Genomic DNA, 121,811 nt, shown 5'->3' with positions numbered 1-121,811 from the left:
GTGCTCAGCATCAGAGTACTAAAGGTATGGATTTGGTGCTCATTCTCATCTAAGAACAGCTCTGTTGGACCGGACCAAAGTCATCTAGTCTGCATTCTGTTCTTACAATTGCTAAGTAGATGATCATGAGGGCAGTAGCTTTCTTCTACTAGTTCTTCTGGTATTCAGAGGCACATTTGCATCATAGATTTCTGAGGATTATATAAATTAAGGTTCATATTATGTGTGACACAGCCCGATTTCAAAGCGTCCTTCTTTGATTTATTCCACAGAAGCAGCAAACAGGAGCAAGAGAAATGGCTTTAGGAGACACATTCCCATCCTCCTGGATTGGCAGGGCTGCCACCTGGTATTAGAGGTCCTCAGACATTTTGGCACACCACCCCAATTGTAGTTTGTTAAGGGTGCTTATATACATACTGTTGAGGCTCATCACGTGCCCCCAACCCAGATGCTGATCCTCACTCCTCCCTTCTTCCTGATGCTGATCTTCACTTGGGAAATATGGAAATGAGGGAAATGTAGATCAGCATCAGAAATGGGAGGAAGACATACAACGATATCAGACAACAAAAGGAAAGACCCCAGGGTATACAGCAAATGATGGATTTGTTAAATGTTTATTTTCTTGTATTAAAAAAATTAAATATATGTGTAGAGAGACAAATATTTTATTGTCTAACACAATCAGCTAACACAGAATAAGTTCCTGCTTAATGTAATGTAAATAGTTGCAATGTAAACTTACATAGTGTCTTAACAGCAGTGTAAATTCCGGAGCCAGGTGCCAAGATTAAGTTCCAGTTAGATTGATAGTCCAAGATGAGTTCCTATGTCAATCCATCCTCTTCTGAGTAAATTAAATATATTTCTTTTACTGTGTGTGTCCTGCAGCAAAGCTGCATTATACTGAATCAGACCATTTGGTCCATCTAAATCAGTATTGTTTATTCCGGGGATGGGTAACCTCTGGCCCATGCACCAAATTTGGCCTAGCAGGAGTCCCAGTTTGGCCCATGAGTCCATTTCTCACAAACCATGCCCACCTGCCCCACACTTGCTGACATATGGGTTGTCGGGTGTGTGGCCTGTACTGGCCTGGCTACAAAGCAACAATCTGGCCCAACTACACTCTAGTGGGTTTCCATCCTCCATGGGTGGGCGCTGGTGGGCTTACCCAGCAGCAGTGATAAGAAGAAGAAGAAGAAGAAGAAGAAGAAGAAGAAGAAGAAGAAGAAGAAGAAGAGTAGTTTGGATTTGATATCCCACTTTATCACTACCCGAAGGAGTCTCAAAGTGGCTAACATTCTCCTTTCCCTTCCTCCCCCACAACAAACACTCTGTGAGGTGAGTGAGGCTGAGAGACTTCAGAGAAGTGTGACTGGCCCAAAGTCACCCAGCAGCTGCATGTGGAGGAATGGAGACATGAACCCAGTTCACCAGATTACGAGACTACCACTCTTAACCACTACACTTCACTGGACCATTAATCTTGATAAAGGTCATTAATCAGGATAGTCAAGGTTGTTTCACTTCCAAACCAGACCGGAGTGGTTCCAGACTATCTGCTTCCTCCAAGACCTTGCACCTGGATAGCCAGCATCCTCTCAATCACTTTGCCAAGGAAGGGAATATAAGAGACAGGATGTTAGTTTGCTAAATCTCTGGATTCGGGGGGAAAGGGCTTTATAAGAGGAGCCATGTCTCCTCTTTCAAGGCAATGGTCATGACCTTCTCCTTTAATAAAGCACTGACCACTCTCTGGACCCATCCTGTCAATCCTTTCCCACAATATTTTACCAGCCATGACAGAAAGCGATTAAGAGGGCCTGTGGATGGCCTGGCCACTACAAGTGTCCATTCTTGGGATGCAGCAATTTAAACCATACCCTCCAAGTGTCCTAGAAAAATGGGGACACCCCACTTTTTATTACAAGAGGATGGTGATCATTTTGGGTGCTGTGACCTCGTGTAATTTAATAGCTCAAGTCTCTCCCCCCCAAAAATGCAGGGTTTTTTGGAGCTGCAATCTTGCATGGCACACCCAAACACACGCTTTTGGGCACCGTGCCCCAAAAAAGGGGGGTCTGTGGCACAAAATTGCGGCAACCAAAATGTTTGTTGAGCTCTCACAATAAAAAACAGGAAGGTGGCATCCCAGATTCTGGCTTCAAAGTGTTGGAGGGTATCCTGAAACTGATGCCAAGGTGTAATTCAATATTGCTTCAGGAAGCTCCACCCAGCCTGATTCAACTGTGGCATCAAAATCAGCATTGATCTGAGCGATTTCCTCCTCCAAATGATTTGCAGATGTTTTGCAACTAGCTACAGAGTGGTCCTTTGTTAATAATGGAATATTGGCCTAGACCAGCCAGTTTAACACTCTGAACTGCTCAGTTACAATTGCAAACATCTCTGCCTACTGGCCATGCTGGTTAGGAACAATGGGACAGTATCAGAGAAGCTCAGATGCTGACAGGAGGAGAAGAAGCAGGCACAGGGAGATGACATTTAACAGCAGAAAGCAGAGAGGACGGGGAGAGCAGCTGTAATCTGAGCTCTGACCAAAGGGACAGACAGATGTGTTAGAACTACGATAGTGGGCAAGACATGGGAATGCAGGAAATACGCTCTGCCAAATCTCGTAGGATTTCAAAAGTGGCAGAGACGTGCAAAAGATACCGGAAGAGAAGGTGGGGGCTTCCATGCTGGGGAAGGAGCTCAGTCCGGACAATTCCATCTTCTGGGGAGGATGGATGAGTAGAGGAGCTCCATCTTAGTTTTTTGTTTTAGCAATAAATCTGAAATAATTAACAGCCAGAGTTGTCTTGCGTTTGTGGGAGAGACCAAGCCGTAACAATGTTGTCAGGTAGTCTGTGGCCTCAGGATAAAATTTTGGGGACGGCAGGCAGGGACTGGTAGAGTGAGGTGGGGTCAGTGATGATATGGCTGGTGAGTAAAATGAGACATGAAAGTAATATAAAGAAATGGGAAGGCCAAACAAAATAACTAAGGAAGACAATAGGTAGGAAAAAAAGTATAAAAGATAATTTAACAATGTGAACGGCACAACACACACATCCCAATTCTTTTTTATTAAAAAATAACAGTAACAATAACAAAAAAGAACATCCCAGAACATTTTAGCTATCAAAAGATACCAAGAATGTGTGGTCCTTTCAAGTTGAGTGGAGCAATCAGTCTTTAGAGGAGGAGAAAGACTGCAGGAAGGTGTGAATACTGGGGGAAGTGTAAGGTGAGTACTTTGTTTTTCTGAGAACAATGACAACGCAAGACTCTGGGCACAGAGAAATACCACCTATGAAGTTGGCAGCCAAGAATGAATGATTAACATTAGTCGAACTTAATTTGCACTTTCAATCACTTTCAATGGGACGAATAAAGGACAAGGTCCATTGCAGTAATTTCACAATAAACTAGTAGGGGATTGGTCGTAAGGTGTTTGGCAAACTGAATGATTTTGCAAGCCGATTTTGGACAAGGTGATCTTGAAAGCCAACGAATTATAAAATTTCAGAGAGCTCAATCCCTACAGCCATCAGCCCTAGCAAAGCATGGCCAATGGCCAAGGGTAAGAAGAGTTTAGAGTGTAAGAAGGGTAAGAAGAGTTTCAAAAAGTGAAATTCCGGACACAAAAGTTGTCGAGCTTTTTTCTTACTGCTTCCAACTGCAAGCTTGTAAAGGGCTTGTAATTCTGCAACATCTTGAGGGTACCAGCTTGATGTTATGCTTAACCACAGTTTTGGCCTTCAGGGGCAGCAACGTGAGGGATCCTCACTCAACAACTAGAAATGTGGCTGAGATGAGTTGGACCTGCTTCCCATTCTCAGACCCTGAGCTCCATCCCTTTCTGGTGTCACCTGGCTGGGCAGTGGTGGGGGGAAAGCAAAAATCACTGGCATCTATTCTTCTGCCCCACCCCCACCCCACCTTACCAGGATTCTGGTAGAGCTGAGGTTTTTATGAATTTAAAGGTTTATATAAATTTAAAGGATCCGCCCAAATCCCTGGCTGCTGGTCTTTAATCTCTTCATGATAAATTGCAGTTTCTTAATATAACAGCACAGACAGATCGTGAAGCTGAGGCTCCAATACTTTGGCCACCTCATGAGAAGAGAAGACTCCCTGGAAAAGACCCTGATGTTGGGAAAGATAGAGGGCACAAGGAGAAGGGGACGACAGAGGACGAGATGGTTGGACAGTGTTCTGGAAGCTACCAGCATGAGTCTGACCAAACTGTGGGAGGCAGTGGAAGACAGGAGTGCCTGGCATGCTCTGGTCCATGGGGTCACAAAGAGTCGGACACGACTAAACGACTACACAACAACAACAATATAACAGCAGTTTTCTGAAATCATTACCACATCCTGGATGAATTCCTCTTAAACTTGCCTCATCTCCTTTAGCTATTCCCTAAAACGGTATCAAACATTTAAAAAGGAAAAAGAAACAACAATTGCAGAGCCTCTGTGCTGAAATAAGTAGTTTCTCATTAAAATGGAAATGCTATTTTAAGCGCAATGACCTAGGGTTAACCCCGGTATTGGAAATCCTATTAGACTGCAGAAATCCCTATTAGTTCATTTAAATTTTCCTGGCTCTTGATGGACAAAGGACTTGGATCCGGATCTTGTTTTCTACTAAAAACCTTACAGAATCGTAGAACTGTAGAGTTGGAAGGGACACCAAGGGTCATCTAGTCCAACCCCCTGCTAGCCAGTAATATCACCCATATCCATAGGAAGCACAGACAAAGCAAGGAGCACTTGTGCAGCAGGTCAGGACCTGGCTAGGTGAGTGGAGGCACTGATCCAACAGCTGACATGCCCCCTGCATTCCTGTTATAAATGAGTGGGGCAAATGGGGCTTTAGCAGGGAGGCAGCTTTGGATTGAGCAAGCAAATGAAAACCCACATGGGGGTTGGGGTTGAGTTCATGACGACACTGGCATTTCCATGCCCCAGGCAATGGAGGGGTGGCCATGCTGGCTTAGAATTGGACTGGGCACCCGTCATCTCCTCAGTGGGCAGAGGCCAATGCCATACCCTCTAATGTTTCTGTGATGAAAATAGGGACGTCCCATTCCACAATGATAATTTTCCTGTTTCCCATCTGACTGGGTTGCCCCAGACACTCTGGGCAGCTTCCAACATATATAAAAGCATAATAAAACATCAAACTTTAAAAAAACAAACAGAAAACCCCTCTTCCCTATACAGGATTGCCTTCAGTTGGCTCGGGGGTCTCCATAACGTTACTCCAGCATCTCTCCAATGAAAATAGGGACATCCTAAGGAAAAGGATCAAATCAGAAATCAGGACGGCTTCTCTAAATCAGGAACCACCCTGGAAAACAGGGACATTTGGAGGGTCTGTGATACAGATGAAGGCTCTGGAGGCAGAACAGGCTGGACTGGCAAACAGCTACAGCTCTCTTGCTTAATGAAAAAAAGGAGCAGAAATTACAGCTTAGCCCAAGTTGCCTAAGGGAGTGGTGTTGCAGTCCCATACGGCCACAGCGAGTCAGGGTGGCCTCTTGACGTCAGCACAGACTCCTCTACCAGCCATGCTGGCTGCTGGTGCTTGTCCGTGGTTGTGGCTCATTGCAGGTGAGCCAGAGGGCAGGGTTTTGGAAGAAGACCAGAAGGAAAGCCACACCCCAAGCCACACCCCTCCCTGGCATTGATTCACACCTTTCCATGTCAGAGGGTATGTTCGTCTTGAGTGTTTTGACTGGAATCTGTCCTTAGTGCTCTTGGTGGATGTCACAATATGGCTGCTCTGTGGTTCATGGCATAACACAAAATGGCTCCCTTACCTGTTACAGCTCTGACTTCACCCCTGGGTTAAAAACACCCAGGGTGGCTTACAACAATTAAAGCACAACATTAAAAACAGTTTTAAACAACTTTAAATTACAGAAATCAAGATATAAAATCAAGATATAAAACCACAAAATACATAATAAAAACAAAAACAACAACTCAATAGCCCCCTGCCCCCCATTTTTTTTTATAAAAAAGGGCGCAGGATGTAAATCAGATAAACCAAAGGCCTGGTTTAAAAGGAAATTTCTTTCCTGATGCCTATAGGTGTATAATGAACTTCCCTGGGGAGAGCATTCCACAGTCGGGGAGCCACTGCAGAGAAGGCCTGTTCTCGTGTTGCCACCCTCCAGACCTCTCGAGGAGGAGGCATACAAAGAAGGCCTCAGAAGATGATCTCAGGGTCTGGATAGGCAGTGGCAGAGCTAGCTGCTTGGGCACCCAGAGTGGCACTCAGGGGCAGGAGTATCCACCCAGGGGGCGGGGCAATCCGCCCAGGGGGTGATTGGTGCGTGGCAATTCGCCAAGGGTGGATTTTGTCACCCCTCTCTGGGATAACAACTGGGGAGGACCACCCCCTGCCCCCCTTTCTATGCCCCTGCTCATATGGAAAGAGGCAGTCCTTGAGGTATTGTGGTGTTGGGAGTCATTCTGCAAAGAAACAGTAAAGATGTTTGTACCTTTAAGAACTGTTTCTGTGAGCTTTGGGCAGATTGGGTACAGCTGGTCATGACTACAAAAGGAGGAAAAGTTGCAGTTTGAACTTTGCCTGCAAGGAAAAACACCCACCAGCTTTGTTGTTTCTTGTTTTGTAACAAAACCTTTATTTGGTTTGGTTTTACACCGGCCTTGTGGTGTCATAGTTTCTGTCATCTGCCACCAGAGGAAAAAACCCCTCCAACATGTGGAGTCAAGTATCAAAAGTTGAGGTAAGGAGGTATGTCTTTAGCATTTGCCAAGGGCTGTATAATGAAGGTGCCAGATGTACTTCTGAGGGAAGGGAGTTCCACAACTTAGCAGCTGCCGCAGAGAAGGCCCTCTCCTGGCTCACCATACCCCAAACTTCTGAGGGGAGTGGGACAACCCAGAGGGCCCCATCTGCTGACCTTAGCACCTGTGTGCTCCACCTGTAGGGAAGGAGGTGGCCTTTTAGGTATTTGGGCTCTGAGTCTTCTAAAGCCCTTGAATTGGGCCTGGAAATGAACTGCCAACCAGCCCAGCTGTTTTAAAACAGGGCTTATGTGAGATTGGCCAATAAACCTCTCCTGCTACTGCAGGATTATGCTTATCACTAACTCTTACTTCGAGTCATACCTACACCACAAAATGTTCTCTTTCCATTGCTGCTAATAATTTTGCCTTTTTAGAAATAAAAAACACATTTTGTACATCATAGTTATGCAAGCTGCAAAGTTCTATGTGGCAATTTGAACGCTTGTGAAGTTCTGGAGAAAGAAAGTAGTTCCTTATTTACTAAGTTCTAGGAGAAAGCAGATAGTTCCTTATTTACATTGGCTGGATTATAGATTTTGCACAGTGTCATATTAGGGCTGTCAGTTAGCAGGATTTCCTGTTTAGAGCTATCAGTTATAAAGTCTTAGGACACTGGTTGAGCCATTAAAGGATAAGCTACTATAGAAGCCCAGCTCCTGTGAATGCTGAACTAGTGAGATGTGTTCTCGTGAGGTGAGTGAGATCACTTCCTTTCTTTGCTGAGTTAGTGTTGCTTTGATGTTGGGTGAGGTAAACAACCTGCATGCCTGGCGCTCCTTGGCCCGCAGACGAGCCATTTGGAATGGGATTTATTTTGTAAGATTTACATGCTACTTGGTAGGAAGATAAAAGTTCAAACCTCAGAACTATACAGCCAGTGGAAGTGACTGGAGAGTTTTGCCAACCTGGTGCCCTCTAGATGTTTTCAACTACAACCACAGCTGGGACTAATGGCAGCAGTAGTTCAAAGCATCTAGAGGACACCATGTTGGCAAAGAATGAGTTAAGGTGTGATCAACTTTTGGAGTTCTAAAGCACAACACGACAAATTAAGGGCAAATGTCTGCACCTTCATTCTCTTACACCTGCTTTTTCTTTTCTTTTAGCTTTAGGCTTTTTTTGGCCTTTAAGTTTGAAAAACAGAATTGTTGAGCAAAATAAATTAATCAGTTCACATTCCACTGTGTATGTTGACGTTTTACTAGTCTTCTTAAGCATATCTTATAATTTAGCAGAGTAGCTTCTAGCATTCTGAATGCTGATAACTTTTTGACAACAATCATTTGAAGGAACCTGAGCTGAACTGTCAACTCGATGGGAACTGACTAACTTTGTTTTGTAAAGGGATGTGCAAAAAGTGGAATTAATTCCTTGTGAAACTTCTTGAACTAGCCAAAAGAGCTTTTTGTATAACCGTAGATGTAGCTGTTTGAAAGAAATGGAGTTAGAATGATTACAATTTGTTGAGCTAGGTAAAAGGAGCTGTGGGAGCCAGAATTCGTATGTCGTCTTGCAGGCTCTAGAAGGTATGTTGTAGATGTTCAAGGAGCAAATGATCAGAGTGCCGGGGGAAGGGGGAACTTATATTGAATCTGCAGATTACCTGAACCACTTTCTTCTGCTGTTTGTAGTCATGGCAAAGAGGCTGCTGCTGCTGCTGCTTTGGAACTGACTAGTGCTCCTATATGGTGAGTTTGGTACTAACCAGCAACTGGCAGGTTGACCCCACAAGGGAGATTTTTCTTGTACTGTTGTCTCTGTGGGGCAGTTGCAGATGCTGACAGAACAGGGACTTACTCACAGCCTGGCGCATTTTTCATTGACTGAAAAATCTACTCCATGACTGTGGCTATCTGGCACAGAGCCTAGTGTAAGGTTACCAGATTTTTTTCAATGAATCCGGGGACACTTATCAACTTCAATGGATTTTGTATGGAGACTGATTTGTAAATCTGGGGACTGTCCCCAGGAAACGGGGACGTCTGGTAACCTTAGACTGTTGGCCGAGTTAACACATGCCCAGTCCCTACCATGGTGGGGAACCTATGTCCAATGTTGTTGGACTCCAACTCCCATCAGTCCCAGCCAGCGCTGCCAATGGTCAGGAACAACAGTGCCAAGTAAAGGGGGCCAAGAGGGGTACCCCCCAAAAAAGTTCAGCAAAGGGCCTGGGACCCCTCAAAGTTCCATGTATCCACAGCATACACCAGCATGCTCCATGACATCAGCATGCACTGTGGCATGTGACACAGGACAAGCATGCGGCAGGGCATGCTGACGTCATGCGCATCTGCCATGGGGCATGCTGACATTATTTGCACATGTCGCATGGTGTACTGACATTGCACAGCCTGTGGCTCATCTTGGGCAAATTGCCACATCTGTTTCTCTTTTCCCTGGCCTCTGAATTTGCTGAGGTCAAAATAGGTATGAGGTGAACAGCAGCAGCTTCAGTTCCTGGGGAGTTGCCCTGGTCTGGCTGTTGCTCTGCAGCTTACCTGGGGCACCTTGCTCACCTGCCTGTCTGGGGCACTTGTTCACTCACTGAGCTGCCTGCCTGCCTCCTTGCCCTGTCTCCCTATTCCTCCAACACTGCTGTCCCATCATCATGCTGCAGTTTGTAGCACCACCTGTGGGTAGATACACAAACAGCAGCATGACAACTTCCTTACATCTTATTATTTAGTAAATATCAACCTGCTCTTTAAACACAGGTTTGCTAGTTAAAGTTAAGAAGATCCCAGCAAATTAAGTACACCCCCTGCCCCAGAATGCTTTGGTGACAGCAGTCACCAAATTAAAAGACACCTGCTTCCTGGGAGAAAAGCAATGACAAACCTAGACAGCATCTTAAAAAGCAGAGACATCACCTTGCAAACAAAGGTCCACATAGTTAAAGCTATGGTTTTCCCAGTAGTGATGTATGGAAGTGAGAGCTGGACCATAAAGAAGGCTGATCGCTGAAGAATTGATGCTTTTGAATTACAGTGCTGGAGGAGACTCTTGAGAGTCCCATGGACTGCAAGAAGATCAAACCTATCCATTCGTGAAGCTGAGGCTCCAATACTTTGGCTACCTCATGAGAAGAGAGGACTCCCTGGAAAAGACCTCGATGTTGGGAAAGATGGAGGGCATAAGGAGAAGGGGACGACAGAGGACGAGATGGTTGGACAGTGCTCTCGAAACTACCAGCATGAGTTTGACCAATCTGCGGGAGGCAGTGGAAGACAGGAGTGCCTGGCGTGCTCTGGTCCATGGGGTCACAAAGAGTTGGACATGACTAAACGACTAAACAACAACATATTTTATAACTTCATTTTTTAAATAAAACAATAGTCTCTTTGCCAAATATTAATCAGCCATGTTTCAAATTCATGTCACTCTTGTTTTTCCCTGATGTGTGACATAAAGTTATATGAACTGCTGTTTATTATAAAATGTCTAGATGTGAAAGATGAGGCTTGTTTGGTATCCAAAAGATGCCTAACTAGGAAGGAGAGAGCATCACATCTTATGGCTAAGTTTGGCTTTAAAATTAACATAGAAACAAAAACTATAATTACTGCCTTCCTGACAGTGAATGAGTGTTCAAAGTTTTTAAATGGTGCCAGCCACGAAAAGTTTGTCATTTTCTTCTTCTGTGAAATAGCTTCTGGAAAAATCTTATTCTGTTGTCCAAGTGCGATGGGGGAAAGAGATTATTTTGAATTCTGCTGGCAAGAGTGTCAGACAATTGAAACTTAGAATCATAGAATTGTAGAGCTATAAGATATATTGAGGGTAATTATGGGGATTGGGTGGCATAGAAAGGAGCGGCCTGTAGATAATCATATCTTGGTGGATTATTTCTAGGAATTGTCAGATGCTCTTCTGTTTACTTTTAGGTTTACACATGATAAGGGAAGATGGCAGTGGTTTATAGTGAAAGGAAGGAACACGTTTACCAGATGCTCTTTCAATTCAGCTTGCTTAGAACAAGAGGGACTAGATAGTCAAGTTTCTCTTCAGGCCTCTCAAGACCACAAACAAAACTTCTTAGAGCACAGCTTTGAGATGTCTGCACTTGTCTGATTATCCATTTCAATCTGCCTTTCAGGGTATTGTGGAGCAAGGACCGGTACCTGTGGGAAAGAATTTGTCACAGCCTTCCTGAAGAACTACTTGCCAAGCCAGCACAATGTTTCATTTGAGCTGCTTATCACTGGATATCAACCTGCCACCACCGTCACAGTCACAATGAACAAGTCTACATTCCAGAAAATGGTTTCTGTCAATGAGAAAGAGACCGTGTCCGTTGTGGTCCCAGCCTCCTCAGAGATGAGGGGGAGCAACATTTTTGATCAGACCGTGTGGATTCAAGCTGTCTTTTCCATCAATTACAAGGCTGTCACAAGTGCTGCCACAGTTGTGTACCCAGTCCAACAGCTGGGTACATTGTATTATGTGGTAACCCCAGCAGGCAATCACACGCCTCACAATTTCAAAGAATTTGCAGTTGTAGCCCATAAATCTCCCACTCGAGTCACTATTCACCTGAAAGGGGCTGTGACATTCAGGTGACGGACTATATGGGATTGGCAGAAATGACTGGCAGAATCTGAGACCAGGGAGAAGAGTCAGCGGAAGAAGATTGGAAGAAATTTAAAGACTATTTACAAAAATATTGCAAAATTAATGAATGTTAGAATGATGTCGGATAGAAATTAAGTGGTTTCCAGCTGTAATGCTTTAAGAGAATATGGAAGAAAAAGTTTTAGAAATAGGTTAAAATTTATTGATAAGGATTTGCTGAACTAACAATTCGAATTGGAATACAAAAAAGGGAGGTACGAGGAGGTCTGGGAAATAAGTTAATGAAAAATAAGTAATGGAAACTTTATGTGTTTTTTAAATATTTGTATTTTTGTATTTTTGTTATTTTTTCTTTTTTCTTTTTATTGTATTACTATTGAAAACTTTAATAAATATTCTTTAAAAAAAAAAAAAGAAAGGGGCTGTGACATTCAACGGGAAGGGTTATCCTGCAGGAAGCAAACTTGTTGTTGACCTCAAAGCCTTCCAAGTAATCCAGCTGCAAAGCTCAGTTGATTTATTAGGCACCAAGGTTGAATCAGTTGCGTCTGTGGCTGTTTTGAGTGGGCACAGCTGCGTCATGCAATTCACAACTTGCGACCATGTTGTTGAGCAGCTCTTGCCTGTTTCCAGCTGGGGTACCAACTTCATAGTTCCCACTCCCCTCGCCTTCCAAACCAAATTTGACATTGTGTATGTCATTGCTTCCCAAAATACCTTGATCAAATACCATTCTGGGAGCACTCAGGGTTCCCGTCAGGCAAAGGCTGGGCAAGTCATCCAGTTCAAAATGCAACCCTCTCAGCCACTTTACTTCTCTGCCGATGCAGGAATCCAGGTCCTTTTCTTCTATACTGGTGCAAAAAACCAAAACGTCATGCATGAATCATTCCTCATCAATATTCCAGCCTTAACCAGCTATTGCACATCATATCGTATTGGTGGGATAAGACGGTTTTCAAATTTTGCTGTGGTCATAGCCAAAACCTCGGTTTCCAGTGGGATCAGATTAGAGAAGAAAGTCTTTACAAACACTGAGTGGAGACCAATTCCTGGAACAGGATATTCTTTTGCTCAGCTCAGTTTGGGCAGAAATGCTAATGCTGTCTCTGTAGAGCATCCCAGTACTCCTTTTGGACTCTTGATCTTTGGAGTCTCACCTTTCATTGGCATTGGTTCCACAGCCCTTTGCTCCTGTGGTAAGTATCCCAATCTGTGCATAATATATGGCCGGGGAGGGCGGCGTATGAATAAAATTTATTATTATTATTAGTCTTCTGTGCTACTAGACTGTATGGTTAAAGTAAGCTACATCTTATTTAAATATCCCTATATCCTGTGGTTTCTTCCACTCCCAATATTTCCACCTTTTTGCCTTCCAGCACTGCATGCCAGCTTTTAACATTACTGTAGCATGAAGACTCCCTGGAAAAGACTCTGATGTTGGGAAAGATGGAGGGCACAAGGAGAAGGGGACGACAGAGGACAAGATGGTTGGATAGTGTTCTCGAAGCATGAGTTTTCCAAACTGCGGGAGGCAGTGGAAGACAGGAGTGCCTGGCGTGCTCTGGTCCATGGGGTCACGAAGAGTCGGACACGACTAAACGACTAAACAACAACACAACAACAGCATCGCCCATTGTCAAACAAAGTGGCCGCTTCTGGGCAGTAACTGAAGGCCATTTTATCTGTTGTTAAATTCTTGCTATTCTTCTCCTCCTCAAAGCCTTGCCGTGCCCTCAGAATAGCCACTATGAGTTCTGTGGCAATGCCTGCCCTGCCAGTTGCGCCGATCGCAATGCTCCCTCTGCCTGCAAACAGCCATGTGTGGAAACCTGTCGGTGCAATGATGGCTACATCCTTAGCGTTGAGAAGTGTGTGCCTGTCGGGAGCTGTGGCTGCACCTACAATGGGCTCTACTACAAACCCGGAGAGGAGTTCTGGGCTGATGAGACCTGTGGTTCCCACTGCACATGCGATTCCACCCTGGGCAGAGTGGTTTGCAAACAAGCTAACTGCAGTCAGTGAACAATGTACTGTGGTCAGTGGGGTCTGGGGCTGTCAACCTGTAAGCACCCCTACTTGCTCAGCAGCCGGGGGCCCTCACTATGCACCCTAGGCTATGAAATGTGCAATTCTCTTTGGTCATTATCTTAACTCCGTTGATCTAGGATTCAGAGCTGAACATTTGTTGCGAATTTTATAAATGTATGGTGTTCTGATTGTTTTATTGCATGCCACCATGATTATTGTGTGTGAGAGTTGGTGGTGCAGAAACATTGTTCTAAATAAAAAAGGAAACAAATCAATCAATCAATCAATCAATCAATCAATCAATAATTTCCTTGTTATTTGATGAGATTTGCATACCACTTCCCTGACAAAAAAACTTGTAAGCATATTGTTTGCTTGTTTATAAGATTTCTTTGCCGGCATCCACCATAAGGTCCTGGGTCGGGTTACAAAAATAGAATATAGAGCTGTAAAAATAGATAGAACCATTGTAATTATTAAATGAGTAAAGCTGTTCCAAATGGAAGAGAACGGTGTAAAGTTAGCAAGAGAGGTGGGCCCCACCAAACAATGCTTTATTGCATAAAGCAATAAATAATATAAATAAAGCAACATAAAAATATACATATAGGTATATACACTCTGACTTTCCCAAAGTAACCAGCACATATACAGAGACATACAACAATGCATATTGCTATATCAAAATGCTTATGTATTAATAAAACAGAGGATCCATCTGTAAATCCCCCAAATACCATTTGTCGCCTTCATCTATTTCTTCCCCTGTGCTCATAGTTTCCTTTAATTTCCTTACAACTTGTTTTGTTACGATAAAAGGAGATCATTATTTGCCAGCTATCCTGTTCCCTCAGGGCACCATCTGCTTCCACTCCCCTTCTTGCAAACAATGATGAGCGAATGTTGGCTTTTCAGGCTCTAATGGTCCACGCAGGCCTCAGACTCCTAATCTGGGCACAGTCCAGGGCGATCCTGAACCTCCTTTTACACAAACACATGAAATTTGGCTTCCCCATTTGTTTGTTTAACTTGGCAACCAGCTCACTGGAATCTGCTGGTTTGGAGTGGGATGTTCAGTTTTCAGACCTATGTCCTGCGGTTTCTGGTAAGCCTTTGGGGTCTTGCTCATTGCACCAGATTTGCTAACTATGTCACTGCTCTGACACCCAATAAATAATTTATCTTCTGTCGTTGGCTTAGACATGGTCAGTTGTGAGCAGGTTGGTTTGGGGGATGCCAGAATATGTTATCATTTCTTCCTATTAATCACCAGTGGCTTTCCCATGGCCAAAACATTTCACAACCAAAGACATGACTGCAGTCTCATCAGGAAAAGGGCTGGTCCAGGAATCTCAGGTCCCAAGTTGGTTGTTATCTTCACAGCCCATTTTAATTTAAATCTATTCTGGTCAAAAAAAAAAAAAGAAGGAAAAAGAATCCATCAACCCTCAAGTCCCATTGGGGAGTTCCTGGAACTGGCATTTGTTCCCTATATAAAGGGAAACTATGGAAGAGGGAGAAGACAGAGGAAGGGATCCTGCAGCAGCAACTCCCTCTGTTCTCGATTCGAGTGCATCAGAAACACAAGCAAACTGAAGGTAAGAAATGGTGTGGGTTTTCTTTATGAATAACTCCAGCAAAAACTGTTCTTAAATCTGGTGAGAGGGGAAATTCCCATTCCCATATGGAAACAGCAGATTTGATAGCAGGCCACTAGGGTTGCCAACTTTGGTAGGGCAAAATAAAGGACAGGTTGGGGGTGTGTGTTGGGAATACACACTCTCTCATGACACCAAATCCTTCCCTGCTTTGTGGAGGGGGGGTTCCCCGCATTCAGCCTCCCACCTCCCTCACCACCCCTGGTCACACTCTTATCCTTGACTCATGTAGACACCCCCACACAGGAAGAACTAGGATACAGTCTGAGTTCCTCCCTTGTAGCTTTATAAATCATTTAATGTGTCAACACAAGTAGAAGTTATTAATATTGCAGTTGGGCTTGTTATTATGACTGGAATGCAATTGAAATTAATAAGATTTTGTAAGACAGAAATAAAGAAAATAATCAAACCATCAAATCTAGCATGCAGAGGGCCCACTTTATCTAAATTACATAATTTAGTATTTGAATGATTGATATTAATATTTGTATTATAAGTTGGTATTGTTATAATGAGGCTACTATTGGACTGTAATTGGAAACTGATTAAAAAAAAATGTAAGAGAGGTGCTGTAGTCCAAGAGTATCTGGAGGACCACAATTTCCCCACTCCTGCAAGACAGTCCATTTAATTCTGAACCATGCCTATGTTCTGTTTTGACATAAGAGGGCAAGGTCACAATACTTCCTGTAATTCTGGGTTGCTATCTCCCCGCCAGCCGAACAAAACTGAAGGAGAAGGGTGTTTTGCAGATGTATGTTGCAGACTAGGACAGTGCTCTGAGTTGCTAGAGAAGACTTGCTTCATCAAACCAATAGGGTCCACTTAATTCAGAATCCTGCTTTCAGTATTGGCCATACTTGAAAACACCTAGGAACATAGGAAGCTACCTTATACTGAGTCAGACATTGATCCATCTAGATCAGGGCTCTCTACACTGAAAAGCGGTATGTCTCTCCAGGGTTTCAGACAAGGGTCTCTCCAGTCCTTACCTGAAGATGCTAGGACTTGAACCTGGAACTTTTTGCATGAAACACAAATGTTCTCCTACTGAGCTGAACTATGATTTAGAGTGGAACCTTAAAAGTCAGGTTGGGGGGCTAATTTTGCATCACACAGGGTGCCAGTGAAATTTGAGGCCCCAATGTCCACCACTGGTATGACACCCCCCCAATAGACTTGAAGTGTGTGTAAGAACATAAGAGGAGCCTGCTGTATCAGACCAATGTCCCATCTAGTTCAGCATTCTGTTTTCACAGTGGCCAGCCAGATGCCTGTGGGAAAGCCAAAAACAGGACCTGAACCCAACAGCGCTCTGCCCACCTGCAGTTGCCACCAGATGATATTCAGAGACAGGCTGCCTCTTATAGTGGCAGTGGAACATGGCCATTCTGGCTAGTAGCCATGACTATGTACAAAAATTATTAAAATGTGCTAACTAAAAGAAAAGAGGAGAGGCTCTTTGGAGTGAGACTCTGTGTAATGTAAGTTCTGTAGATTTGCAATGTGCCAAACAAACAAACAAAACACCTCTCCAGATTTCAGGGAAGTATGGCTGCATTCATTCACGTATCTGTGTGGGGAAAGCCCATTGGTCTTACTGGGATTTACTCACCAGTATATGAAGAGCTGCAGCTTCTGCATCACGCAGACCCCAGTTGAACTTGACTCACTTGCTCACAAACACAGTTTGGGCTGACAACTTGCGTTGCGAAAACCTCCAGCTCTTTTCATCTGGCAAATGTTGGGTGGGTGGCTATTCTCTTGGAAGGACCAAGTGTTCTAATCTAATCACAAAATGTATTTTGCAGCCGCTGTTAGTGCGTTGTCAAGCATGGGGATGATCAATCTCTGGACCAGGTTCTGTTTACTATGGGGTGAGTACTTTGTTGCATAACTGATGCTCATTGGTCTCTTTGTAGGGTGTCAAAGAGGGAGGGTAACTAGACAAAAGTCTTAACACCTCTGCCCCTTGTGAATACAAGCAAGATCCTTTCGTTTCTCCCAAAGCTGGCAGCAAAACCCCAAAATCCTGGCTGTACACATATAGGAATCTTTCCACATCAACGCAGCACAAATCAGCAAAACTCTGGAGTCTGTTCAATACTATTGGCTCTAATCCAGAGAATGAACAAGGCTGTACACTTGCTGTGCTTTCTTCTGCCTCCCCCTTTCCCAAATCTTCTCCTTTGTGAATGAGATTGGATTCCCTGACCTGTTTACCAATGACTTTATTTGCCATGCTGACATCAAACATCCTTGCAACTCTTCCCAGTTCATGCAGCTCTCTTTCACTTCTCATGCAGTGTCATACCCTCCAAAACCTTGGGGACCAAAACTGGGATGCTCTCTCTTTTTTGTCCCAAGCGCTCTGGCACAAACCACCTGACTTGTGCCAGAGCAAGCATCCTTTGGTCCAGAATTCTGCCGCAAGTCAACTTGGTGAAGACTGTTATGTGAAAGCTGAGCTCACAGCATACTCTTTAACTGAGATGTGAACCTCCTGGTTTTGCAACTGAAGTGCAATGCATGCTGACTTTTTCTTGCATTTTGCCTCTAAATGCCATTTACTGGGTTTTGCAATCAGGATTGGAGTATCACACCCAACTCCTGCTTTTGGGTTTGCCACAGACATCTGGTTGGCCACTGTGAGAACAGAATACTGAATTAGACATTCAACAGGGTTCTTCTGAATTCATTTAGCAATTTGCAGTTAATGAATTCCTCAAGGAGCCCTACTTTAATAGTTTTTAGGCCACAATGAAAAGTTTCATTGACTTTCTCAAACTTCCTCTCCCCCCCCCCCATTTAGGTATTTCAAGTGGTCCTGCCTGGATGATGTTCAACATGCTCCCTGTCACAGTCTCCTCTAGCCCCTTAGGAAGAGAGTTCATCACAGCTTTTATGCAGAATGGCTTGCCACGGATGTTCCAGGGAGATTTTAAGCTGCTCATCACTGGGTATGCTCCTGCCACATCCATTACTATCTCCATGAAGCGGCCTGCCTTAAGAGTACAGACCGAGGTGAATGCTGGCCAAACACTGTCAGTGAAAATCCCACCAGAGGCGGAGATGGTTGGAAGCACTGTCTTTGAAAACACGCTCACTGTCCGGGCTGACAAGGACATATCCATTCTCTCTCTGAACTACAAACCCCAGACAGCCGACACCGCCATTGTCTATCCCGTAGCAAGCTTAGGTACTGAGTACTACGTTGTTACCCCAAATGTGGGCACAGATCGCTACAGAGAGGTAGCTATCATAGCTTGGGAAGAACCTACAGCAGTTGAGGTCTACCTGAAAGGGGCTATTACATTCCAAGGAAGAGTCTATCCCCGGGGGACCATGCTCCCCATCTCACTCCAACCTTATCAAGCTGCTCAGCTACAAAGCCAAGTGGACCTTTCAGGCACTAGAATAGTCTCCCAGAAACCAGTAGCCGTCTACAGTGGACACACATGCGTCTCCAGGCAAGTCCATGCTTGTGACCATGTTTTTGAGCAGCTTTTGCCTGTTTCCAGCTGGGGCACCAACTTCATCATTCCCTCTTTGCCCTTTAACATGGAGTATGACATGGTGTTTGTTTCCACTTCCCAAAAGACTCATGCCAATACTCAGATGGGACAGAGCAAGAGAAGCCGGAATTTGCCTGCTGCCCGGGCGACAATGTATGGCATTCAAGGGACAACTGCCATGTCCCTCACAGCTAGTTCTGGTGTCCAGGTGATGTTCTTCAGTGATGGCGGAACCTATGGGAACCTCCAATATGACCCTTTCTTCATGGCAATCCCTGACATCTCCAGCTATTGTCAGGCCTACCACATCTATGGGCACGACCATTTTGAAAACTATGCCCTTATCGTTGCAAAATCTTCAGAGACTTCTGGGATCACCTTGGATAAGAGACCACTGAGTGGTCTTCAGTGGAAGCTGGTGTCTGGCACTGAATACTCCTGGGCATCACACAGCTTGGGCCAGGGATATACAGTCCACACAATAGAACACGCCTCTTCCCCCTTTGGGCTGCTGAGTGTTGGAATTGGAAATGAGAAGGCTTATGGCTCCCCAGCTATTTGTGCAAATGGTAAAATGGGATTCCTTTCCCCTCCTTCTCCCCACCTCTTCTTCCCTCTCCTCTTCTTTCATCCTTCAACTCAGGGATAGGCAATATTAGTGCCCTCTAGATCTTATCATCATCCCAAACCATTGACCATGTTGTCTGGGGCTAGGGTTGGAAGAGAAATTCAGTCCTGCTTGCATGCTAATGAGAAATGACCTACTTTGCACTTCTAAAACCAGTATGCAAACTGAAACAATTTCCATGTGATTCAGTGATGCCCAGCTCTATTACGGTCAGTCACACACACACACGCACACACCCCACACTTTTATAGAAAATATAGCAAGGCAGTGTTGAAAACTGGGCCCCCACATGCTTTAAAACGCACTATTCTCATATATCATAAATTACAATAAATAGACTATAGGAACTTTTCAAAACTACGAAAAATAGCACATATTTCCTCATTTTCACTTATAAAATTTTTATAAAAACCACAACTTATCCTGTACATCATTTAAATTACTCTTATTGATCAATTTCTATGCATTTTTTTCTGAGCACCTAAATTTAAAAGTATTATACTTTGAAATACTTTGATCATATTAAAAGATTATAGGAAAGGAGAGGGATTATACTCCTCCCCATGCTCTTTATTTTGCATTCCCCAAACCTCCTTATGATTTCCATTCCTACTCATAACTTTTCATGTTAGACTTCTATGGTCTAAGTGAACTTTCTCGTATTACTTTATCTTAATGTTTAAGCCATTATCTACCTGAACCTATTTAAAATGACTTGGTTGCTTTTTCCTCTCACAGATCCCTGCAAAAATCTCCAGTGCAGGACAAAGGAAACATGTGTGGTGCAGAATGGTCAAGCAAGATGTGTCCATGAGTACATGGGGACCTGCCAGGGCTCTGCTGCCCAGGATTTCCAGACTTTTGATGGTCTGTTGGTGGACATTCAAGACTCCTGCACCTATACCATTGCAAAGTACTGTGGCAGTGACTCCACACTGGTCTTTTTCTCATTGGAGGAGAAGAGCAGCAATGTGAACAGTCAGGATGCCACCAAGATGCAGCTGAGCCATCTCAAAGTGTATGGTCACACGGTCACCATTAACAAGGGAGAAAGTGTCCAACTCATGGTAAGAATCCAGGTTCCTTGGTTTGGGTCATTTCCATTCATAACTTTAGTGGGGGTGGTGAGAGAGACCACATTAGAGTTCGTAATTTGGATCTATTCCCTTATTATTAAGAAGCTGGTAATTTGGGTACCCGAGTCCCGTGACCCAGGTACTTCCAAATAATTCCTCATATCTGTCTGCAGACCCAGAATTGTTACATGGTGTCAGAAGTGCATAATGAGCTGCAGTAACGATAGTGAAAAAACTCGAGGGATCTCAATGAATCGGCAATCATCCCTGCCACAACCCCAAATAATCTGTTAAATGAGCTGCAAATAGCTCCAAATATCTTGTGGTCCTTTAAATGCTAAAAGTGGGGCAAAGGAGAGTCAGAGACCACAAGTGTTTCGTCCCAGTGACTCTTTTCAGTACCAGCACTAATAGGAATCAGAAAAAACAAGGGCACCTCAAGACATGTTCATTCTCAGAGTGGTTTAACAATAAATCTTGCCTACTGAAGAACTCTGGGAACTGTAGCTCTGTGAGGGGAATAGTGGTCTCCTAACAACTCTCAACAAGCTACAGTTCCCAGGATTCTTTGGGGGAAAGCCATGCATGTTTAAAATGATGTAAAAGCACTTTAAATGTATGGTGCAAATGTATCCATAGTAAGGTTGGAAGCTACAGGCTGAGGAGATGGCCACAAGCCTAGGTGTGATCATGAAAAAATATTGACACATTCATGGAGTACCCAGAGGGAGAAGGGGTCAATTGGAAAAATTGAGCCTTCTCATTCAGAGGAAGCCTACTTCTCAGTGCCCCATGGTGACCCAGGAACCAAAAGAGGAAAGGGTTATTTTGTTACATGGAGGGCATACTTCCCAGACAGCCTTGGTACCTGTTTTTAAGGATATTAACCAATGGCACAAAGTGATGACTTATCCAGGGGACAAAGTTTGCCAGAGAGGAAGAAGAGAAGAAGAGTTTGGATTTGATATCCCGCCTTTCACTCCCCTTCAGGAGTCTCAAAGCGGCTAACATTCTCCTTTCCCTTCCTCCCCCACAACAAACACTCTGTGAGGTGAGTGGGGCTGAGAGACTTCACAGAAGTGTGACTGGCCCAAGGTCACCCAGCAGCTGCATGTGGAGGAGCGGAGACACGAACCCGGTTCCCCAGATTATGTGACTGCCGCTCTTAACCACTACACCACACTGGCTCTCAATGAGGAGAGGACTATAAAGTGTGTCTCTCCCTTACCCTGCCACCCCTTCTTTTTTCTTCTTAGGTGAATGGTGTGGCAGCCAGGATCCCTGCGACTCTGGAGGGTGGGAAAATCAAGGTCTTTGAGAGCAATGGATTGCCCATCATTGAAACAGATTTCGGCCTCCGTGTGATGTATGACACTGACGGGGTTGTAGTGGTAACTCTCCCCAGCAGCTACTATGGAGCCACCTGTGGGCTTTGTGGGAACTTCAACACTGAACCCCATGATGACACGACTTATCTGAATGGTACCTTTACCTCCTCAGTGGGGGACTGGGCCAGGAGCTGGAAGGTCGATGATCAGGACCCTACCTGTTCAGATTCCTGCCAAGGAGATTGCTTGGCCTGCAGTGATAGACAGGAGGAACTGTTTGGCAGCAAAAGGTATTGTGGGGTCATCAGCCAAGTTTCAGGAGGCCCTTTTGGAGCATGCCACCCCACCGTCAGCCCCACCAGCTACTTTAATGATTGTGTCAGTGTGATGTGCTTAAAAGGAGGGGACAAAGATGTCTTGTGCCAGATAGTGGAGACATATGCCATCGCCTGCAAAGAAGAGGGCATTGCCATTGATGAATGGAAGGTGACATCCGGTTGCGGACAAGCCCATCCTGACCAACAGGCAAATGAGACGTATGCTGAAGAAATCACTCCCCAAGAAAATGTCCATCATTCACCTGGTGAACCCATCCACAGCAGCACTGCATGTATGAAATGAGAAGTGGTCGCAAACCTAGTTTAGGGTTGGGGTTCAAGGGAGCAGAGGCAAGGAGTTACAGGAAGTGCTCCCTTAGAGCAGGACTTAAGGGACCCTGTGGCTCTCCAGATGTTGGGATCCAACTCTCAACAGCCTCAGCCACCATGGCCAATGTTGAGGGGTGAGGGGAGCTGCAGTTCAAGCAATATATGGAGGGCCACAGGTTCCCCATGCCTGCCCTACAGAGTAAAGCAACCCTCAGCTAATCCCGTGGCTTTCTCTTCCTGCATTGCTCTGCCCCATGAAAATGTACTGTCTCTGTGGATGCTCTTGAAGCAACCAGGGCCACTGGGAAAATGGAGAGGGGCCAGCAACAGCTCTTTAGGCTCATGTCCCAGGGTGTGCAATGATTACCTGCAACTGCTGCCCCCATTATGCATCTAGACAATAATTATTGAACTGCTGGGATAGCTCAGTTGGTAGAGCATGATACTCTTAATCCCAAGGTTGTGGATTTGAGCCCTACTTTAGGTGAAAGATCCCTGCATTGCAGGAGGTTGGATTAGATGACCCTCATGGTCTCTTCCAACTCTACAATTCTATCAACAGACTTGGTCCAAGTAGGATTTGGTCCATCAGCAGGTTAGTTACCTTTATGCCAGGAGTGGGGAACCTTCTTCATCCTGAGGGCCATATTCCTTTCTAGGCAAGTTTCTAAGGGCCACACGACACTGGTGGACAGGGCCAGAGGCAAAAGTGGGTGAAGCATCACAGTAGCACACCCCTCTGTACCCTCCATCCAGATCAGCAAGAAGAATGATCAAAGTATGCATTACAGTCAGGCAAAAATGCCCAGGGTGCAAAGCAAGGCCATTGATGGCCATATGAAGAGAGAGTGTGGTCCAAGGAGAGCTCTGTAGACCAGATAGAGAGGTGTGGAGAGCTGCATTTAGCATTTGGGTCCTTGGGTCCCTTCCCTATTTTATAGTTTCTAAAACTGACTGTGAGTCCCACGTGCTACTTGTCTAATTGATATTTAAAAGTAATATCTTATAAAATCTAATCCATTCTTCCCCGCCACCCAGCAGCCGACACCTGCCCTGAAAACAGTCACTATGAGGCCTGCGGAAATGCCTGCCCAGCAACCTGTTCTGAACCGTCAGCCCCCTCTGCTTGCAAAGATCCTTGTGTGAAAACTTGCCAGTGCAACGATGGATACGTCCTCAATGGTGGCAAGTGTGTCCCTGTTGAAAACTGCAGCTGCATGCATAACAGCCTTCGCTACAAGGCTGGAGAGGAGTTCTGGGCCGATGAGAACTGCCAGTCTCGCTGCAAGTGTGATCCAAGCCTGGGCCAAGTGAGATGCCGGAAGGCCGCTTGCAAAGGCAATGAGAAATGCGCCCTGGTGAATGGTGTGCGCCGCTGCAAGGGGACGACATACTCCACCTGCATAGGAACTGGCGACCCTCACTATACCACCTTTGATGGGAGGAAGTATGACTTCCAAGGCACCTGCATTTATCAGATGGCAGCGGTCTGCTCCGGGGACCCCACCCTCACCCCATTTTTGGTCACAGTGGAGAACAACAACCGAGGGAGTAAGGCAGTGTCCTTCACCAAAGTGGTGACTCTGGAGGTCTATGGCATGACCATCAGTCTGAGCCAAGAGCATCCACGCAAGATTAAGGTACCAAAGGGAAAAAGAATGCTGGAGGATGGGAAAGTGTGGGGAAGCTTTAAATCAGGGAAATGTACCATTAGCACATTTTCCCCCTCCCAAGCATTTTCTGTTTGTTTGTTCATTGCTGCTGCTTAAAATGACAATAGCAGCATCTGTGGTAGCAACTTGGACACTATTTTTCAACTTTTGCAATACCCCAGATCTAGTGTCATTCGAAGGCATTGTAGGAATCAGGAGAAATCGTGGTTGGCTGACACACATATGATGGAGAATATTCAGAGAAAATTCTACAGTGTCCTAGTAGTGTGGGAAAGAAAAATCTCAGAAGTGTTCTCAATAGAAGGTCTTCTGAGCATAGTAGGATGAGAAGCTACCTTATACTGATACTGACCTTTGGTCCAACCAGCTCAGTATTGCCAATAGTGAGCTGTAGCATCTCTCCAGAGTTTCAGACAGGGAGCCTTACCTAGCCCTACCTGAAGTTGTTTCACTGAAACTCTCTGAGTGGTCACTTCCATGTTTTCCAGGTGAATGAAGTCTTTGTGGACCTGCCGTTCTCCTACGAAAATAAACTGAAGGTCTACATCAGCGGAGTCCATGGCTTCATCAAAACAGACTTTGATCTGAGAGTCAGCTTTGACTGGTACAGTTATGCCAGGGTCATTATTCCCAGCACTTATGCCAATGCTGTGTGCGGACTGTGTGGCAATGCCAACCAGGACCCCAGTGATGATTTTGTCATGAAGGATGGAACTCAGACGACAGATGAAATCCAGTTTGCAGACAGCTGGAAGTTGAAGGAGGTCCCAGGATGCTCTGCAGGATGCAGTGACTGCCCAGTATGCAGTGAGGCAGAGAAGCAGACCTACAAGGGGGACCAGTTCTGTGGGATCCTCAAGAGAAGGGATGGGCCGTTCAGGCAGTGCCATGAGACCATTGACCCAACATCCTACTTTGAGGACTGCGTTTTTGACACATGTCAATACAAGGGTCATCATGACACTCTCTGCAGTGCCATCAGTGCCTATGTGACAGCCTGCCAAGCACTGGACGTCAAGGTTGGGAAATGGAGATCAACCTCTTTTTGCAGTAAGTTTGGGCTCTCCTGCATCTGCGCATCATGTGCTCATGTGCCTTTGCATGAGCATGTGTCAAATATCTACTGAATGCTAAAAATATATGCACCAGTCCAAGTTACAAAACCATGATTTTGCCTCATGTATCAGGAGTGGGGAATCTGAGGGTCTCCAAATGTTTCTGGACTCTACCTCCCATCAGACCCAGTCAGTCAGGGATAATGGGAATTGTAGTTAAGTGACAGTTGAAGACATGGCTGGTCCACCCATGAGACAAGGTGAGAGAACCGCCTCAGGCAGCAGGATCCACAGGGGCAGCAGCTCCTGATGTAGATCTTTATTTGACACCTTGTTCCTGATATAGATCTTCACTCACTTCTTCTTCCCTGGCAGGGAGTGATGGTGTTATTCTGTGGTTTGTTTCAAGTGCCAAAGTGTTTCGAGCCAGCCCCCCCCTCCCGAAGGGTATTGTTCTCCCCACCCCTGTAAATGGAGGGCAGATGCCTTGCTCCTCATTGAAAATGTGATTTGAACAGAGGGCATCACTTTTGTGACCTTCCAAATTTATGCTATTTAAAGATAATAATAATTAAAGATTCTCAGGAATAAACATTGCATTAGACTATGTAGAGTGGCATATTCCAGCCCCAATATTTCCTACAGTTTTTGAGTTGAAATAAATACTGTATTTGACTTTTGATAATCTAAACAATTGCACACAGGCCATCAAAATTCACCCTCAAAGCCAATTTAGCCTCAGAACTGATCTGAGAAACCTTGTTTGGGATTCCTTCTGTTTCTGTTTTAAGACGAGAAGGAAAGGTTGGTGACAATATCGATCAGTTCAATGACCAGTTCATGACGACATATTTTGGAAGCAGATTGCAGACTTCTGAACCTCATTGGGACTGAAATGCCCCAAGAAAAATCAACATCTGCAATTAGCAATAACACTAAGCAAGCAATGTTTGGGTGGGAACTCATGTAGTACATTGGGATAGCTGACATGTTGCCCTCTAGAATTTGCTGCCCCCTCATCACTGACCGTTGTTCATACTGGCCAGGACTCATGGGAGTCCAACATCATTTGGAGGCCACCATAAGGTGTGAAGCTCTAATTAAACATGAATGCTGGCTTCTTAATCAATTTAGGACCCAGATCTGGGCCAGCCTTAGCCCAATCCCAGACACTCCAAGTGCCCCTCTTTTCCAGGGACATCCCTGATTTAGATAAGCAGTTTCTGATTTGATCCTAGACTGTCTCACTTTTTCTTAGGATGTCCCTATTTTCATTGGATAAATGTTGGAGGGTATGGAGTTATCTGACCTCCAAGCCGTCTGAAGGCAACCCTGTATAGGGAAGTTTTTGAAAATGCTTAATGTTTTATTATGGGTTTTTTTTTTAATATGTTGGAAGCTGCCCAGAGTGCCTGGAGCAACCCTGTAAAATGTGTGGGGTATAAATAGTAAAATTATCATTATGGAATGGGACATCCCTATTTTCATCGGAGAAACATTGGAGGGCATGCAATCCAAAATGCTGCATTGAGCTCAGGATGCATAGCCCTATTGGCTATGCATTACATTAATCATTTGTTGTTCAGTTGGGCTATGACAACAGAACACAAAATCCTCTGTTGAAAAACAGCTGTCTACTAGCTTAATAGTCTCCTTCTGTGGTATTCCCATAAGAGACCCTTCGGCAGTATCATCCTTCCCTTTTCTCTTCTTTACTGGAAATGCGTCCCAGAACGGCTTGTCTCTAATTGCAGTGTACTCTGGGAAGTCCTATTGCACTATCGCTCTAAATGATACTTACATAATACAGTCCTCATGTAGGCCATTTGTTCTGTTCCAGCCACTCAGTCCCATCATCCTTCCAGAAAACATTAGGAATCCCAATGAACACATCTCTCTTCCTGGATGAGTGTTCCCTCCCCACTATTCAAGACCACTAAAATTTCCATTAAAATAACCTTTGTTTGAAATGTAGGTTGGATGCATCCTCACTGTTAATCTGCAATGGCTGTCATTCTCCTCCTCCTTTCTTCTTTTTCCAGGCACTCCCTGTCCACGCCATTCCCACTACGAGCTCTGTGGAAGTGGCTGCCCTGCCACCTGCAACAGCCTCTCAGCTCCGGAAGTGTGTGAGGCTCCATGCACAGAAGGGTGCTTTTGTGATACTGGCTTCATCCTCAGTGGGGATCAGTGCGTCCCTCCAGAAGAGTGTGGCTGCATGTTCCAGGGCAGATACTACAAGAAGGGAGAGGAGTTTTATCCTGGTAGCTCCTGCCAGGAGAAGTGCCGCTGTCTGGACAATGGAGCCACCGCATGTGAGCAGTTCTCCTGTGGAGCACATGAGGAGTGCAGGGTGGAGAATGGCATCCAAGGCTGCCACCCTGTGGGGTATGGCACAACTATAGCATCTGGTGACCCCCATTATATTTCCTTTGATGGACAAAGTTTTGATTTCCATGGCTCCTGTACTTACACCTTAGCCCAAGTCTGCAGCCAGGACCCTAATCTAGTGAAGTTCTCCGTGTTGGTGGAGAACGACATGCTTGACTATGGACGTTCTCCTATTACAAGGACAGTTGTGATCTCTGTTCACGGACACTCCATTGTCCTTGAAAGGGGGATGAAATGGAAAGCTATGGTATGTAGTTCCTAGTGATGACCACTTGTGTTTGAATTTACAACCAGACCTCCATCCAGCTAATATGATTTCTTGTTTGCACAGGTGAATGGAGAGCTCTACACTTTGCCAATGAATACAGTGGATGGGAAACTCTGGATCACCCAGGAGGGGAACAATATCATTGTCCATTCATCCTTTGGCCTCACAGTCCTTTATGATACCTCCTCGTTCGTCCATGTGTCTCTTCCTAGTACCTACCAGGGACATATGTGTGGACTTGGGGGCAATTTCAATGGTGACACGAGTGATGATTTCATGCTACCTAATGGACAAGTTACCCAAAGTGTGGATGAGTTTGGAGCCTCCTGGAAGGTCCCTGTGAATGGTGCCATTTGCTCTGATGGCTGTGGTGTGGAATGTCCCACCTGTACTGCAGCGCAGACAGCACCATACGAGGCCAAGAGCTCCTGTGGAATGATCCAGTCCAAGACAGGTCCATTCAAAGACTGTCACTCTTTGGTGAACCCTGCTGAGTACTTGAGGCAGTGCCTGCATGACATGTGTGTGGCCGGTGGAGCTGCAGAGACTCTCTGCCGAAGCCTTCAAGCCTATGCAGCTGCATGTCAACTGGCTGGAGTCAAGATTGGAGCATGGAGAACGACCTCCTTCTGTTGTAAGTCAGCAGATTTTAACCCTTTCCTCATATGTTCTATCCCTGAGGAAAATCACTCCTCTAAAGCTGTTTTGTTCTTGTTTGGCATGAGAGAAAGGTCTCCTGTTGGCACCATTGACTGAGAACATGTCTAATGTCCGAATGGTGAGAGATAATTTGTAAGTCTAAATGAAGCTGGGTCACAAAAGTATGTACTGCAGACCTTTGCTTGACTGTTCCAACTCTATGAAGACATAGCGATTTGATCTCTCTTATACAGCTAAGGGCACAAGTAGTGGGGGTGGGGGGATCACATTAGGAAGAACCAGATCTGAAAGACCATTACAGTGGTACCTCGGGTTACAGATGCTTCAGGTTGCATACACATCAGGTTGCAGACTCCGCTAACCCAGAAATATTACCTCGGGTTAAGAACTTTGCTTCAGGGTGAGAACAGAAATCGTGCAGCGGCAGAGCAGTGACAGCAGGAGGCCCCATTAGCTAAAGTGGTGCTTCAGGTTAAGAACAGTTTCAGGTTAAGAACAGACTTCCAGAATGAATTAAATTCTTAACCCAAGGTACCACTGTACTGTACTTTCCCAAGTCCATACAGTATATTTTGTGTCTGAGGAGGGATTGGGGAGCCTAAGCTGGGTCTCTCTTTTCAGATACATCATGTTGCTTTACACTAGCTCTTGACATATTTTTACAGTACTAGAGAGGGAAGAAGAAGAAACGACTGTTCTTTGTATAATTCTGTTTGCTGAATTTCATTTCCATTGCTCCTTTCCTCCAAGAAGTTCAGCATGGCATGCATCAGTGCTCATCAGCCTTGGCTCTCAAGCTATTGTTGGACTCAATTCCCATCAGCATAGCCAATGATCAGGGATGGTGAGTTGTAGTCCAATAACATTTGAGAACACTAGATTGAAGAACACTTTCATACATCATGGGAGCCAAGTCTTCAGATGTTGTTGGATTCAAACTCCCATTAGCCCTCAAAGGCCAATACAGTCAGAGAGCTACGAAGAGCTGACAGATAACACAGCTCTAGCATAGGCGAAGGAGAGCTGTACAGCAGGTAACCCTTGAGTGCAGATCATCTCATTCTGTACACCTTCTTTTCTTCCTTTCAGCTCTACCTTGCCCAGCTAACAGCCATTATGAGTTGTGCACCCGATCCTGCGATTTCACATGTGCTGCCTTATCTGCTCCATCTCAGTGCACCGGAGATTGCTTTGAAGGCTGCCAGTGTGACACCGGCTACGTGTTTGATGGGGAAGACTGTGTGTCCATGGACAAGTGTGGCTGTGCTTATGATGGGCGCTACATCAAGGTTGGTGATGGTTTATGAAGCAGAAGGTTCCTCAGCGGTGCAGTGATTGTGACACAGTTTAGAGGAACTTTTGTATGTATTCACACACACACACATGTATATCTATTTATATCTATGTGTCTGTCTGTCTGTCTGTCTGTCTTGCTGCAATGGCCAGACTATGGTGTATGTGCTGATTTTATGGTGGTTGTTGTATAAAACAGGAGAGGGCCTCTTGTTTCTCAGTCTTTGCTTCCATTGCAGCAGCTGCCTATTTTGTATCAAAGTTTGATCACCATGGATCTATACAACCATCATTGGACACATGGCAGGGCCTTCTTGGTGGGAGTTCCTTGCCTGTGAAATGCCTTCCCTGGAGATGTCATCTGTCTTTTTTAAAACAAAAAACCCCACCATGTTTATGCTCATTTCATGGCTGAAAGAGACTGTTCTCAGCCACATTGAAATAATCAGCTGCAGGGATATGTGGTTGGTTTTAAAATGTTCTTAAGTAGGGGAGCAGGTGGCACTATGATCTAAACCACTGAGCCTCTTGGGCTTGCTGATCAGAATGTCAGCCATTTGTATCCTCATGATGAGGTGAGCGCCCGTTGCTCTATCCTAGCTTCGGCCAACCTAGCAGTTTGAAAGCATGCCAGTGTGAGTAGATAAATAGGTGCCACTGTGGATGGAAGGTAAATGGAGTTTCCATGCACTCTGGTTTCCATCACAGTGTTCCATTGTGCCAGAAATGGTTTAGTCATGCTGGCCACATGACCTGGAAAGCTGTTTGTGGACAAACACTGGCTCCCTCGGCCGGAAAAGCGAGATGAGAAGTTCTTAATTTTTAATAATGTTCTTCGATCTTCTTTTTAAAAAAAGGTTTCAAGTACTTTCCCCCCCTTTGTTTAGAAGAGTGGGAAAGGAATTTAATAAACAAATAAAATAATTTTGATTCCGTTTCCTGTCCTTTCCTTCAACCCATCCTTCCCTCCTGGATTTACGGTATTGGTTTTGATATCTAAAAGTTGATTTTCAACAGGAAGTCTTATCATCTTTCTGGAATTTCTTTCCAGGCTGGAGAGACCATCATCTCCAATAACTGCTCAGAAAAATGCACCTGTCGTCCCTCAGGCCAGCTCACCTGTGCAGAAACCAGCTGTGCCGCAGGGGAGACCTGTGTGCTCACAGACAAGGTCCGCAGCTGTGTAAGACAGGAAGGGCACTGCACACTCAGCCCAGGAGCCTGGTTCACCTCCTTTGATGGAGCCAAAGGGAAACTGCTCGCTAGTGGCATCTACAAGATTGCCTCCTACTGCGATGAGCAGTCACCATCCTGGTTCAAGGTGCTGGTGGATGTCAGTGAATGCAATGAAGACACTGTGCCAGCTGGGACAGCCGTCTATGTCTTCTTCCGAGAAGCGTTCATCTCAGTGACCAACTACAAGGAGACTTGGGTAAGCCACTGTTGGCCACAATAGTTCAGTGGAACCTGCAGCCCAAATGTTAGGGTGTCAGTTCACATCCAAAGGCAAAACCCACCTACTTCACTTTCAATAATAATAATAATGATGATGATGGTGGTGATGATGATGATGTAAGAACTTAAGCACAGGCATCCTTTGACACCTGCAGTTCTCTGAATTTTGCAGTACAGTGCACAAGAAATGTGTGCACAAATGCATGTACTGGGGTAAAGAGTGCATAAAATGCATATGTTGAAAGAGCATACAAAATGCATTATATTAGGGGAAATGGCTCTGCAAATATGTGTATATGAGGCAAATCTGCATAGAAACACATGTATATGAAGAGAAATTGATACGAAAATGCTGGTGAATTTTCACAAGGACTTAAAGAGAGTTGCAAAATGATGCAAAAATGTGGAGAACTCAACTTTAGACTGGAAAAATGAGAAACTGGGTGAACCCAAAATTGACAGATTCACCCATCCCTACTCTAAATATCAGTTGCTGGGAGATAAAGCATAGAAGAGCCTTGGTTCTGGGCTTCCTGGAAGCAATTAGCAGGACACTTTGTAAAGCAGGATGCTGGGTTAGGGATGGACCTATCAGTCTATCTCTAGTTTGTATCAATCATTTAATGAAAGGGCTGGTGCTGTTTTTATTGTAATTATTGATATGGCTTTAATAGAATTCATATATGCATATAATTTTAATTCCATCAATGTTTTAATTGTTTTTAATGATTGTATTTTCTATGTTTTTAGCAGTTCTTATTTTTATCTGTAAGTAAGTCGGGAAGAAAGGCAAAGTATAATAATAATAATAATAATAATAATAATAATAATAATAATAATTCAAAAGTTTGTTATGTATGTCCTGTTTCTGCTTTGATCTGCCCCTCTTTTTCTTCTCCTTCTGGAATTAGGAAACAAATTCCATTCACCCCCAATAACTCTCAGCATGACTCTGCCTCAGCCTGTCCTCTTTGCCTTTCAGGTCAACGGGCTCTTGGTGCAGCTTCCAGTGAATGTCTCCAACGCCGTGTCTATCATTGAATCTCAGGACACCATTGTCATTGACCAAAGCTCCCAGATGCAAGTTCTCTTCGGTTCCAACGGCAAAGTGACCGTGAGAGTCACGGGGAGCCTGGCAGGGAAGTTGTGTGCCCCTTGTGGGAACTTCAACAATCAAGTCTCAGATGACCTGCGGCTGCCCAGTGGTCAGATTGCAGGAGACATTGCTGAGGTCGTTGATGCCTGGAAGGCTAGGGACTTCTTAGAGTGGTGAGTAGGTCTGACTACGGCTCTTGGCTCTTTGTGATAAGGTAAAACAGCCTCCCCCTCTAGGCATATCAGGCTCCAACTCTCAACAGTTGGTTCCCATGGCCAGTGATGATGGGAGTTGTAGTCCAAATCATCTGGAGGGCACCAGGTTGGGGAAGCCGGGAGTAGCTTTAGGCTACAGAACTAGCCTACAGTCATAGGGACATAGGGGAAGTTGCCTTCTCTCAGGTCAGAGGGTCCATCTAGCACAGCACTGCCTACTCAGACTGGCAGCAGCTTCCCAGGTTCTCAAGCAGGGAGGCAGACTTTTAACTAGAGGTGCACAGGATTCAACCTGGGACCTTCTGCATGTGAAGAATATGCTGTACCTTGCAGAAATGACTATCACTTCTCTCCAGGGCCATCCCTAGTGCTACAACTAATCCAGAATGCGGCAGCTAGACTTGTGGCTGGGAGTGGCTGCCGAGACCATATAATACCAGTCCTGAAAGACCTACATTGGCTCCCAGTACGTTTCTGAGCACAACTTCAAGTGTTGGTCCTGGTCCCAGGGCCTTCTGGCAGTTCCCTCACTGTGAGAAGTGAGGTTACAGGGAACCAGGCAGAGGGCCTTCTCAGTAGTGGCACCTGCCCTGTGGAATGACCTCCCATCAGATGTCAAGGAAATAAACAACTATCTGACTTTTAGAAGACATCTGAAGGCAGCCCTGTTCAGGGAAGTTTTTAATGTCTGATGTTTTATCACTTCTTTATTATTATTATTATTATTAATTCTGTTGGGAGCCACCTAGAGTGGCTGGGGAAACCCAGCCAGATGGACGGGGTATAAATAACAAACAATCAACATCATCATCATCATCATCATCATCATCATCATACCTGCCTAAAGGCAGCTCTGTGCCTCCCGAACCATTGGCTTCTCTTCAAATTTTCACCCCCATATATTTCACACCAGGTCTAACACCCCACTTCCTCGCACGGCTGCCCTCCTTCCCTTTCTAAAGCCCCATCTGCACTATGCATAGCAAGCAACATCATGCCACTTTAAACAGTCATGCCTCCCTAGAAAATGATCCTAGGAACTGTAATTTGTTAAAGGTGCTGAAAAATTTTAGGCCACCCCTTTTCCTCTCACAAAGTTACAATTTCTAGGGTTCACTGAGAGGGATCGGCTGTTATCTGGGAACTGCAGCTCTCTGAGATGAATTTGGGTCTCCTGGCAACTCTCAGCATCCTTAACCAACCACAGCTCCCAGGATTTTGAGGGGGGAGCCAAGACTGCTTAAAGTGGTATCATACTGCTGCAAATGTCTAGTGCAGATGGGGTTTCGACCTTGCTGGGTTGAACTGGGTTGCAAGCACTTCCTGCAAGTATTAAGCAGCTACAGTGGTACCACAGGTTAAGAACTTAATTTGTTCCAGAGGTCCGTTCTTAACCTGAAACCGTTCTTAAACTGAGGTACCACTTTAGCTAATAGGGATTCCCGTCGCGCAATTTCTGTTCTCATCCTGAAGCAAAGTTCTTAACCTGAGGTACTATTTCTGGGTTAGCAGAGTCTGTAACCTGAAGCGTCTGTAACCTGAAGCGTCTGTAACCCAAGGTACCACTGTCAAGGACTTTTTATTCCCCACTCCTCAGCCCCCAACCAAAAAACGCACATGCTATGCAGAGGGATACATACAGTCAGTGTTAGAAGCAATGTAACAAGGGACGCGGGTGGCCCTGTGGGTAAAAGCCTCAGTGCCTAGGGCTTGCCGATCGAAAGGTCGGCGGTTCGAATCCCCGCGGCGGGGTGCGCTCCCGTTGCTCGGTCCCAGCGCCTGCCAACCTAGCAGTTCGAAAGCACCCTCGGGTGCAAGTAGATAAATAGGGACCGCTTTCTAGCGGGAAGGTAAACGGCGTTTCCGTGTGCAGCTCTGGCTCGCCAGAGCAGCGATGTCACACTGGCCACGTGACCCGGAAGTGTCTTCGGACAGCGCTGGCCCCTGGCCTCTTGAGTGAGATGGGCGCACAACCCCAGAGTCTGGCAAGACTGGCCCGTACGGGCAGGGGTACCTTTACCTTTACCTTTAACAAGAAGAAACATTGGGCCGCCAGATGGCACACCTTGAGGGCCACCCTCACAATTCTCTCTTCTCTGCTTGCTTCCACAGTTACTGATACCTGCACATGAGATACTCCTTAGACTGGTAAGTGACTCTCTGGGCTGCTGTTGTTTCTAAGGGCCCAATCCATGGTTTGTTTAGAGTAAGCTAAACACACTAAGCTAAACTATCGCTTGGCTTGCTGTTATGTACTGAATTGAATAGGATCCAAACTGCAACAGTTTGATTGGTCCTAGAACAATAGGATCCAAAAGGCAGCAGTCTGATTGGTCCTAGAACAATAGGATTCAGAATGCAGCAGTCTGATTGGTCCTAGAACAATGCAGCAATATGATTGGTTGGCAGGAACCACCCAATCATGCTCCAGATAGAAGTGAATCCACAACCTGATTGGCTTACAGTAGAATTCCAGAATTAGCCAATCATGTGCAGCCCATTGTGTAAATAATGTATATAAAGCAGATACTTTGAGGGGACATTCATTCATTCCTCCTCACCACTATGAGCTGAATAAAGAGCATGAAATCACTTTGCGACTCTGAGTATATTTCACTTGCAGAAGCACAGTACCAGGAGTTGGGAGGGGAGAAACAAAGCAACCATCTTTGGGAGGGGAAATTGCTATTTCCATTCCTTCAACTTATGAGAAGACCAACCTTTTTTCTGACCCCAACCCCAATTTCTTTCTTTCTTTAATGTGTTCCGCCAGCATCCCACTACTAGACACATCCCACTTGCCCTTGAGAGCAATGCCACGTCGTGTTGTTCCCAAAGCATTCTGGGAAGCATAGCTGGCAGAAAACCAAATGACCAATTTGAGATCGCCAGCACACCTTCCTGATCATCAAAGGGACACCTTAGCCCTGCATGTCCCTTTGACAATCTCAGATGGTTTGCCAGCATACCTTCCTGATGGTCTGCCTCCTCTGCGCACATTGGGTCCCCTCAATGCTGAGTGCAACTCGGCACCTGTGTTACTGTGCAACTAGAGCATCTACAAAAAGAGGCTCAGCCCATGGCCTCTGCATAACACAACTTTTCTTATGCCTTTTCCTCTCTAGATATATCTAAAATCCCCATCTGGAAGCATGCACTGGATGCAGAAGCACCTTAGAACAGTGCTGTATTTGGTTAAAAAACAAGAAACATCCAAAACGTCCTGCACAAGTGGAGCATCCAGTTAATAAACGGAATGTGATTATCTACAATAACTGAGAATGGAGCCTTCATGTACAGAGGCAGTAGCTCTGTGTACCACATTCTGAAGACAAACAATTAGGGAGAATAGTTCTCAGCTTCTTGTTCTGCTTGTCAGCTTTCCATGAAGATCTGCCTGGCAACTGTGGGACTCAAATGTGCTCAAGTAGACGGACCTTTGACCTGTTCTAGCAATATGAAGTCCTTTATCTTCAGCCTGTCCAAATGTTTTCTGACGTTTGATGAGATTTCAGCATCTGATCCCTTGGTGGCTTGTGAATCGCAGGATGTTCAGAGATGAAAATGTGTAAACCTATTGCACTCTAACCAAGCACTATAAATCCATGTCCTTAACTATAAAGAAGTAAACCCTTTGACAGCCTTCTGTTGTTTGTATAAACTCATTTTCTTCCACACCCAGGATGGATGCATATGCTATGAAACGTCTATCCAGTCTGATTTAGCTTGGACCATTAAGGTGGGCCTGCTATGAAATGTCATCTGCACAATTTGAGATGAATAGAAGCAGGAAAATACGGATGAGTCTATTTACAGTTCATGGGTCTCCAACTAAGTTATATTTGGAGCAGACCCATTGAAATTAATGGACATAGCTTAGTCATGTGCGAGCATTTAAGGGTCTACTTTGAGTAGGACTAGCATTGGCTTCTGTTCATTCATGAGTCAATTCTATCCATCACATTCCCACAGAAATGTGTGATTTTTCAAAAAAATTAAAAAGTGTGTGAACATTTGTTGCTATATATAAATATATGTCTTTTACAACAAATACAGATGTTTTTCCTCAATGCATGCATTTCCAAATGCATTTGACCCTAAAATAAATGTGCTTACATATTTTAGCAAGTTTTGGAGCCAAAAAAAGCATATTGGAAAATTCAGAAAAGTGTAAAAGTTCATTCCAATCAAGTTTCTCCCACGTGTTAGCCAAAGACATGTAGAAGGTCATTTTCATGCCATCATTGCTCACATGATCTGCTCCAATCAGCTGTTATTTATTACTGGGCTGTGTGATGTAAGAAGCACTGGCTGGAAGGGAATCTAAAGGAAATGCTGTTTCCCTGAGGTCGTCTTAAAGGATCTGATAAACCACTGAGTCTACTGCACCTATCAATCATCTCTCCCCCACCCCTCTCTTAAAAGGAACTTGCAGGCTTACATCAGCCCAGCCTCCCGATTGAGAATCTGCAAAGGCTTGTTACATATGGTCAGAATTATTTTTCTAGAGACAAATCTGCAGATATCTTTATTGACATTCACCATGCACTTTTATTTCGTAACATCCTTCATGTCTTTTTGCAGCTTACTCAGGTTTGACATGTAGCCATGCTCCAAAGCAACATTGTAAAAAGCAGCTGCAGGCAACTATCACTGGTGCAACAGGCAGGTGCCAGTCTTGATGGTCACTTCCAACTATTGCTCACTGCAACAGAGGGACAAAAAAGAATTAGGCTGTAGTCCTTTAACCACTTACCCGAAATTAAGCCCCATTGAGACTTGTGTCTGAGCAGACATGACTAGGATTGTACTGTTAGCTGGTCTTTGTGATCCAAAAACCAGAGGAACTCAGCAGGCAATACAGAAGGACCATGGTTTAGTGGATGAGTTTGGAAACTGCGGATCTTCAGTTGTTACGGGACATCAGCTTCCATTATCCTTGGCCATTAGCCTTGCTGTCTGGGGCTGATGGGAGCTGGAGTTCAATAACATCTGGATGGTCACCGACTCCCCACCCCTGGCTTAGTGACAGAGCACTAGCTTTGCATACAAGAAGGTCTCAGGTTCAATCCTCAGCAACCTCAATTACAAGGGTCAGATAGCAGGTGGTATGAAAGACCTTTGTCTAGACATTTTTTTAAATTAAAAAAAGGTTGAATTTTTATTTATTTTTTGACTAGGGCAATGCTACTGGGGAGGATGGGGAGCTCTTTATTCCTGAACTGTTTAATCCAAATCTAAATCACTACGTCTGCCCCACACTGCAGACATCATGAAAGCACCTATATATTTTTCACCACAGGCCTAATAGCAGCATAGGTGATTGCCCCAACTAGGAAATAAATGTGTGTGTCAAAAAAACCAGAGACTTCTTTAAAGTAAAAAAAAGCAAATTTAAAAAATGGTGGGAGACCCATTTGTAGATCTCCCATGTCATACGTGGTTTAGCCTTTAGTAGCCAAGATCTGACAGTCAAGTCTAAAACCAGGAACACACCTGGGTGAATGTTTCCAGGTGCAGTTAAGCTCACATGGCAGTGCCTGGAAAACTGCAAGATGAGAGGCATTTTTGTTCTATTTTTAGCCATTTCAAACATAATTTGGCTTGTCATTGATGGCTAGTCCAAGGAGTGGGTCAGCCAAAGACAGTGTTTGGAACCTGCCTCTCAAGCTCCCAAGGCAGCCCTTCCCCAACTTCTAGAGATTGTTGGACTACAACTTTCAAATTCTCTGACTATTGGCGATGCTAGTTAGGGGTGATAGAAGTTGTAGTTTAAAATGTCTGGGAGGCACCAGGTTAGGGAAGGCTATCCTAAGTGTAAGCCTACTCAATGCATCAAAGGCGCTTTGAGTTCTATTCAGCCATCATTAATTAGCCAATTACCCAATGGGAATCCCAGTTCCAGAAATCTAACAAAGAGAAATCTAACAAGGATGATTTGGGACAAGAAGACATGCCATTTAAACTGGATTTTAATATTAGTTTTCATGGTTACCGTTGTGCCCGAAAAGGGGGTTAGGGGTTGGAAGGAAAGAGCTGAGCCTTCAAAACTCTTTCTCAATTAGATGACAGGTCTGCCATTTCCAAGCAAATGTCTAGGTTAGGAAACAGAGCACTGGAACAACTGTGAAGTGACTCACCAGCCAATAAAGTCTCTGGCTTTCCAAGCATCAATAACCTCAGCGATGTTCGTCACAACCTTCCCATTGGGTAGTATCAGGTCATCAGAGCTGTCACCATTGAAGTTTCCACAGGATGCACAAAGCTTGCCCGCCAGGCTGTCTTTGACCTTCACTGTCACTTCCCCTCTGAGTCCATAGAGAACCTGAAGACCAGCCCCATGGCTGATTGCAACCACATCCTGGGAGAAGCTCACAGACACAACTTCAGAGACAGTCACTGGGAGTTTCACTGGCTGTCCATTCACCTGGAGCACACAGACAGAGAAAGAGAACATGGCACATATCAAGGTTGCTTAGCTCACGAGTCTTTGAGTTGGGAGTCAGAACCCCAAACCAGGTTGTGGGCAGAGGCACCAACCCACATGACCAGAAGGATCAAGTCAGGGCTTCTTACCCAAGCCTCCTTGTTCTTGTTGATGGCAATGAAGGCATCTCGGAAAAAGACATAGACTGCAGCCCCAGCCATCACGTCCCCATCACTGCACTCCTTGACATCCACCACCACTCGGAACCAAGCATGGGCATGGATGTCACAGAGAGAAGCCACTTCATAGGCACCACTGTAGAGTATTTCCCCCGAGGAACCATCAAAGGTGGTGAGCTGGGCTCCTGAGGTGAGGGTACACTGGCCTTCCTGCTTCACACAGGCCCGCACGCCGTTCCTGAGGGCACATGCCTCTCCTTTCTTGCAGGTGAATTCTTCACAGGTGAGCCGGCCTGAGGCATGGCAGGTGCATTTTTCAGAGCAATCCTTGGAGACGATGCTTTCTTCAGCCTACAGGGGAATCCCCAGACATGCAAGGTGATTATTTGCACTGGTCTGATCAATAGCAGCTTTTGAATTGATAGGAAAAGGTAAGGTCATCAAACTTTTGACTAGAGCTGGGCTGATATTTTTGGACTAGCTCTATTTGGCCTAGCCTCAAAGTGAAAAGAACCAAAATGGCCACCATGCTGTCAAGATAAAAATTGGGAAGACAGTGTCTGGGAAGATGGCATCCCAGATTTGGGCTTCAAAGTTTTGGAAGGTATGCCTTTGGTCCACTTGTCTAAAAACAAGCAAAGGTAAGCCAGCCCTCTGACATACCCTGATATTTCTTCCTCTCCCTCCAAAACAGATGAAAATCCTCCTTCCCTGAATATTTTCACAGGGGGAAATGGTTCTGTGAAAGTTGGATGAGAGAGAGATTTTCTGAACAGCTCTAGCTCTTGTCATGTAACTTTTAAAAAGTTAAAAGTTTAAAAAGTTAAAATCATTAATAGGACTGGAATATCACTTGTAGTTTAATGGAGAGATAAACATTTTTGATTATTATAAAAGATGCAGGAGGAAATGATTAATGATAGGACCCGCGACGGGGAAGAGGGGAGGCCAAGAGATTCCTTGGAATCTTGTCTTAACCATGCGGGGCACCCGGGCGCTAAGCTCTCAGGGGCGCCAGGCCAAGAGTCTGGGGCCCGAGAGTTGGAGTCCGGGGAAGAGCCCGCCCATCGGAGACATGTGACTGTAAAGTTTTAATCGGAAAAACCAAATAAATAAATGTATTAAATAAAAAGGAAAGAGGAATATATTGGACACACCTTGATGTAGTACCCGTCATGCACACAGCCACACCTTTCCATTGGCACGCAGGTTTCCCCATCAGACACGAAGCCAGCAATGCACTGGCAGCCTTCAAAGCATTTCTTGGTGCACAGGGTGGGAGCAGAAAGGCCTGCACATGTAAGGTCACAAGACCTGGTGCACAGCTCATATTGGCTGTTGGCAGGGCAAGTAAGGGCTGGAGAGAGAAGGGAAACACAGTGATACGATTGCCAAGAACAGTTTCCCTGATTCTCATGCAAGTAAGGAGGATATCAAGGGACAATTCAATGGAAGGATTACAGTGGTACCTCGGGTTAAGTACTTAATTCGTTCCGGAGGTCCGTTCTCAACCTGAAACTGTTCTTAACCTGAAGACCACTTTAGCTAATGGGGCCTCCCACTGCTGCTGCACCGCCAGAGCACGATTTCTGTTCTCATCCTGAAGCAAAGTTCTTAACCCAAGGTACTATTTTTGGGTTAGTGGAGTCTGTAACCTGAAGCATATGTAACCTGAAGCGTATGTAACCTGAGGTACCACTGTAATGGCAACTGAACAACTTCCATTACAGTGGTACCTGTACAGTGGCAGCAAGAGGCCCCATTAGCGAAAGCACGCCTCTAGTTAAGAACTGTTCAGGTTAAGAACGGACCTCTGGAACTAATTAAGTTTGTACAATGGTACCTCTAGTTACGAACTTAATTCGTTCCGGAGGTCCGTTCTTAACCTGAAACTGTTGTTAACCTGAGATGTGCTTTTGCTAATGGGGCCTCGTGCTGCCGCTGTGCCGCTGGCACACGATTTCCATTCTCATCCTGGGGCAAAGTTCTCAACTCGAGGTAACTCTTACAGGTTAGAAGAGTTTGTAACCTGAGGCATTTGTAACTCGAGGTACCACTGTAGTATTGTGCATTTAAAGATGCTTTTTTTTTCACTTACATATGCGTTTATTCATTTTTAAATGCATGCCCAAACACAGTATGTGTATTTTTGTCCACATTACTTGGCTGGAGAACCGCATAGCAAAATTCAGAGGAGAGCAAAGTTTGTTTCAGTTTGTGCACTGTTAATGGAAAGTGTGAAGTGGTTAGGTTTGCCTTTAAATGCAAACTGAATTGAATGTCTCCTCCATCCCTAGGCACTAGAGAGAGAGAGGGCAGGAAACAAGCCTAAGGGCAGTGTGTGGGGCTGGAGGGTTAAATGAAGTGATTAGCCCAATGCTGTTCAATGAGTTTTGTTTGTTTGTTTTGCTGAATTAGGATATGAGCCTGCACCTCTCTAGCCCTAGTTCTATGCTCTAACCACTGCACCGCACTGTCTGTCAGGAAGGAGGTGGAAAACCCAGAGAGCGTGAACAGAGAGGGGACCTGCATTTGGGTCCAGAACGGCAGAAAAAGCTGAGGAACCATAAAATGCTGCAGGCCTATAGTATATGCTGACCACCAATGGAGAAGCAGATCCACATATAAACTTACGGCAGAAGGAGGCTGTCCTCCACGCCTTGATGTTTGCTCCAGCTGCTTGGCACACAGCAACGTAGGCCTGGAGGCTCTGGCAGAGGATGTCCTTTGCCCCATGGGCAGCACACATGCCATGGAGGCAACGGTTATAGTACTCAGTCGGCTTTACCAAGGAGTGGCATTCGCTGAAGGGGCCTGACGCGGCTTGGATCAGCCCACAAGAGCTCTCGACCTGGTACGGCTTTGTCTCTGCAGCATCACACAAGGGACATTTCTTCCCGCAGCCATCTGAACAGCCGACATTATTGAGCTCTACTTTCCAGGACGCCCCAAACTCTGTCACATTCCCAGTGCTCTTCTCATCGGGTAGTTGGAATTCGTCGCTCCTGTCACTGTTGAAGTTGCCACAAAGGCCACACATCTGACCTTGGTACACGCTGGGAACAGATACCAGAATGTAACGGGAGGAATCATAGAGGACCTTTAGGCCAAAATCTGTCTGCAGGACAATATTGTTCCCCTCCTGATTTACCCAAATGTCTCTCCTGTCTATCACCAGCGGCAGGGCGTGCATCTCTCCATCCACCTATGCAGATCAAACAGAAGAGAAAAGAAAAGTACATGGGCCATTGTATTAGAATGAAGACAGACAATGGTGCAAGTTCATGTGTTTCTGGATACAGCAGGGAGGGAAGCACGACCGAGTCAGTCAAAGTGTGGGAACTTCCTGTCCCCAGGCCTCCATGTTTGTACAAATTTGAACATCTAATAAGGAGATGCATGAGCAGTAGTTACCACTTTGTACATTGCAGCATGTCTGTCAGAGTCGCCCCTATGTCCCAGCTCACAGAGGACCAACGCCCGGCTGTAGTTATATACAAAAGTCTTTATTGACGTTCAGTTTCCATTTCAAAGCCACAGCGTGCAGCTCTACGTCTTAAACCCTAGACCGGCGAAGCTCCGTCTGAATCTCCTCCCCTTCCACACCAGTTTAAGACCCTAGCCTTGCTCCACCTCTTCCCTAGCTCCTTCCTCCTCTGGGCCCTCCTGCCCGCTGGGGTTTCATCCTTTCTGGACTCTTCTGACGCTGACCCCCCTGATTCTTGCCCCTACTTCCGGCGGGCTTTAGGACCTGGCTCCCTATCCGGGCTACCTGCTGTGCCGCTCGCCTGTACGTTTGAACTTGGCGCGCGCGCCCAACCGGCAACCTTCCTCTTGACCGTTCCCCCGCTCTCCGATGGAGGCGTGGTCAATCCTGACTCATCTTCTCTCGCTGGTGGTGAATCCGCTGGCCCCGATACCTGGGACTCCTCCCCCCCACTACGCTCTGGTGGGGAAGCTGGTCCTGATTTCCAATTGCTGCTCTGGGAGTCCCCACTGGCCCCTTGCTTCTGGGGTGTCCCCCTTGGGGCCCCCCTTGCCCAGGCCACCGGCGCCCCCTTCTGTGAATCTTCCGATTCGCTGGAGAGGCTCATGGAATCTCTCGGGCTACTGTCATCTTCTCCTGCGCTGCCCTCGGATTGCTCCCCGTCGCTCTCCATCGCCTCCCCTCCCTGCGCTCCCGCTGCGTCCCTGACAATGTCGTTTTGTAAATGTGTAATTGTTTTTAAATTGCTGGTTCTATTCATACCTTGATAAATTTGATGTAGACATTTGATTTTGTCTCAGTGAATGCTTTGCATTGTTTGATGTAAACTGCCCTGATAACTGAGCAGTACACAAATCATGTTAAATAAATCTACAGCTTAGCCAAGTCTACCCAGGCATGTAATTTTTAAAACATGTTTTTTTAAAAATTTACATCTGTTTTCAAATTGCTGATTTTATCTATATGTTGACACATTTTATGCCCATTTGTCTCTAATGTTTGATTTGAACCGGTATTTTATATGGTGTTACATAAACCACTTAGAAGTTTTAGCTGATCAAGCGGTATATTGTTAAATAAATAAATAAAATACACCAAGAATACAGAAATGGGAAGCCTGATTCACTCACACTTCCTCTTATCCTGCTGTAACCTGCAATGCTGGATGGAGAAATAGTTAAGAACCATATGCTGAACTTTTACGTTGGTGACAGGACCAGCATCAGTACTCTGAAATATCAGGCAGATGTTGGGGTCATGAGATCTACTGGTGCATGCCTTGGGACACCTTTTTTAAGCATTCCTGTGCACCAGTCAGTGCTGAGCAGTTGCGTGTGTGAACTGCCATCTTAGCGTCACTTCGAAGCATTGTGGGAAATATAAATGGCAGCTAAAACCAGACACCAGATGGTGCTTGGGATGTTACTGTCTGCTGCTTCTCCTTCCTATAGGGGAGGGGACCAACCAGAAAGAACTTTGTTCAAGGCCCCCCCTCAAACCTGGAGACAGCCCATCCTGGTGGATATTCCATACAAGTTCTCCACAGTATCTCAGTGGCAGAGCATCTACTTTGCATGCAAAAGGTCCCAGCTTCAGTCTCGAGGTAGACCTGCTGGCCATCAGTGTAGACCAGGCATAGCCAAACTTGGACCTCCAGATGTTTTGAGACTACAGTTCCCATCATGCCTGACCACTAGGGGCCCTGTTAGCTAGGGATGATGGGAGTTGTAGTCCCAAAACATCTGGAGGGGCAAGTTTGCCTATGCCTGGTGTAGACAATAATGAACTAAATAGACCAATGGTCTGACTCAGTGTAAAACAGCTCCCTATGTCCACTATTTCTTGGACTGGGCTACAGACCTTTCAGACCTGGGGGAAATTAACGACGGAAGATCAGCACTGTCCAGTGGAAAGGTAACAGCACCACAAGGAAGTGGGAGACTTTCACATAGTGTCTCTATGTGATGTTCGTATGTGGACAGGAAGGAGACAACTTCTAGCAGATGAACAGAACAAGATACCTACCAGAACCTTCCAGGTCATTCCTTTCACAAGACTGATGGCGTAACCATGCACAGTGACAACAACCATCTTTGGCACAACTTCACTGTCGCCTGACCCCTCATTCTCCACTACCACTGAAAAGTGTGCAAGCTCGGGATTCTTGCTGCAGACTTTGGCCAAGGTGTAAGTGCAGGAGCCAAAGAAGTTGAAGGTCTGTCCATCAAAGGTAAGGTACTGGGTTCCTCCAGCCACGCTGCATTTGCCGCAGCTGGTGGAGTGGCAGCCTTGGATGCCGTTCTCCACCCTGCACTCCTCTTGGGCCCCACAGGAGACCTTCTGACACTCCACAGCTCCGTTGTCTCCACAGCGGCATCTTTCGTGGCAGGAGGCGCTGGGGACAAAACTGTCTCCTTTCTTGTAGTACCTGCCTTGGTACACACAGCCACAGTCCCCGACAGGGACACACTGGTCTCCGCTCAGGACAAACCCAGCATCGCAATAGCATCCCTCTTTGCAGGACATTTGACACCCATCTGGAGCCGAGAGGCCATGGCAGGTGACAGGGCAGCCATTGCCACAGAGATCATAGCGGGAGTTACGGGGGCAGGAAGGAGCTGAAAGGAAACATCAGAGACCATGAATAGCTGAGGAGGAAAAGATGGGGTAGGGGGGTATCAATGCTAGGTGTTATCTTAGCCAGGTGGAATCAGCCAGGACTTTCTGTTCTGTCATGCACACACACAAAATCATCTGAATTAGTTTAATTTTAATAATCCCCTTCCCAACTTTGCCAGCCTGATTTTAGGCTAAAATATATGTGCAGTGTATTATTCCTGCATTGCAGGGGCTTGGAATAGATGAACCTTGGGGTTCCATCACAGAATTCTATGATTCTATGTTCGCCCCATCTATTACTGACCCCTTGTGTTGTTGGGAACCATGGTTTGGCTGGTTGTTTCACCCACAAATTTAAGTTTAGTAAATGTATAAACTGCATTTTTAGAAAATGTTCTTCAGAATAATGTAAATAACCCATCTAAAGGCTAATTCAGAATATTAGGTGGTATCGAACTAAGTCATACACAGAATAAACTCAATAATATCAATGGGTTGTACCCAATGCCAGTTCTACTCTGAGTAAACCGAAACCCGACTAAGTCAGGTCCATTATTTCTAGTAGATTTACTCTGAGTAAGTTAGATACAACCCACTCAACTGGTTATATAAGCCCATCAATTCCAATGGGTCTACTCTGAATATGAGAAGCCCATTGATTCCAATGGGTCTACTCCAAGCATGATTCCCCATTAAATACAACCACACTCCATGATAGTCTAAAAAGTTAGCTTGAGAACAATCAAAGCACCGCAGCACAAACTCTGCATGCTAGCAGCAATTTTAAAAATCACTGTAGCCCAATTTAGATAAGTGCTATCCTGTTGAAGCAGATCCAATACTTACTGCATAAGGAGGCTGATCGCCATTGCCCGATCTGGATGCCTTGAGCTTGGCAGGCTGTCACGTAAGCACTGATGGCACTGCAGAGAGTCTCATGGTGGCCCTTGTATCGGCAGACATCAACAACACAATCCTCGAAGTAGGCTGTTGCATCTATAGCTTTGTGGCACTGCTTGAATGGCCCATCCTTTCTGATGAGGATCCCGCAGTACCAGTCCTCCTTGTAGGTTTGTTTCTGTGCTTCTTCACACACAGGGCAGTTGCTGGTGCATCCATTCCCACAACCAGGGATCTCGCCTATCTTCCAGCTCTCTGCAAACTGGTTGACATTGGCTGCTGGCCTCCCGCCCTTCATGATCAGATCATCACTGGAGTCCTGGTTGTCATTGCCACAGAGGCCACAAAGTGCGTTGCGGTAACTCTTGGGAACAGTGATGTGGACCAGTCTGTTCCAGCCAAAGGTCACGGTCAGATCAAAGTTGGTTATTACAAGGACATGGGCTCCGCTGATGTAGGCCTTCACCTTATCTTCGTGGTAGAAGGGCAAATCCACAAATACTCCATCCACCTAGAGGAGACAGAGAAAATGTTGCCAAGGTGCCAAAATATAGCCTGCCAACCCAAAGAAGGTGATAGAGGAGGGTGGATTAAGAACTTGACCAAAAGGTCTGTTGCTGGGAAGGAGGAACCCATGGCACTCCAGATGTTGTTCAGCTTCATTTCTCACTACCACAAGCATTGCTCATGCTGACTGGAGAATAGGGGAGATAATGAGTAATTGTGTGGAGTTGTGAGGGTTGTTAAGGTTTAGATACAGGAATATTGTCCATGAGGGATAGCTCAGTCAGTAGATAATGTGACTCTTAATCTCAGGGTTGTGGGTTTGAGCCCCACATTGGGTAAAAGATTCCTGCATTGCAAGGGGGTTGGAATAGATCCTCCTTGTGGTCTCTTCCAACTTTACAATTCTGTGCTTCTAAATGAACTAAATATGTCACAGCCTATGCTTGGGGGAAGGGCCTTAGGTGTTTTGTGGAATATCTGTCTTGCATGCAGATGATCCTAGGTTCAATCCCTGACACCTCCATGTGACTTGCAGGGTGAGTGTGAAAACTTTTCTGAAAACCTAGGCCACTGATGCCAGTCAGTTTCAACAGGACTGAGCTAGATGGGTCAATTGATCTGACTTAATTTGAGGCAATTCCCTATGTTTATGGCTGCCTTTATTTTGCTACTGTAGCTGCTGCTTTAAGACCTAAATTATGCCGATGGAAGCGAAGGCTCAGAAAAAGCTCAATATGGAGGCCAAATGGCCAAAATATTGGGAGATTTTGGAACAGGAGGGTGAAAACTGAAATTGCAGAGTTTTGAGAAATTAAAAGATAAAGTGCGAGACTGGCTTCATTATTATCAAATAAGGGAGGTTTACAACTTGGACAAAAAAATTGGTTTCCAGGTGGAAAAATCAAAATTGGAAACAGAACTGTTAGATCCCAAAACTAAGATATTATCAAGAATGTATAATTTGCTGTTGAAATGGAATACTCAGGATGAAACGGTTAAATCTGCTATGATAAAATGGGCACAAGATGTTGGACATAACATAATGTTTGCTGACTGGGAACAGTTGTGGACCACAGGTATGAAATTCACGGCATGTAATGCCCTAAGAGAGAATATTATGAAAATGATATACAGGTGGTACATGACACCAGTCAAGCTTGCAAAAATATATCATTTGCCCGATAATAAGTGTTGGAAATGTAAAGAAAATGAAGGTACATTCTTTCACCTTTGGTGGACGTGCCCAAGGATTAAGGCTTTCTGGAAGATGATCTATAATGAAATGAAAAAGGGATTTAAATATACCTTCCTGAAGAAACCAGAGACCTTTCTCCTGGGCATGATCGACCAATTGGTGCCAGAGAAGGATAGAACTTTCTTTATGTGTGCAACAACAGCAGCAAGAATACTCATCACAAAGTATTAGAAGACACAAGATCTACCCACCTTGGAAGAATGGCAGATGAAAGTGATAGACTATATGGAATTGGCGGAAATGACTGGCAGAATCCGAGACCAGGGAGAAGAGTCGGTGGAAGAAGATTGGAAGAAATTTAAAGACTATTTGCAGAAACATTGTAAAATTAATGAATGTTAAAATGATGTAGGATTGAAATGAGACGGCTTTAGCAACAAAGTCAAAAGAATATGTAAAAATGGATTGATAATTAGATGACAACATGAAGCTCAATATGTTAAGATATAAAATTAAGATAAAAACAAAGAGGGTAAGGATTTGCTGAATTAACCATGTGAACTGGAATACAAAAAAGGGAGGCGTGAGGAGGTTAGGAAAATAAGTAAATGAAATATAAGATATGAAAAGATTGATTCGTTTTTAATGTTTTTTATTTTTCATCTATTTTTTATGTATTTTGTATTTGTTAATTTGTATTTTGTATCTTTGCTTCTTATTTTCACTTTTTTCTCTTTTTATTCTGTAACCCTTTTTTGTCTATAAAATTTCAATAAATATCTTTAAAAAAAAATAAGACCTAAATTATGTATGTAAGTAAATACTACTTTTCCTTCTTCACAAAAACAATGTCTATGTGCAGCTATTATTTTTAAGGGGGAGAAAAGGGGTAATACCAGGGAAAATACAGTCTGCCTTAAAGCATCCTGGATCATTGTTTCGAGGAGGTTAAACCAACTTTGTCTTTGCTTCCAAGTTTAAGCTGCAAAGGATAGTGCACTGCTGATCTCACTCTCGTGAGCAAGGAAAGATAGTAGCTAAACAATATATCTTCTCCTAGTGCCTAAATCAATTCCTAAAGGAATTGCATCCCAATGACATCTGGAGGGCCACAGGGTCCCCATGCCTGCACTATCCCATACAATTTCTTCTCCCTATGTCCCCGATACCTTGATTGTGTGAGGGTGCTCCTGGCTGATCGTAATGGTTTTGTTGTAAATGTCCAAGGTAACCACAGAAGAGAAAGGCATCGTCTTACTGCCTTGGCTGTTCTGGATCGAGATGGTGAACGGAGTGAGAGTTGGGTCCTTGGAGCAGAGCCCAACCAGCTGATAGACGCAAGTGCCCGAAAAGTCATATCTCTTCCCATCGAAGGTGGTGTAGTGATGGTCCCCAGTTGCTGTGCAAGTGGCATAGCTGATGGGGTGGCAGCCCCGGATGCCATCCACCGTCATGCACCTTTCACTAGCCTTGCAGCTGGCTGGACTGCACACCACCATGCCCAGGCTGGGATCACACCTGCAGCGAGAGCCACAGGTTTCATCGGCCCAGAACTCCTCCTCCAGCTTGTAGTAGAGGCCATTGTGAGTGCAGCCACAGCTCTTCACGGGGACGCACTTGTCAGTGCTGAGCACGTAACCTTGGTCACACTGGCAGGTTTCCACGCAGGGCTTGTCACACGTCGAAGGAGCAGATCGGTCAGAGCAGCTGGCTGGGCAGGCGTTTCCACAGGCCTCATAGTGGCTATTCTCAGGGCACGACAAAGCTGAAAGAGGGCAAAGCAACAAAGACTTTGCAACGAAAGGAGAGATCAAGTACCAGCACTGCCACCTCATGGCCATCTACCACTGACTAACCTAGGTGTCAGAGACCAGACTGAGGATTACAGCTCTGATGAGGAATGGTGGGAACCTTCCCCTCTTGCTGCTCCTGACAGAAGCTCCCCAGGAACAGTGGAGCTGTATAGATTTAGAGAATTGGTTTGCAGAGGGGCATAGTTCGGAGAACAACAGCTGGGCAGAGCTGAGCGGGGAACAGCTAGGAGAGAGAGATAACTGACTCCCCTTCACTAGAAAGTGTCCAGAGATTCAGTTTCTGTGACTTCTTTGGAAACTGACCTAGTCCACTCCTGCCATAACTACGCGCAGAGCAGAACAAAACGATCCTTCAGATTTCAATCTTCAAATTTTGAGTTAGTTTTTGGCTCAAAAAAAATTAACATAATTTGTTTTAAAATACAGATATATTAGAATACAATTAGAATGCATATGTTGAGAATATATGCATTTTGATATGTATTTTGTAATGAAACGTATGTTAAAAATGTATTTCAATATGAAATTTGTACAGCCCCCACCTCTCACTCGAGGAAACTGTGAGTCGCATGAGGCAAAGCATGAGCAGAGATTCAGTACACCTGAAGGAGCATCTCCACCCCATTGTTCTGCCCGGACACTGAGGTCCAGAGACGAAGGCCTTCTGGCGGTTCCCTCGCTGCGAGAAGCCAAGTTACAGGGAACCAGGCAGAGGGCCTTCTCTGTAGTGGCACCCACCCTGTGGAATGCCCTCCCACCAGATGTCAAAGAGAAAAACAACTACCAGACTTTTAGAAGACATCTGAAGGCAGCCCTGTTTAGGGAAGCTTTTAATGTTTAATGGACTATAATATTTTGATATTCTGTTGGCAGCCGCCCAGAGTGGCTGGGGAAACCCAGCCAGATGGGCGGGGTATAAATAATATATTATTATTATTATTATTATTATTATTATTATTATTATTATTATGACTTAGCACTAAACCAAACCATGGCTGAGCCTTGGGTAGCATGGCAGCAGCTGCAGGGCTGTGCGGGGAACAAAGCAGCCATGATTCCACCCAACACACACTCTGCAAGCCTGCACGTTTGTTCTTTCATGCTTAGTCATGGTCTAGCTTAGCAAAGCAGACCAATGAAACTTTGTTAGGGATCAGCATTTGAGGACTGGGAGCACAATGCAGGGGAGCTGCTTCCCTCCCTGACTCATTCTCACCGCAGCCGCTCCGTGCTCTCCATTCGTGGATGACCACGCCTTCCTTGCGACAGTCAGTAGCATAAGCTTCCAGCGCTTTGCACAGGATGTTTTTGGCCCCCTGGTTGAGGCAGACGTCATAGAGGCAGCTGTCAAAGAAGTTGTCGGGGCTCAGCTTGCCATGGCATTCGCGGAAGGGTCCCTCTCCCAGCTGGGTGAGAAGCCCACAGAACTCCTCGCTTCCAAAGAGCTGCCGTTGGCTCTCTTCACACGTCGGGCAGTTCCCATCACAGACGTCCCAGCAGAAAGGGTCGCGGTCGTTCACCTTCCAGCTCTTAGCCCACTCCACCTCAGAAGCAGGCTTGTGGCCTGCGGGCGTCACCATCTCGTCATCTGGGTTTTGGTTGAAATTCCCGCAGAGGCCGCAGATGGTGCCGTAGTAGCTGCTGGGCAAAGTGATCTCCAGGATCATGCTCCAGTCGAAAGTCACCACCAGGCCAAAGTTGGTTTGCAGCACAGCGTTTAAGCCACTCTGGAAGAGCCACAGCTTCCCGTCTTCTAAAGTTACAGGCAGGCTTGTGATGATACCGTTCAACTGTAGGCAGGGGAGAGAAAGTCGTCAGTACACTAGTTTCTCAAATAGCGCCCTCGATTGACAGCTTAGGACCCTGACACTGTCTCCCACTGCCTGCAAAACTGCCCTTTACATGAGCATCCTTGGCACACATGTTCTCCAGTCCCTGTCATAAACACCCCTCCTGGACCAGATATGTACCCTGTTTGTAGGCAAAAATAAAGTCACTATCCAGGACCTGGGAGACCAGGGAAATAAATGCAATAACTAAATAAAGGTAACAACAACAACAACAACACCCACAACAATGGTTTGTTTGTTTGTTTGTTTTTAAGTTGTCGGAATTCACCATATAGTTGTTACAGTAAGTACATTTTAACATTTCGGAGGGGGGAAAGCTGCTGGTATTGCATACCCTTGAGTAGCCCAGAAAATAAAGCACTGAATAATAATCAGGGATTTTTTTGCATTTATATTTGTTTATTTAATATGTCAAAATGATTGTTTGCTGTATCTGTATTATGATGTCCTATGACATTCATACATCCATATTCATTCATACACCCATATAAAATTCAGTGAATATAGCATTTATTTTTCCATGCTAGGGTTGGGCAAATATGTTGGTTTTTGTTTCTCTCCGTTTCTCATTTTCCCAGCATAATTTTATTCCCCCAAATTTCCACACTAGTGTGTGTGCCTAAGCAAAAGGAAGTGTTGCCGGGAAAGTGTATGTTCTGGGAAGAGTCCCGGGGGCCCAATGGATAGGCTTGCAGAATCACATCTGTCTCTCAGGTTCACTATCAGGAACATCCCAGAGGGCTTTTCTCCTCTGTAGCATGTCCTGATGTATGTAGATTCCCCTTGGGATCCTTCTCAACTCCACAGTTCTGTAATTCTAAGACACCACTGCAAAGACTCACCCGGATTCTGCCCGCTTCCTTCCTACGGATGGAGATGCTGTGCCCGTACACATAGATATTGGCCTGTCTCACGTAGGACATGGTCTGGCTCCCCCGGTGATCATTCTTTGCCTCCACCGTGAATGGCACCAAGGTGGTGTCATTGCTGCAATACTTGGCAATTGTGTAGGTGCAGGTGCCCTGGAAGTCAAAGTCCTTCCCGTCGAAAGTGTGGTAGTGCGGGTCTCCCCAGCCCCAGCAGGTCTCGTTGTAATTCGGGACGCATGTTGCTCTGCCATCCTCCAGCTTGCACGTCTCCTTGGTCCGGCACTTTAAGGCTTTGCAAGGATCTAAAATGAAAGAAAGGAACCATTGTGGGCTCGATGCAGGAGCAGAAGCCTTTGGCAAAAGAGGTGTACATCAGCGCATGGTCGTTGAACACATGACGCCCTATGGTGACAGCCCCGGTCCATTTCAATGACTTGTGAGTGTATGTGGTCAGATGGTTGTGTTTTGGGACTGCTCCAGAAGTTAACCAGAACTTCTATGATCAGAGCCAGATGTTCTGAAAGGCAATCCACGTACAACAGTGCCCTATGGGCATAAACATGTGAAAGACAGACACGCGATCCCAGAACACATTAAGGTATGCATTCAATGGCAACTCCCCAATGGACGCTCAGTGTGTGCATCACCACAGCCTTCATCATGCCAAGTGCTACATTTATTACTCTGCATGCAGCAGTCCTGATGGGAGCTGAGACTAGGGAGGGGCAGATCTGTCAATTTCAGTTTTTCTCAGTTTCTCATATTTCCAATCTTAAATTGTTTTCCAGTTTATGATTTTTTAAAGAAGCCCTCATGAAACCAGCATGCTAGTGTACATTTTCCCCAGTATGTACCTATTTATGCAAGTTTGCTTAATATGCACACTTTTGCAAGTAATTTCCCCTACTATTTTTGCATGCCGTATAATATTTCTGCACTACTATACATGCATTTTACATACATTTTACCTATTTGTATGCATTCCGTACACATTTCTAGATTCAAGCTGTAAATCTAGGATAACGTCTTTCCATTGCACATAATTTATATTATTATTATTATTCACTCATTCTCTGTGCTTCTTGACATTATGACCATTTTTAATTGTTCTTAATATGCTTATTTTTAATGATTATATTTAGTGTTGTTCATTTTGGACCACTTTGGGCACAATTGTGGAAAAGCGGCTTACTTCTAAGGCTTCCCTGGAGGACTGCATTGCAAAATTCAGAGAAGACTGGACACAAAAGGATGGCTTTGTTTCAGTTTGCATGTTGTTTCAGGATGTGTGGGTTAAGTAGTTTCATCTTAGAATGCAAACTAAATTGACACCCCCACCCCTTCCCTAGCTGAGACCTGGGTCAGCCAGGTCCTCAAATTGTCCTTCTGAAAATGCATCCAGCCTCTCACCTTTATTGACGCAGCTCATGACCCCATCCTGGACCTCGCAGGCCTCATCGCTGGTGCAGCTGTGTGACTCGCAGGTGACTCCCCGGCCTGGGATGCAGCTGCAGATTTGTTGGCATTCATTCAGCAGGACCTTCTCATGGGGCTGCCGGCGCATTTGCCAAGGGGAAAGCAAACCGTTAAATGACCAACCACCATAGCCTTTACTGGTAAGCACATATTTCAGTTACGTGAAGGCCAGACTGAGGAACAGGTTCCCAAACCATATGTGCTCTACCTGCAATATCACTACCCCCTCTTGCAGATCATTCTAGAAAAAGTACTCAAGAATCTAGGCTCCTATGTATGGATATATTATGGGTACAATCTGCTAGTGTGGTGTAGTGAATAGAGTGTTTGACCAGGACCTGGGAGACCAGGGTTCAAACCTCCACTTGGTCATTAAGCTCACTGGGTGACTTTGGGCCAGAGATTCAGTGGTGGAGGAGGAGAAATGAACCATCCATGAGTGGAACCTGCAAGAAAATAGTAGCAATCCTAAAGGGGTGCTATTTCCCCAATCTCAGTGCCAATGTAGCCATTTGCAGGTTAGAGTCTGCCTTCTTCTGGAAGATAAGAGAATACCTAGCCAACTACTAAATGGCCTTGGCCCAGTATACCTGGAGGAGCGTCTCCACCCTCATCATTCAGCCCAGACACCAAGGTCCAGCACCAAGGGCCTTCTGGCGGTTCCCTCACTGCGAGATGTAATGTTACAGGGACCAGGCAGAGGGCCTCCTTGGTAGTGGCACCTGCCCTGTGGAACACCCTCCCATCAGATGTCAAGGAAATAAACAACTATCTAACTTTTAGAAGACACCTGAAGGCAGCCTTGTATTGGGAAGTTTTTAATGTTTGATCTTTTGTCGTATTTTTAATATTCTGTTGTGAGCTGCCCAGAGTAGCTGGGGAAACCCAGCCAGATGGGTGGGGTATAAATAAACTATTACTACTACTACTACTACTACTACTACTACTACTACAACTACTGAGTTCTGTTTACTGTTTGCCAATGCCTGGTGCTTGTGTGATACAAGACTTTGGATAGCCACTGCATGAAGAATACAAAACTGGGCTAGGCTCAGTCATACAACTGGAAGGTACCTCATAGGTCACCTAGTTCAACTCCCTGCCAAGGCAGGAAATTCATTGCTACAGCCTCCCTGATAGGTGGCCATCCAGACTCTGCTTAAAAACCTCTAATGAAGGAGCAACCACTACCTTTGTGCCATCATCATGTTCTTCCAAATGTTTAGGCTACATCATTTTTTCTCTCGGAATTTGAACCTATTGGTTTGTGTTCAGCCCTCCGGAGTAACAGAAAATAAATGTGTGTCATCAGAATGAACCTCTGAGGGCCACATTCCCTTCTGGGCAATGTTCTGAGGGTCACATGCCAGAGGTGGACTGGGCCCAGGCAAAAGTGGGTGGAATTTAAATATAAACTAATTTCACCTTTGTACAGTAGTCTAGTTCCCACACACGCTCACACATTCCTTTCTATCCTCCATCCAGACAAGAAAGAGGCATTATGAGTTCAAGGACACATTCTAGCCAGGTAAAAACACTCAAGGAAGGCATGAAGCAGGGCCAGTGAGGGGGTGTGGCCTGGGGAGAGGGGAGTGTCCTGGATATAGTCCAGAGGGGCAGATAGAGAAGCCTGGAGGGCCACATTTAGCCCCTAGTGCTAAGGTTCTCCACTCCTGGTTTAATAGCCCTTTAAATAGCTGAAGAGGGTACTTCCTACCTTGCACTTGTTCAAAGCAATGCAACACTATCTCCTTTAGGGGAAAGCACCTTATAATATGTTCCATTGTCATTGCACCCGCAGGTCTCCACCGAGACGCAGCCGAGGCCATCAAAGAAGAACCCGTCATCACACTGGCAGCCCTCTGCGCACGTCCCAGGGCATATTCTGGAGTCAGTGATCCCAGCACAGTGAGTGGAGCAGAGATCAGCACAGAGTGAATACTGGCTGTTTGGAGGGCAGCTGAGAGCTGCAACAGAGAGAGGTTTGAAGAAAAAGGTACATGACAAATTTTTAAAAAGATTTTTATTATAATAATACTACCTCTAGTTTTCAGTACTCACGACAAAAGGATGGACTCCTCCAGGTCTGGACGGGGATCCCGGCTTCTTGGCAGGCAGATGTGTAGCTCTGGATATTCTGACACAAGGCCTCGCTGTCCCCATTGCCCAGGCACACATCGTAGATGCAGTCGCTGAAGTACACACTGGGGTCCACCTTTGCATGGCAAGCACTGAAGGGGCCGTCCGGTGCAGTGAGGATCCCGCAGTAGTGGCGCTGCTTGAAAACCTCCTTCTTCTTTTCCTCACAGACTGGGCAGCTGCTCCCAGAGCATCCATCTGAGCAAGGTCCAACTGCCCCAGGGACTGGAACCTTCCAGGCAGCACCAAATTTAGCTACATCAGAGGTTGTCTTGCCATCAGGAAGCAGGAAGTCGTCTTCCTTCTTCCCGTTGTAGTTCCCACACAGGCCTTGCATTTGGTTCCGGTAGCTTCCTGGGACGGTGATTGTCACACGGTAAACCAGGTCATAGCTCACAATGAGACTAAAGTCGGTTTCTATCAGGACTTTAGTGCCATGCTGATAAGCTCTGAGACGGCCACCAGAAAATTCAACGGGTAGGGAATGAAACACTCCGTTCACCTGGAAGAAGGGGACATGTTGTCTCTAAGGGCAGATGTTTAAAGGACACAAAACTGGTCTCAGGGATCTTTGACCCTCCAGCAATAGGCCCTTCTCTCACAAGTATTGTTGAACTCCACCCAAGTTGACATTTTCAGAGGATTTGCATGCACAGGGGCACCTTGTGAATGGTACAACATGTAACAAGCTCATGAGCAAAGTTATCTTTAAGATCTGTTGGAAAGCAGATTCTTGTGTATAGACATATCCACTCACAAGGATCCATTCACATGCAAATCTAGTGTGCAAATTGTATTATTTGAACTTGGCAGAAGGTCATACTTCCTGGATGCTAAGGAAGACATATTGTATTATAGCCGCCCCATCTCGGAGTTGCTGAATTGGTGGCTCTTGGGCTTAAGACACTCATCACTGGTTATTTTTGAGTAGTGCAACCCCTTCAGCACAAAAACTACAGGACCACAGCTTAGTGGTAGTGTCCATGATTTGCATGCAAAAGGTCCCAGGTTCATTCCCCAGCAGCTCCAGGTAGAGACTACCTGTCTGAAATGCTGGATAGCTGTCCTATGTCATTGCAGAGCAAATAATACTGAGCTGGATGGACCAAAAGTTTTATTCAGTATAAGGCAGCTTCCTTTGGCCTAACCAAGGTCAAATGCATTTGTGGTCTTCTTGGGATATATTAATGTAGAATTAGAGCCATGATTACTGGTCTTTCCCCCCCAAGTCTGAATTTATTCAGTGAATAGATCTCATGTTCAAACGTAGCAGCTGAATTTTTCATTGAAATGATAGGGCTGTAATTTTTCATTGGCTTAAGCAATAGCTTTATTAATCTTTAATTGACTTAAGATGTTCAGGAGATAATATATACAGCTAGCTATGTTTGCCTGAGCTCCTGGCCATTGCACTTTGTGTACAAAAGTGCAAATATATGTTAGCACCACCAAGGAGATAAAATTGCCAAGTGAAACTGAAAATGACAAAATTAAAAATTCAGAGAGGATAGTTGTGACCCTTATTTTAAACATACACATGTGCGTGAGTGAGTGTTAGATAGAATTCCTTATAATTAGCTGTATAAAATGAACTGTAGATGGCAAACTCCATCCGATATGCACTGTCTGGACAAATACCTGGATCAGAACACAGTTATCTGTCAGGTCTCACACATCTCTGAATTTGGCGATGCAATTCTTGGCTCATAAATACCCCAAAAGCATATACAACATCAGGTGTTGTTGTTGTTGTTTAGTCGTTTAGTCGTGTCCGACTCTTCATGACCCCATGGACCAGAGCACACCAGGCAATCCTGTCTTCCACTGCCTCCCACAATTTGGACATCAGGTGTAGGCAGTGCTATTTTTCTAGAAAAAGAGGTGCCGGAACTCACCATGAATATCTCCCTTGTTCTCTTATAATAGCAATGGCGCCCACCTGAGAGGTGCCAGAACTGAGTTCCAGTGAGTTCTAGCAGGAAAAAAGCCCTGGGTGAATGTAACGAGCAGGTGGATGTGACTTGGCCAAAACAACCTGGTCTGCCTAATTAGGCATCCCCACCCTTGGAGTTTGGCAAATCTAAACAAATGTAGTATAAACACCAACAACTGGGACTGCGAGCACTCCAATTGGAGAACAGCCTTTACCAAAGGTGTCATGGACTTTGAAGACGCTTGAACTCAGGATAAAAGGGAGAAACGTGCTAAGAGGAAGGCACAGTTGGCAAACCCTCACCGTGATCAACTCCTGCCCGGAAACCAATGTCCCCACTGTGGAAGGATGTGTGGATTCAGTACTGGCCTCCACAGTCACTTACGGACTCATTGTTAAAACCGTGTTTATGGAAGACAACCTTACTCAATTATGAGTGATTGCCAAGGAAGACGAAAGAAGAAGACCCTTGGAGTTAAAATGGAGACGTATGTGCACTGCCCAGAGCTTCTTGGATAAGAGCATAGACAGCGTGCAGACACCTACCTTGATCTGTCCCTTCTTGTTCTGGATCAGAGTAAGTGTGGTGCCATAGACTTCCACAGAGACCATCTTGGTGACCGAGACTTTTCTGCTCCCCCAGGCCTCATTTTCTTCAGTGATGGTGAAAGCCTTCAAGTTCTTCTTGTCTGTGATGGCAGCCTTAGCAAGGACATAGGTGCAGGTGCCCTGGAGGTTGAAGTGTACTCCATCGAAGGAGATGTAATGGGGATCGCCAGAGACTGAGCAAGTGGCTGAGCCAACTGGGTGGCATTTATGGACGCCGTCCACTGCCCTACACTCCTCACCAGGGCCACATGAGGTTTCCTTGCAGGCAACCGCTCCACCAGCCTGGCACACACACTCCACATTGCACTTGCTGGTTGGGTAGAAGGTTTGCCCAGCTGTATAGTACCGCTCCTGGTAGACGCAGCCACACTGAGACATGGGGACGCAACGGTCGCCGCTGAGCACAAAGCCTTCATCACAGACACATCCTTCTGCACAGTGTGCTGAGCAAGGCAGAGGGGAGTAGAGGCTGCTGCAGGTCTGTTGGCAGCTCCTGGCACAGAGCTCATAGTGGCTGTTTTGGGGACAGACCGGCTCTGGAATGGGAGGGTTAGGAAATGCATTTCCCATCAATATCATGAACTCTTCTATTTCCGTTACTACACAGGAGACTAACATAAACCCAGGCTGTTGTGACAGTGTTGTTCCCCCTGTTTCCAATGTTCGGTGTGTGAGTGCTGTTGCTTATGTAGCCAAAGCTGCATCACCCACCCATACAGGAAAGGGAGATGTCAGCAGGCTCAGGAGAACCTTAAGGGGCAACCCACCTGCCCTAAACAGCCCAATGGAGACAGAGCACGCTCAGGGGGCCACAGATTATTGGCTGTCTGTTGCAGATGTGGAAAACTGTGAGAGAGTGAAGAGGGAATGGAAGGGTTGGAACCAGGGCTGAGGGCTGTCTCAGCAGGCAGATGCTGGGAGGTGGAGAGGAATGAGACATGGGAGGAAAGAGCAATGTGTAGGGACAGGGAAATCTGCCAATTCTGGTTTCTCATTATTCCAATGTTAAACCCAGTTCTCCATATTTCCACATCAGTTTGCACCCCCCCACCTAAAAAACAATGTTCCCACAAACATTCTTCAGCATTTTAGAGCAACTTTCTCCTTACGTATGTTAACACAACTTCCCCTTTTATAGCGTCTTTTTCCACTGTGTTATTGTCATTGATATATTCATTTGTTATCCTTTACCCTACCTAATATATGCATTTTTGGAGCACATTTACTTGGCTGGAGAAATGCATTGTGGAATTTGGAAAAGTGTAGGGGTGGCTGCCTTTTGGTTCACCCATTGCTTTGGAAAGCGTGAATTGTGTAATTTCGCTGTCCGATGAGAACTGGATCAAATCTTTATCACTCCTATCCTTTATGCCATATAACTTGCCTTGCACCTTCTAAACTAACCCTATTCTACACAATCCAGCAATATTGAGGGGCCCAAGCTTAAAACAAAAACAAAAACTGCCCTAGGGACCTCCACCCTCTTCACAACTGGAGCAAACTGGATCATACTTACTCCAGAATATGTGGATCCTCCAGATATATATGGTCACCTGTATGGCTTGGCAGGCTGCAGTGTAAGCAGCAATGACATGGCCCAGCACAGCCTTCTGACCATTAAAGGTGCAGTAGTCAAAAACACAGTCCAGGAAAAACACCTCAGGGTCAATTCTGCCATGGCACTCCCTAAACGGGCCACTCTTGTCCACCAGGAGTCCACATTCTGCACTGACGCCTCGCTGGCGCTGGGCAATGCTTTCCAAGTCTGGGCACACCCTGGGGCTCACTTCTCTGCATCCCAGGGACTCGGCCACCTTCCAGCGCCGTCCCAAGGCTGTCGAACCTGAGGCTGCGTCACTGGATGCCAAGTCGTCTTGTTTGTTGCTGTTGAAGTTGCCACAGAGACCACCGAGGGCCCCTTCGTAGGACTTTGGCACAGTGACCGTGAGGCGGCTTTGCCAGTCAGAGTTGATGGTGAGGCCAAAATCTGTTTGGATCACAACATCCCAGCCCTTCTGATAGATGAGGACTTGGTCCAGGCCCATCCTGTAGGGCAAGTTGGTCAGCAAACCATTCACCTGGGAGGAGAGATAAAGTGGGAAGGGTGAGTGGGGAAGATCATGCTCAAAATCTGGTGCTATGGCTTTGAGCTATGCCAAACGATGGCTTAGCAAAGACATTTTTGGTGTGTAAAATTTGTGTGTGATGGCCGACATGTGGGTTCTTTTGGACCCAGAAGAAGGCAGAACGAGGGTGGAACGGAGGGTGGAAGAGGGTGGAATGGGGACGGGGCACACGCATATGTGCTCCATAGATGTGTGCAGGCTTTTAACAGACTCGCTCACCAAAGGAGGCCTCATTTAGACTCACCAGAACTCTTCCACGATGAGCCCAGCTGACTGTTATCTCCAGGCCATAGATTTGAACCTTGACCAGTTTGTTGAGGGATGCAGACCAGCTGCCCTGGCCCGAGTTCTGGACTAAGACTTGGAAATCCACCAAGTCGTTGCGCTTCTGGCTGAGTCCTGCAAATGTGTAGAGGCAGGTGCCCTGGAAGTTAAAACTCTGACCGTCAAAACCATGGTAATGAGAGTAACCAGCTGCAGAGCAGGTGGCATAGCCAGTTGGGTAGCAGTTCTGGAGGCCATTCTCCACCCTGCACTGCTCCCCAGCCTTGCAGCTGGCAGGCTGGCATTTCATCTGCTTGCTCTGCGGGTCACAGACGCAGCGCTTTCTGCATGTGCTGTCTCCCCAGAACTGCTCGCCGGGGGAAAAGAGCTTCCCTTCGAAGGCACAACCGCAAGCTGCCTTGGGGATACACTTCCCAGCTTCCAGCACAAAACCCTCGTTGCACTGACAAGTTTCCACGCAGCGTGATGAAGAGCAGTTGGAAGGAAGAGCTTGGTCATTGCAAGTGGCCGGGCAGGCTGAGCCGCAGAGCTTGTACTGGCTGTTCTCAGGGCAGGAGAGCACTGCAAAAGAGAGAGACAGAGAAGAATAAGGGCACAATTATCCACAATCCCTTTCTTTTTCATTGGGATTTATTATCAGAGAGATTGCACACCCATTACTGCCAGCACCAATGGTAAGACAGCCTTTAGGTAGACTGAGATGGATGCCCTAAGCTGCTGGGGCTGGGTGTTGTGAAATAGAGGCAAATTGTTTGTTATTTAATTTACAGTGTTATTTAATTCAGTTGCCTCCTGTGTTTTATTTGTTTGAGCAATGTATAAGTGTTTTGAATTTTGGGGAAGGAAAGCATTATGAGAATCACCATTTTTTTCTTCTGGGAAACAGGCAATTTGCAGTGCCCACAACAGTTTCTTATATTTCCAAATGTGATCCTGGGCCCAAAGGAGCTTGGGGACCCCGGTCATAAGCAATTAATTCTACTCACAGCAGCCCGTGAGTCTTCTCCAGTCCAACAGGGTTACGCCTTCCCTCTGGCAGGCATCGGCATAGCTCTGCAGTGCTTGGCACAAAGTCTCTCGGTGGCCTTCGTAGATATAGAGGTCATAGGCACAGTTTTCCACAAAGATTTCAGGGTCAACGACAGAGTGGCACTGGCTGAACGGGCCGCCCTCCCGTTTGCTGATCCAGCCACAGGAAGTCTCCACTTTGTATTTGATGAGCACCTCCAAGGTGACCTTCTTGCATTCTCCATGACAGTCATCCCAGCAGAGCATGTTGCCATCTTCTACTTTCCAGCTCTTCCCAAACTCCACAGGGCTGGGGGCCAAGGACCCAGCCGAGGTCTTGAAGTCATCAGTAGGGTCACCATTGTAGTTACCGCACAAGCCGCAAACGTTCTCAAAGAAGCTGCTGGGAATCCTCACCCAGAGGCGGTTGTTCCAGTCATAGGAAACCTTCAGTGAGAAGTCGGTCTCGATGGAGACAGAGGTCCCGCTCTGGTATAGACGCAGTTTCCCCTCTTGCAGGGAGATGGGCAGCCGGGAGCGTTGGTTATTCACCTGGCACAGAATATGTTACTGTTAGATATGCATTATGGAAGCCCCTAGTGTAGGGTAAGGATAGAGTTGGGAGTTGTTCCAACTACCTCCTGTGAAACAAGACTAGCCACACCCAGTGTGGCACCCAACCTATGCAATCCAAGTCATGCTGTGCAGCAAAAAGCTATTTAAAATAGAACTACACATGCCCATTCAGAAATATCAGGAGGGATAGTCCTAATAGGATGCTCAGTCCTCAGGGTAATTAGCACATGCAAAAGTGACACAGAATGGAAGTTGACTGACCCATTCATCCCTAGCCTGATATGGGCCCTGGTTCATACAGTTAAGACAATGGAATGCTATTGTTCTTACCCTGACTATGCCATACTCCTTTCTGGCCACGCTTATGTGGTATCCATGGACCTGGACCGTCACAAACCCTATGAAGGACACGCTCCGTCTGCCTTGGTTCTCATTTTTGGCTGTGATGTGGAAAGCAGGGAGTGTCGTGTCTGATCCGCAGGTCTTGGCCAGTGTGTAGGTGCAGGTGCCCATGAAGTTGTATTTCTGCTTGTCAAAAGTACGGTAATGGGGGTCACCCAGAGACCAGCAGGTGGCAGTAGACTGCGCCACACATACAGGCTGTCCATTCCTGATCTGGCAAGTCTCCTTCTTCCGGCACTTGGTGGAACTGCAGGATGGTTGGGGGACAGGCTGAGAGGCTGGGAAGAACAGAGGAGGGGTTAGTATAACAGTGGGGAAGAGAGAAAGAGAATGGGCACAAGGAGAGAGAGAGAGGGGGGGGGAGAGGTCGAATGGGTGGCCTTCGACACAATCAGAGCAACAGATTGAGGGATGGAGGAAGCCAACCTTTTCCCCTGTATAGCCCAACACATCCAACAAGTTAAATGATAAAGTTCTGATAGCAATACTTAAGCTGTCCTCCCATTGTCTGACCTTCTCCATGTACACGCCAAACACTTGGAGATGAAGGTTGGTGGGTCCATGCCAATGTTTCAGGCCCTCAACATCATGCATGCTGCTAGCTAAATCCTCTAGATGTGCACATGCTCAAGGCAACATCTGCAAGGGGCTGCCTACCTAGGCATGCACAGCTATATAGGCACTGCACACAGCAAAGGCTCTTGCACTTGGGGCTATAGGGCAAAGACCTCCCAAGGAGAATTTCAAGGAATTTTTTAAAAAAGATTTCCCCCCAAAATCTCAAAGCTACACACGCTTTCTTGCCTTGCACACATTTTCTACTAACATTTGAATTTAGAGAAGCTCCTGGTGACATTTCTGTCCATCTTCTCTTATCTGGCCAGTGCTCTGCAGTCCAAATGTGTTGCTATGGCAAGAGGTCCCTCCCATGTGTTTCCAGGCAGAAAAGCCACGAGAGAGTTGCATATTACTAAGACTGTCAGCTACTCAGTCCTGATTGCACACTCTCTCTCCTTGTCATGTGGGCAATCCAGGAAGACTACGTAGGACTGGGGTGGGGGGAGGGGGAGGGAGAAACTGCTATGGCAGATGATCCACTGACCATCAGTGTTGACAGTACTGAGCTAGGTAGACCAGTGGTCTGACTCAGTATAAGGAACAGACTTTGGAAGGTGGTGACCTCTCCTACATGCAAGGTTTTTAAACAGAGGTTGTATGGCCATCTGTCACGCATGCCTTAGTTGAGATTCCTGCATTGCAGGGGGTTGGACTAGGTGATACTTCCAGCTCTACAAATCTATGATTCTAAGGCAGGTCCTATATTCCTATGTTCCCATGAACTGGAGACTATCTTTGTATCCAACCCTTTCTCCAAGAAACTATGCACAAGGAAGGAAGCCCAATTTATTTCCTCAAGAGCCCTGTGAGGTTGGTTACACTGAAAGTGAGAGATTGGCCCAAGATCATGAATTGAGTTCCATTGCTATGCAGGGATTCGGACCCTGCAGTGCTGATCATCCTTTGCTCAATGGAAATTCAGCACCTTGATCTCCCACCTTAACAAGCCCCACAACTCACCACGATGGCAGAGTGCCAATGCACCATAGGCATTCCTGCTGGCAATGCCAAAACTTAGCAGGGCAAAGGGGATGCTGGGATGTGTCATAGAATGGGTGCTTTCTTTGTTCCCCAGACTGTACTCGCTCCAGGAGTATTCTGTTCCTGGAATCTGTCTCCAAGAGGTGCCACTCAATGCACGACCATCCATGGTGATCCCAGAAGCAGCAGCGGTCTTAGCAACAATGAACGCAGAATTGTCAAAGTCCTCCAGGCCCCCAAGGGTGTAAGATGTGCAGTAGCTGAACACGTCAGGGATACTAAGGAGGAAGGGGTCGAAGGTCAGGCCAGAATGGGTACCACCGGTACAAAAGAAGAAGACCTGGATGCCCACGTTGGCTGTGATGTAAATGGGACCCGAACGTGAGACTTTCAGCTGAAGCACCTGCCCGGCCACAAGGTTGTAGTTCGTATGGATCCCACCAGAGACACAGGTGACTGTGGTGGGCTGGGACGCCACTATGTACGCAAGGTCATACTTTGTCTGGAAAGAGAGTGGGAGGAGAAAGAAGGCCCGGCCCCAGCTAGACACTGGCAGAAGCTGCTCCACAACATGGTTGCAATTTGTGTTCATATTGGCGCAAGTGTGCCCACTCAGCACTGCCACTGGCCGTGCTGATCTTACAAGGGTTCCAGAGAGGTCTTGGCGGCTCTGGAGCTGGATGGCTTCATAGGGAGAAAGGACGACATTCAGCTTGCTGCCTGCTGGGTAGATGCGCCCCTGGAATCTCACACTGCCCTTGAGATAGAGCTCCACCGCAGTAAGGTCCTGCCATGCAATGATGGAGAACTCCTTGTATGAATTGGACAGCTCTCCAGGAGGTGTGAGGATGTAGTATTCAGTGCCCAGGCTATGGACTGGGTAGATCACAGTGGTGTCAGCTGTATTCTTCTTGGAGTTGAGGGCCAACACAGAGATGTCTTGGTTAGCTTTCACCACAACGGTGTAGCAGAATTTAGCTGTGCCGGCCATCTCCACATAAGCTGGTATCTTCACCTTTGCAGTCTGACCCTGGGCAAGGGGGAATTGGCTGCGGAACTTAGATTTGTAGACTGAGATGGTGACGGTGGTAGAAGGTGAGTAGCCGGAAATGTAGAGCTGGAACTGAGCTTCAGAGTAGTCCAGCTTATGGTTTTGCAGGAAGGCTGTGATGAACTCCCGGCCAGTGGGCATTACAGCATGGAAGCCTGGAAGAAAAGAAAGAAAAGTAACCATGCTCTTCCACTGTCCTTCTGCAACCCAGAAAGCACTTTGGGGGGGCTGTAATCTTGTGTGTTTTTAGGCACCTCATGAGATTTGGGGAGCTAGGAGTGGGTCACCTGACTTGCCCAAGAGCACATCCCAGAAGACATACCTCTGGGTTTGGATCTCCAAAGGTTGGACAATATGATGTCTGGGTATTATGACAGGGTCTATAAAATCCCCCCACCAAAATATCTGACAGTGGGAAATAAATATTTTGTTTTTCCTTTATTTGAACAAGGACTTTATGGGAAGGCAGTAAAAGAATCCAAATACCCAAGTAATGCCTGCAAATCTTGACAATGTGCCCTACCAAAGGGTTAGCCCATCAAAACATTTCTTTACACACCCCAGAAATAAGAATACTTATTACATTATCTAACAGAGTACCCCCATGTCAGACGTTTCCAACTTCCCAGTGAAATAGGCATTTTTGGAAATTTGAGAAAGTGCCATGGGCGCCCCTCACAAAATGGATGTCAAAAGGGTGGCATAACACAAAATGGATCTAGAAGAGCAGAAAAAGAGACAGGACCACAAAAGATTGGAGGGGGAGGCAGTGACATCAGCCCCACAGAGAGACATTCTTTGCCGCTTCCCTCTGTTCAGCAGGGAAAAGATGGCGAGTGTCCAGTCCTCACACCCAACAAAATGTGGGCATGCCTAAGGGGTTGTGTTCAAAGCAGGAGAGGCTAAGCCAGAGCAAACAGGAACTGATTGAGAAAAGCAAACACTTCTCTCATGCATTGTGGATATTTGAGGTGGCATAGACAGAGGTCATGTGTGCCAGAGAAGATACTGGCAGACCCATGAGCCCCTGGCTCATGCGGAATATCTGGGCTTCTCATACATGTGTAGTTAGCTCTTTTTCAAAAGGCTTCATTATGGCCCTCAGCTGTTTTGCTGGGAAAAGGGAGACTGAATCCAGACTTGCCTCGCTGCCCCCTAACGACCTGCTTGCTGGATTTCATTGATTATCTACTGCTACTGCTACTGCTGCTACTGATACTTCAGGCATCTCTTTAACTTTAAATGAGGCTGAGGTGGAATCTACACACATATAAATAATGTGAAAATGCTTTAAAAAAATGTTTTGAAAAATATATTGAATTTGCCATAACTCACCATTGCCATCTAGTGCCACCATTGTATAATGTGCCTTACAACACATTTAAAACGTTTTATTTGCAGCTGTATAGCTGAGTCCTATCAGACTAATGATCCCTTCAAATAGGGGACTCTTTCAAAGGGAGGGCTTTCCTCTAGGCTGTTCCTTCAGTAAGGGGTCCTGCCTCTGTCAATTAGGGCCTACCTGGAATCCTGTGTAGACATATCCTCTGCTTTCTGAAACTTCAAACTGACACTCTCTTCTATAATAATATCTCATACTTTCCACTGGCTAGTGGAAACTTGCTCTTTTTTAACTTTCAACTTACTCTTTTTTAAAAAAGAAAAGAGTAGCAGGGAGGAATAATTAAATTCTCGGGGTCCCAGATTTTGCTCAGGAATAGTACATTCGATTCTGACTCTGTTTATTCACACCCTCATATTCAGCATCCTTGCATGCACACAGGCAGTGCTGGATTTACATATAAGCTAAACAAGCTATAGCTTAGGGCCCAACTCTCTTGGGGACCCCCAAAAAATTTAAAGGAAAAAAACTGGATGTACATTTCCAAAATATAAGATACAAAACAAATAAAATAAAACCTACATTCAGCAACAGTGTTTTGTGTTGTGTAGGCTCCTATGATGTAAGTAATGGGCCCCGCCTGCTACCTGCTCCCTAAAATATCACTGGTTTGCTCATTTCTATATATAGGGTGTCTACATTCTGCATGGACTGGTTGCATGGCAAAATGTGCAAATGACTTTAGATACCTATTAGGTCCATAAATTACTATATAGCATATATTCAACAACAAAAACAAGAAGTGTGCATGCACACGAAAGCTCATAACTAGAACTAACTTAGTTGGTCTTTAAGGTGCTACTGGAAGGAATTTTTTTATTTTGTTTTGACAAAAAAACAGTGACCATTTGTTGTTGACAAAGGACAGCTGGACATATAAAGGTCCCCATTACCTTCAGCAGCTTAGGGCCTCATCAAACCTAAATCCAGCCCTGCACACAGGTACACATATCACTACACACTGAAGTGTCTTGGCCCGTCTAGTCTTATTATCTACCCTGGCTTGCAGAAGCCCACAAATGTCTCAGGCAGGGTAGGGGTGAAGACACTCTTAGCCCCATGATCCTTTAAAGTGGTGATTCCTACTCCAGGTGGGCTCACAAAACAAGTAGAATTCACTGCATATCACCTGAAAGATGTTCATCCTAGTACATGATTTGAGGGTCTGCCTAGATTTTGCAATCACTAAGCCCACAACCATCCCATATCCAAAGCCTGTACTCCTGACAATTCACTTAATTTGTGGCAAACCTCATCAGAGGCATGGATACATTGCCTATAGATCTCCCCAACTATGTGACTCTTATCACTACCAATTGTTATCTGGTCACATGGCTGAATTGTGGGTTGCCCATGCAGTCCTCCTATTTGCAGACCTTCGTCCTTGGACGATTTCCTAGTCACACCACCCAAGTCTCTACTCACCACCGAGGAGGGTGAGCCCCACAGCGATTGGCAGCAGCATCCTCATTCCCATGGCTGCAAAACAAGAAGAGAAGAAAGAGGAATGGCATTTTGGTGATCAACCTTATGGTGCAAGTGCCTCAAAGAGTAGGGACCAAACTAAAGCTAAAGGTAAATATGTGAATGTATTGTTTCCTCTTTTTTTCTTTACTGGCATACCGTATGATATTCATTCCACATCTGTAACGAGTCAACCTTTCAACATAGCATCATTTATGCTTTGGAGCTCCCTGTCTATTAACATTATGCACCTCGGTTTACAGACGCTTCAGGTTACAGGCGCTTCAGATTTACAGACTCCGCTAACACAAAAATAGTACCTCAGGTTAAGAACTTTGCTTCAGGATGAGAACAGAAATTGCACAGCGGCAGTGGGAGGCCCCATTAGCTAAAGTGGTACCTCAGGTTAAGAACAGTTTCAGATTAAAAATGGACCTCCAGAATGAATTAAGTTCTTAACCCGAGGTACCACTGTACTGTTTTAGATGCCTACTGAAAGCTTATTTTTGTACCAATTTTTGCTTTTGTTTACTGATGTTATCTGTGTTTTCTCTTTTTTGTGTATACTCAGGTGGGTTTTTTTTTTTAAGGTTTTGTGAATCTTAGCTGTGTTCTGTTGATAATTTTACTGATAATTTTTGCTTAGAGAGTTTTGTGATTTAGTGGTCTACAAATCTTTCTGAATAAATAAATATGTCAAACCCTCCTTTCAGAAATACTGCATCTATCTATTAAGGCTGTCTCATTTTATAGGATTAAACGGTTAGGAACAAATGGAATAAAAAGTCTTTGATGGATGAATCACTTTATTTTATTTTATTTTAAAAATTACTATATCATTAAAAATAACAAGAGTGGGTATTAAGCAGGCACTCCCAATTCTCTCTTGCGAAGCACAGAGTGCTTTTTCTAAGATGATGCTTGCTGTGAAGTATATTTTTCCTCTAAAAACAAAATATGTTTCCCCCATTTACTTTATTTGCAAATCTATTAAGATATAATTTTGAATATAGCCTGCATACGGACTTCTGAAACCAGATAGCACACAATCAAAGTGGACTTATCCATTTCCTCACACTCCTCCCATGTTCATTTCACAGGTGTCTAACGAGAAAAGTCCACTTACCTGCTGGGAAGCTCCTAATTCTCTCGGTGACAAGATTGCCACATTTATACTGGAGGGAGTCCCCAGCACATTAAGGTAGCATATACGGAGGTGTGGGATAGGTTGAGTCATTGCTTCCTGGAGGAGGGACAATAAGCTCAGATTTGGGTCAATGCACATGGAATTCTCCTTACCACGAAAGTGTTTACGTGTTTAAGTTTGGATTACTTAAAGAATCATGAGTTGGAGTGCTTGGGGCATTGTGGTTTACTCAGCGCAGTGTGCTTAGGGCCCAAGAGAGGCTTTCTGGAGAAAATCTCAAATTTCTTCCCAACAGTACTAAAAGGGCATGTAGTACATCCTCTTTTGCAGATGCATCCTGTAGATGTTTACTCAGAAGTAATCCCCACCAGTGGAAGCTGATTGATTAGGACAAATGCCTCACCACTGCCCAACCAACCTCTTATACAGTGGTACCTCTGGTTAAGAACTTAATTCATTCCGGAGGTTTGTTCTTAACCTGAAACTGTTCTTAACCTGAAGCACCACTTTAGCTAATGGGGCCTCACGCTGCTGCGGCCGCTGTGCCGCCGCCGTGCTATTTCTGTTCTCATCCTGAAGCAAAGTTCTTAACCCGAGGTACTATTTCTGGATTAGCGGAGTCTGTAACCTGAAGCGTCTTTAACCTGAGGTACCACTGTACTAAGAACTAGCTGGCACTTTGCTTCCAAGCCCAATTCAAGGTGCTATTGCTACTCTTCAAAGCCCTACATCATTTAGGCCCCAAAAATCTGAAAGACCACCTCCTTTCCTACAGATCCTCTCTGGGTCTATTAAGATCAACAGAGGAGCCCCTCTTGGTAGTTCCACCTTCCACATAGGCTTTGTAATGGTGGCCTGGCAGGGGACATTCTCTGCGGTTGTGGAACTCCCTCCCACAGAGATATGCCTGGCTTCTTCATTACAGCTTTTGGTGAATGCAGAAGACATCCCTCTTAACCCCGGTCTTTTGACACCTGAGATATGCGCTTTCCGGGTTCACCCTATCTCTGTGGCTGTACTCTGTTGCAGCTGTTTTTAATTCTGAATTTTAAATTGTTGTTACCTGCCCTGGGACCTGCTGGTGAAGGGTAGATAATAAATGGATTTAATGATAATGACCACCACAGTGTGCCCTTAGCCAGCCCCCTCCTGCCTGCCTTACATGCTACCAGTCTAGGGGGTAAAACTTCCTGCTTGTTTCCACCACTACTATTTCTTCTTCTTCTTCTTCTTCTTCTTCTTCTTCTTCTTCTTCTTCTTCTTCTTCTTCTTCTTCTTCTTCTTCTTCTTCCTCTTCCTCTTCCTCTTCCTCTTCTTCTTCTTCTTCTTCTTCTTCTTCTTCTTCTTCTCCTCCTCCTCCTCCTCCTCCTCCTCCTCCTTCTTCTTATCACTTGTAGCTGAGTTAGATTGTCTTCCATGAATATGGTCTTGACAGTGTGTCTGTAGGTACCAACAAACTGAAACTGACACGGGTACAAATAGAAGAAGATGCTTTTACCCCGGTATGGTTACCCTTTATCACATACACAGCCCAACAAGACAACAACAAGAACCCAACAACAGCATATGAATCAATCTGGCAAATACACACACACACACACACACACACACACACACACACACCACTCACACACAAAAACAAAGCTCACTACAACAAACCAAAGACAACCAACCAAACCCAAGGCCACCCCCAAGGAAATACAACAAGTGAATAGTAAGAGAACACACACAACTGACGCTGACACAAAACCCCACACATACACTAAGTAGATGAATTGTAGTATTGCCACCCCACCCCACCCCACTCCCCATTCCCCCTCCCCATCTTCTTCCTAACCTAACATTGTATGTAACACTAATGTCTCACAACAAATGAAACTGACCTGTAGAAAACGCAGCTTGGAAAAAGAGACAATGCATGTATTTTTGTAAATTAAGAAATCTTTAATAAAAATTATTTTTTAAAAACAAGTGTGACTGTAGGTGTTTATGGAGGACAATTCTGGATCTGCACCTCCTTCTGCAGTGGGGACATAGGTTGATCAAGGTGAGGATTTGCCCAGCATGCCTTCCTCTTAGCTTAGCTTAAAGGATCTTCCTTTATTAACATCTCCAGCCTTCATTTTTTGCTCTCACACCACACGCCCCTGTCTTCACTACTCAATGCTACCGCACCTCTTACTCTAACATTTCTTGGAACCCCCTCCTTAAAAGAGTTTGCTGAGCCCTTTGGTCAATATTTGTTGCCTCCTTTCACATGGGAGGGGATGGGAATGTATTTCGGCAGTCATGGCTCCTTAACCCTCTGTTGACTTAAGTCATGTCAGTCAAGAGGATTAAGAGCTCATGCCACCCACTGGAACTCACCCACTGCAAATGTTTTCTGTTATCTGATGCCTTGTGTTGCATGTTACACCGAGGGCCTTGGCCAGGGGTGGCCAACTCAGTCATCCAACCAATGACATTTGTGGGGACATAGAGGCCACCTTCATAATTCTGTAAGCCAACCTAGCACTTACAGACTAATGGGCCATTTCCCATGAGATTCCATTAGTTTCACGTAGCGCTTGAGGACAAATGGAGCACACAGAATGTGACTGTTTTGCTGCAGTAGATGCAAGAATCCAACAGAACTTTGCTGTGACCATCTGTGCAGAGCACAAACTTGAGGGTTTAAAGTGACTATTGTGGGCTGTGACATCACGAAATGCTCAGGATGACAGGCATCACTCTTTACTTGTGAGCAAACAAACTCAAGATCCTGGATTGTGCACCCGGTACAAAAACAGAGCTGCTGAATGAAACCTTATCTCTGCATCGACTTTTTCTCCAGTGAAGTCAGATACCACAGATGAAAAAGATGACATTATGTCAAAGGAAACTGTTTGCAAAAACATCTACACTGGGAGAAATGTACACGTAGATGCTGACAACTTTCAAAAGGACTATTTTATTTTATTTTTTAAAAAAGGGAACTAATGTGGGAATGCACAAACTGACTTTAATATTTTTAAAATGTGTAATTGCCGGGCTCATCCTAGGGTTGCCATACATCTGGAATTTCCCGGAAATAGCCGGAATACTGGTAACCCATGTCAACAGTGTCGTTTTCGGCGATTAAAAAAAAACATAGCTCAAAAATGTCTTTTTTGCGATTAAGCCAAAAAAGCTCAACAATCCTAGTTCATGCAAAACTACTCCTTTCCAGTGAGTTGAGTTTTTTTATTTTGTTTTGTTTAATCCATACTTTCTGGCTGAGCCATAGGATATTGTAAAATAAGCAAAACTGCATACGAAAGTATGTGCATTTGGGGAAATGTTGAAAAAAAATCATGTATATTAGACTTTTAAAAAGAACTACTGGTGCAGGAATGTAGCAAGCTGAATCTCAGACTGGAAAAAATGAGAACCTGAGACAAACAAATTAGTTCATGGTCCCACATACCCAGCATGAGTTGCAGATTTTGCTGGATTGAGCAACACAAGAGAATGAATGTGGAAGCCAGGCTTGCTTCTCACCCCTGTGTATTCAGGAAACTGCTGCTGCAATATATCTGAAATGACTCAAATTGGAGGGGAATTCATTTTATGCTTGGTGTTTCCTGCTTACATCTGGGTAACATGAAAAGCAATTTGCCTTAGGGGTATCACTTAGCACATTTATGAGCTGGTGCTATTGTGAACCACAGCACAGCAGGCCAGGGGTTGCCCCATGGGGTTGTAAGGATTGTGGATGTGTAAGAACAGCAAAATGGCACAGCAGCATTTTGGAACTGAACATGGCCGCAACTTTATTGATTACAGATGTAAGCAGGCATTGGCTATGTATCCTGAATTAGCCAATGCGCCTGCAGGATGATAATCCATCATAGTTGATCCTAGTGATAAGGAAGCCCCTCACAACACAAGTCATAATGAGGCAAAACCCGCCAGGTCACCATTTGAGGTGTTTCTGTGGCTTCAGGACATAACACTCGCCCTGGAGCCCTTTAACCCTGAAATTTTATCCTGAACCTGAATTTGATCCTTAGCTTTAGGCTAAGGATCCAACCCTATGCCTTTTCCCACCAAAAGTTGTGACAGTTGCTCCAAATAAGGCAAAGCCAAAATGAAACGAAACAAAAGCCCAGACAGGCTGAAATTCCTTTCTGGCCCCAACTACAGTGACCAAATAATTCCACAGCAAGGCCAAACATGTGCCCTGCCTCTTCCCTTTGGACAGAGCCACAGCATTCAGCGTGGGCAGGTGGGACATCCAGTTTGTGACTGCACTGCCCTATTGTAGCACAGCTGCCTTTGGTCTGTTACCTGGGCATAACAGACCCTGACAGGTCTGCTGCCAGAGCCCCACCACACCCCCAGGGCTGAGATTGGCCCGTTTGGCGGGCAATCCCACCAGCACCCACAGCTGCCACAATGACAGCCGGCCACACAGGACAACTATGTTACCCCTTGGCTCACCAGCACCCAAGCTGGGCCGCAACTGCTGCTGCCCTAGAAAAGCTAAGCCCTCTTTATTAGTGGAGCCACGCCAAATAGTTATTCCTCTGTTTACTTTCTCTCCATATGCCAAGAACCCTTATCTGTAACACAACACAAAGCAATTGCAGCCGCACAATCAGCACAAACTGCTTCCTGTTCTTTCCTGATTCATATGGTCACCACAAAGCTCCATTGCTGCAGGAAACATCTCATGGTCGGGGGTATAGCAAAAATGTCCCCTGTTGACCCATGGCTCTCTTTAAGAACCGGACTCCCCTTGTCTAAACCTCAGATAACTGAGTGTTCATGAAGGCTCAGAGACACTCACATCAACTGCCTGCTTCTGCTGCCTCTCGTGCTACCATGTTCCCCTTGCCTAACCCTCAGGGTGCTACCATGTTCCCCTTGCCTAACCCTCATGACACAGAGACATAGAGACAGAGAATCATAGAGTTGGAAGGAAACACGAGGGTCATTTTGTCCAAGCCCCTCCAATGCAGGAATCTTTTGCTCAACATCTTTTGCTCAAGCCCACGACCCTGAGATTAAGAGTCTGGCATGAGCACCTGACATCCCTCGGGATGCAACCATGTTTTAGCTAACAGTGTCAGCCAATTACACTGATTAGTGAAAGCTGAACCATTTGTATCCTGTGTACCCCTTTGGACATTTTATTTGGTAATGTATCTCTTATTGTGTAATAACCGTTTATAGAATGTTCAAGTATATCATCTCATTTATTGTATTTGAATGTACTTGGTTTTATTTGGTATTATTATCAGCTGAGGAAGAACATTTGAAACAGTCGGTTATCCTGGAAGGACTGTCCTGCTGCTGTTTTTGGAGCACCAACATCCTTCAACTTATTTCCCTGCAAAACACTGCATAAGTTGTGCTTTGTCTGACTTTACACTTACCTTGGAAGGCATGTTGCCTCAAGCTTGAGTGATTCTTTGTGATGTTATACTAACCAAACAATCCCTTACTTTGGGACATTGTCTTAACTTATATTAGTTGGTGTCATCATGTATATATTGTAGGCTATCTGATGTAAATTAAGATACAATTCAGTAGTGATATAGAAGTGTTGTACAGTGGTATCTCAAGTTACAGACGCTTTAGGTTACAGACTCCACTAATCCAGAAAAAGTACCTCAGGTTAAGAACTTACCTTCAGGATGAGAACAGAAATTGAGCAGCGGCGGTGCAGCGGCAGCAGGAGGCTCCATTAGCTAAAGTGGTGCTTCAGGTTAAGAACAGTTTCAGGTTAAAAATGGACCTCCAGAACAAATTAAGTTCTTAACCTGAGGTACCACTGTAATCATATTAGCCTACCATGTTGCTTTGAGGTTGATAGATTACTCTGTTTGCAACACAGGGGATCTTTGTTGTTTATCCCTGGGGAACTGCCTGAGTTCTGCAAGGGCCCACCACCAATGCCTTCCCTGAGACCCCACTTTCTGCTCCCCCCAACCTGACAGGGGCTCTGAGAACCACATTACAAAATTCGGAGAAGTGTGAATTTTGTAGGATGACTGTGTTTCGGTTGACATATTGTTTCAGAAAGTTCACATGAGATTTGCCTTTCAACATGAACTGAATCGGATTTCTCCCCCATCCCTATAAAGAACCCACAAAGGAAAAGCATGGTACTTGGAATCCAATGTCTGCTTGCATTACAGGGGAAGGGCTACAGCTCAGTGGTGGGTCCCCTGCCTTGCATGCAGAAGGTCTCAGGTTCGATCCCCAGAAACTCTTAATAATGCTCGGCAAGACCCTCATCTGAAATTCTGGAGAGCCACTGCTAGTCAGTGTAGACAAGGCGTGAGAATGTTTTCGTTATGTATCTCCACCCCTGCTGGTTGTCGAGTGCTTGGGAACCACAGCACAAGGGGCTTTCTCAGCCCTGCACTTGGCATTTGCAAAGCTGCTCATCACCTCAATGACCATCAGGTGATGGGTGTTGAAGTCAAGCCTACCAGCTGCAGGAATCGCTACCTTGAAGCGGGTTGCATTGAAATCACTGCTAAAACATAAGAAAAAAGGAACAAACAGGAGCTAACTGATTGTCCAGATTGTCCCTTTGTAGCCAAGTCAGTACATGCCCCACAGTTGAGATCCTAGATGGCTTCAGGTGTGGGGCAGGTGGGCGTGGTTTGTGAAAAACAGCCTCATGGGCCAAATTGGGACTCCTGCTGGGCCAAATTTGGCACATGGTGAGCCGTAGCTTCCCCACCCCTGGTGTAAACAATGCTGGGCCAAATGGTCTGATTCTGCAGTTCCCCTGGTTCCTAGGAGCACATCACTTGTTCTGCAAGCACAAGAACCTTTGCTTGCACATTGCTGGTTCATAGCATAAATGGACAATTTTGTTCCATGCCCATGTAACAAACAAATAAACAACACCTCCTGAACATGCGGAATGATGAATGAAATATATTTAATTTCCTGACCTAGGGACTTGTCCCGGAAGATCAGTTTTTGACTGGAATTTAAGCACTCACTACGAAGTCTCAGAGAGCCTATTATTCTGTGGTTTGTGGCTCTCAGCCAAAGCTCTCCCTGGGGAATATGCATTGCTTGTAAATCACTGTGTAAGTTTACATTGCCAGAGGATGGAGTTAAACAGAAACCTCTCCTGTGTTAGCTGAAGGTGTTAGACAAATAAAACACCTGACATCCTACTCACGTATATGAGATTCCCACTGAAGCCTGAAGACGTACACCTCAAGCCGCCCAGACCCAATGACCAAAGCAAACCATCCCTTTTCCCCCTCTTGGAACCAATTAGGATATTGGTTGCAATTTTCATGTGGGCTTACTGCAAAAAATATCTGATTTAAATAATTGCATCTCCATCTAAAAAAAAAGCCCTGTTCACTAGTCATTCAGGCATACCTTCCTTCACAATACTCCAGTTCATTTAAAAAATAATAATTTATTTGGTTTTTCAGATTAAAATTTTACAAACACATATCCAACATACAACATAAAACAAGATTCCAAAGAATCTCCTGGGCTTCCCTCCTCCCCTTTGTGGGTTCTATTGTTAATCATTTCCTCCTGCATCTTTTATGATAATCCAAATCTTTTACATCTCCATAGTGTCCAAAATTCACCATTAAACTACAAGTGTTATTCCCATTTTTGTATATAATTTCTATTAGTTTTCCATTTAATAATATACAATCATATCATTGTTATCCACTTTACCTCTCTGGCTCTTTAGAGCCCATCGACTTCCTTCCCTCCCGCCTTGTGGCTTTCAAAATCAACCTTTATATCATTGCATTTTATACGTTTTCCAATTCTAGTTTCACTCATTACAAAAATACATTAAAATTTAGGTTAAAATAAAAAGGGAGAAAGTTTCTCATTACGAGTCTTCAGACAACCCTGCTAGTGATGTTAAATTGCTTAGAGTAATATTTCAAATATCGTATAAATTTACTCCAGTCCTTTTGGAATACTTGATCATGCTGGTTTCGGATCGAATATATCCCGAGTCTGTTGATACTTCTCTGATACACAGTGAAGGGAAAGTTGTGGCTCCCCAGATGTTGTTGGACTCCCATCAGCCCCTGCCGGTATGGGCAACAGCCAGGAATGATGGGAGTTGTAGTTTAAGAAGACTTGGAAGGCCACAGGTTCTCCATCCCTGTGGTAGAAAAAAGGAGTTTACCAGGGATAGAGGTATTTAGCAAAAGGAGGGCTCATCTACATTTACCTTTTGTCCCGTGCTTCCTCGGCAAAGGTCTCACACTTTATTTATTTTTTTATAATAATTTTTATTAAGGTTTTCCAAATTAGAACAAATCAAAGCAAATTAAATCCAATCTATTGCCAATAACTAGGACTTCCCCTCCCTACCCCCTCTTGTGTTCCAAATCTTCCAAATAAGCAATTAAATTCAACAAATTCTTATCCCCAAATTACACTCTTCGTCAATAACCCAATTTATCCAAATTCTCGTCCCCTAAGATCGATCTATACCCTTCCACGGGTTTCCCCCTTTCAAACATAGTACAGATGAAAATAAGATAAATGTAAATAATAATTTTACAGCCTTTGGATTCCAATTTTCCCTCCCCTCTTTCCCCTTTGCGTTTCACCTATCCCTCCACTTCTAATATCTTCCTGGAGTTCCCACATTACACTATATCCCTCCGATTCTTTGCCAGTCTTTAATTACGGATGTCCAATCGTAGAAGGAGTCTATCAAATAAGGGCCCATTTCTTCTATCCAGGTTTTTATATCCAGGAGTAAAAACTCCAATTTTGTATCCATAAGCTTGTCAAACCTGAATATCCCAAATGTTCCCCCAGTTCTGTCCAGTTCTTGTTGTTTCCTTGTTCTTATCAATCATTCTCCTCCTTTTTATTTCTCTGTTCTCCCACAGAAATGTTCTTTTTCCAAAAGTTTCTAGTGTCTCTGCAGAGGTTTGTTATTCTTGAAGCAAAGCATTACATCATGTTCCTTTCATTTTCCAACAAATAGTTCCATTGTTTCCTGTAGTGTGTAGACCTCTGTAGACAAAATAGTGTTCCATTCCTGCAGTTTCCCAGGAGATTGAAAGTTCCATTCAACTGTTCACATTTCCTGTGAAAAACACATGCAATGTCCCTCGGCTCCTCTAGGTGGATTGCAGTAACAAAGTTCCCTTCCAGAATCACATCCACCAGACCAAGTAGCTTGTTGACCGATATTTAAAACAGTTTGTATTCAATTTGTAACAAATATAACCGGCAAAGTCCTCATAACAAAGTCTCTATTTTAATCTTCCTTTTTGACAGCTCTTTGACAGCTGTCAAAACCTCCATCACTTTTCTCCAGGCAGATTCACGAATCGCTCCAGGGATTCCGGGGGGGTTGCTTTTTTTAAAACAATTCCACTTTTCTCCTCCAGCTCAATCTTATAATTTTCCCTCGCGAAGTTGCTGATTCGGCAAGATAAGGTTACACTCGATCTTAGTTGTCCAGTCCTTTGTTTTGGCTCTTCTACAATTTAGGGGTAGGCTGACTTCCTTTTTTCCACCTCCCCCGTTCGCTCCGAATTTTAAAAATTTATCCCTTTTTTTTAGTCCATATTCCAATTACTCACGGGTTCTTCTTTAGAGCCGAATTTTCAATAGAAGAAGTCAGCGCTCTCCGCCGGATGGCATGCGGCTGCGCTCGGCAGGGATAGCAGAGAACTCAAAGCACCACGCTTCTCCCCGGCACCCGATCCGTAGCCTTTAAAAAGGTTCCTTCACGAGTCGGGAGGGCGCTAACGGTGCCAGCCGAGTCTCCATGTCCACGGCCTCAATCTGGCCGTGGTTTTTAAGGGTCCCCGCATCGCCGGTGCGGTAGGACCCAGCCCCTGCCAAGCCGGCTCCCTCCGGAGCTCGGAGGGAGCCCGCCATTCGGCGATGGCGCCGACCCGGAAGTCTCCAAAGGTCTCACACTTTAAAGCTCTGTGCCTGAGCAGCTACTGGCTAAAAACACTGTGAGGTCCAGGGCCGGATTTAGGTTTGATGAGGCCCTAAGCTACTGAAGGTAATGGGGCCCTTTATATGTCTAGCCGTCCTTTGTCAACACCAAATTGTCACTGTTTTTTGTGTTGAATATATGCTATATGGTGATTTATGGACCTAATAGGTATCAAAAGCCATTATCACATGTTGCCACTCAACCAGTCCATGCAGAATGTAGGTACCCTATATATAGAAATGAGCAAACCAGTGATATTTTAGAGAGCAGGCTAGCAGGTGGGGCCCATATTTGCAACATAGGAGCCTACACAACACAAAAAACTGTTGCTGTATGTAGGTTTTATTTTATTTGCTTTGTATCTTATATTTTGGAAATGTGCATCCAGTTTTTTTTCCTTTAATTTTTTTGGGGGCCCCCAAAAGAGTAGGGTCCTAAGCTATAGCTTGTTTAGCTTATACGTAAATCTGGCACTGGTGAGGTGGAACGGCTACCCAAGCTCCTTTGACAGAAACCACTTAGAAGAGTAGCCATCCTCTCATAGAATTACAGAATCGTAGAATTGTAGAGTTGGAAGGCGCCATGAGGGTCATCTAGTCCAATCGCCTGCAATGAATGTTTGCATCACACTTTAAAAAAAGAAAAGAAAAGAAAAGAAAGAAAGCACACTGTTTGAGGCCTCTGCCCAGGGCCACCAATTAAAACCTTCGCAGGCACCCTGGTTATAATAATAATAATTTATTATTTATACCCCGCCCATCTGGCTGAGTTTCCCCAGCCACTCTGGGCGACTCCCAATCAAGTGTTAAAAACAGTACAGCATTAAATATTAAAAACTTCCCTGAACAGGGCTGAATTCAGATGTCTTTTAAAGATATGATAACTGCTTATTTCCTTCACATCTGAAGGGAGGGTGTTCCACAGAGTGGGCGCCACTACCAAGAAGGCCCTCTGTCTGGTTCCCTGTAACCTCACTTCTCGCAATGAGGGAACCGCTGGAAGGCCCTCGGCACTGGATCTCAGTGTCCGGGCTGAACGATGGGGGTGGAGATGCTCCAGGACCGAAGCCGTTTAGGGCTTTAAAGGTCAGCACCAACACTTTGAATTGTGCTCGGAAACGTACTGGTTCCTGCAAGAACCAGGTTGGCAACCCCTTCAAAAGGCTGTGGGTCTGCAGGATATCAGACTGGGGCCTCTCATAAGTTCTACTTGTAAATTATAGTTCCAGGGACTCACTGGGAGAAGTTATGCACTTCAAATAGCTCAGTTGTTTAGAGCATGGTGCTGATAACACCATGGTTGCAGGTTCAGTCCCCGTAAGGGACAGCTGCATGTTCCTGTATTGCAGGGGGTTGGACTAGATGATCCCCAGGTTCCCTTCCAACTCTATGATTCTATGAAATGTGTGTTAAGTGTACTTCAAATGAATGGCATGGTGCATGTGGCCATAGTGGAGCACACACATCTGTAAATGTCATCCACCAAAGTGACCATGGCCAACTCAGTCCCTAGACTGAGCTGAGTCTCAGCCGCCCATTCCAAACCAACAGATTTCGGCGAGGTTCTTGCCAAGTTCAACAAAAAAGTGTGGAAGCCAAATTTCATGGGTTTGCATAAGAGGAGGTTCAGGATTCCGCTGGACTGATCCCAGAGTAGAAGTCTCAAGCCTGTACGGACCATTACATACCCCAGAGCCAACATTTGTTCATCATTATTTGCAAGAAGGGGAGTGGAAACAGATGGTGCCCTGAGGGAACAGCTGACGAATAGTAGTCTCTGTTGAACATAACAAAATAATTTATAACAATTGTGGAAACGAAAGGAAAATGTGAGCAAAGGGGAAGAAATGAATGAAGACGGTATTTGGGAGACTTAGAGAGATGGATATGGGTATTAAGGCACCACTGTTATGAGATGCGGGGGGGCGCTGTGGTGTAAACCACTGAGCCTTGGGCTTGGCGGTTCGAATCCCTGCAACGGGGTGAGCTCCCATTTCTTGGTCCCAGCTCCTGCCAACCTAGCAGTTTGAAAGCACGCCCAAAAGTGGAAGTAGATAAATAGGTACCACTCTAGTAGGAAGGTAAACGGCATTTCAGTGCGCTGCTCTGGTTTCTCCAGAAGCGGCTTAGTCATGCTGGCCACATGACCCGGAAAAAGTGTCTGCAGACAAACGTCAGCTCCCTCAGCCAGTAAAGTGAGATGAGCACCACAACCCCAAAGTCATTTGTGACTGGAATTAACTGTCAGTGGTCTTTTACCTTTTTTTATTTTGAAACTGTGATATGTACTGTTGTATGTACAGTGTTACCTCGGGTTACATATGCTTCAGGTTACATACGCCTCAGGTTACAGACTCTGCTAACCTGGAAGTAGTACCACGGGTTAAGAACTTTGCTTCAGGATAAGAACAGAAATCGTGCTCCGGCAGCGCAGCAGCAGCAGGAGGCGCCATTAGCTAAAGTGGTGCTTCAGGTTAAGAACAGTTTCAGGTTAAGAACGGACCTCTGGAACAAATTAAATACTTAACCCGAGGTACCACTGTGTTTGTATATGTGCTGCTTATTTTAGGGAGCCTAGCATATTTTATATTGCTTTATTTATATTTTATACTGCTTTATGCATGTATTTTATATGGCTATTTATTTTATATGGCTTTTATATAAAGCAATGTTTTGTGGGACACACCTTTTCTGCTGCATTTATACCGTTCTGTTCCATTTGGAATGTTCTTGTTTCGCAAATAATTGTAGCGGTTTTTACAACTGTGCATTGTAGTCTGCCCTTGGACCTTATGGTGAAGAGTAGTCCAACAAGCTCTGTGGACTTAAGGTTGAAGAACACTGTTCTAGATCATATTGCTTCCTTGCCTTCTTGCTTGAACATCGCCTTCCTACCAGACCTCTCACATCTCTGCATATTCTCAGAGTTAAAATCATGCCGACAAAGTGAGGTTTGCAAAAAAAAAAAAAAAAAAGCTTTATTGATTCTTAAGCAAAAGTGCCATCATTTTATTAGGCGGTCAGAGTAAACCTGATAACAGGTTGAGCAACTGTGAAGCCAGGGAATACGCCATACCAAGGAATTTTGCCCCAGAGCTTAAATGCGAAGTTTCTCCCAGAAGCAGCATAGGGAGGGGTTCATTTTGCTTCAGGCACTTTGTAGGCCTCACTAGAAGAGAAAATTGTGAAGAAGGCAATGTGAGTGTATTTACGTTTCAGTAAGAATCTTCCCAATGCTTCCCACAGCACTGTAGAATTTTATTTAACACGTAACGGCTCAATTTGCAATGACTTTGCTCTCTGCGTGTAATTAATCAATTACTCCTGGTTTTACAACCTGCTGTTTGCTACCAGATGCTATTTTTTCCTGTCTGTAGGGAATAACTGCCTGCCTGCTATCCAGCCTGCTCTCTGGGGGAAGGGTGCATGTCAGGAGCTGCCTTGTCCTCCTGGCCTGGACACTGTCACCTTCCCTGCTCCTAGATTTGATCTGGGATGGAAGGATGCTTCCAGGGAGAGCTGCTCTTTTTAAAAGACAAGAACTTAGAAAACTCCAAGACCCGTAACTTGAAGAGTTGAGTCTGCGTTTGAGTTTTCCATCCTTCCTCTTATTCCTGGTTTCACCCCTTTTGTGTCATGGCCTTTTAGACTGCAAATCTGCAGGCAGGGATTTAATAACCAATTTTTGAAAACTGCTCTGAGTGCCTTTTTAGCTAATGAGCAACTTTCCATGCCCTTACTTCTGCTAAAAGACTGATACTGATACACTGGAAAGATAATACAGTCGTGCCTTGGTTCCCGAACGGCTTAGTTGCCAAACAAATTGGCTCCCAAATGCTGCAAACCCAGAAGTGAGTGTTCTGGTTTGTGAGCATTTTTCAGAAGCCAAACATCCGACACAGCTTCTGCTTAAGTGCAGGATGCTCCTGCAGCCAATCGGAAGCCGTGCCTTGGTTTCTGAAACAGACTCCCGGAACAGTCAAACAGACTCCCGGAACAGATTAAGTTTGAGAACCAAGGTACCAGTGTACCATGCCCACCTTTGAATGAAGAAGAGTTTGGATTTGATATCCCGCTTTATCACTACCCGAAGGAGTCTCAAAGTGGCTCACAATCTCCTTTCCCTTCCTTCCCCACAACAAACACCCTGTGAGGTGAGTGAGGCTGAGAGACTTCAGAGAAGTGTGACTAGCCCAAGGTCACCCAGCAGCTGCATGTGGAGGAGCGGGGAATCGAACCCGGTTCACCAGATTACGAATCTATCGCTCTTAACCACTACACCACACTGGCTCATGAAGGATAGAAGATATGACCACACTTGCAACATGCAAATGGATTGCTTTTAGACATAGAGTATGTATGGATAAATACACTGATATTTGAAATCAATTTTTTCAGAAAGCATAATGACTTCTTAATAGGTATATATACTTGTTAGAATAATTGCAACACTTACATGTCCTCTTTGGTCAAAGACCTTTCTTAGAGCCACTCACTTAGCACAGAATTCCCCCTCCTTCCAGACAGCAATGACCTCAGACAAGCTTCTTGCTGCCTTCCCACTGGGCAGCTTCAGGTCATCAGAGCGATTTCCATTGAAGTTCCCGCAGGAGGCACAGAGCTTTCCTGCCAGGCTTTTACAGACTTGCACCTTCATTTCCCCACGAGGTCCGAGCAGAATTTTTACTTCAGAGGCCAAATGAATAGTTATCCCGTCTTGAGAGAGGCTGACGTGGGCATCTTCAGAGACCTTTGCTGGGAGCGTAATTTTGCGCCCATTGGCCTAAAGTGCAGAAAAGGAGGGAGAAAGGTGTTGGGTTAATGGGTGGAGCAGGGCAGGGAAACCTTTTCAGCCTGAGGGCCACATTCCCTTATGGGGGGGGGGCCACGTGCCAGTAGTGGGTGGGACCAGAGGCAAAAGAGCCGAGGCTCTTTGTATAAAAGGTAAAGGGACCCCTGACCATTAGGTCCAGTCGTGCCCGATTCTGGGGTTGCGGTGCTCATCTCGCTTTACTGGCCGAGGGAGCCGGCGTACAGCTTCCGGGTCATGTGGCCAGCATGACTAAGCCACTTCTGGTGAACCAGAGCAGCACATGGAAACACCATTTACCCTCCCGCCGGAGCAGTACCTATTTATCTACTTGCACTTTGACGTGCTTTCGAACTGCTAGGTTGGCAGGAGCTGGGACCGAGCAACGGGAGCTCACCCCGTCACGGGGATTCGAACCGCCAACCTTCTGATCGGCAAGTCCTAGGCTCTGTGGTTTAATCCACAGCGTAGGCTATAATTATGTTAATTTTTTATATACATATATGTTGGAAGCAGTCCAGAGTAGCTTGGGCAACCCAGTCAGACAGACAGGGTATAAATAATAAAAGGATGATGATTGAATATGATGTCCCTTCTCTATTATCCATCTAGGCAACCAATGTGCATTATTCCTGCTAAAGTGCTATGATAAGAGGTGTGGCCAAGGAAGGGGGAGTGACCCGGGAAGAGTCCCATGGGCCAGATAGAGATGACTGGATGGCCTCAGTTTACCCTCTCCTGCTTTGGTCAATGTGATCTCTGGATGCTGCTCAACTACAATTCCCAGCGTCTCTCACCTTGGCGAGGATGACTAGTTGCTTAAAAAAGCCTGTTGCTCTGTTGGTGAAAGCCTAGCAAGGCTTTGCACTTGGGCAGCACAACATTAAATCTACTCAGGGTAGATCCACTGAAATGAATGAACCTAAGTTAGTCCTGTCCATTGTGTGTGACTAACACTGGACGCAAACCAGGATCCTGCACCGGGAACTTACCCATGCCTCCTTGTTCGGTTTTACAGTGAGAAACAGGCATTTGAAAAATACATGCATCGTTGTCACTGCTGGCAAATCCCAGCCGTTGTGTTTGTCGACAACTGCCACGATCTTGAACCATGAGGGGTCACTGCCATTGCAAAGGGTTGCAACCTCGTAAGCCCCTAGATATAGAATTTTCCCAGAGACACCGTCAAAGGAAGTCACGTGTGCTCCAGGGAGGACGGCACACTCTCCGTTTGGCCTTATACAACCGCGCACACCGTTATGGAGGGCACAGATTTCTCCTTGCTGGCAACTGTTTTCTGCACAAACCAGTTGGCCTGATGGGCGGCAGGTGCATTTTTTCAGGCAGTCTTCTGAGACAATATTCTCTCCAGCCTGTAAGATTTATAGCCCAAGAGAGAGGGAGGGGAGAAAAAAGAATTAAAATTTAAATGCAAATGTTTTAAAATATTATTATTTTTAATTCAACATGTACAAGCCTGAGTACAACCTCTATAAAGCTACAATCTAGTACACCAGTGCTGCATAAATGATAAATTGATAGTAAAATGGATATTAAAATAGGTCACATTTTGTACTTTAATACGTTTACTCATACTATTTTCACATGAACTCTACGCCATGCTAATCAATGGATGTGAAAATGACATAGACCAGAAAGAGACAGATATATCTATCCCTGTTAACAACAGAGACATTCAATGGGGCAGAGAACAGGGAAGAATCTAATCTGGATTCTTCAAAGGGTCCAGATTTATATGTCATAGCATGCTGCATATAACATTATCAGGATCACGCAAAGTCCCAGAAGCCTTTCAGATTTTTCTGGCCCCTTGTCAAAGTCCAAAATGGAAGCAAATAACTTCCCCTCCCCAAATACAGTGGGCAGGTCTGGACTCAGTCCATCCATCCTCTCACTAACTCCTTTGTGCTCAACATGTTTGGAGGTGAAACCCTGTTCTTCAGGGGTCAAATAAAGCTTTGTTATATAGCTGAGGTTATATAGCTCTGTTGGAGCACAGCCTGGACAAGGAATAGAGTGCCCATCTGTCCTCCTTTGCAGTCCTCTGTTTGAAGGCCTGTCTACTGTCCAGTATAAAGAATCATAAAAAGGGAAAACAGGAGTTATTGCCCATCAACAGTTCAGTGCAGATCAATGTGGTGTGCCTAACCCTCTCCCACTCTGGTGCAATGTATTGTATTCCTACTCAAATAATACTAATTATTTCAGATGTTAAGTTTTCTTGTGTCCATCATCTCCAAGGATTTCCACACAGCCAGTTGCTTATTACAGGTTCCACCTCTTGGCTCCTCAACTCCTCAAGGAGGAAAGTGCTTTTCTTATCAAAGGTTTTCTGCTGTGATGTGCAGGCCTTCTTAGTTACCTTTGTTATAACCTCAGGTCTCCCTCACCACCCATCTCTTTCTCCTTCCCAGCTGCTCCTCTCACATCTGCTTCCCTCAGCCTCCTTCCTTGGCCTCTGCAACAGCCAGCTTTCTATTGCTGTCCTCCCTCTCTCCTTTAGTACTCTGCCCCACCAGTTTTGCTGGGCCAGAGGCTGCCTCCCTCTATTCTTATTGTATCTCCTTTGCTCCACAATCTTGGCCTTTATCAGCAACTCTTCCTCCTTTTCGTCTCTCTGTGTTTTGCTGCTGCTGTCAGCCTCACCAGCTGTCCTTTATGAGGCCGAGATGGGTATGAGAAGGTGACAACCACCCTTTGACATGCTGTGCTCCTTCAAGCCTCTCACAAGCATACATATACCGGTACATTCGCCTATGTTACTGTTGTGAAAATTTGAGTTCAGCACAAAGCAATGCATGAGTGGCAATCCGATGGAGGGAAAAGATACTAGCCCTTGCAGACTCACTAAGGGCTCATGTAGACTTCCGCTTGTCACTTGCCTAGATGTTTTCCACTTGTCCTGTGCTTTCCAAGCTGTTTTGCCTTTGCCCCACCTCTTCCCCTTGGAAAACCCTTTCTATAATGCTAAATTGGAGCAATCTCCAGAATACCTAATTGCCATTTGTTCCAATTTAGTGCTAAACCATGGGTTTTCCTGGTGGAAAGCAGCAGGGCAAAGGGAAGTGTGTGTGAGCTCTTAAAGTGGCACACACATACGCACAGACACAACAGTTTCCACAAGTGCTGGACTTACCTTGATGTAGTGCCCCTCATGCACGCAGCCACAGTTCTCTATTGCCACGCACCTGTCACCGTCAAACAGGTAGCCACTGTCACACTGACAACCTTCGAAGCATTTCTTTGAGCATTGGCCCGGAGTGGACAAGCTGGTGCAGGTGGAACCACAGGTCCTTGCACACAACTTGTAGTGGCTGTTGGGTGGGCAAGTGAGAGCTGAGAAGAAGGAGAGAGAGGACATGGGGTTATAGGAGGCAGGAACAGTTCAGGCAGGTATAGCTAACCATTCTTAAATTCTGAAGCATTTCATCCATAAAGGACACCCCTCCACTCACCGTTCCATCTCTGGCTGCTTTACTGTCCCGTATCAGGGCTTACCGTATTTTTAAGGGCAGCAATAAAAGGACATAGGTGCTGCATTGTCAAAATGAGGGCTGGAGAAGCAGGCCAGAGCTTTATTTTCCCCAACCCCGCAGGACAACTTTGACAGGTGAGTGGGACCTCCTACCTGCCCATCATCTGATGTCAGGTGCTTCACAAGTGTCAAAGTTGAAAGAGCTTGCAAAGCGCTTTGCCTAGTATGTCCCAAACACCCAACAATCTGCAAATTGACACGGGACTGGGAAGCACACAGTGCTTCCAGCTGATGGTGGAGCATTTGGAAAGCACTTGCACAAAGCGGTTTGTAAGTCCTGTGCTCAGTGCTTCTCAAATGCCAGGCACAATGTGCAAAGCTTGCAAAGTACTTCCAAAGCTCCTGGAAAACCATGACTCAGTTAGCAGGGCCCCTTTTGGCCAAGCCTCATTCTTACCTGTGCCACACCTGACATCATAGCTGATATCAGGTCTATGTAGGGCAAATGGGTGTAGTTTAACCAAAATGGCTTAATAGGCCAAATGGAGCAGTGTGGAGGGTTTCATTTCTCACCCTGATCTAAATGCCAGACCCTCCAAGTGTCCCTATTTTCCAGGGACAGTCCCAGATTTACAGAAGCCATCCCGGTTTCTGATTTGATCCCAGAATGCCTTGCTTTTCTTTAGGACATCCCTATTTTCATCCCTATTTTCATTGGAGGGAATGGAGCTATGTGACCGCCGAGCCAAGGAGATAAGTAACTATACAACCTTTCAAAGACATCTGAAGGCAGCCCTGTATAAGGAAGTTTTTTAAAAGTTTAATGTTTTATTGTGTTTTTATGTATGTTGGAAGCCACCTTGAGTGGCTGGGGCAACCCATTGAGATGCGTGGGGTATAAATAATAAAATTATTGTTATTATTATTATGGAGCAGGACATTCCTATTTTCACTGGAGAAATGTTGGAGAATATGAAATGCTGATTTAAATGTTGACCATGTTCTCCCACTGTGCTCCTCCCAATGGCATATATCAAAGTGGCTGCCTATTCTGACACAGTGGAGTAGCCAATATGGTGCCCTACAGTTGTTTTTGGACTCCAGTTCCCATCAGCCCAAGTCAACATGGTCAATGGCCAGAGTTGTTGGGAGCTGTAGTCCAGCAGCATATGCAGGGCAACATCTTGTCTAATATAGCAGAATGAATATTTTAAGCATCAGTGTGAGTGGGTGGGATAAAAAAGAAGGTGGTACTTCAGGTTGCTGTGCAAACTTACGGCAGAAGTTGTTTGTTCTCCAGGCTCCAATTGTAACTCCTGCAGCCTGACATACAGTGACGTAGGCCTGGATGCTCCTACAGAGAGTTTCTCTGGCACCATTGGCTGCACACATGTCATACAGACAGTGGTTGAAGAATTCGGTAGGGTCTACCAAGGAGTGACAGCTTCTGAAGGGGCCGGATTTGGCTTGGATCATTCCACAGGAACTCTCGGGTCGGTACGGCGCTGTCTTGGCTGCATCACAGACGGGGCATTTATCTCCACAACCATCAGAGCATCTGACACCATCAATGGGAACCTTCCAAGAGGCCCCAAACTCGATCACATTCTGGGTGCTTTTCCCCGTAGGTAGAGTAAAGTCATCGGTCCTGTCACTATTGAAATTACCGCATAGGCCAGTGACATGTCCCTGGTAGTTACTGGGGACAGACACCAAGATAGACGAATAGGTATCAAAAAGGACTTTGAGACCAAAGTCAGACTGGACAATGATATTATTGCCTTCCTGGTTGGCCCAGAGTTTCCCATCCTTTGTCTTCATGGGCAGCGTGTAGAGCTGTCCATCCACCTGCATTAACCACAGAGAAGGTGACCATGTAAGGGGACAGTTTTAAATTACTATTATTTATTATTAAATGGATTTATCAACCACATTTTTTGGGGGGAAACCTCCTAACACAGTTTTTGAACTAAGGGTGTCTGCAGGCTGCTACTATTTTGCAGGAGGGATTCAAACACATGCCAGAAATTAAAGTTTGCTTAATTGAAGCAGATTAAAGTACGCTTTCTCCCCAGGGCAAGAAATCCACTTTTAAAAAAAATGGACTTTTTTCAGGTAGGAAAGTGATGGGGAAATCTACAGAAATGTGTGGAATGAGCAAATGTTTAACAGGAAGATGTGTAAATGCCCCTCAAGCAAATTAGGATGAATACTCGGTGGCATATGACCTGCCTGAAAACAAATCAGAATGAATGCTCAGTGAAGATCAGACATAGTCTAGCCAGCGCACAAGATTTGTACGAGAAAATCAGGATGGATGCTCAATAAGGAGGTCATCTGAAGGAACACTATATCAACACAATATTGGTGCATCAAGTATCAATATATCAAAGCACAATATCAAAAACCCCTTTTAAATGTTTCCTTCAACAAGACCGTTAAAAGCGAGCATAAAACATACAATAATAATAATCCAGCACTACTCTAATATTTCAGAGCCAGCCCATATAATACCATTACTACAGCCCAAGTCATAATTTGTTAGCTACTAAAGACTACAGTCAAAAGGGAAATCCTTAAGGTCTATTTGAAAGAACTGAGGGATGGAACTTGCCTGTTCTCACTCAGGATCAAATCCCACAGCTATGGTAGAATTGCATGAACCCATGTGCAAAATACATGCAGCCATACCCTCAGGTATAATCAAAAGCATCTTTAAAGTAGAGGTGGGTGAGTCCCTCAAGGCTCTTCTTGCATTGAATTAGGATTTTCCTGAGTTTCCCATGGAAAGAAGAACAGGAAAAACCTGGAAATTGTCCTGAGTTATTCCATAGGCTTGGAATGATTTTCCTCCACACTCCTTTCCTTGTCTCCACTTAGCAGGAGCAACAGCTACAGAATACCGGGGGGAAAGCAGAGAGGTTTTCCTCTCCTTCCCTTCTCATAGAATCATAGAATCATAGAGTTGGAAGAGACTACAAGGGCCATCGAGTCCAACCCCCTGCCAAGCAGGAAACACCATCAGAGCACTCCTGACATATGGTTGTCAAGCCTCTGCTTAAAGACCTCCAAAGAAGGAGACTCCACCACACCCTGCCCACCACAGTTGCTTACAGTGTGATGGGGCAGAAATTTGGATTTTGTTGGCATTTGAATGGCAAACTCCTGAATTTGCACCTCCCAAAAACAATACATGAAGTGAAATGATCAATTCTCCAGATTTTACAATGCAGTTCTCCAACCAATCCATGAGCACAAAAACACATATATTTGGGGAAAATGTTCATAAATGTAATTTACTGGACAGAATAACATATGAAAATGCATTCTGTTAGGGAACATTCCTTGCCAAAATGTGTATATTATTTATTTTATTATTTAAAGAAGTTATAAACCACTTAATATTTTAAAAATCTTTGAGCAATCGAGACTTCGTATCACTAAAATGCTGGTGGATTTCTATGAGGATTTTTTAAATAAAAAAAAATCACATATTGCTGCAGAAATCTGGAGAACTGAACTTGGGGGAAATGAGAAATGGAGAGAAAACAAAATGAGCAGATTAGTCAATATCTACTGATAGGGAATGGGACACGGGTGGCGCTGTGGGTTAAACCACAGAGCCTAGGACTTGCCGATCAGAAGGTCGGCGGTTCAAGTCCCCGTGACGGGGTGAGCTCCCGTTGCTTGGTCCCTGCTCCTGCCAACCTAGCAGTTCGAAAGCACATCAAAGTGCAAGTAGATAAATAGGTACCGCTCCAGCGGGAAGGTAAACAGCGTTTCTGTGTGCTGCTCTGGTTCGCCAGAAGCGGCTTAGTCATGCTGGCCACATGACCCAGAAGCTGTACGCCAGCTCCCTCAGCCAATAAAGCGAGATGAGCGCCTCAACCCCAGAGTCAGTCACGACTGGGCCTAATGGTCAGGGGTCCCCTTACCTTTTTACCGATAGGGAATGGGGGACAATGGGAGACGAAGTTCTCCCCAGGGATCCTGAAACCGTGGGTGAATTTTGTCACCATTTCTACCACAAAGAGACAAAACCTGGAACAGGACTTACCTTGAGCTTCCATTTCATTGCCCTCTCAATGACAGCGGTGTATCCATGAAAAGAGACTATAAGCGTCTTGGTCAGTGACCTGTCATTCTCCACCAACACCGAGAAGTTTGCCAGCTGAGAGTTCTTCCCTTGCAATTTAGCTAAAGTATAAGTGCAGGTTCCTTGGAAGTTGTAGGCCCATCCATCAAAAGTTATGTAGTGGGAGCCCAAAGCCAAACTGCATTTCCCGCACCCTACCGCATGGCAGCCTGGGACACCATCCTTTACCCTACATTCCTCGTGGGGCCCACAGGAGATTTTCTGGCATTTGACAACTCCATTGTTTGCACATTGGCATCGTTCCTGGCAAGAGGAACCAGGGTAGAAAACCTCTCCCTTCTTGTAGTAGTTGCCCTGGTGCTCACAGCCACAACTGCCAACAGGGACACACTGGTCCCCACTCAAGACAAACCCAGGCTTGCAATAGCATCCTTCCTTGCAGGACGTCACACACCCCTCAGGAGCCGAGAGACCACGGCAAGTGGCAGGACAGCCATTCCCGCAGAGCTCGTAGCGAGAGTTCGGTGAGCAGGCAAGGCCTGGAAGAAAGGACAAAAACAGAATGTGGAGAATTTCAAGCTAGCATGTAAGTTATTTGGGCAGACACCTGGTTCTTTGGACACCTGGAGTTGAATAGGTCTGTTGTGCTCTGTTGCAGATTCTGTCTACAGAGTGACATCTGCTGATTAGAGCAGATCCTAGTCTGACTAAAAATCAGCTTTCTCATATGGCAAGCAAAGCGACTTCGTGCATTTAATTTGTGCACGTTCAGCTTTATACTCTTGGCAAATAAGAATAAGTAAATGAAAAGGGGGAGGAAAGGGGCCTGGGGTTCCAGGAAGAATGACTTTGGCAATTCCACACACCATCATTAATTCATTAATTCATTAATTCATTAATTCATTAATTCATTAATTCATTAATTCATTAATTCATTAATTCATTAATTCATTTATACCCTGCCCATCCAATTGTGTTTTGATTATAAGCAATTTGACTTTTGGTGCGATCCCCAGAATGTAACCCATGCATAAGTTGTGGGCTTACTGTATTTCCTATGTTACTGGAGTAGTTGAACAACATGGATGTCTGTCTGTGCAAATACTACTATCACTACTACTATTACTACCTGGCTTTATCCTGCAACACCTAAAACAGCTGAACAATACCAAGCACAGATATTACAGATGTAACACCATTCATAGTGTCTGGATGGATCAGACTAAGATCGATAGTGCTGCCCAGCTGTTCGCTGGGACCAAGACTAAAAATTGGACAGATGTGAACCAGGGACATGAATGATCAGGGTTTAAATGAAATTGGTGTGGAGATCAGTAAATTCAAAACACTTGAAATCTAATGTCAGATTTCTTATATGTCCTTTTTAACAGAGTGGATCTTTCAGGTGGATCTGAATTCTTAAGTGGTCTGTACATGCCAGGACATAAATGTTGGCTGACAAAACCAGAGGATCAAATAAATTAAAAAATATTCCAAGTAGTCTTTGAAATCTATACACTAAGTTGTACTCAAAGTTTCCCCACTGAAATGAATGGACCTGAGGTAGAATTTCCGATATTTATAGTTAGTCTGCTCTGAGCATGACTCAACTTAGTACTGAAATAAAAACATTTGGAGAGAGGAGAAATTTTACTTCCAAACCTCAAATTTTACACTTGTCAAGGTTTCGTGCAATTTGTTTTCAGCTCATGCACCTTTACATTTGGCACACAACTCCCTACAGCAAAACATGGTAAGGGTAAAAAGTACTCGGTTTAATCCCTAGTATATCCAGATACAACTAGGAAAGGGCCCCTGTCTGAGATGCTAGAGAATGCTCTGACTTGGCGTTAGGTTGCTCCTCATATTCCTATGCTAAAGCAGCACCAGGAAGTGATACTTACTGCAGAAATTGTTAGATCTCCATGGTTCAATCACAGCTCCTAGGTCCTGACACGCTGCCACATAAACACTGATGGCATCACACAGAATGCTGTGCCGGCCACGATACTGGCAGACGTCAAAGATGCAATCAGTGAAGTAGGGTGTTGGGTCGATGAGCTGATGGCATTGCCTGAATGGTCCGTCCTTTTTGATGAGGACCCCACAGAATCGGTCACCCTTATAGGGGAATTTCTGTGCCTCTTCACATGGTGGGCAATTCTCTGTGCAACCTGGTGTACAACCAGGGACCTCCGCCACCTTCCAGCTCTCTGCAAATTGGGATATGCTAGACGTTTGTCTCCCATCCTTCATGATGAAGTCATCATTGGGGTTCAAATTGTTGTTGCCACAGAGGCCACCAACAGCATTGGCGTATGCACTGGGTACAGTGACTCTGGCGTAGCTGTTCCAGTCGAAGGTGACAATCAGGTCAAAATCAGTCTTGATGAAGCCATGAACACCACTGATATAAGCCTTTATCTTGTCGCCTTGGTAGAAAGGCAGGTTCACAAAAATGCCATTAACCTGGAATGTGGTGCAAAGGAACCATCACCACTGCTATAGTATGTATTCAACATTGGTGAACACCAGTCATCCAAATAAGTAGACACAGTGGCATAGCGTGGGTTGTCAGCACCCGGGGCAAGGCAAGTAATTTGCGCCCCCTAACCCGGGGCAAGGCAAGTAATTTGCGCCCCCTAACCCCTAACCTGCCGCCGCTGCCAGCTTCTTCTTGCTGCTGCCTGGTCTGGTCTGGTGTGGTTCTCTCCCGCACTCAGCGCTGCGCTAGGCGGCTGCTGCACTGTTCCTCCCCCAGATAGTCCCTCGCTCTCTCTCCGCACCGCACACCTGGCACCCACCCCCTCCACAGTGGGCGACGACCCAGCGGCTCGAATCGGATTTGCACAGCCAGCACTGCAGTGAGAGAGAGTGAGCCAGGTAGGGGCAGAGAGCTGCGAGTGCGAGCATGCCCCCCCAGATGTTGTGCCCGGTGCGGCCGGCCCCCCCTGCACCCTCCACGCTACGCCACTGAGTAGACACAGTTAAATTAATGAGCATGACTGAATTATATCCATTAATTTCAATGGGTATATTTTGAGTAAAACCATCACCACTGTCAAAATGAAAGAGGTACTTCAATGAGTGTTTACATAAGAAAATTGTATTTTGCTGTGGCAGCACCTGCACTTTGAAACCTCCCGCCCCTTGACATCAGGTAGGTAACTTTACTGTATCCTTTTTGGTGCTGGTTTAAAACAATTTGGCTTAGGCAAGCTTAGTAAGATGCATAGATGCCAACTTGCTGTAAATTCACTTAAGTATGATTAATTTTAAGCATTTTTAAAACAGTGTTAATCACTTGTAGCTAACTGTTCCAATATTTCATGTAAACCACCCAGAGGTTTCATTACAATCAGGTGGTGTGTAACTTCTGTGAAATAAATGAAATGTTTACAACATTGGCAAGCCCCGCACTCCACCCTCAGAGCCACAGGCACCATTTAAAAGGATCCTGTGATGACCCAAGGAACCAAAACATGCATCCAACTATTGCCCATGTCAGTACCTGGATTCTTTGTGGATACTCCTGGCTCAACATGATGGTTGCATTGTAGACTTTCAGAGTCACCACCTTGGTGTAGGAAACATCTGTGTTGCTGCTCCGGTGGTTGTTCTCCACAGTGACAGTGAAAGGCTTGAGAGTCGGGTCCTTAGAGGAGAGCCCAGCCAGCTGGTAGATACAGGTGCCCATGAAGTCAAATTTCTTCCCATCAAAGGTGGTATAGTGAGGGTCCCCAGTTGCTATGCATGTAGCAGAAACACTGGAGTGACAGCCCCGGACACCGTTGACCACAGTGCACTGCTCACTGGCTTTGCAGCCAGCTGGTTTGCACACCACAATGCCCAGGGTGGGATCACATGTGCAGCGGGAACCACAGGTCTCATCAGCCCAGAATTCTTCTCCGGGTTTGTAGTAGAGCCCATTGTAGGTGCAGCCACAGCTCCCGACAGGCACACACTTGTCGACGCTGAGGACGTAGCCATCGTTGCACTGGCAGGTTTCCACACACGGCTGTTTGCAGGCAGAGGGAGCCTTGCGGTCAGCGCAGCTGGCGGGGCAGGCATTGCCACAGAACTCATAGTGGCTATTCTGAGGGCACGGCAAGGCTGTAAGGAGGAGAAGAACAGCAGGTGTCTAACTACTGATAGAATGTGCTAAAGATTAAGTTAGCAAGAGCTGATGTAATTCATGTTAGACGTACAGGTACTTTGGAAATTTATGGATGAAACAAAGCTGCTCTTTGGTGTGGTAGAGGGTACCAGCATAAAATAAGATTCAGTTGTCAGCTTCTGTATATATACATGTTAAACAGAATGGGGAACAAGATGGAACCCTGTGGGACACCACAGGCAACTCCCATGGTGCTGAACAGAAGGCTCCCATGACTACTTTCTTGAAATGGCCCCAGAGATAGGAGCAGAAACACTGAAGTACAGTGCTACTAAACCTCCCCCTCCATGTTATGGTGCAGAAGGATCCCATGGTCAACAGTATGGAAAGCCACTGAGATATCAAAATCAAGGAGAATGAGCAGGATTGCACTCCCTGCATTCAGTGCCATGACCTGGCCTGAAGCCAAACCTGAATGGTTCCAAGTAATCAGCTTCCTCCAACATGCATGAAGCTAGACTGCTGCCACCTCCCCAAGCACCTTGCCCAGAAAAGAGATATTTGCTACTGACTGATAGACATTGTAGAACTTCCGGTACCTCGCCCTTCTCCAGTGTAGCATTAATCACTCCTTGGACCCACCTGGTCAATCCCTTATGGCTTGTTTGAAGAAGCCAAGATGGGCAAGAGCGAAGGAGGCAGGTGGCCGGCTGTGCTTCTTCAAACAGCATGTCCATATCCACAGGCTGCAATAATCTATAAGCCTTACTGAGAGGACTAAGCTATTGTGTTTCTGTATAGAGGAAGAGCACTCACCACAGCCAGAGGTCGTCCTCCAATCGTATATGGTTGCCCCTGATTTCCTACAGGTTTTAGCATAGGCCTCCAAGGCCTGGCAAAGCATTTTCTTGGTCCCTCCGTTGAGACACACATCATAAATACAACTATCAAAGAAGTCATCTGGATTCACTTTGGCATGGCATTCTCTGAAGGGGCCCCCCGAGGTTTTGCTGATCAGCCCACAGTACTCTTCCTTTCCATACTGCTCCCTCTTGCTCTCATCACATGTTGGGCAATTCCCTTGGCAGTGATCCCAACAAAAGGGGTCCCCGTCTTTGACTTTCCAGCTGCTGGCCCAGCTTTCGATGGAGGAAGCCTTTGTGCCATTGGGGTAAGCCATGTCATCTGCAGGGTTTTGATTGAAGTTTCCACACAGTCCGCAAATGGCCCCATAGTAACTACTGGGGATTGTGATCAGCAGATACCAGTTATAGTCATATGATACTTGGAGGCCAAAATCTGTTTGCAGGATAGCATAGGAACCACTCTGGTACAGCTTGATCTTACCATCTTCAAGGGTCAGTGGTAGGCTGGTAACAATGTCATTTAACTAGAGGCAGAATGGCAAGACAGAACACACACAGGAATTATTGGAGGCTTTTTAGAAACCGTGCCATACAATCCCACAAAGCTTTAGGTTGCAGTTCCAACTGCACATACCTGGGACTAAGCCCCATTGAATTCAATATGACTCATATCTGAGTAGATTTGGTTAGAATTGTGTTGTTTGATGTTAAAGTTGTCATTGGGACCAGTAGCAGTATATGCAGTAGCAGCGCTTACCTGACCTCCCATTGCCAGCATCACTGCGGCTTATCAGGAAAGGGAGGGTCAAGGGGTTAGTGAGGCTGCAGAAAGGCAAACACACCAATGGTGCCAATCCAGTGCTCCTGCTGGTGCATTTTCATTGCACTGAGCTTGCTGTGGTCTCAGCCCTCCCATAAAGCCACAGTGACACGAGTGACAGGAGATTCGGTCAGTGATGCTGCCCCATCCTACTGACCAATACTGGATTTAGTCTTGAACAGAACAGCCTATTTTCAGAAAAGTTTTGACAACCCCTTTGGGTTCTTCTTCTTCTTCTGAGATGTCATCTTCTAAGATGACACTCTTCTAGACTATATCTGTAAAAGGTTGGAGTGGGATATTTAACATCAAGGTTGGCTGTTTGTAGGTTGTATTCCTAAAAGAGAGACAGACAGATAGACAAAGACACACAGACAACAGATAAACAGAGAAAGAGAAAAGTTCCCTGTATGGGTGGAATTACCCTTCATAATGTAAATCAGGGAACTCTGCCAAATCCAGCCTGGATGTTTTTCTTATTTAATTGGCTACATTTGTACTTGCTGGTGGTTGACATCATCCTGATTCATGTTTGCTGAGCTGAGTCACAGCCACCTTCTCATTCATTGACGCCTTTGTTAGCGATGGCTCATTTCATCCCAAGAGACCATGACTTATTTACATGATCAGACAACATTACTCACAACAAGGCCTTGTTTAAACATAGGCTGGGAAATCTGCAAGCATGAGGAACCTGTAGGCCACCCAGATGTTCTTGGACTACAGCTCCCATCAGCCCCAGACAGCATGGCCAATAGTCAAGGAGGATGGGAGTTGTAGTCCAGCAATACTTGGAGGGACACAGGTTGCCTATCCCTGACCTAACCTATTGATTGCAGGTGACTCACAAGGAACTGAGACCTTTGCCAACTACCACTATCCATTGTTCTGCTTTGCATGACCAATTATCTATTTTTGGTAGCTTAAACTGTTCAATGGTCCTTGGGAACATTACTTGGCAAGCCAGACAAGTCAAGTGAACACTTCTGGTTTAGTAGTGCGTTCACATAAGGGCGCCCATAACCAAGCCAACTCCAAAAGTACTAACAGCTGCTCATAATCCAGCTTGAACCCATGAGCTCAAGACAAGGATTCAAATTGTGTGTGTATTTGTGCACCATCCAGTTTTCACTTTGCAGCATTTATAGCATCATTATTCAGTGTAATGCAAAGTTGTGTGTTGGCGATTACCACATTTTTCTGAACTGTATAGTTATCTGAATTCTTGACACTGGCCTGCAATCATTGGCTTCTATTCCCCCTCCTTATTGTTTTTGTTCTACGTTAGTCCAATATTAAGGGACGCGGGTGCCGCTGTGGGTTAAGCTACAGAGCCTAGGGCTTGCCGATCAGAAGGTCAGTGGTTCGAATCCCCGTGATGGGGTGAGCTCCTGTTGCTTGCTCCCTGCTCCTGCCAACCTAGCAGTTCAAAAGCACGTCAGTGCAAGTATATAAATAGGTACTGCTCCGGTGGGAAGGTAAACGGTGTTTCGGTGTGCTGCTCTGGTTCACCAGAATCGGCTTAGTCATGTACACTGGCTCCCTCGGCCAATAAAGCGAGATGAGCGCTGCAACCCCAGAGTCGTCCGCAACTGGACCTAATGTTCAGGGGTCCCTTTACCTTTACCTTTTAGCCCAATATTGGGCTTTCAAAGTGCTGTATATCGGAATGAATTCCATTACACTCAGTGGGGTCATTCCCCCCTGACTATTTAACATACCCGGATTTTTCCAGTTTCCAGTTTGTGGATGGAGATCTTGTACCCATAGACATAGATGTTGGTCAGACGCACATAGGACACAGCCTGGTTGCCCCTGTTGTCATTCTTCTCATCAATAGTGAAAGGCACCAGCGTAGCATCGTTCCCACAGTACTTGGCAATAGTGTAAGAGCAGGTGCCCATGAAATCAAACTTCAAGGTGTCAAAGGTGTGATAATGTGGGTCCCCCCAGCCCCAGCAGCTTCCTGAGAAGTCTGGGATACATTTGGCTCGGCCGTTCTCAATCCTGCATGTTTCCTTTTCTCGGCACTTCAGGGATTTACATGGATCTGAAAAGGAAGGAGGAAATATGAGAAAGTGATAAATGCTATTTAGGGATGGCAACTATCAGTGGAGAGGTGGAGCTGAGTTTTAGGCATGGCGAAAGACAACAGGACATCTTCTTGCCAGTATATCTGTGCCATGAACAAGGTTCAGGGCTGAGGTAAATTGTAGTTCAACAACATCTGGAGGGTCACAGGTTGCCCATCACTCTCTTGAATGAATCTTTCCTTACCCTTATTTACACATATCATGACGCCATCTATGGTTTCACATTTCTCGTTTGCTGCACAGCTATGGGCTTCGCAGATAACTCCCTGGCCTGGGATGCAACGGCAGCTCTCCTGGCATACATTTTGCAGAACCTTTTCGTTGGGCTGATGGGAAATTTGGAAAAAAATAAAATGAAGTAGTGATAGAATATGGGCAGAATCAGATATACGATAGAGATGTAGTTGCGTACTGCTAATAGCATCCACTAGGGCTGTGCAAAGACCACCCACAGAAAGGGAAGAACTGCCCTGTGCGTCCCATGGGCCAACCAGGTGTCCTCTGGTGTCAGGGACTGGAATGAAGAGGCAGAGGAGTGGTGGAGATCGCCTCCCCCATCTCCTGTAGCTGACAGGGGAGAGAGAGAGACAGTATTGAATTACAGCCAAGCTACGAGGGAGATAACAAAGCAAAGACTGGTGAGCAGCCAAGCTTATATGGAGTAAGGAGACGTAAGGGGGGAGATAGAGCAGCCAGCGGACACTTCAATAGACAGCATAGAGGACCCTCCATCCCCTAAAATGCGACGGTCGTTAAGGGTACAAGAGCAATGTACACAGAGATCTTTGGCAACTGGAGGCTTCCGTAGGGACCAATGCTGTTGAGGAAGGGGGAAGGAGGAGGAGCCAGAGTGAGCAATTCAATCATGGAGGAAAGACTGGAATGCTTTGTCTGTTACCGCAGTGACTGAATAAATCATACGTAAAAGCTTCCTTGTTTCCTCCTTGAAACCATCGGGATTGGAGGGAGAGAATTCCTCAGGCCTAACATCTGGCTGCTTTCTTCCTAAGCCCTCCTGGCCATTCACCTCTTTGGAGCTATGTATGCTACATGACATGTCCTGCCTCTCCTAAACTATCCTGCTGGAGGATTTGATTTGAAAAGGAAGGGAGGTAGATAAGGTTCAGAAAGCCACCTACCTTGTAGTAGCGTCCATTCTTTAAGCACCCACAGTCTTTTGCAGAGACACAGCCAACACCGTTAAAGAAAAAGCCATCATTACACTGGCAGCCCTCAGCACAGGTCTCCGGACATTTCGTAGAGTCTGTGATCTTGGCACAGGAGGTGGCGCAGAGCTGGGCACAAATCTCATAGTGACTGTTGGCGGGGCAGCGCAGAGCTAAATTGGAACAGAAGAAAAACACTCATATTAGGCAAAAAGATACCCAGCGATACTTAAGATGACTGGGAAGCTGGAGAATGAAATCAGAGAGTGTGACTAGTAAAGTACAGAAAACACAACCCTGCTATACACCCTGCTTGAGTGTTTCTGCCTGACTAGAATTATTATTAATTATTAAAAATTCTTATATTAATTAATAAATTAATTTTGTGCAGGGCCCTATACCTGCAGGGTGACCCACAAGATAAAATCAGAATATAAAACACAAAATGCATGATAAAAAGAAGAACAAGAACAAGCTAATAAAGCCACTTCCGAGCTTGAGAGGAGGTGGGGTTGCGGGCTTCACGCCCTCCCCACGTGTGCGGGGGCTGGCTCCCAGCCTCTGCGCCATTGAGGGAATCCTTGGCCACGTCATCTCCCTAGCCAGCCAATTGGCTGGCCTGGGGGAGGCGTGGTTTGTGCTATTTAGCATCAGCTAAATCTCCCTCTTTTGCTGCCGTAGCTCCTGTGGCTTCCCACCCACCCGCCCTTTAGGTTTCACAAGACCTTGCTATGGACTTCGGTTGGTCGCCATTAAGGGGCCTGGTAGGAATTTTTCCACTTGGCAAATTGGCACCAGCCACTTGGTTTTTTCGCCTACCTCGTAGCAAATCGTCACAACTTCCTGGGATTGGCAGTTAGGCATTGGTAGGGGTATTGTTATGTAGATGAGGGGGGAGGAAGCGCCATCACCTCCCCCGGATTGCGAAGGGTAGTCCGGTAAAGGATTCTGGGGGGCATGGCCCTGTCCGAAGCCTATGGAGGTGAGAGCCTAAGGTATGCCTCCAAGCGGTGACCCCGGGGGAGTTCCTAGTTGATGTGCATCAGCAGGACTCCCCCTACTGGTGGTTAACCCTTCCTGGTCTTCAAGCAAAGACTCTCCTCCCTGCAAGAGAGGGGAGTAGTTGTGGGCGGGAGCCCAGCTCCGCCCCTAGCAGGGGGCGTTAGCCCCCTGCCTTCACCTCACCTGGCTGGCGCCCACGCCCCTCAGCAGGCATCCAACCAGGTGCCTGAGGGGGGGGCGTGTTCAGCAGCCTTTTGCTGCGGCGACAGCCTTCGCCCGGCCTCATTCTTCATCCTCTCGCCGCGAGTCAGGATAGTCTCCCATCTGTGCCTAGCAGCGACGACCACGTGGATCCAGCTTAGAAGAGGAGCTTTAACAGAGAAGTTTTGCCTTTCCTTTTCTGCCTTTTCTGCCGTTTTTCCCCCTCTACGATCGTTGCATCTGCGAGGGATACGTTTCAGCTATTAGAGCTATTTGCGTAATTTGGGGCTTGCTTTCCCTGGCGTCCTTTGGAGGCGTGCTTGGGTTGATTTGTTTTCTCTGATCTCCTTCTACATCTTCACTTTCCTTAAAATTGATTGAGCATAACCCTTTGTTTGGGTGAAGTTGTGGCCTTTCCTTGCCCATTAACCTTATATCACGTGTCCGTGTGTATTCTTTCCACATTGCGGGGGTCGGGTCCTCGAACCACAAACAGGCTGAAGCCGGACAGTCAGTTAGGACCAATGCCTAAGCCAATACCGCTCATCACCTGTAACCAATAAAGTTGTGGCCATTTTTAGCCCATTAACCTAAATACTTGTGTCATGTGTCGTTATTTCCATGGGGGGGGGGAGGCGGGAACTCGCCACGCAACGCCCCCTTCTACAACACATTTTAAAAGGGCATTGGATGTCAATCAGCCAAAGGCCTAGTTAAAAAGTAACATTTTTGCCTGATTCCTAAAGGTGTATAATTAAGGCAAAAGGCAAACCTCCCTGCGGAGACCATTCCATAAATGGGAAGCCACTGCAGAAAAGGCCTGTTCTCGTGTTGCCACCCCCGGACCGCTCATGGAAAATATATCCTTGAACTTAAATAATGTCTCTTGCTTGAAGGGGTGCATTTGTGTATGTGTATATATTAGCCTACTGTCCAATGGTACAAATTACATTAAATGTTCCACCCCTGGAAGGTTATATGACACTATAATATAGTCAATTATAGAGGCTCCTACGTTTGATATGAACATGAATTCCCCAACCTTCTCCCCTTTGGTTCGCGACCATTCAATATGATCAGGTCCTGCTTGTTAGACAAGCGCAACAGGCGCAGGCCTGCATAGTTGCAACCCTTATCTTTTGAATGCCTGATTTGTATAGAATGGGCTTCCTCTAAGATGGGTGGTGATTCATGGAAGTGAGCATATAAGGCATCGTCAGACTGCCCAATTCTAGCATTTAAGTCGCCTGCCACTATCACTAAGGCTGCAAAGAACTGATTCATCAGTTTGTCAATGTACGATTCCAGCCTAGACCAGATGTTTTTTATCAACTGCTTTCCTCTTTGAGGAGGAAGATATACTGTACATTAATTAGTAGCAGGCTATAGAATCTACATCTCACTAACAGGGCTATGGCCAGGTGGTTCAGTGGCTCCAACTTTTCTAGAGTCAACCTCAGCCCCTGGAAGGTTTCCTAAAAGGTTTCCTACAAGAGAATGGCACTTGAGCTGAAAAGTTCTCCCCATCATTGCCTTACACTGCTGCCTCTGGCAGAAACTCATTCCTAGCCATTGTCAGCACTCTTAGCAAAGTACGGCTGCCAGGGTTTCTTGGGGGAGGTCATGACTATCAAAGTAGCATATGAGGATTTGAAATGTATTGGGTGCATTTGACCACACACACCTTGGACTGTGTCCCAAAGCCATAGGGAGTTAGATCAGAGCCTGTTAAAAGCACAGCACTGCTCAGTCCCCAGTACTTACGGCAGAAGGAAGGGCTCCTCCAGGGCTTGACCGAGACCTTGGCCACTTGGCAGGCAGACACATAGCTCTGGACGCTGTCACACAACACCTTGCTGTCCCCGCCACCCAGGCACAGATCGTAGACGCAGTTGCTGAAGTATAGCCTGGGATCGACCTTTCCGTGGCAAGCACTGAAGGGGCCATCAGATGCAGTGAGGATCCCACAGTAGTGGCGCTGTTTGAAGACCTCCCTTTTCTTTTCCTCACAGACTGGGCAGTTGCTTCCAGAGCATCCATCTGAGCAAGATTCAACTGCCCCACGGACCCGAACTTTCCAAGCAGCGCCAAACACAGCTACGTCAGAGGCTGTCTTGCCATTGGGGAGCAGGAAGTCGTCCTCCTTTTTCCCATTGTAGTTCCCACACAGGCCTTCCACTTGGTTCTGGTAGGTGCTTGGGACTGTGACTTTTATGTCATAAACCAGGTCGTAGTTCACAATGAGACCAAAGTCAGTTTCTATCAGGACTTCGGTGCCATGCTGATAGACTCTGATCCGGTCAGCAGAAACGGTTATGGGGAGATTGTAGAACAGGCCATTCACCTGGGAGAAATAAACAGAACATCCTCTGGTTGAGTAGGGCTGGCTTCTTGCAGAAATGTTGGAAGAATGTTCATGAAGCATATGCAGGGACCATATTTTATCTCACTACTCTGATATATTAACCCAGGCATAGGCAAACTCGGCCCTCCAGATGTTTTGGGACTAGAACTCCCATCATCCCTAGCTAACAGGACCAATGGTCAGGGATGATGGGAGTTGTAGTCCCAAAACATCTGGAGGGCCAAGTTTGCCTGTGCCTGTATTAGTCCCTTTCTGCGTGTTATAGACATGAGAGGAAGAGACTTTGTGTGTATGAGCTTACTGACAAATCAGGGGGCAATAAATATCTCTGATAACAAGGAGAGATTGAAGATCTACATTGAGAACTAGGGCAGGAGAGAATCAAAGGAACCCTACCTGATGGTTGAAGTGGTTATCAAAGGACACAATGGAAGTGGGAGGGTTCTGCTCTGAATCACACCAGTCAGGTGCAAAGCCCAGGAGACTCCAGAGGGCAGCCCCACCATTTCCTTCTTAGAAGACGAGCAGTGCCTCCTACTCACCAAGAGGCCACTGTAGAAGACCATGGGGTGGGAGTTTCTGAGGATGCATCAGATCTGGCCTTCAAGGAGTGTGCAGCAGCTGTTGTTGCTTCTGTGACAGCAGCAGCAGGCAATGCATTTTTGAAGGTCAGATGTGCTGCCCCTATGGATCCTGCCACCTGAGGCCTTCCCTCATGGGTGAGCTTGCCTTGGTTATTGGACTCCAACTCCTCTCAGTCTTAACCTGCAGAATCAATTGTCAGGGATAACAGGAGTTGGTCCCATCTGGAGGGACAGAGGTTCCCCATCTCTGCTTTAAGTGCTCTGCCCATTCATAAATTTACCAGAGACAGAATCGCAAGACTTTCCCCTCTCATACATGGATTGCTCCCAGTGCCAATCTGATCTTCTGCATAAGCGTACAATCACACAGAAGCCCAGATTTCATTATCCATTCCTCTTCAAGAAAGGAGGGTAAGAATCATGCAAACAGAATGCTGTTCGCATGGTGGAAGAGAGGGGCTCACGCTGCTCTTTCCTATGATACTCAATTGGGGATACTGAGGCAGGAGATAAATTGGGTTTGGTTTTCATTTTTATGGAAATCTACGTAATTTGTGCTTCCAGAAACCATAAACAAAACAAAACACCTTTCTGAATTTTGCAATGCAGTTTTCAAACTAAATATGTACAAAAATACGTACAAGTGTCTTTTGATGCATACTTTTAAAGCTTCTTATTAGTGAAAACAACATACAAAATGCATCCTGGTAGGGAAAATTGATTGCAACAAAATGTATATTAAACAAATCTGCATACAAAACTTTGCATGTTAAGAGAACTTCGCAATGATGCGCACAGCTGAACTTAGGACTGGAAAAATTAGAAACTGAGAGAAACAGAAATTGGCAGATGTTTTAATGACTCATTGAATGAATGAACAAAGACAATGCCTTAATGGAAAAAGGGGGTGGGGATAAGTAAAGATTTAAAGATTGTCCTCCCCTTTTAGCATGGACTCACCTGCACTTGACCGTCCTTGTTCTGTAGTAATGTGAGTGTCACACCGTAGACCCTGACTGAGACCATCTTGGTGACAGACGCCTTCCCATCCGCCCAGGCCTCATTTTCCACATTGACAATAAAGGGCTTCAAACCTCGGCTGTTTCCGCTGGCCCTAGCCAAGGTATAGGTGCAGGTGCCTTGGAAGTCAAAGGCCAGTCCATCGAAGGAGAGATAGTGAGGGTCACCTGAAGCAGAACAGGTGGCGCTGCCAACTGGGTGGCATTTCCGAATGCCATCTGACAACCGGCATTCCTGATTGGGACCACAGGAAAATACAGCGCAGCTCACACTCCCCCCAGTTTGGCACGTGCAACGCTCCTGACACGAGGGGTAAAACGTATCTCCTGCCTGGTAGTATTGGCCTTGGTGGAGACAACCGCACTGGAATTCTGGGATGCATCGATCACCACTCAGCACGAAGCCCTTGTTGCACACGCAGTCTTCCTGGCACTTAGTGGGACATGGGGCTGGAACACAGGTCTTGGCGCAGCCGCTAGCGCAGAGCTCGTAGTGGCTATTTGGAGCACAAGAAAGACCTACCAAATCGAAGCAAGGTGGTAAAACACTGGCAGGAAGAACATGGCTGAAAAAGCAAAGTTGACCTGCTAAAAGAGGTTATGGGCGGAGGGACATAAGGAGAGCCCTGCTGTATCTCAAAAAGGCTTCCAGCTTTCCGTTCTATTCTCAAAGTGGTCAATCAGATGATAATGCACAAGTAGGACAGAAGCACAATAGCAGTGTCCTACTTGTAATTCCCCTGCAGGGGCACCAACTTCAATAAAATATCAGGGGAGGGCAGGTAAACCCAACCCCCCATAACTGATCACAGGTTATGGTGCATGCACACCATTTGAATGGCAATTACTTGGGGGGGGGCGTTCCTCTTCAAATATGTTATTGGGGGCCATGGAGGGACTTTGGACCTAGAAGAGGCGCTGTGTTCCACCCAACATGGGGAGGGGGTCATCATGTGCTCATGACATCAAAAGTGTGACACATGTGTGATGTCACAGGCACTGGGAAGAGGCTGTGAGGCCTGATTAGGCCTGCCACCACTGTGCGGAGGCCCAGGAAGGCCTGACCCCTTAAGATGGGCTGGGACGTGGCTCAGCCCTGTCCCCACATATTTTTGTGCAGGGAGCAGATGTCCTCAACCCCATAGAGTTGGAGCCTATGGCCCCTAGGAGTTGGCTCCTATGTTCCCCAGCATTGTATGGACAGTTTGAAGGCAGATTCCAGGCTGTGAACTGGTCCATGCCCCACAAAACACATTTACTTTTCCCCCCTTTTCAGTGGTAGTATGTGCTATTTTTCATAGTGGGTGCCTCTACTGATTTGCAAAAGTCTGATCACTGAAGAAGTGAATGTTTGGCCAGGGGGTCAGGTGGGGCAATCAGGAGCCCCTGGGGCACAGGCAAGGCAGCATTACTTGCTTGGCTTGCCAATGTTGCATAAGCAAGGCTGTCCTGTCCTGTCCAGGCCATGCCACTGGCCACTACTAGGGTCATTGCTACATCCCACCCATCTGCTTCAAGACAGATCACCAGCAGGGAGATTTTTGGACAGAAGGTTTTACCCAAAATGGCACAGAAACAAAGTTAGTACAGTGGTACCTCAGGTTAAGTACCGTATTTTTCGTCCTATAGGGCGCACTGGCCCATAGGGCGCACCTCGGTTTTTTTTTGGGGGGGGAATAAAAAAATTATTCCCTCCCAGCCGCGGGGCTGGGGCGGCAGAAGCCCGAGCTTCCCTGACCCCAGCCCCCAGAACAGACTGCTATCCGCAAGCCTTGCGAGCCCAGCGGGCACTCGCTCTCCAGCAAGCCTTGCGAGCCCAACGCCTCTTGCTCTCCAGGCTTCAGCGAAAGCCTGCATTCGCCCCATAGGACACACACATATTTCCCCTTCATGGATCACTGCCTTGCCGTGGCGAAGGGGCTTGAAGAACTCAGAGAAGCTATGAACTATGCCGAGCAGGGCACCCAAGATGAACAGGTCATAGTGGAGAGTTTTGACCAAACGTGATCCACCTGGAGGAGGAACCGGCAAGCCACTCCAGTATCCCTGCCAAGAAAACTCCATGGACAAAGACAACAGGCATATAAAAGATATGACGCTGGAAGATGAGCCCCTCAGGTCGGAAGGCGTCCAACATGCTACTGGGGAAGAGCGGAGGGCAAGTACAAGTAGATCCAGAGCTGATGAAGCGGCTGGGCCAAAGCCGAAAGGACGCTCAGTTGCGGATATGCCTGGAAGCGAAAGGAAAGTCCAATGCTGTAAAGAAAAATATTGCATAGGAACCTGGAATGTAAGAACCATGAACCTGGGTAAGTTGGAGGTGGTCAAAAATGAGATGGCAAGAATAAATATTGACATCCTGGGCATCAGTGAACTAAAATGGACGGGAATGGGTGAATTCAGTTCGGATGACCATCATATCTACTACTGTGGGCAAGAAACCCGTAAAAGAAATGGAGTGGCCCTCATAGTCAACAAAAGAGTGGTGAAAGCTGTACTGGGATGCAATCTCAAAAATGATAGAATGATCTCGATACGAATCCAAGGCAGACCTTTTAACATTACAGTAATCCAAGTTTATGCACCAACTACTTGTGCTGAAGAAACTGAAATTGACCAATTCTATGAAGACTTACAAGACCTTATAGAAGTGACACCAAAGAAGGATGTTCTTCTCATTATAGGGGATTGGAATGCTAAAGTAGGGAGTCAAGAGATAAAAGGAACAACTGGCAAGTTTGGCCTTGGAGATCAAAACGAAGCAGGGCAAAGGCTAATAGAGTTCTGTCAAGAGAACAAGCTGGTCATCACAAACACGCTTTTCCAGCAACACAAGAGACGACTCTACACATGGACATCACCAGATGGGCAGCATCGAAATCAGATTGATTATATTCTCTGCAGCCAAAGATGGAGAAGCTCTATACAGTCAGCAAAAACAAGACCTGGAGCTGACTGTGGCTCAGATCATCAGCTTCTTATAGCAAAATTCAAGCTTAAAATGAAGAAAGTAGGAAAAACCACTGGGCCGGTAAGATACAATCTAAGTCAAATCCCTTATGAATACACAGTGGAAGTGAGGAACAGGTTTAAGGATTTAGATTTGGTGGACAGAATGCCTGAAGAACTATGGATGGAGGCTCGTAACATTATACAGGAGGCAGCAACGAAAACCATCCCAATGAAAAGGAAATGCAAGAAAGCAAAGTGGCTGTCCAACGAAGCCTTACAAATAGCGGGGGAGAGAAGGCAAGCAAAATGCGAGGGAGATAGTGAAAGATATAGGAAATTGAATGCAGATTTCCAAAGAATAGCAAGGAGAGACAAGAAGACCTTCTTAAACGAGCAATGCAAAGAAATAGAGGAAAGCAATAGAATGGGAAGAACCAGAGATCTGTTCAAGAAAATTGGAGATATGAAAGGAACATTTCGTACAAAGATTTCCATAATAAAGGACAAAAGTGGAAAGGACCTAACAGAAGCAGAAGACATCAAGAAGAGGTGGCAAGAATACACAGAGGAATTATACCAGAAAGAAATGGATGTCTCGTACACCCCAGGTAGTGTGGTTGCTGACCTTGAGCCAGACATCCTGGAGAGTGAAGTCAAATGGGCCTTAGAAAGCACTGCAAATAACAAGGCCAGTGGAAGTGATGGTATTCCAGCTGAACTATTTAAAATTTTAAAAGATGATGCTGTTAAGGTGCTACACTCAATATGCCAACAAGTTTGGAAAACTCAGCAGTGGCCAGAAGATTGGAGAAGATCAGTCTACATCCCAATCCCAAAGAAGGGCAGTGCCAAAGAATGCTCCAACTACCGCACAATTGCACTCATTTCACACGCCAGTAAGGTTATGCTTAAAATTCTACAAGGAAGGCTCAAGCAGTATGTGGACCGAGAACTCCCAGAAGTGCAAGCTGGATTTAGAAGAGGCAGAGGAACCAGAGACCAAATTGCAAACATGCGCTGGATTATGGAGAAAGCTAGAGAGTTCCAGAAAGACATCTACTTCTGCTTCATTGACTATGCAAAAGCCTTTGACTGTGTCGACCACGGCAAACTATGGCAAGTTCTTAAAGAAATGGGAGTGCCAGATCACCTCATCTGTCTCCTGAGAAATCTCTATGTGGGACAAGAAGCTACAGTTAGAACTGGATATGGAACAACTGATTGGTTCAAAATTGGAAAAGGAGTACGACAAGGCTGTATTTTGTCTCCCTGCTTATTTAACTTATATGCAGAATTCATCATGCGAAAGGCTGGGCTGGATGAATCCCTAGCCGGAATTAAGATTGCCGGAAGAAATATCAACAACCTCAGATATGCAGATGACACAACCTTGATGGCAGAAAGTGAGGAGGAATTAAAGAACCTTTTAATGAGGGTGAAAGAGGAGAGCGCAAAATATGGTCTGAAGCTCAACATCAAAAAAACGAAGATCATGGCCACTGGTCCCATCACCTCCTGGCAAATAGAAGGGGAAGGAATGGAGGTAGTGAGAGATTTTACTTTCTTGGGCTCAATGATCACTGCAGATGGTGACAGCAGCCACGAAATTAAAAGACGCCTGCTTCTTGGGAGAAGGGCAATGACAGGCCTAGACAGCATCTTGAGAAGTAGAGACATCACCTTGCCAACAAAGGTTCGTATAGTTAAAGCTATGGTTTTCCCAGTAGTGATGTATGGAAGTGAGAGCTGGACCATAAAGAAGGCTGATCGCCGAAGAATTGATGCTTTTGAATTATGGTGCTGGAGGAGACTCTTGAGAGTCCCATGGACTGCAAGAAGATCAAACCTCTCCATACTGAAGGAAATCAACCCTGAGTGCTCACTGGAAGGACAGATTGTGAAGCTGAGGCTCCAGTACTTTGGCCACCTCATGAGAAGAGAAGACTCCCTGGTGCTGGGAAAGATGGAGGGCACAAGGAGAAGGGGACGGCAGAGGACGAGATGGTTGGATAGTGTTTTCGAGGTTACCAGCATGAGTTTGACCAAACTGCGGGAGGCAGTGGAGGACAGAGGTGCCTGGCGTTCTCTGGTCCATGGGGTCACGAAGAGTCGGACACGACTAAACGACTAAACAACAACAACAACAAAGTGCGTCCTATAGGGCAAAAAATACGGTACTTAATTCGTCCCGGAGGTCAGTTCTTAACCCGAAACTGCTCTTAACCTGAAGCACCCCTTCAGCTAATGGGGCCTCCCGCTGCCGCCACGCCACCGGAGCCCAATTTCTGTTCTCACCCTGGAGCAAAGTTCTTAACCTGAAGCACTATTTCTGCGTTAGCGGAGTGTGTAACCTGAAGCATATGTAACCTGAAGTGTATGTAACCTGAGGTACCACTGTATATATATTTCAGAAGCAAAAGCAGTGTTGGTAACTTTGTGTGCCATTTCAGATAAATTAACATGTTCTATGAAGATCTGAGGAATTTCAGAAAACAGCTCTGGGCACTTACTGCAGAAGGTGTCCGATCTCCAAGGATAGAGGTTCACCCCAGCTGCCTGGCACGCTGAAGCATAGCTGGAAATGACCTGGCAGATCACAGCTTGTTGGCCATCAAAGAAGCAATAATTGTACACACAATCTTGGAAGTATCCTTCTGGATCCACTTTGCTGTGACATTCTCTGAAGGGGCCGCCTTTGGCTAGGATGAGCCCACACTCTTTGTTGAGGCTCCGTTGACGCTTCTCTATGGTCAGCCGTGCAGGGCACTCTCCCTTGGCCCCCTCACTGCAGCCTGGCACCTCCCGCACTTTCCAGCTCTGACCAAAGGCCGATGGGCTTGAAGCCACTGTGCCATCTTTCATGGTCAGATCATCCTGCTTGTTGCCATTGAAGTTCCCACAGAGACCACACAGGGCACCATCATAGCTGCTGGGAACAGTCACAGTGGCGCGGCTTTGCCAGTCAAAGGTGATGGTCATCTTGAAGTCTGTCTGGACCACTGCCTCTTGCCCTCTCTTGTATATGGAGATTCTGCCGTTGCCGATGCTGAAGGGCAGGTTGGTCAGCAATCCATTCACCTAGAGCCCATTTTAAAAGGGGAATATTTCAGAAGTGCCTTTGTAATAGCCTTGCCAGTTAGCTCAGTTGGTTAGAGCGTGGTACTGATAATGCCAAGGTTTGATCGCTGTATGGGTGCGTATTCCTGCACTGCAGGGAGTTGGGCTAGATCATTGTTTCTCAACCTGTGGGTCCCCAGATGTTGTTGGACTGCAACTCCCATCATTCCTAGCCAGCATGACCAGTGGTCAGGGATGATGGGAGTTGTAGTCCAACAACATCTGGGGACCCACAGGTTGAGAACTGCTGGGCTAGATGATCCATGGAGTCCCTTCCAACTCTATGATTCTGTGATACTTGATGTATCTGTGGCGGCTTTGCTTAGCCTTGTGCATTCTGATCCTTGGGAGATCAATACTATCTGGAATGCATAAGGCTAACCAAGGCTGCTCCAGAGTACAGAGGTCAACAGCAAAACTTATCATTTGGGGTAGGAAATTCAACTCTTATAGTCCAATGCCCCTGCAATGCAGGATTTTTTTTGTCCAACGTAATACTTCATTAAAAAAAAATACTGCTGGAAAATAGATTTCATATAATCACAAAATGGTCTCTTTGCAAAAGCAATGAAAAATGGACACAGCCCACTTCATCTTTCTTCTGGGCACTAGCCATGGAGAGGAAAGGAACCATGCCAAGAACAGTCGTAGCTTGGAAGTCAAATAGAATTTGTTCTGGAAATCCGTTCGACTTTCAAAACATTCAAAAACCAAATCATGGCTTTTGATTGGCTGCAGGAAGCTCCTACAGCCAATCAGAAGCCACAGAAGCCCTGTTGTATGTTCGGCTTCCAAAAGAACATTCGCAAACCGGGTTCACGGTGTTTGGGAACCAAAACGTCTGAGCTCCAAGGCGTTCAGCAAGGTACGACTTTACCTTAATTATCATAATAATCCCCTCCACTGTTCTCAGTAGTTTCCAACTGTGATGTTCCAGATGAGGAGCGGGGAACTTTTTTCAGGCTGAGAGCCACATTCCCTTCTGGACAACTTCCTGGGGAACCACATGCCACAGGTGGGAGGGGCCAAAAGCAAAAATGGGCAGAGCAATGAATGCTAATTTTACCTTTGTACAGTAGGCTAGTTTCACACGTGCTCATATATCCCTCTTTATCTTTCTTCCAGAAAAACATTATTAGGATTCAACGGACACATTCAAATCAGGAAAAGCACTCAAGGAGGTTACAGAGTGAGGTTAGGGAAGGATGTACCCTGGAGAGAAGTATGGCAGGTCAGGGGGTGCACTGTTGGGAGAGTCCTGAGGGCCAGGAAGACTTGGAGAGCTGCATTTGGTTCCCCACCTCAATGATTGGGCATTTGAAACATGCCACAGAGTGTGTGCGGAGTAGACCACACAAATGGAAACACTGAAGAGACGTAAAAATATCTTTGCATGGTTTAGTAAGAAAACTCCTCTAACATACATCTTACATAGTGTCCATAATGATCGCCCATCCATCCACTAGGGCAGAGTAAGCTACATACTGCACATTATACATCATCCACAATTGCTGACACAGCTAATTACAGTGACTTATCAACACCTGCTACACTGCTACACAGCTGTAAAAACTAGGTCAGGACCCTGGCTTTTAAAGTGGCACACATCCTGTGATACAATAACGAACCCTAACATTTAAACAAACTATTCAACAAAACTCACCACGACTTTTGCAGGGTTGTCTCTGCTGATCACAATGGATGCCCCATCAACCTTCACTTCTACAAGCCGGGTAAAGGACACAGACTGGCTGCCTCGATGGTCATTTTGGACGAGCACCTGGAAGTCAACCAGGCCCCTCCGCTTCTCACACAGCGCAGCAAACTGATACACACAGGTGCCTATGAAGTCAAACTTCTGGCCATCAAAGCTAAGGTAGTGGGGGCCACCGAAAGCAGAGCAGGTGGCATTCCTGGTAGGGGAAATGGTGGTGGTTGGGTAACTCGGGGTTGTGGGGATTGTGGGGGCAGGATTGCTGGGTGGAGGCTGTATGAAAGGGTAACAGTCCTGGACTCCATTCTGCACCTCACACCGCTCCCAGCTTCTGCAGCTTGTTGCCCAACACCTCACATCTCTGGTTTTTGCATCACAGATGCAGCGCTTTGTGCATGTCTTGTCTGCCCAGAACTGCTCACCGGGGGAGAAGGCGTCCCCCTCGAACACACACCCACAGACCGTAGTGGGAATGCATTCCCCTTCATCCAGCACAAAGCCCTTATTGCATTGGCAGCCCCCCACACAAGGCAACGAGGAACAGTCCTTGGGCCCAACTGTGTCGCTGCAGGTGGCCGGGCATGGAGACCCACAGGCTTCATAATGGCTGTTCTCAGGACAGGATTTTGCTGTCAAAAGAGAGAAGATCCCACTTAACGGTGCAAGATCAAACTATTAAAATATAGTCCTTGACAGTGCTCTGAATTCTTTTAGCCTAACGTGGGTGGCGCTGTGGGTTAAACCACAGAGCCTAGTGCTTGCCGATCAGAAGGTTGGTGGTTTGAATCCCCGTGATGGGGTGAGCTCCCGTTGCTTGGTCCCTGCTCCTGCCAACCTAGCGGTTAGAAAGCACGTCAAAGTGCAAGTAGATAAATAGGTACCACTCTGGTGGGAAGGTAAACGGCGTTTCCGTGCGCTGCTCTGGTTTGCCAGAAGTGGCTTAGTCATGCTGGCCATATGACTCGGAAGCTGTACGCCGGCTCCCTCGGCCAGTAAAGCGAGATGAGCGCTGCAACCCCAGAGTCGGCCAAGACTGGACCTAACGGTCAGGGCTCCCTTTACCTTAACCTTTTACCTCCCAAACATAGCCTCATATGCATCTTCCTGAGTTGCTTGGAGGAAGTCTTCTATGCAGATGTGCTAATATACCCTCCCTTTGCCTTCCTTGCCCATATAACTCAATTCCTGTTCTGCTGCAACATGAACATGAAAATGGCCATAAAGATCAATAAGAGCAACTTTTCCTGCTGCTGCTGCTACTACTACTACTACTACAACCACCTATATCAGGAATGAGGAACCTGTGCCTTGCCAGATGTTGCTGGACTACAATTCCCATCATCCCTCACTATGGGTCATGTTGACTGGAGATCATGGGAGTTGAACAGCATCCAGAGAGCCACCGGGTCTCTATTCCTGATTTATACAGTAAATTTGCCTAATGTTCCTTTCTCTATGGGAAAAAAAAGAGCACATTCTGTTCTCAAGTACAGAGAAGATAATCAAACTACTCATTCATAGCACAAATTATATGTGCAACTTAGGACACTTACCACAAGAGCAAAGGGCCACAGAGCCGTAGCCATCGGCAGATGCACCTCCAAGGATGAAGAGCCCAAAAGGAGCGCTGGGATGCTCTACAGAGAGGGCACTGGCTTCTTTGCCCAAGCTAAGTTGACTGAAAGAATACTCTGTTCCAGGGATGCGTGTCCACTTGGCATCTGTAATGGCTCTCTTCTCTAGTGTGATCCCATTTGAATCTAAGGTTTTTGCTACGATGACAGCAAAATTATCAAATGCCTTAATCCCATCAATGTGATATGACGTGCAATAGCTTTTTAAAGCAGGAACGTTGATGAGGAAAGGGTCGTAGTTTTTGCTGTTACCAGCAAAGAAGAAAAGGACCTGGATTCCTGCATTGGCAGAGAAGAAATAGGACTGAGCTGGCTGCATTTGAAACTGGATGACTTCCCCAGCCACCGCGCGGCGGGAGCTTGGAGTGGCCCCAGACTGGTATTGGATCAAAGTGTTATCTTGGGAAGCAACGACATACACAATGTCAGTCTGAGTTTGGAAGGGCACTGGGGGAACTATGAAGGTGGTGCCCCAGCTGGAAACAGGCAAGAGCTGCTCAGCAACATGGTCGCAAGATGAGAACTGCTTGGCACAGCTGTGCCCACTCAAAACAGCCACGGGCGCAACTGATTCAACCTTGGTGCCAGACAAATCAGCTGAGCTTTGCAGCTGGATTGCTTGGAAAGCTTTCAGGTCAACAACAAGCCTGCTCCCTGCAGCATAAACCTTCCCTTGGAATGTCACAGCCCCTTTCAGGTGAATAGTGACTTGAGTGGGGAATTCATAGGCTACAACGGCAAATTCCTTGAAAGTGCTTGCCATATCCCCCACTGGTGTTACCACATAATATGATGTGCCCAACTGATGAGTTGGGTACACAATTGTGGTAGCACTTGTGGAGCTCCTGTAATTGTGGGAAACAACTGAGATCTCTTTGTCGGCTTGAATCCACACAGCTCCATCAAAGATTTCAGTCCCCTTCATCTCTAAAGAGGTTGGGACCTCAACTGATACTGTCTGCTTATTGACAGAAACTTTTTTATTGAATGTAGACTTGTTCGCTGTGACCGTGACGGTTGTTGCAGGATGATATCCAGTGATAAGCAACTCAAACTTAGGATTGGGTTGACTTTCCAAGTAGTTCTGAAGGAAGGCTGTGACAAATTCCTCCCCACAGGAACTTGCTCCACAATACCCTGAAAGGCATAATTAACAAAGTGCAATTAACTTGTAGCTTGCGCAGGGATTACGTTCTGGAGATAGTGCATAAAGCTGAAATTCTGTATAGTCAAAACAATCCTCAGAACCAACTTTTTATGAGAAATCTTACCTTTCCAGAACAGTGCACCAACTGGGCCTTGCCCCCCCCCCATGTAGAGCAGATAGTTTCTGAGCTCTTCAAGTTGTTTATTGGGCTCTCAGAGGTTCTCGCAAGATCTTGGATAGCCCCACAAGATCTTCCAGGAGCCTCCCAGAGCCCGGTAAACAACGTGGAAAACTTAAAAGCTCTTTCCGCATTGGGAAAACCAAACACAGAAAGGTCTTTTAAGCTCTCTACCTTGTGTGCTTTTAATGTGTGAGGTTTCAGATGGTTGCTAAACATGTGAAGCTGCACAAAGTTCAACACAGCTCAATACGGTGCCATAATCACATGGTGTTGTAGCATTTGAAATATTGTGTACTCCTCTGACTATATTCTCGTAGGACAGGACAATTGTGATAATGGAATCAAAATTATTAATTAAAGGAATCCTTTAATAATGCTACTTGGTTATATCAAGGACGTGGCATTTCAGGAAGCTAAACAAAATGGGTATTAATCTTTTAATAGCAGCTCACATGCATGGCCTAAACATGAGGGGGAAATGATGATGATTTATTTATACCTGGTTTCCCCAGCCACTCTGGGCGGTTCCAAACAGGGCAATTTATGCAGCTCTCTACACAAACTATTGCAAGCAAAGTGACTTCTAAGCATCTGAATTAGAAACCTGGATGATTAAATTTTGGGATTTAATAAAGATGGCAAAATTTAAAGATATAATTAGGGCCAGGAAAGGGAGGCAAAGAGATAATTGCTTTATTGAAAAACTGAGGGTTAAAAAAAAAAAGTCATATGGGAATGAAAGTATAATAATAATAATAATAATAATAATAATAATAATAATAATAATTTATTTATACACCACCTATCTGGCTGGGTTTCCCCCGCCACTCTGGGTGGCTTCGAACAAATGATTAAAAATACATTAAAACATCAGTCTGGAAGATGATGGAAGTATGGAAGATGACTTGAACCCTGAAATGTTCAACACTCTGCTACAAACACTAAGCCTTAACAGATGAATAATTGCTGCCTCTTTTATCTGTTAAAGCTTGGTATTCATAGCAGAGTGTTAAGTGACCTGAAAAAAAGACACACTGCAGTGTTATACTTTGTAAATACTTGGCTGCAGGGATGAAGAACTGGTGAACTCCAGATTCTAATGGACTACCACTATCATCCCTGAATATTGGCTGTGCTGTCTGGGGCTGATCATTATTACTATTCCCACCCTCTGGAGGTGGCCCATGAAGAAGGGCCTCAGATGATGATCACAGGGTCTGGGAGCTGAGCATCATCGGCCATAGGCTCCCCACCACTGCAGGGGAAGGGCATGTTTTCCCCCCACAACAAACAGGATATCGGGAACTGTGCCAAATATCCATCGCCATGCACTGTTCACTTTTGTCAAGGGGAATTTGCCAGGCTCTGAGTGAGTTACTGTTCTGCCAATATCTCTAATTGCCCCGAAGAGGTCACACCCACACCATGCATCTGTAGCACCCTTATACAGTGGTACCTCCAGTTACAAACTTAATTCGTTCCGGAGGTCCATTCTTAACCTGAAACTCTTCTTAACTAGAGATGTGCTTTTGCTAATGGGGCCTCTTGCTGCCGCTGTGCCACCAGCACACGATTTCCGTTCTCATCCTGGGGCAAAGTTTTCAACTCGACGCAACTCTTCCAGGTTAACAGAGTTTGTAACCTGAAGCGTTTGTAACCTAAGGTAACTCGAGGTACCACTGTACTACTGTTAGTTATGGCTTCGCTCAAAGAATCCTGGGAACTGTCATTTATATATTCTAAGAGTGCTGGGACTCATACCAGGCATACCAGGCTGGGACTCTGTGAGGCGTAGGGTATGCAGTTCAATTGTTCTTTGGGAGAGAGTTGTGACCAGGTACAAAACTGGAAGGAGTGTCTGCCTAGATGGGTCAACCTGCAAGTTCATGGTTAATTCCAAACTCACCACATAGAAGTGCCAACCAGGTCCAAAGCAGTAGCTGTTTCCTTGCCATGGCTGCAAGACAGCAAAATAAAGTAGTTCAGACATTATGATTCAGGGTATAATTCAGTCCCCACCAACCTACCCTGGCTCTGACCATCTGGTTCAAACATCTCCTTTTACCTAACACTGGTAAACTCTCCCCCCCCCCCCAGCTCTTGGCAGTAAAGAAATATGTATTTGTTTGTGTCAGTCTGCATTTCTTGATACAGAAAGTATTGATCTGATGTGTAGAGATCTTTCCTATTCTAATTTATTCAAAAGGGTTCTGGGAGCTTCTATGTGTGAAAGAAACTGGTGCTGACACGTAAGTTTCTATTCTGCCTAGAAACAAGCAGAAGGTTCATGATGTTTGGGTTACTGCTTCAGAGAAGCTGAGTACAGCTGGCTTAAACTGGTTCTGTTATCTCTTTCTGTCAAAGTCATGCTGAGTATAAAATTAAGGTCAGAGGGAGCCTGGGTTTCACTTTCTCTTTCTATCTCTTTCCCTTCCAGTGTGGTGTTCTGTACATAGTATGATTCATGTTATGGTTTTAGTCTTACTATAAGTTATTGTAAATTTAAGTTAAGTCTGTTGCAACTGGATTTCTTATGGACGGTGCCAATCCTGAATGTATTGGATCTGTGACCATTACACTCATTTGCCTTCAGCAGCAGTAAAGCTCTGCTGGATGAAATATTAATCACCTCTGGTCTATTTTGGGAGGAATCCTGCAATGTGTTTTAAGTTTTTACCCTGCTAACTATACGTTGGAATCTCCCCTACTCAATATGAGTAGAATTTCATGACAGTTTATTGTAATAATCGGCAAAATGGGACATCCCAGGATCCAATCAGAAGTCAATATGGCTTCTGTAATTCTGGGGTGTCCCAGTCAAATCAGGACAGTTAGCAGTATGGCCATGATAGGGAGAGCCCTGATGTGAATCGCTGCAAGGTTGCTCAGTATTCCCAAGCTCAATTCTTCTTCCTATCTCTAGTTTCATATCTGCGGCTCTCTGGGCCTGGCCACCCCCCAGAATGCATAGGTTTACATGATGTGGCACACTGCCAAAGACGCAACTGGAGATGGAAATCTGTGCTTGTGGCGGTCGTGGAGGAAAGGAAGAGTGAGTTTTATTAGGCTAGTGAAATGTAGTAATGTTTTCCCAGGACTGAGCAATTAACTAGTCTGCATGCTTGGTTAGCTCTGAAATAAATGGCCCTGCAACAACGGCCTGATAACAAGGAAACTGTTGGATTTCACTAGACTAGCATATAGGCAGAGAATGTTTTTTCTGCAGTGTGGGCTGGCACCAAGGAGGGTTGCATTGTGACACGTGCAGTGGTACAAAAGGGAGATGTAGTCCATAACATTATTGGTTACAACAAGGCATGGGGCTAGTATTGGTGATGAGAGAGCCTGACTGATATCCGATGCTGTGCCCACAGCCCATTTGCTAGGGCCCCACCAGGGAGCTGCATATTATCTTCCTATATACATGAAAATGTAAGGTGTCATCATGCAGCACAGTTTGTGTGGCTGCCAGTAGGTGACCACACCCCTTGCAGCATGAGGAGAGGCAGGCCGGCCCAGGAAAGCTGTTTAATGTCAGAGGAGAGGCTCTTCACGCAGCAATATTATTATTATTATTATTATTATTATTATTATTATTAATTCATTTTATATATTTATACAGTGGTAACTCAGGTTAGGGGACGCAGGTGGCACTGTGGGTTAAAGCCTCAGCGCCTAGGACTTGCCAATCGAAAGGTCGCGGTTCGAATCCCCGCGGCGGGGTGCGCTCCCGCTGCTCGGTCCCAGCGCCTGCCAACCTAGCAGTTCAAAAGCACCTCCGGGTGCAAGTAGATAAATAGGGACCGCTTACCAGCGGGAAGGTAAACGGCGTTTCCATGTGCGGCTCTGGCTCGCCAGAGCAGCGATGTCACGCTGGCCACATGACCCGGAAGTGTCTTCGGACAGCGCCGGCCCCTGGCCTCTTGAGTGAGATGGGTGCACAACCCCAGAGTCTGTCAAGACTGGCCCGTACGGGCAGGGGTACCTTTACCTTTTAACTCAGGTTAATAACTTAATTTGTTCTGGAGGTCCGTTCTTAACCTGAAACTGTTCTGAAACTGAGGTACCACTTTAGCTAATGGGGCCTCCCGCTGCTGCCGTGCAATTTCTGTTCTCATCCTGAAGCAAAGTCCTTAACCCGAGTTACTATTTCTGGGTTAGCGGAGCCTGTAACCTGAAGCGTCTGTAACCCAAGGTACCACTGTATCTCACCTTTCTCCCAAGTTAGGATTCAAAGCAACGTACAACACTTAAAGAAACACACAATATAAAATACAGAATAATAAGCCCTGGATATGAGCCCCATCCACCACTGATATGCAGCTCCTGGAAAGTTGCCTGTGAGCGAATATGACACTCAAGCTGGAGAAGGTTCCGCATTTCTGAATTTTGGGATTGCGTTTCGAAATATTGTTTTGGTATGTTGAAGTAGTATCATCGATGACTTGCTCAGGAAGTAGAGTGGCAGAAGTCTTTAAAAATAATGAAGCAAAGAAGCAAGCACGGTATTGTTGCAGTGAAAGAACTCTACAGTGTTGTTGCTGTTGTTGTTGTTATTTTAAAAATGAATTTAAAATTACCTTCTGGTCACCATCATTATGGTTAATGGTGGCGACCAGAAAAGGTCCCTTAGCTCAGGTATGGCCTTGGTTGGCTTCATTCAGGAGAGGTCGTTGACAAAAAGAACCCAAAGCAATATCTTACCTTCAGCCCTTCAGTAGACCTGTTGCGGCACGGCAAAGGAGAGAAAAGGAGGGTTCTGCCCACCCACCCCTCTATCTCTTCACCGTTCGTTCCCTTTTTATAGGGACGAGGTGTCTTAAGTAAGTCCAGTTCCACCAAACTGTAGAGGAAGTTCTTCAGTAATTTAGAAGCAGCCATAGGGACACTACAAAGGTCAAATAATGGTAGGACAGAGAATATGAAACCATTGTTGCACTTATAATTCAGTTGTGAACTTTGGCTGATCCTGCCCTCCACCCAAAATCTTATCTCTCTCTTCTTTCTGCA

The 121,811-nt window shown here is 45.6% G+C and overlaps 3 protein-coding genes across 4 annotated transcripts; 1 reads left to right on the top strand and 2 right to left on the bottom strand.

Annotated features, from left to right (window-relative positions):
* The first annotated feature begins 14,758 nt into the window (after positions 1-14,758).
* LOC310850023 (IgGFc-binding protein-like) lies at positions 14,759-36,041 on the top strand. 2 transcript variants are annotated; one of them, XM_083751026.1, is made up of 14 exons: positions 14,759-15,043; positions 16,918-16,983; positions 17,919-19,190; positions 19,988-20,316; positions 21,582-22,263; positions 23,339-23,940; positions 24,462-25,023; positions 27,071-27,666; positions 27,751-28,321; positions 29,437-29,636; positions 30,692-31,072; positions 32,078-32,364; positions 34,519-34,554; positions 35,532-36,041. In XM_083751026.1, exons 2-13 carry the CDS (start codon positions 16,941-16,943, stop codon positions 34,523-34,525), a joined length of 5,532 nt encoding a protein of 1,843 aa, XP_083607152.1. In that variant the 5' UTR covers positions 14,759-15,043; positions 16,918-16,940; the 3' UTR covers positions 34,526-34,554; positions 35,532-36,041. The 2 variants fall into 2 exon arrangements, with proteins under 2 accessions (XP_083607152.1, XP_083607153.1); XM_083751027.1 differs by having other exon boundaries at positions 14,916-15,043; positions 23,342-23,940.
* An 864-nt stretch (positions 36,042-36,905) lies between these two features.
* LOC310850526 (IgGFc-binding protein-like) lies at positions 36,906-74,881 on the bottom strand (the record flags this gene model as incomplete). The annotated part of the gene is made up of 22 exons (XM_083752047.1): positions 36,906-37,111; positions 38,547-38,833; positions 38,983-39,363; positions 40,170-40,369; positions 41,647-42,217; positions 44,525-45,117; positions 45,965-46,529; positions 48,890-49,485; positions 50,751-51,324; positions 52,227-52,555; positions 53,664-53,805; positions 55,497-55,696; positions 55,791-56,370; positions 58,348-58,946; positions 59,927-60,488; positions 60,781-61,382; positions 61,808-62,381; positions 62,736-63,085; positions 64,386-65,612; positions 68,285-68,338; positions 69,450-69,498; positions 74,870-74,881. 22 exons carry the CDS (start codon positions 74,879-74,881, stop codon positions 37,102-37,104), a joined length of 9,057 nt encoding a protein of 3,018 aa, XP_083608173.1. The 3' UTR covers positions 36,906-37,101.
* Positions 74,882-82,379: 7,498 nt separating this feature from the next.
* Positions 82,380-121,578, bottom strand: LOC310850022 (IgGFc-binding protein-like). Its single transcript, XM_083751025.1, has 19 exons — positions 121,506-121,578; positions 118,708-118,758; positions 115,393-116,610; positions 113,789-114,468; positions 111,519-112,086; positions 105,998-106,575; positions 103,853-104,432; positions 100,859-101,058; positions 99,904-100,045; positions 99,348-99,676; positions 96,757-97,330; positions 95,335-95,936; positions 93,728-94,292; positions 91,785-92,362; positions 89,005-89,575; positions 87,389-87,588; positions 85,224-85,604; positions 83,878-84,204; positions 82,380-82,590 (listed from the first exon to the last, which is right to left on the bottom strand). Exons 2-18 carry the CDS (start codon positions 118,754-118,756, stop codon positions 83,914-83,916), a joined length of 8,106 nt encoding a protein of 2,701 aa, XP_083607151.1. The 5' UTR covers positions 118,757-118,758; positions 121,506-121,578; the 3' UTR covers positions 82,380-82,590; positions 83,878-83,913.
* Positions 121,579-121,811: the final 233 nt, after the last annotated feature.

This window comes from Podarcis gaigeae, assembly GCF_964106915.1.
Source record: "Podarcis gaigeae genome assembly, chromosome: 8".
NCBI lineage: Eukaryota > Metazoa > Chordata > Lepidosauria > Squamata > Lacertidae > Podarcis > Podarcis gaigeae.
Note: the sequence above shows the minus strand (reverse complement) of the source record. Positions and strands in the feature narration are given on the sequence as shown.

Excerpts from the sequence above, each read along its gene's own strand:
- LOC310850023 (XM_083751026.1), top strand. The coding sequence starts at position 16,941 with ATGGGGATGATCAATCTCTGGACCAGGTTCTGTTTACTATGGG. Across the intron at positions 19,191-19,987 it reads CCCAGCTATTTGTGCAAATG|ATCCCTGCAAAAATCTCCAG; the intron begins GTAAAATGGGAT and ends TTCCTCTCACAG. Across the intron at positions 27,667-27,750 it reads GGATGAAATGGAAAGCTATG|GTGAATGGAGAGCTCTACAC; the intron begins GTATGTAGTTCC and ends TTGTTTGCACAG.
- LOC310850022 (XM_083751025.1), bottom strand. The coding sequence starts at position 118,756 with ATGGCAAGGAAACAGCTACTGCTTTGGACCTGGTTGGCACTTCTATGT. Across the intron at positions 116,611-118,707 it reads CTGGTTGGCACTTCTATGTG|GGTATTGTGGAGCAAGTTCC; the intron begins GTGAGTTTGGAA and ends TATGCCTTTCAG. Across the intron at positions 87,589-89,004 it reads GAGAACAAACAACTTCTGCC|CTCTCACTTGCCCACCCAAC; the intron begins GTAAGTTTGCAC and ends CCTTCTTCTCAG.